Here is a 144179-nt window from a genome sequence, read left to right on the forward strand (position 1 = left end):
GACGGCCCGCTCCGCAGCCATATGGCGGCGCTCCGCAGCGCTCCGGTGCACGGCACGCTGCACCGGAGCGCCGCCGCCGCCGCCGCCGCCATATGGCTGCAGCGCTCCTGTGCAGCGTGCCGTGCACTGACGGGCCAGGGATCTGTCATTCACCCGTCATCGATTTGCGTATCACCTGTAGGTAGCTACCTCAGCCAACCCAGCACAACCAAAGGGTATTGGGTCTACAAAGGCGCGTACCTAAATATCGCTTGCTTCTTTTCTGCGAGCTCTCGATGGACAGAAGACAGACGAAAGCAGAATCAATAACGTGTTGCATCTGAAAACCCGCTTTCCTCTTACCACCATGTGACCACTTCTTCCCTTAGTGGCCATTCCTCCGCTCTTTCCGATGGCAATGAGCTACAAATAAAACAAATCGATGAAAAGAAAAGGACGCAGTGGCCGCTACGCGTCAAAAACACGGACTTGAGAGTTTCCCAAGAATAATTCAACTTGATCTCGTTAGTTTACTTCCCTTTCTTGCCAAGACAGCAGAAGTACAGAGTCCACTTCCGGATCGAAAAGACTCGCAGGAAGTCCCGCCCCAACTGTCATCTTCAGAAGTCACACAACCTCTGCAGCTGGCGCGCTGGGGCGCCGAAAGTTGATGAAGGTTCCGTTTTTATTGCGTCATAATCTTCACATATCTACGCAAGCATTGACTTATACAGGAGAAATAAGAGGTGATGACGTGCCGAGGATGTACCGGAGATGCTGAAATAGACGCTAGCAGCTTACTTACACACATACCTGAGGTAGACGGACATGACAGAGCGTCCTACCCTTTACCCTACAGTAGTTATACCGCGCCGCGCCGCGCCGCGCCGCGCCCATTGCTAGACCCAGCCAAGTGTCTGGGCTATCGCGCAATACTCTGGACACTGACAGCACTATTCCACATTCCCTACCAACCTTTATAATTGGTTTATCCTCCCTTACCCTCAACCCTTTTGTTGGTAGTGTTTTTGTATTGTGTATTCCTTAAGGTTGATCCATGTGAGCCAAACCGGGACATACTCCTTGTATGTAACAACTTGGCCTATGAATTTGATTATGCTCAAATTTGGTCATACAAGACGACAACAAAGGTCTTAAAGTCAAATAGTCAGATACGTGATGTAATCTAAATGTAATGCAAATGTATATATATAGGCCAACAGTAACGACAAGATGTAATCTAAATGTAATGCAAATGTATGTGTGTGTGTGTGTGTGTATATATAGGCCAACTGTAACGACAAGATGTAATCTAAATGTAATGCAAATGTATATAGGCCAACTGTGACGACAAGATGTGATCTAAATGTAATGCAAATATGTATAGGCCAATTGTAACGACAAGATGTGATCTAAATGTAATGCAAATGTATATATAGGCCAACTGTAACGACAAGATGTAATCTAAATGTAATGCAAATGTATATAGGCCAAATGTAACGACAAGATGTAATCTAAATGTAATGCAAATGTATATGGGCCAACTGTAACGACAATATATAATCTAAATGTAATGCAAATGTATATGGGCCAACTGTAATGACAATATATAATCTAAATGTAATGCAAATGTATATAGGCCAACTGTAACGTTGAGGAGATGATTGTGGACTTTAGGAGGGCACAACAACAACAGAGGACATACTCACCATTGAGGATTAATGGGACTACTGTGGAGAGGGTGAGCAGGTATAAATACCTGGGAGTCCACCTTACAGAGGATCTCAAATGGCACTAACACACAGACACTCTGGTGAGCAAGGCAAGGCAGCGCCTCTATCACCTCAGGCAGCTGAGGAAATTCAAAGTCTCCCGGAAGATCCTTCAATCCTTCTACTCGGGTTGCAGTGGAGAGCACATTGACAGGATGCATCGCTACCTGGTTTGGAAACAGCTCCATCCAGGATAGGAAGGCTCTGCATAGGGTAGTGTGTTCGGCTGAGCGCACTATTGGTAACTTACTCCCCACCCTGCAGGACTTATACACCAAGAGGTGCCGAACCAGAGCTTACAGGATTATGAAGGACCCTCACCACCCCAACAACGCACTGTTCCATCTGCTGCGGTCAGGCAAGCGCCTCCGCAGTCATGCTGCAAATACAGAGACTGAGACGGAGTTTCTTTCCTCAGGCCATCAGGACTGTGAACTCTGACCTTACCAGGGCCCCGTCGCTGACCCATACTGCCCCCCTCATGCTCAAGCATGCACACACACACACACACACACACACACACACACACACGCACACACTTGCTTGCTTGCTGGTTGGTTGTCCATGGTGCCCGATGATGACCATCTTCTTCTATTTGTGGGTCCTTTGAGGACTCAGGTAGCAGAAGATACCTGCGCAGAGATGGTTTTAAAGTGGCATGGGGGGTGCACTTCTCCCAACGCCACATGACTTGATTGTAGAGGAGATGGTTCCGATGGCAAGGGGGACCCCTAGACGACCGGCACCTCCACACAACTGCAGGGGGCTGCCGGAAATCCAGTTTTTCGGAAACCGCCTCGAAGCGTGCCGCCACAGCTTGCTTTTCTGTTGGGGTAAGCTCCCTTAGCCTTATGTCTTCCAGACTCACCCACAAGGCAGCGGGGCAGTGGTTGATAGGTGCCAGGGCGTGTCCACCAGGGTGGGCCTGCACACCATATCTCTGGGGCCCACTGCTGCTCCGAGATCCCCTGCCAAGTTAGCCTGGGGCCGCAAGACCCCAGTTACCACGTGTGGCCACGGGGAGGCCTGGCAGGAGTCTTGGTGAAGGAGAGGCTATGTACTGGCAAGGGAAGGCTTACACGCTAGGACGCTTCCCTATTCGCCAGAGGCTAGCCAGCGGCAGCAAGCTAAGGGCAGGAGTCTTGGTGAAGGAGAGGCTATGTACTGGCAAGGGAAGGCTTACACGCTAGCATCCTGCCCTATTCGCCACAGAGGCTAGCCAGCGGCAGCAAGCTAAGGGCAGGAGTCTTGGTGAAGGAGAGGCTATGTACTGGCAAGGGAAGGCTTACACGCTAGCATGCTTCCCTATTGGCCACAGAGGCTAGCCAGCGGCAGCAAGCTAAGGGCAGGAGTCTTGGTGAAGGAGAGGCTATGTACTGGCAAGGGAAGGCTTACACGCTAGGATGCTTCCCTATTGGCCACAGAGGCTAGCCAGCGGCAGCAAGCTAAGGGCAGGAAGGACACAAGCGGGTTGGAAGAACACATGCACCTTCCCTCCAACTATACACTGCTGCACCAGACGCATCACAACACCCTGTGTGTATGTACACACACACACACACACACACACACACACACACACACACACACACACACACACACACACACACACACACACACACACACACACACAGGGTAACCGACTACACATAACTCATATTATGTACATATGTGATGGAACGGTTTCCTTTATTTTTAGAGCCTCCCTGCCACTAGGGGCATAGTTCCATGATCTTTAGAGTCTTTTGCCTTCTAGTGGCATAGTTAAGTACCGCAGTTTCAGTTACTTCCTTTTCCTGTGACAACACAGCAATATTCATGCTCCATCATCAGCCATCACCTAGTTTCTACCCCTTTGAGTAGATGTGATGTGTCCTGTAAAAACTGTCAACAAAAGAAGATGACAAAGGTCTTAATGTCACATAGTTAGCTATGTGATCCACATACGAAGTTTGAAGTGGGACAAAAACAGTTATTCTTTGTAGTTTTATGAATATATTCTAACATATTCAACCTCTCATTTATCAGAGTTATGCAGACAAACAGCAGTTTGCTTGTTTCCTGTTTTGTGCATCTGGACACTGCATGGCATCTTGCTCATCATATACTTTATAAGTGCATTATAATTGTATTATCCTCTTTCAGTGTTTTATTGTGTAATTTGTGTAAACACAACATCATGGCCTTGGGAGAGAGATCCTCCTCTGCTCCTCTCCCTGAGATTTCTCCCTGTTAAAGGGTTTTAGGGGGTTGTTCCTTATCCGATGAGAGGGTCTAAGGACAGGATGTTGTGTTGCTGTAAAGCCCCCTGAGGCACATTTGTAATGTGTGATACTGGGCTGTACAAATAAAACTGACTTGACGTACTGGTAGGTTACATCATTGGATGGAACCTGCCAGTAGGACGACTGGTTTACAGGGGCATCTCACAAAATTAGAATATTGTGGAAAAGTTCATTATTTTCCATAATTTAATTTCAAAAAGTGAAACTTTCATATATTCTAGATTCATTACACATAAAGCAAAATATGTCAAGCTTTTTTGTTTTAATCTTGATGATTACGGCTTACAGCTCATGAAAATCAAAAATCCAGTGTCTCAAAATATTTGAATATTACAGAAGACCAATCAAAAAAAGGATTTATAATACAGAAATGTCGACCTTCTGAAAAGTATGTTCATTTATGCACTCGACATTTGGTCGGGGCTCCTTTTGCACAAATTACTGCATCAGTGCGGCGTGGCATGGAGGTATCAGCCAGCCTGTGGCCCTGCTGAGGTGGTATGGAAGCCCAGGTTGCTTTGATAGTGGCCTTCAGCTCGTCTGCATTGTTGGGTCTGGTGCCTCTCGTCTTCCTCTTGACAACACCCCATAAGCCACAGGAGGTCGTTGCTGGAAGGGCTGGCTGTTGGCAGAGTGCTGTATCAAAGCATATCCACGGAAAGTTGACTGGAAGGGAAAAGTGTGGTAGGAAAAGGTGCACAAGCAACAGGGATGACCGCAGCCTTGAGAGGATTGTCAAGCAAGGCCGATTCAAGAACTTGGGGAGCTTCACAAGGAGTGGACTGAGGCTGGAGTCAGTGCATCAAGAGCCACCACGCACAGAGGTGCCCAGGAACTGGGCTACAAGTGTGGCTTTCCTAGTGTCAAGCCCCTCCTGGACCAGAGACAACGTCAGAAGCGTCCTACCTGGGCTAAGGAGAAAAAGAACTGGACCGTTGGTCAGTGGTCCAAAGTCCTCTTCTTAGATGAAAGTAAATGTTGCATTTCATTTCTAAATCAAGGTCCCAGAGTCTGGAGGAAGAGTGGAGAGGCACAGAATCCAAGCTGCTTGAAGTCCAATGTGAAGCCTCCACAGTCAGTGAGGACTTGGGGTGCCATGTCATCTGCTGGTGTTGGTCCACGGTGTTTCATCAAGCCCAGAGTCAACGCAGCCGTCTACCAGGAGACTTCAGAGCACTTCATGCTTCCGTCTGCTGACAAGCTGTATGGAGATGCTGGTTTCATTTCCCAGCAGGACTTGGCACCTGCCCACAGTGCCAGAACTACCATGGTATTACTGTGCTTGGTTGGCCAGCCAACTCGCCTGACCTGAACCCCATAGAGAATCTATGGGGTGTTGTCAAGAGGAAGATGAGAGACACCAGACCCAACAATGCAGACGAGCTGAAGGCCGCTATCAAAGCAACCTGGGCTTCCATACCACCTCAGCAGGGCCACAGGCTGGCTGATACCTACATACCACCTCAGCAGGGCCACAGGCTGGCTGATACCTCCATACCACCTCAGCAGGGCCACAGGCTGGCTGATACCTCCATACCACCTCAGCAGGGCCACAGGCTGGCTGATACCTCCATACCACCTCAGTAGGGCCACAGGCTGGCTGATACCTCCATACCACCTCAGCAGGGCCACAGGCTGGCTGATACCTCCATACCACCTCAGCAGGGCCACAGGCTGGCTGATACCTCCATGCCACCTCAGTAGGGCCACAGGCTGGCTGATACCTCCATACCACCTCAGCAGGGCCACAGGCTGGCTGATACCTCCATGCCACCTCAGCAGGGCCACAGGCTGGCTGATACCTCCATACCACCTCAGCAGGGCCACAGGCTGGCTGATACCTCCATGCCACCTCAGCAGGGCCACAGGCTGGCTGATACCTCCATACCACCTCAGCAGGGCCACAGGCTAGCTGATACCTCCAAACCACCTCAGCAGGGCCACAGGCTGGCTGATACCTCCAAACCACCTCAGCAGGGCCACAGGCTGGCTGATACCTCCATGCCACCTCAGCAGGGCCACAGGCTGGCTGATACCTCCATGCCACCTCAGCAGGGCCACAGGCTGGCTGATACCTCCATGCCACCTCAGCAGGGCCACTGGCTGGCTGATACCTCCATACCACCTCAGCAGGGCCACAGGCTGGCTGATACCTCCATGCCACCTCAGTAGGGCCACAGGCTGGCTGATACCTCCATGCCACCTCAGCAGGGCCACAGGCTGGCTGATACCTCCATACCACCTCAGCAGGGCCACAGGCTGACTGATACCTCCATACCACCTCAGCAGGGCCACAGGCTGGCTGATACCTCCATGCCACCTCAGCAGGGCCACAGGCTGGCTGATACCTCCATGCCACCTCAGCAGGGCCACAGGCTGGCTGATACCTCCATGCCACCTCAGCAGGGCCACAGGCTGGCTGATACCTCCATACCACCTCAGCAGGGCCACAGGCTGGCTGATACCTCCATACCACCTCAGCAGGGCCACAGGCTGGCTGATACCTCCATACCACCTCAGCAGGGCCACAGGCTGGCTGATACCTCCATACCACCTCAGCAGGGCCACAGGCTGGCTGATACCTCCATGCCACCTCAGCAGGGCCACAGGCTGGCTGATACCTCCATACCACCTCAGCAGGGCCACAGGCTGGCTGATACCTCCATGCCACCTCAGCAGGGCCACAGGCTGGCTGATACCTCCATACCACCTCAGCAGGGCCACAGGCTGGCTGATACCTCCAAGCCACCTCAGCAGGGCCACAGGCTGGCTGATACCTCCATGCCACCTCAGCAGGGCCACAGGCTGGCTGATACCTCCATGCCACCTCAGCAGGGCCACAGGCTGGCTGATACCTCCATGCCACCTCAGCAGGGCCACAGGCTGGCTGATACCTCCATACCACCTCAGCAGGGCCACAGGCTGGCTGATACCTCCATACCACCTCAGCAGGGCCACAGGCTGGCTGATACCTCCATGCCACCTCAGCAGGGCCACAGGCTGGCTGATACCTCCAAACCACCTCAGCAGGGCCACAGGCTGGCTGATACCTCCAAACCACCTCAGCAGGGCCACAGGCTGGCTGATACCTCCATGCCACCTCAGCAGGGCCACAGGCTGGCTGATACCTCCAAACCACCTCAGCAGGGCCACAGGCTGGCTGATACCTCCAAACCACCTCAGCAGGGCCACAGGCTGGCTGATACCTCCATGCCACCTCAGCAGGGCCACAGGCTGGCTGATACCTCCAAACCACCTCAGCAGGGCCACAGGCTGGCTGATACCTCCAAACCACCTCAGCAGGGCCACAGGCTGGCTGATACCTCCAAACCACCTCAGCAGGGCCACAGGCTGGCTGATACCTCCATGCCACCTCAGCAGGGCCACTGGCTGGCTGATACCTCCATGCCACCTCAGCAGGGCCACAGGCTGGCTGATACCTCCATACCACCTCAGCAGGGCCACAGGCTGGCTGATACCTCCATGCCACCTCAGCAGGGCCACAGGCTGGCTGATACCTCCATACCACCTCAGCAGGGCCACAGGCTGGCTGATACCTCCATGCCACCTCAGCAGGGCCACAGGCTGGCTGATACCTCCATGCCACCTCAGCAGGGCCACAGGCTGGCTGATACCTCCATACCACCTCAGCAGGGCCACAGGCTGGCTGATACCTCCATGCCACCTCAGCAGGGCCACTGGGTGGCTGATACCTCCATGCCACGCCGCGTTGATGCAGTAATTCATGCAAAAGGAGCCCTGACCAAGTCTTGAGTGTATAAATGAACATACTTTTCAGAAGGTCGACATTTCTGTATTGTAAATCCTTTTTTTTTGACTGGTCTTATGTAATATTCTAACATGCTGAAATACTGGATTTTTGATTTTCATGAGCTGTAGGCCGTAATCATCAAGATTAAAACAAGAAAGCGTGACATATTTCGCTTTATGTGTATTGAATCTAGAATATATGAAAGTTTTGCTTTTTCAATTAAATTATGGAAAATAGTGAACTTTTTCACAATATTCTAATTTTGTGAGATGCACCTGTATCTCCGAGAGCCACTGATGAGTTTTTAATTATTCTAATTTTAATTATTCTTTGATTAAGAAACCTGTTTGGCCCACAAGTAGATGTGAACTTACAGTCTCCCAAATTAGACGTTCCTGTAACGGTGGTGATTTGTAAGAAAAAAGTTGTAATATTTTAGCGTGTCAGCGACAAATTTAGTGCATGAATAACAACATTTTCTCTTTTATTTAGCAATGCCCTGAAGTAAGAATCCACCTTTATTTGGTCTGGACTTCAACTCGTCTTCAAACAACAACGACAACAACAACAACGACAACAACAACAACAACAAGGCAACTTTGCCTGCCGTCTATGGGGTGAAGTCTTTGTCATCAGAACCATGTTGTCCTGACAGGCGTGAAGGTCCACGGGTCTTTGTCCCGACAGGGGTGAAAGACCACGGGTCTTTGTCCCGACAGGGGTGAAGTCCACATGGGACCAAAATAAAACCCATGACTGTGTTACAGGACGTGGTAGAGAGGTCATAACATGTCTGTCTTCTTTGTCATCAGAACCATGTTGTCCTGACAGGCGTGAAGGTCCACGGGTCTTTGTCCCGACAGGGGTGAAGGTCCACGGGTCTTTGTCCCGACAGGGGTAAAGGTCCACGGGTCTTTGTCCCGACAGGGGTAAAGGTCCACGGGTCTTTGTCCCGACAGGGGTGAAGGTCCACGGGTCTTTGTCCCGACAGGGGTGAAGTCCACATGGGACCAAAATAAAACCCATGACTGTGTTACAGGACGTGGTAGAGAGGTCATAACATGTCTGTCTTCTTTGTCATCAGAACCATGTTGTCCTGACAGGCGTGAAGGTCCACGGGTCTTTGTCCCGACAGGGGTGAAAGACCACGGGTCTTTGTCCCGACAGGGGTGAAGTCCACATGGGACCAAAACAAAACCCATGACTGTGTTACAGGACGTGGTAGAGAGGTCATAACATGTCTGTCTTCTTTGTCATCAGAACCATGTTGTCCTGACAGGGGTGAAAGACCACGGGTCTTTGTCCCGACAGGGGTGAAGTCCACATGGGACCAAAACAAAACCCATGACTGTGTTACAGGACGTGGTAGAGAGGTCATAACATGTCTGTCTTCTTTGTCATCAGAACCATGTTGTCCTGACAGGGGTGAAGGTCCACGGGTCTTTGTCCTGACAGGGGTGAAGGTCCACGGGTCTTTGTCCCGACAGGGGTGAAGTCCACATGGGACCAAAACAAAACCCATGACTGTGTTACAGGACGTGGTAGAGAGGTCATAACATGTCTGTCTTCTTTGTCATCAGAACCATGTTGTCCTGACAGGCGTGAAGGTCCACGGGTCTTTGTCCCGACAGGGGTGAAGGTCCACGGGTCTTTGTCCCGCAGGGGTAAAGGTCCACGGGTCTTTGTCCCGACAGGGGTGAAGGTCCACGGGTCTTTGTCCCGACAGGGGTGAAGGTCCACGGGTCTTTGTCCTGACAGGGGTAAAGGTCCACGGGTCTTTGTCCCGACAGGGGTAAAGGTCCACGGGTCTTTGTCCTGACAGGCGTGAAGGTCCACGGGTCTTTGTCCTGACAGGGGTAAAGGTCCACGGGTCTTTGTCCTGACAGGGGTGAAAGACCACGGGTCTTTGTCCTGACAGGGGTAAAGGTCCACGGGTCTTTGTCCTGACAGGGGTGAAGGTCCACGGGTCTTTGTCCCGACAGGCGTGAAGGTCCACGGGTCTTTGTCCCGACAGGCGTGAAGGTCCACGGGTCTTTGTCCTGACAGGGGTGAAGGTCCACGGGTCTTTGTCCTGACAGGGGTGAAGGTCCACGGGTCTTTGTCCTGACAGGGGTGAAGGTCCACGGGTCTTTGTCCTGACAGGGGTAAAGGTCCACGGGTCTTTGTCCCGACAGGGGTAAAGGTCCACGGGTCTTTGTCCTGACAGGGGTGAAGGTCCACGGGTCTTTGTCCTGACAGGGGTGAAAGACCACGGGTCTTTGTCCTGACAGGTGTGAAGGTCCACGGGTCTTTGTCCCGACAGGTGTGAAGGTCCACGGGTCTTTGTCCCGACAGGGGTAAAGGTCCACGGGTCTTTGTCCCGACAGGCGTGAAGGTCCACGGGTCTTTGTCCTGACAGGCGTGAAGGTCCACGGGTCTTTGTCCCGACAGGGGTAAAGGTCCACGGGTCTTTGTCCTGACAGGGGTAAAGGTCCACGGGTCTTTGTCCTGACAGGGGTAAAGGTCCACGGGTCTTTGTCCCGACAGGTGTGAAGGTCCACGGGTCTTTGTCTATGTGCCTGCAAATGGTCACAAAGTGGCCTGTTTGTTGTGGACATAATTTAATAATTTGGGACTTGCATAATAATAAGATAGCTAGTCTGGGCAGTAATTCAGTATTATTGTTTTGTCTTTCAGTGGTATTGTATCGTGATGACATTAGCATATTGTGTCATCATAGGACAACATTTTTTTTTTGGAAAACTTTATTTTCCAATTTTCAAGTTTTTTTGGAACAGGTATACAAGGCACACGAACAACAACAACAACAACAAAAAGAAACATGTAGGAGTCCCCCCTCCCCCCAAGGCTCAAAAAAAGAAAAAGAAACAGAAAAAAGGACTATGCAGGGATTTCTTATTCCAATTCCAAATAATAACCATATTTTTGAAGACGGTATAAAGTTGTACACATATATAAGTATTGTCGTTACAACCAGGTAAATAAAAAGTACATTCAATAAAAGGGAAACCTTTCAATAAAGTCTATGAAAGGACTCCAGGTCAAAGTAAAGTTTTTGTGGGTTTTACATATTTTATATCGGAGCTTTTCTAAAGGTAGAAAGGACAGCACCTCCCTCAGCCACTGCAAAAATGATGGCGCTTTATTCCACTTCCGGTTAAATAGGATAAGTCTGCGTAGCTAGTAATGAAGCAAATGCTAGAGCATGTGCCTGCAAGGTTGTGACCTTACAGTTAGGGGGTGGTGTGCCAAAGATGGCTGTGTGAAAGTCAGGGGTTATGGTCTGTTTACAGATATGTGAGAATACATTAAATATATGTCCCCAGTAAGTGCTGAGGGAGGGGCATGCCCAGAACATGTGTCCCACCGAGGCTGGACTATGGCTGCACCTCGGACAGCCAGGGTCCGTGGTGGGGAAGATTCTGGCAAGCTTGTCCCCCGAGTAGTGAAGACGGTGAACCACCTTAAATTGAATTAACCCATGTCGTATACACAATGAGGACGTATGTATACGAGTTAAGCTGTCCCGCCACGCCTCTTCAGAAAGCTGTGCACCCAAATCTCTCTCCCATGCAGTTTTAGTTTTGTCCCAGGATATCTGTTTCAATCCCTGTATCAGGGTGTAAATTATAGAGACCCGTCTCTTCCCAAAGGGATCCATCTCTAGAATAACATCTAATTGGCTCCTGGGTGGCAGATACGGAAATGAGGGAAATACTTTCTTGGCAAAACTACGGATTTGAAGGTATCTAAGAAAATGGGATCTGGGTATGTTATGGTCTTTGGTAAGTGTTTCAAATGAGGTGAATGTTCCATCTTTAAATAGATCACAGAAAAACACCAGTCCATTTCTATGCCAATGTTGAAATGCGTTATCTAACACAGATGACGAGAAGACTTGATTATTTGCTACTGGAAAAAGACCGCTAGCATGCTTTAATCCAAAATGCCTCCTAAACTGGAGCCATATCCTCAGTGAAGCTTTAACCGCTGGGTTTGTTATTTGTATGCTACGATTATGTGGTAGTGGAGAGGTGAATATCGGTAAAGGATTGGATAAGAGCTCCATATGAACCCAATCTGTACCCTGTTGATTCTTATGTGTAAATGCCCAATGTAAAAGTTTTACAATGTTCGCAGCCCAGTAGTAACAAATAAAGTTAGGCAAGCCTAATCCCCCCCCCCCCCCGTCTCCTTAGGGACCTCCAAGTATATTTTCTTCATCCTGGGGTTTGAATTGTTCCAGATGAATGATGAAATTAATCCATCTAATTGTTGAAAATTTGTCTTAGGTATGAATATGGGAATCATTTGAAAAAGATAGAGAAATCTGGGTAAGACTGCCATTTTAAGTATATTAATGCGGCCCGCTAATGAAATTGGTAGCGTTGACCACTTTTTAAAATCTTGTTTTGTTCGTTCTGTTAGTGTTTTAAAGTTATGGTTATGTAACCTCCCCATTGTATGGGTGACTTTGATTCCTAAATATGTAAATACATTATGTTCAAGTTTAAATGGAAAGCTAGAGTAGTCTCTATCAGTGTGGTTAATCGGAAAAAACAAGCTCTTTGAATAGTCTATAACCTGACAGGCGACCAAAGTTATCCAGGGTAAGAATACTTTTGGTATGGATTCTGTTGGGTTGGATATATATAACAACAGGTCATCTGCATAAAGTGATACCTTGGGCAATTTACCACCTCGTGAGATACCTTTAATGCCATCCTCTGCCCTAAGAGCTATAGCGAGTGGCTCAGTTGCCAAATTGAACAGGTAAGGAGAGAGGCTGCAGCCCTGTCTGCAGCCCCTATGGAGTGAAAAATAATCAGAAATAATATTATTCGTCCGCACTGCGGCTGTCGGTGAGCAATACAATATTTTAACCCATGCTAGGAATGAGGAACCAAAGCCAAACCTTTCTAGAACAGCGAACAGATATTGCCATTCGATGCGGTCAAATGCCTTCTCAGCATCTAAAGAAATCACTACTTCTGTCTGTTCTACGGAATGTGGTGTGTACAGTACATTAAATAGGCGGCGCATGTTATAGAATGACTGCCTGCCTGGTATAAAACCAGTTTGATCAGGGTTAACAACCGTTTGGACTACAGTTTCAATACGGGTGGCCAAGATTTTTGTAAGGATTTTGTAGTCGCAATTCAACAAGCTTACAGGACGGTAGGAGCCACACAGTAGGGGATCTTTTTCTTTTTTAAGTAACACTGATATGATTGCCTGCATCATAGTTTGGGGCAATTTCTGTTGGTTAAAAATTTCCTGATACAACAGGTTAAGTATTGGTGCCAGCTTGGTAGCAAATTCTTTATATATTTCAATTGTGAAACCATCCGGACCCGGTGCTTTGTTGCTCTGCATGGATTTAATTGCTTGTATCGCTTCCTCTGTTGATATCTCTCTGTCTATCTGTGCTCTGTCTTCAAGGGCAATCTTTGGTGTGGTCAGACCGTCTAAAAAAGTGAAAATATGCGACAAGTCGCTGGGCGGTTTTGAACTATAAAGGGTAATATAAAATTGTTTAAACTGGTTATTGATGGTGTCAGGGTCGGCAGTCTTTACCCCAGCTGCTGTGCAAATTTCAGAAATAGTGTTAGCGGCTGTGGACTGTCTAACCTGATGGGCTAATAGTTTTCCAGCTTTCTCTCCATGCTCATAAAATGTCTGTTTTGATTTAAAGAATAATTGTTCTGTTTGTTTAATAGAGAGAGGGTCGAATTCTGTTTTTAATGATAATTTTTTCTTATAAAGTTCAGGTGTTGGAGAATCAGGATCATCCCAGTTTGGTCCATATACATTTGCTAGTGCCACATGTGTACCATACAGGTTACCCGTCACTATCACATACCTTCCCCTGGGCTCAGAAATAGTCAGTAGTGGAACGAATGGGATACCCTTCCTGATCAAGATGGCCGTGCCCCGCGTTCTGTTCTCATTCCTGGAACAGAACATTTGTCCTATCCAAGCTTTTTTTAGTTTTGTGTGTTCACTTGACCGAAGGTGGGTTTCCTGTAAGAACATGACATCAGCTCTCAAAGATTTTAAATGTACAAAAACCCTACTACGCTTTACTGGATTGTGAATTCCCTTTATATTCCAGCTCAAAAAACGAAGATAACCTGTATTTTGAGCGTCAGACATTTTTTCTAAAAACGAAAAGAGAAACGAAAAGAAAAAGTCCCTGCCTACTAGCTACCAAACAAAAACAGAGCCTTGAGAAACCATGCTGATCTACTAATTCCCTACAGATCGCATCGCCCATTTCTAGTATAACCTGGCAAATAACCATATAGAAACCCTCTAACAAGCCCTAACCAGGGTGAACAGTGGTCTTGTTAAGATTATATTAAATCAAAAAGTATTTACATACTTAAAAACTATATATCAACACCCATATTAAATAAAAAAAGGAAAGTAAATATATCAACACCCATATAACAGCAGTTATAATACAGTTTCTTTGTAGGTAAGATACACTGACCTGGGTGTCGCCCTAGGAGTCTCTGTGTCACCCTAGCAGGCTCTGTGTCGCCCTAGCAGTCTCTGTGTCACCCTAGCAGTCTCTGTGTCCCCCTAGCAGTCTCTGTGTCACCCTAGCAGGCTCTGTGTCGCCCTAGCAGGCTCTGTGTCGCCCTAGCAGTCTCTGTGTCACCCTAGCAGGCTCTGTGTCGCCCTAGCAGTCTCTGTGTCCCCCTAGCAGTCTCTGTGTCCCCCTAGCAGTCTCTGTGTCACCCTAGCAGTCTCTGTGTCACCCTAGCAGTGTCTGTGTCCCCCTAGCAGTCTCTGTGTCCCCCTAGCAGTCTCTCTGTCCCCCTAGCAGTCTCTGTGTCACCCTAGCAGTCTCTGTGTCACCCTAGCAGTCTCTGTGTCACCCTAGCAGTCTCTGTGTCACCCTAGCAGTGTCTGTGTCCCCCTAGCAGTCTCTGTGTCCCCCTAGCAGTCTCTGTGTCACCCTAGCAGTCTCTGTGTCACCCTAGCAGTGTCTGTGTCCCCCTAGCAGTCTCTGTGTCCCCCTAGCAGTGTCTGTGTCCCCCTAGCAGTCTCTCTGTCCCCCTAGCAGGCTCTGTGTTACCCTAGCAGTCTCTGTGTCACCCTAGCAGTCTCTGTGTCACCCTAGCAGGCTCTGTGTCACCCTAGCAGGCTCTGTGTCACCCTAGCAGTCTCTGTGTTACCCTAGCAGTCTCTGTGTCACCCTAGCAGGCTCTGTGTTACCCTAGCAGGCTCTGGCAAGTCACCCTAGCAGTCTCTGTGTCGCCCTAGCAGTCTCTGTGTCGCCCTAGCAGTCTCTGTGTCACCCTAGCAGGCTCTGTGTCACCCTAGCAGGCTCTGTGTCACCCTAGCAGTCTCTGTGTCACCCTAGCAGGCTCTGTGTCACCCTAGCAGTCTCTGTGTCGCCCTAGCAGTGTCTGTGTCGCCCTAGCAGTCTCTGTGTCCCCCTAGCAGTCTCTGTGTCACCCTAGCAGTCTCTGTGTCACCCTAGCAGTGTCTGTGTCGCCCTAGCAGTCTCTGTGTCACCCTAGCAGTCTCTGTGTCACCCTAGCAGGCTCTGTGTCACCCTAGCAGGCTCTGGCAAGTCACCCTAGCAGGCTCTGTGTCCCCCTAGCAGTCTCTGTGTCCCCCTAGCAGGCTCTGTGTCCCCCTAGCAGTCTCTGTGTCACCCTAGCAGTGTCTGTGTCGCCCTAGCAGTCTCTGTGTCACCCTAGCAGGCTCTGTGTCGCCCTAGCTGTGTCTGTGTCGCCCTAGCAGGCTCTGTGTTACCCTAGCAGGCTCTGGCAAGTCACCCTAGCAGGCTCTGTGTCACCCTAGCAGGCTCTGTGTCACCCTAGCAGGCTCTGTGTCCCCCTAGCAGGCTCTGTGTCACCCTAGCAGGCTCTCTGTCCCCCTAGCAGTCTCTGTGTCGCCCTAGCAATCTCTGTGTCACCCTAGCAGTCTCTGTGTCCCCCTAGCAGTCTCTGTGTCCCCCTAGCAGGCTCTGTGTCACCCTAGCAGGCTCTGTGTCACCCTAGCAGTCTCTGTGTCACCCTAGCAGGCTCTGTGTCACCCTAGCAGGCTCTGTGTCACCCTAGCAGGCTCTGTGTCCCCCTAGCAGGCTCTGTGTCACCCTAGCAGGCTCTGTGTCCCCCTAACAGTCTCTGTGTCGCCCTAGCAGTCTCTGTGTCACCCTAGCAGTCTCTGTGTCCCCCGAGCAGTCTCTGTGTTACCCTAGCAGTCTCTGTGTCACCCTAGCAGTCTCTGTGTCCCCCTAGCAGTCTCTGTGTCACCCTAGCAGGCTCTGGCAAGTCACCCTAGCAGGCTCTGTGTCACCCTAGCAGTCTCTGTGTCACCCTAGCAGTCTCTGTGTCACCCTAGCAGTCTCTGTGTCACCCTAGCAGGCTCTGGCAAGTCACCCTAGCAGGCTCTGTGTCACCCTAGCAGTCTCTGTGTCACCCTAGCAGTCTCTGTGTCACCCTAGCAGGCTCTGTGTCACCCTAGCAGTCTCTGTGTCACCCTAGCAGGCTCTGTGTCACCCTAGCAGTCTCTGTGTCACCCTAGCAGGCTCTGTGTCACCCTAGCAGTGTCTGTGTCACCCTAGCAGGCTCTGTGTCACCCTAGCAGGCTCTGTGTCCCCCTAGCAGTCTCTGTGTCACCCTAGCAGTCTCTGTGTTACCCTAGCAGTCTCTGTGTCACCCTAGCAGGCTCTGTGTTACGCTAGCAGGCTCTGGCAAGTCACCCTAGCAGTCTCTGTGTCACCCTAGCAGGCTCTGTGTCACCCTAGCAGGCTCTGTTTCACCCTAGCAGGCTCTGTGTCCCCCTAGCAGGCTCTGTGTCACCCTAGCAGGCTCTGTGTCCCCCTAGCAGTCTCTGTGTCGCCCTAGCAGTCTCTCTGTCACCCTAGCAGTTTCTGTGTCCCCCTAGCAGTCTCTGTGTTACCCTAGCAGTCTCTGTGTCACCCTAGCAGTCTCTGTGTCACCCTAGCAGTCTCTGTGTCCCCCTAGCAGTCTCTGTGTCACCCTAGCAGGCTCTGGCAAGTCACCCTAGCAGGCTCTGTGTCACCCTAGCAGTCTCTGTGTCACCCTAGCAGTCTCTGTGTCACCCTAGCAGGCTCTGGCAAGTCACCCTAGCAGGCTCTGTGTCACCCTAGCAGTCTCTGTGTCACCCTAGCAGGCTCTGTGTCACCCTAGCAGGCTCTGGGAAGTCACCCTAGCAGGCTCTGTGTCACCCTAGCAGTCTCTGTGTCGCCCTAGCAGGCTCTGTGTCACCCTAGCAGTCTCTGTGTCACCCTAGCAGTCTCTGTGTCGCCCTAGCAGTCTCTGTGTCGCCCCAGCAGTCTCTGTGTCACCCCAGCAGGCTCTGTGTCACCCTAGCAGTCTCTGTGTCACCCTAGCAGTCTCTGTGTCACCCTAGCAGTCTCTGTGTCACCCTAGCAGGCTCTGTGTCACCCTAGCAGTCTCTGTGTCGCCCTAGCAGTCTCTGTGTCCCCCTAGCAGTCTGTGTGTCACCCTAGCAGTCTCTGTGTCACCCTAGCAGTGTCTGTGTCGCCCTAGCAGTCTCTGTGTCACCCTAGCAGTCTCTGTGTCACCCTAGCAGGCTCTGTGTCACCCTAGCAGGCTCTGGCAAGTCACCCTAGCAGGCTCTGTGTCACCCTAGCAGTCTCTGTGTCCCCCTAGCAGTCTCTGTGTCCCCCTAGCAGTCTCTGTGTCACCCTAGCAGTGTCTGTGTCGCCCTAGCAGTCTCTGTGTCACCCTAGCAGGCTCTGTGTCCCCCTAGCAGTCTCTGTGTCGCCCTAGCAGTCTCTGTGTCACCCTAGCAGTCTCTGTGTCACCCTAGCAGGCTCTGTGTCGCCCTAGCAGTGTCTGTGTCACCCTAGCAGGCTCTGTGTCACCCTAGCAGGCTCTGTGTCCCCCTAGCAGTCTCTGTGTCACCCTAGCAGTCTCTGTGTTACCCTAGCAGTCTCTGTGTCACCCTAGCAGGCTCTGTGTTACCCTAGCAGGCTCTGGCAAGTCACCCTAGCAGGCTCTGTGTCACCCTAGCAGGCTCTGTGTCCCCCTAGCAGGCTCTGTGTCCCCCTAGCAGGCTCTGTGTCACCCTAGCAGGCTCTGTGTCCCCCTAGCAGTCTCTGTGTCGCCCTAGCAGTCTCTGTGTCACCCTAGCAGTCTCTGTGTCCCCCTAGCAGTCTCTGTGTTACCCTAGCAGTCTCTGTGTCACCCTAGCAGTCTCTGTGTCCCCCTAGCACTCTCTGTGTCACCCTAGCAGGCTCTGGCAAGTCACCCTAGCAGGCTCTGTGTCACCCTAGCAGTCTCTGTGTCACCCTAGCAGTCTCTGTGTCACCCTAGCAGGCTCTGTGTCACCCTAGCAGGCTCTGTGTCGCCCTAGCAGGCTCTGGCAAGTCACCCTAGCAGGCTCTGTGTCGCCCTAGCAGTCTCTGTGTCGCCCTAGCAGTCTCTGTGTCACGCTAGCAGTCTCTGTGTTGCCCTAGCAGGCTCTGTGTCACCCTAGCAGTCTCTGTGTCCCCCTAGCAGTCTCTGTGTCACCCTAGCAGTCTCTGTGTCACCCTAGCAGGCTCTGTGTCCCCCTAGCAGTCTCTGTGTTGCCCTAGCAGGCTCTGTGTCACCCTAGCAGGCTCTGTGTCCCCCTAGCAGTCTCTGTGTCACCCCAGCATTCTCTGTGTCACCCTAGCAGTCTCTGGCAAGTCACCCTAGCAGGCTCTGTGTCCCCCTAGCAGTCTCTGTGTCGCCCTAGCAGGCTCTGTGTCCCCCTAGCAGTCTCTGTGTCACCCCAGCAGTCTCTGTGTCACCCTAGCAGTCTCTGGCAAGTCACCCTAGCAGGCTCTGTGTCGCCCTAGCAGGCTCTGTGTCACCCTAGCAGTCTCTGTGTCACCCTAGCAGTCTCTGTGTCACCCTAGCAGTGTCTGTGTCACCCTAGCAGGCTCTGTGTCACCCTAGCAGTCTCTGTGTCCCCCTAGCAGGCTCTGTGTCACCCTAGCAGGCTCTGTGTCACCCTAGCAGGCTCTGTCCCCCTAGCAGTCTCTTTGTCACCCTAGCAGGCTCTGTGTCCCCCTAGCAGTCTCTGTGTCACCTTAGCAGGCTCTGTGTCACCCTAGCAGTGTCTGTGTCGCCCTAGCAGGCTCTGTGTCGCCCTAGCAGTCTCTGTGTCGCCCTAGCAGGCTCTGTGTCACCCTCGCAGTCTCTGTGTCGCCCTAGCAGTCTCTGTGTCGCCCTAGCAGGCTCTGTGTCGCCCTAGCAGTCTCTGTGTCACCCTAGCAGTCTCTGTGTCCCCCTAGCAGGCTCTGTGTCACCCTAGCAGGCTCTGTGTCACCCTAGCAGTCTCTGTGTCACCCTAGCAGGCTCTGGCAAGTCACCAAAGCACTGTTACGGGTCTCATAATAATTAGCATCCATACACACATATACATGCACACACACGATAATGATAAAACAGAAAAATAGCTTTTTAAATGGGCAGCAGGTATGAAATATTCGTATTAAATGAAAAAGGCAACATTATCTGTGAGTCTCCAATTACAAAAGTTAAAGTAAATAGATAAAGTTAAACTGTAACGTTACCCTGTTGTCTTGGTGTCTTAGCTAGTTACTTCCGCTAGTTGTTGGCACTTAGCAGCTAATACCAGTTAGCCGCCAATACCAGTTAGCCACCAATATACTGGAGTGTATCAACATCTTACTGTACATGGTCCTGAGGCTTTAGATTCTCCCTGATGTTGTTTCTGTTTTCTACTCTGGGGCGGAAGTCACCGCTGTGCAGAGGGGCAGGTCAGGCGCGTATTACATATGCCAGGACGGGGTTTTTACGACCCGACCACATTTGCCTCGTCCAGGGTTACTAGAAAACGAGGGAGTGTCGTAAAGACACGGACGAAGCACCCCAATTTTAGCCCCCATAGATTTGCGTCCATGTGTTAGTCTAGACGTGTATATATTTGTGGAGGTAAACTTGTATTTTAATGCAAATCTATTCAAGAAGGGCAATAAAGAATCAGTACATCTATTTATCTAGTGACTGACTCTTATGTCTGTCCCGTCCATCTGTCTTCACTATATGAATCAATGGTATCTATGTTGTGTTGTTATTTGATGGCGCCCTTACTCACTGTTTTACGGTACATGCGGATGTGACGTCGCCACGTTCTTTTTTTCCCCCGTTGCCACGTTCTCAGTGTGCGACAGTGTGTGTCGTAAGAGTGGGTAGTAGAGAGCCAAGAGACCTGCTGTATTTGCCTGAATAAATATGCCTATAACGTTAAAATATAAAGAGAAAACAGAGTCAAGCTTTGCTTGTCCTCCATACGCAAGAAGAAGATTGCGCAGCCCAGCTCAACACTATCGTATCTATCCCTGACTGCTGTAGCTCCCAGCTGCTGCTGACTCTTGTACGTTACTTCGGATAAAAGTGTCTGCTACTACTACTACTACTGCGACTACTACTACTACTACTTGTACGTTACTTTGGCTAAAAGTGTCTGCTGCTACTACGACTACTACTACTACTGCGACTACTACTTGTACGTTACTTTGGCTAAAAGTGTCTGCTACTACTACTACTACTACTACTACTTGTACGTTACTTTGGCTAAAAGTGTCTGCTACTACTACTACTACTGCGACTACTACTACTACTACTTGTACGTTACTTTGGCTAAAAGTGTCTGCTGCTACTACGACTACTACTACTACTACTGCGACTACTACTTGTACGTTACTTTGGCTAAAAGTGTCTGCTACTACTACTACTACTACTTGTACGTTACTTTGGCTAAAAGTGTCTGCTACTACTACTACTACTTGTACATTACTTTGGCTAAAAGTGTCTGCTACTACTACTACTACTACTTGTACATTACTTTGGCTAAAAGTGTCTGCTACTACTACTACTACTACTACTTGTACGTTACTTTGGCTAAAAGTGTCTGCTACTACTACTACTACTACTACTTGTACGTTACTTTGGCTAAAAGTGTCTGCTACTACTACTACTACTACTACTACTTGTACATTACTTTGGACAAAAGTGTCTGCTACTACTACTACTACTACTTGTACATTACTTTGGATAAAAGTGTCCGCTACTACTACTACTACTACTTGTACGTTACTTTGGATAAAAGTGTCTGCTACTACTACTACTTGTACATTACATTGCATAAAAGTGTCTGCTACTACTACTACTACAACTACTTGTACATTACTTTGTATAAAAGTGTATGCTACTACTACTACTACTACTACTTGTACATTACTTTGGATAAAAGTGTCTGCTACTACTACTACTACTAATACTTGTACATTACTTTGGATAAAAGTGTCTGCTACTACTACTACTACTACTACTTGTACATTACTTTGGATAAAAGTGTCTGCTACTACTACTACTACTACTACTACTTGTACATTACTTTGGATAAAAGTGTCTGCTACTACTACTACTACTACTACTTGTACGTTACTTTGGATAAAAGTGTCTGTTACTACTACTACTGCGACTACTACTACTACTACTTGTACCTTACTTTGGCTAAAAGTGTCTGCTACTACTACTACTACTACTACTAGTACATTACTTTGGATAAAAGTGTCTGCTACTACTACTACTACTACTACTTGTACATTACATTGGACAAAAGTGTCTGCTACTACTACTACTACTACTTGTACATTACTTTGGATAAAAGTGTCTGCTACTACTACTACTTGTACATTACTTTGGACAAAAGTGTCTGCTACTACTACTACTACTACTACTACTACTTGTACATTACGTTGGATAAAGTGTCTGCTACTACTACTACTACTTGTACATTACTTTGGACAAAAGTGTCTGCTACTACTACTACTACTTGTAAATTACTTTGGACAAAAGTGTCTGCTACTACTGCTACTACTACAACTACTTGTACGTTACTTGGCTAAAAGTGTCTGCTACTACTACTACTACTACTACTACTTGTACATTACTTTGGATAAAAGTGTCTGCTACTACTACTACTTGTACATTACTTTGCATAAAAGTGTCTGCTACTACTACTACTACTAATACTACTTGTACATTGGATAAAAGTGTCTGCTACTACTACTACTGCTACTACTACTTGTACATTACTTTGGACAAAAGTGTCTGCTACTACAATTGCTACTACTGCTACTACTGCTACTACTACTATTACTTGTACATTACTTTGGATAAAAGTGCCTGCTACTACTACTAATACTTGTACATTACTTTGGATAAAACAAAGTATGTTACATTGTGCGGAACACATGTAATCACATATCAGGGATTACACGTGGTTCACGTTACATTGTGCGGAACACATGTAATCACATATCAGGGATTACACGTGGTTCACGTTACATTGTGTGGAACACATGTAATCACATATCAGGGATTACACGTGGTTCACGTTACATTGTGTGGAACACATGTAATCACATATCAGGGATTACACGTGGTTCACGTTACATTGTGTGGAACACATGTAATCACATATCAGGGATTACACGTGGTTCACGTTACATTGTGTGGAACACATGTAATCACATATCAGGGATTACACATGGTTCACGTTACATTGTGTGGAACACATGTAATCACATATCAGGGATTACACGTGGTTCACGTTACATTGTGTGGAACACATGTCACATATCAGGGATTACACGTGGTTCACGTTACATTGTGCGGAACACATGTAATCACATATCAGGGATTACACGTGGTTCACGTTACATTGTGTGGAACACATGTAGTCACATATCAGGGATTACACGTGGTTCACGTTACATTGTGCAGAACACATGTAGTCACATATCAGGGATTACACGTGGTTCACGTTACATTGTGCGGAACACATGTAGTCACATATCAGGGATTACACGTGGTTCACGTTACATTGTGCGGAACACATGTAATCACACATCAGGGATTACACGTGGTTCACGTTACATTGTGCGGAACACATGTAATCACATATCAGGGATTACACGTGGTTCACGTTACATTGTGCGGAACACATGTAATCACATATCAGGGATTACACGTGGTTCACGTTACATTGTGCGGAACACATGTAATCACATATCAGGGATTACACATGGTTCACGTTACATTGTGCAGAACACATGTAGTCACATATCAGGGATTACACGTGGTTCACGTTACATTGTGCGGAACACATGTAGTCACATATCAGGGATTACACGTGGTTCACATTACATTGTGCGGAACACATGTAATCACATATCAGGGATTACACATGGTTCACGTTACATTGTGCAGAACACATGTAGTCACATATCAGGGATTACACGTGGTTCACGTTACATTGTGCGGAACACATGTAATCACATATCAGGGATTACACGTGGTTCACGTTACATTGTGCGGAACACATGTAGTCACACATCAGGGATTACACGTGGTTCACGTTACATTGTGCGGAACACATGTAATCACACATCAGGGATTACACGTGGTTCACGTTACATTGTGCAGAACACATGTAATCACATATCAGGGATTACACGTGGTTCACGTTACATTGTGCAGAACACATGTAGTCACATATCAGGGATTACACATGGTTCACGTTACATTGTGCGGAACACATGTAATCACATATCAGGGATTACACATGGTTCACGTTACATTGTGCGGAACACATGTAATCACATATCAGGGATTACACGTTCACGTTACATTGTGCGGAACACATGTAATCACATATCAGGGATTACACGTGGTTCACGTTACATTGTGCAGAAAACATGTAATCACATATCAGGGATTACACGTGGTTCACGTTACATTGTGCGGAACACATGTAAGCACATATCAGGGATTACACGTGGTTCACGTTACATTGTGCGGAACACATGTAATCACATATCAGGGATTACACATGGTTCACGTTACATTGTGCGGAACACATGTAATCACATATCAGGGATTACACGTGGTTCACGTTACATTGTGCGGAACACATGTAATCACATATCAGGGATTACACGTGGTTCACGTTACATTGTGCGGAACACATGTAGTCACATATCAGGGATTACACGTGGTTCACGTTACATTGTGCGGAACACATGTAGTCACATATCAGGGATTACACGTGGTTCACGTTACATTGTGCGGAACACATGTAATCACATATCAGGGATTACACGTGGTTCACGTTACATTGTGCGGAACACATGTAGTCACATATCAGGGATTACACGTGGTTCACGTTACATTGTGCGGAACACATGTAATCACATATCAGGGATTACACGTGGTTCACGTTACATTGTGCGGAACACATGTAATCACATATCAGGGATTACACGTGGTTCATGTTACATTGTGCGGAACACATGTAGTCACATATCAGGGATTACACGTGGTTCACGTTACATTGTGTGGAACACATGTGGTCACATATCAGGGATTACACGTGGTTCACAGTACATTGTGTGGAACACATGTAATCACATATCAGGGATTACACGTGGTTCACGTTACATTGTGCGGAACACATGTAATCACATATCAGGGATTACACGTGGTTCACGTTACATTGTGCGGAACACATGTAGTCACATATCAGGGATTACACATGGTTCACGTTACATTGTGTGGAACACATGTAATCACATATCAGGGATTACACGTGGTTCACGTTACATTGTGCGGAACACATGTAATCACATATCAGGGATTACACATGGTTCACGTTACATTGTGCGGAACACATGTAATCACATATCAGGGATTACACGTGGTTCACGTTACATTGTGCGGAACACATGTAATCACATATCAGGGATTACACGTGGTTCACGTTACATTGTGCGGAACACATGTAATCACATATCAGGGATTACACGTGGTTCACGTTACATTGTGCGGAACACATGTAATCACATATCAGGGATTACACGTGGTTCACGTTACATTGTGCGGAACACATGTAATCACATATCAGGGATTACACGTGGTTCACGTTACATTGTGCAGAACACATGTAATCACATATCAGGGATTACACATGGTTCACGTTACATTGTGCGGAACACATGTAATCACATATCAGGGATTACACGTGGTTCACGTTACATTGTGCAGAACACATGTAGTCACATATCAGGGATTACACATGGTTCACGTTACATTGTGCGGAACCCATGTAATCACATATCAGGGATTACACGTTCACGTTACATTGTGCAGAACACATGTAATCACATATCAGGGATTACACGTGGTTCACGTTACATTGTGCGGAACACATGTAATCACATATCAGGGATTACACGTGGTTCACGTTACATTGTGCGGAACACATGTAGTCACATATCAGGGATTACACATGGTTCACGTTACATTGTGTGGAACACATGTAATCACATATCAGGGATTACACGTGGTTCACGTTACATTGTGCGGAACACATGTAATCACATATCAGGGATTACACGTGGTTCACGTTACATTGTGCGGAACACATGTAATCACATATCAGGGATTACACGTGGTTCACGTTACATTGTGCAGAACACATGTAATCACATATCAGGGATTACACGTGGTTCACGTTACATTGTGCGGAACACATGTAATCACATATCAGGGATTACACGTGGTTCACGTTACATTGTGCGGAACACATGTAATCACATATCAGGGATTACACGTGGTTCACGTTACATTGTGCGGAACACATGTAATCACATATCAGGGATTACACGTGGTTCACGTTACATTGTGCAGAACACATGTAATCACATATCAGGGATTACACGTGGTTCACGTTACATTGTGCGGAACACATGTAATCACATATCAGGGATTACACGTGGTTCACGTTACATTGTGTGGAACACATGTAGTCACATATCAGGGATTACACGTGGTTCACGTTACATTGTGTGGAACACATGTAATCACATATCAGGGATTACACATGGTTCACGTTACATTGTGCAGAACACATGTAATCACATATCAGGGATTACACGTGGTTCACGTTACATTGTGCGGAACACATGTAATCACATATCAGGGATTACACGTGGTTCACGTTACATTGTGCGGAACACATGTAATCACATATCAGGGATTACACGTGGTTCACGTTACATTGTGCAGAACACATGTAGTCACATATCAGGGATTACACATGGTTCACGTTACATTGTGCGGAACACATGTAATCACATATCAGGGATTACACGTGGTTCACGTTACATTGTGCGGAACACATGTAATCACATATCAGGGATTACACATGGTTCACGTTACATTGTGCGGAACACATGTAATCACATATCAGGGATTACACATGGTTCACGTTACATTGTGTGGAACACATGTAATCACATATCAGGGATTACACGTGGTTCACGTTACATTGTGCGGAACACATGTAATCACATATCAGGGATTACACGTGGTTCACGTTACATTGTGCGGAACACATGTAATCACATATCAGGGATTACACGTGGTTCACGTTACATTGTGTGGAACACATGTAATCACATATCAGGGATTACACGTGGTTCACGTTACATTGTGCGGAACACATGTAGTCACATATCAGGGATTACACGTGGTTCACGTTACATTGTGCGGAACACATGTAATCACATATCAGGGATTACACGTGGTTCACGTTACATTGTGCAGAACACATGTAGTCACATATCAGGGATTACACGTGGTTCACGTTACATTGTGTGGAACACATGTAGTCACATATCAGGGATTACACGTGGTTCACGTTACATTGTGCAGAACACATGTAGTCACATATCAGGGATTACACATGGTTCACGTTACATTGTGCGGAACACATGTAATCACATATCAGGGATTACACGTGGTTCACGTTACATTGTGCGGAACACATGTAATCACATATCAGGGATTACACGTGGTTCACGTTACATTGTGCAGAACACATGTAATCACATATCAGGGATTACACGTGGTTCACGTTACATTGTGCGGAACACATGTAATCACATATCAGGGATTACACGTGGTTCACGTTACATTGTGCGGAACACATGTAATCACATATCAGGGATTACATGTGGTTCACGTTACATTGTGTGGAACACGTGTAATCACATATCAGGGATTACACGTGGTTCACGTTACATTGTGCGGAACACATGTAATCACATATCAGGGATTACACGTGGTTCACGTTACATTGTGCAGAACACATGTAATCACATATCAGGGATTACATGTGGTTCACGTTACATTGTGCGGAACACATGTAATCACATATCAGGGATTACACGTGGTTCACGTTACATTGTGCGGAACACGTGTAGTCACATGGGAGTTTTTTTCTTTAAAGGATCTACTGTTAAACGTGTCCCCTTGCTTCGACTGCATAAAGTTATCGTTCATGTTTATGAGTCAAGTCAGTTTCATTTGTGTAGCCCAATATCACAGATGACAAATGAGTGGACTATTTACTTGTGCTACAGGCCTGTAGGTCAGCGCACACAGAATAAGAAGAGTGGCTTGCTTACGCCTGGTCACAAGACCAACATGGAACTGGACAAGGCCCATTTTTGCGACCTACTTTATACTGCTGGACGAAGGCCTGCTTGGAACACACGTGAAGTTGTAGACCAGGACCCTGCATGGTTTGATCTGCTGAATTAGTATGTTAAAAACTTAAATGAGCAGTTTTCCTCCGACAGTCAAATGTAAAATGCCGCTGTCCTCTCACAGGCCGGAAAATCCCTGTGCTGCAAAACCATCCTGGCAGTCAGACTGGTTTGTCAGCCACCGGGCTGGACACAAACACACCACAGAAGGAGTGCAGTCGAGGAGAAATTCTGAATGTACCATTTAGCACATACTGGCTTATAGCTGCCCCAGCAGAGGGCATCAGATAAACCGATGTTGGAAAGTTTCCCAAGGGGAATATCTTACCAGACCACAAGTTCACAGACACATCTTGCTTCTGAAAAACAACAGTAATGCAAACTATCCCACCCCAGAAGTCATGAAGATGATTAAGACGAATGAACTGAAAATTGACCCCCCCCCCCGCACAAAAAAAAAAGTTCTCCCAGTTTTTATGTACCATCCGGGTGGAAAAGAGAAGAAAGATGTGATACTTCGCTGCCTGACAAAGTGATTTCTAGGGTGGTTTTATTGGTTTAATAAAATAGTGACATGTCATTAAATTCGCTCTCCAGTGTTAACACTGAGCTATGATCTGCACATACATCTTTGTGGAACAAAATTAAAAAAAAGCTTTATGGAAGAATTACAACCCATCAGTTAGTCAAAAATCAAGGAAAGGATACCTTTTTAAACACGGAAAGAGAAGAAATACTTCATAATCATGTCTCTGGATACAGCTGTTGGTGAACATGTACAAAGGTGGCAAGAAGTAAAAACAACCTGAGATATTTTGATTGTGGCTGAATGCAAAATACCAAACATATTCATGGCCTTCATGACAGGTTAATGCTCTGGACTATTTACAGCAGAGTCATACGTAAATCAATACGGTCGTCACTCCACACTAAACATTCATGGCCTTCTTCCAGGTTATTGCAGCGTCAGTCTCATTCACAGTAATAAAAGCATATCCCTTCAACACAATAGAGCTTTTAGAAAAGAACAAACAGGCTTCCCTGTACTCAGCGTGCCGTTCTGAAGCTGTGAGTCTCTTCGTTTACTACCGAGTCCTCAGCCGTGTGTGAAACTAGTGCATTATAGTCACCTTCCTCCATTTTGTTTGAGTGTCCAAAATCTACCTGTAAAATTTATTCAGTAATTACAACCCTCTGAAATTCCCACAATGCAACTGAAAATGTACTCCAACACTCTACTCCAGTACTCTACTTTACACTAAAAATACTATCATGCAATGTTTCACCATTTCTCTGCTCTGCTCATGCACACTTTGTCACTATCAAATACCACGTGACGGGACCAGAAAAAGCTGCAAAACGACGAGTCAGTAGTGTCTGAAATCTCCATTTGTTACTTCCTACTATGGAGTGTTTCATATGTAGGGAATAGTAAATGAGCGAATGAGGCAACGGTTCCAGGCATGGCTCTTGTTTTCCTTTAATTCTTCAGTTTTCCTCCATGGAAGCAAGTTCCCTGCATTCCAGAGCTATGTGTATTGCTTAAACATTGTATAAAGCACTCAGCGCAGTCTAAGACAGGATCGACAAGACCACTAAGGGTCACTGATAATCACATTTCATTAAAGCGATTTTCTCTCACTCCAGTTTTAGTCTCAAACCTAAGCTCCATTTCTCCTGTCCCTTCAGGGTCTTTGTCCTGGATTTCCTGGCTGGGAACTACCTGGATTATCTTGCAACGTTTGGTTAACAGGGTGCAAGGGCCTATCATGAGCAATGATGTTGGGCATGACCACAAAGGCTAGAATCCCCACCAGCATGAGTGCCACAGTGATGGTGATGATGGACGCCACCACAGCATAGTAGCACCTGTCAGAGCTGAACAACTGCCGCAGGCGACCTCTGACCCTACTAGGAGGCCTGCCCACATCCACCACGGTGGCTTGGACCATGCCGTGCTCCACGGTGCCCAGGTGAAGATCCCCGCCGGCCATGGTCTGGTCAATAGACTTCTTCTTGGGCAGAGTGAGAGTGTTGGTTTTTGTCGGGCTGCTGGAATGGGTGTTCTTCAGGACTAGCTTACCCTTGTTGCGTTTGAAGCGGATGGACAGTGCCCTCTGCATCTCTGGAGGGAGTTTACGGAAGATGTCCTGGTTGTTGCCAAGCTGGGGCAGGTCCCGGCCATGGGGGATTTCGGTCAGCTCCCGACACACAGGGCAGGTCAGGGTCTTGACCTCAGCAGAGGAAACATTGATGCGTGCCAGGCACTCCAGGCAAAAGGTGTGTCCACAGGAGAGCAGCTTGGGAGTTTTGAAGATGTTGTCATAAGAGCAGAAGCAGACAACACATTCAGTGTCCTCCACTTCATCCTCGGGAGGCTTGGACTTCTTTTTCTCATCCTCTCCCTCCTTCCTGTCTCGTCTGCGAGTCTCCTCACTCCTCCCACGCTGCCTCCGTTCTCCTGGGCCCCTCTCCCTCCTCCTCCCTCGGTCCCTCCCAACCCTTTCGGAGTCGGTGCTTCGAGATCTCCTCGGTTTGACAGACTTCACCTTCTTCCCTCGGTCTTGGTTGCCGGTGTTCTCCTTGTGATCCAACTTGGGTTTGCAGTTGGGGGCCTGTTTGACACTGTTGTTATCAGCCTGGCTCACCTCTCTTCTTTGCCTCTCCCCATCATCACCCATGTTGGTGGGATAATGTCAAAATATCGAGTTCTCTAAATGGCTGGAGTCAAGATGAAAGCCGCCGCCCGCTTCAGTTTCTCCAGAAGAGCTGCAGAAAAAGAAATCTGACGTAAACTGACTGGGATATCTAGACAACAATAACAGATCAAAAACCAATAGAAGAATTCTGATGGTTTCCAATAGAGGAAACCATCAAAACAATCAGGTTTTATTGGGTTTTTGGATACTGATGTAATGGTTTTAATGGTTTCCATCAGAAACCATTAACCTGATCCTAAAGATTTCCTATAGACCACAACATACTCTGATGGTTTCCAATAGGCATACAGACCATTACAATTCTCATTAGAACCACAAAAACTATCAGAAAATGTAAAGATTTTTGATGTTTTTTTTTTCTTTCGGCGGAGAGAAACTTTGCAGACTATTGTGATGCAGCATCAAGCCCATATCTGTTGGGACATATCTTGCTCCATTGTACTCTGATGCTATCTGTTGACTTGAATTTTCCATTTACTTTACAAGCATGCCGTTATTGTTTTTTTTTGTCTTGATAATGGGTTTGCTGTGTTTACTTAATAGGCTTTGCCTGTACAGGAGTCATCAGCAAATGTCTAAAGTGAGCTCTGCCCACAGGGGTGGATGCGAGACATAAAAAAACAAAAAACAAAAAAACCCGTCATTAACAAGCCTTTTTTATGGTCCCTTATTCAGGGATCCTGAAAACGTGAAGGGAAGTCTCCGGCTGCGGACACCGTTTCATTGTTTTGAAATGTCATAGCAAACATTCCATCACACTGGTCCACCTTCCACACTTACTCAGCCATTACCCTCAACACCTTCCACACTTAGCCATTACCCTCAACACCTTCCACGCTTAGTCATTACCCTCAACACATTCCACGCTTACTCAGTCATTACCCTCAACACCTTCCACACTTACTCAGCCATTACCCTCAACACCTTCCACACTTAGCCATTACCCTCAACACCTTCCACGCTTACTCAGTCATTACCCTCAACACCTTAAACACTTACTCAGTCATTACCCTCAACACCTTAGACACTTACTCAGTCATTACCCTCAACACCTTCCACACTTCCTCCGTCATTATCCTCAACACCTTACACACTTACTCAGTCATTATCCTCAACACCTTCCATACTTACTCAGTCATTACCCTCAACACCTTCCACACTTACTCAGTCATTATCCTCGACACCTTCCGCACGTACCCAGTCATTACAATCAACACCCTAGACACATACTTCGTCATTACCCTCAACACCTTCCACACTTACTCAGTCATTACCCTCAACACCTTCCACAATTCCTCAGTCATTATCCTCAACACCTTACACACTTACTCAGTCATTATCCTCAACACCTTACATACTTACGCAGTCATTATCCTCAACACCTTCCACATGTACCCAGTCATTACAATCAACACCCTAGACACGTACTTAGTCATTAACCTCAACACCTTCCATACTTACTCAGTTATTATCCTCAACACCTTACACACTTACCCTCAACACCTACCACACGTACTTAGTCATTACCCTCAACACCTTAGACACTTACTCAGTCATTACCCTCAACACCTCCCATACTTACTCAGTCATTATCCTCAACACCTTCCACACTTACTCAGTCATTACCCTCAACACCTTCCACACTTACTGAGTCATTACCCTCGACACCTACCACACGTACTCCGTCATTACCCTCAACACCTTACACACTTACTCAGTCATTAACCCTCAACACCTTCCACACGTACTCAGTCATTACCCTCAACACCTACCACACGTACTTAGTCATTACCCTCAACACCTTACACACTCAATCGTTACCCTCAACACCTTCCACACTTACTCAGTCATTACCCTCAACACCTTACACACTTACTCAGTCATCACCTTACACACTTACTCAGTCATTATCCTCAACACATTCCATACTTACTCAGTTATTACCCTCAACACCTTCCACACTTACTCAGTCATTATCCTCAACACCTTCCACACTTACTCAGTCATTATCCTCAACACCTTACACACTTACTCAGTCATTACCCTCAACACCTACCACACGTACTTAGTCATTGCCCTCAACACCTTACTCACTCAATCATTACCCTCAACACCTTAGACACTTACTCAGTCATTACCCTCAACACCTTACACACTTACTCAGTCATTATCCTCGACACCTTCCATACTTACTCAGTTATTACCCTCAACACCTTCCACACTTACTCAGTCATTATCCTCAACACCTTCCACACTTACTCAGTCATTACCCTCAACACCTTCCACACTTACTGAGTCATTACTCTCAACACCAACCACACGTACTCCGTCATTACCCTCAACACCTTACACACTTACTCAGTCATTAACCCTCAACACCTTCCACACGTACTCAGTCATTACCCTCAACAACTACCACACGTACTTAGTCATTACCCTCAACACCTTACACACTCAATCATTACCCTCAACACCTTAGACACTTACTCAGTCATTACCCTCAACACCTTCCATGCTTACTAAGTCATTACCCTCAACACCTTCCACACTTACTCAGTCATTACCCTCAACACCTTCCACACTTCCTGAGGCATTACCCTCAACACCTACCACACGTACTCCGTTATTACCCTCAACACCTTCCACACTCAATCATTACCCTCAACACCTTACACACTTACTCAGTCTTTACCCTCAACACCTTCCACACTCAATCATTACCCTCAACACCTTACACACTTACTCAGTCATTACCCTCAACACCTTCCACACGTACTCAGTCATTACCTTCAACACCTTAGACATTTACTCAGTCATTACCCTCAATACCATACACACTTACTCCGTCACTGACCTCAACACCTAACACACTTACGCAGTCATTACCCTCAACACCTTACACACTCAATCATTACCCTCAACATCGTACACACTTACTCAGTCATTACCCTCAACACCTTGCACACGTGCTTAGTCATTACACTCCATATCTTACACATTTACTCAGTCATTACTCTCAACACCTTCCACATTTACTCAGTCATTACCCTCAACACCTTACACACTTACTCAGTCATTACCCTCAACACCTTACACACTCAATCATTACCCTCAACACCTTAGACACTTACTCAGTCATTACCCTCAACACCTACCACACGTACTCCGTCATTACCCTCAACACCTTACACACTTACTCAGTCATTAACCCTCAACACCTTCCACACGTACTCAGTCATTACCCTCAACACCTACCACACGTACTTAGTCATTACCCTCAACACCTTACACACTCAATCATTACCCTCAACACCTTAGACACTTACTCAGTCATTACCCTCAACACCTTCCATGCTTACTAAGTCATTACCCTCAACACCTTCCATACGTACTCAGTCATTACCCTCAACACCTTCCATACTTACTGAGTCATTACCCACAACACCTTACACACTTACTCAGTCATCACCTTACACACTTACTCAGTCATTATCCTCAACACCTTCCATACTTACTCAGTTATTACCCTCAACACCTTCCACACTTACTCAGTGATTATCCTCAACACCTTACACACTTATTCAGTCATTACCCTCAACACCTACCACACGTACTTAGTCATTGCCCTCAACACCTTACACACTCAATCGTTACCCTCAACACCTTAGACACTTACTCAGTCATTACTCTCAACACCTTCCACACGTACTCAGTCATTACCCTCAACACCTTACACACTCAATCATTACCCTCAACACCTTACACACTTACTGAGTCACTACCCTCAACACCTTCCATACTTACTGAGTCATTACCCCACAACACCTACCACACGTACTCCGTCATTACCCTCAACACCTTACACACTTACTCAGTCATTAACCCTCAACACCTTCCACACGTACTCAGTCATTACCCTCAACACCTACCACACGTACTTAGTCATTACCCTCAACACCTTACACACTCAATCATTACCCTCAACACCTTACACACTTACTCAGTCACTACCCTCAACACCTTCCACACTTGCTCAGGCATTACCCTCAACACCTTACACACGTAATTAGTAATACCCTCAACAAGTTACACACTTACTCAGTCATTACCCTCAACACCATACACACTTAGTCATTACCCTCAACATCTTACACACTTACTCAGTCATTACCCTCAACACCATACACAATTACTCCGTCACTGACCTCAACACCTAACACACTTACGCAGTCATTACCCTCAACATCTTACACACTTACTCAGTCATTACCCTCAACACCCTGCACACGTGCTTAGTCATTACACTCCATATCTTACACATTTACTCAGTCATTACTCTCAACACCTTCCACATTTACTCAGTCATTACCCTCAACACCTTACACACTTACTCAGTCATTACCCTCAACACCTTCCACACTCAATCATTACCCTCAACACCTTCCACACGTACTCAGTCATTACCCTCAACACCTTCCACACGTACTCAGTCATTACCTTCAACACCTTACACATTTACTCAGTCATTACCCTCAACACCATACACACTTACTCCGTCACTGACCTCAACACCTAACACACTTACGCAGTCATTACCCTCAACACCTTACACACTCAATCATTACCCTCAACATCGTACACACTTACTCAGTCATTACCCTCAACACCATACACACTTACTCCGTCACTGACCTCAACACCTTACATACTTACGCAGTCATTATCCTCAACACCTTCCACATGTACCCAGTCATTACAATCAACACCCTAGACACGTACTTAGTCATTAACCTCAACACCTTCCATACTTACTCAGTTATTATCCTCAACACCTTACACACTTACCCTCAACACCTACCACACGTACTTAGTCATTACCCTCAACACCTTAGACACTTACTCAGTCATTACCCTCAACACCTCCCATACTTACTCAGTCATTATCCTCAACACCTTCCACACTTACTCAGTCATTACCCTCAACACCTTCCACACTTACTGAGTCATTACCCTCGACACCTACCACACGTACTCCGTCATTACCCTCAACACCTTACACACTTACTCAGTCATTAACCCTCAACACCTTCCACACGTACTCAGTCATTACCCTCAACACCTACCACACGTACTTAGTCATTACCCTCAACACGTTACACACTCAATCGTTACCCTCAACACCTTCCACACTTACTCAGTCATTACCCTCAACACCTTACACACTTACTCAGTCATCACCTTACACACTTACTCAGTCATTATCCTCAACACATTCCATACTTACTCAGTTATTACCCTCAACACCTTCCACACTTACTCAGTCATTATCCTCAACACCTTACACACTTACTCAGTCATTACCCTCAACACATTCCATACTTACTCAGTTATTACCCTCAACACCTTCCACACTTACTCAGTCATTATCCTCAACACCTTACACACTTACTCAGTCATTACCCTCAACACCTACCACACGTACTTAGTCATTGCCCTCAACACCTTACACACTCAATCGTTACCCTCAACACCTTAGACACTTACTCAGTCATTACTCTCAACACCTTCCACACGTACTCAGTCATTACCCTCAACACCTTACACACTTACTAAGTCATTACCCTCAACACCTTCCATACGTACTCAGTCATTACCCTCAACACCTTCCATACTTACTGAGTCATTACCCCACAACACCTACCACACGTACTCCGTCATTACCCTCAACACCTTACACACTTACTCAGTCATTAACCCTCAACACCTTCCACACGTACTCAGTCATTACCCTCAACACCTACCACACGTACTTAGTCATTACCCTCAACACCTTACACACTCAATCATTACCCTCAACACCTTACACACTTACTCAGTCACTACCCTCAACACCTTCCACACTTGCTCAGGCATTACCCTCAACACCTTACACACGTAATTAGTAATACCCTCAACAAGTTACACACTTACTCAGTCATTACCCTCAACACCATACACACTTAGTCATTACCCTCAACATCTTACACACTTACTCAGTCATTACCCTCAACACCATACACAATTACTCCGTCACTGACCTCAACACCTAACACACTTACGCAGTCATTACCCTCAACATCTTACACACTTACTCAGTCATTACCCTCAACACCCTGCACACGTGCTTAGTCATTACACTCCATATCTTACACATTTACTCAGTCATTACTCTCAACACCTTCCACATTTACTCAGTCATTACCCTCAACACCTTACACACTTACTCAGTCATTACCCTCAACACCTTCCACACTCAATCATTACCCTCAACACCTTCCACACGTACTCAGTCATTACCCTCAACACCTTCCACACGTACTCAGTCATTACCTTCAACACCTTACACATTTACTCAGTCATTACCCTCAACACCATACACACTTACTCCGTCACTGACCTCAACACCTAACACACTTACGCAGTCATTACCCTCAACACCTTACACACTCAATCATTACCCTCAACATCGTACACACTTACTCAGTCATTACCCTCAACACCTTGCACACGTGCTTAGTCATTACACTCCATATCTTACACATTTACTCAGTCATTACTCTCAACACCTTCCACATTTACTCAGTCATTACCCTCAACACCTTACACACTTACTCAGTCATTACCCTCAACACCTTCCACACTCAATCATTACCCTCAACACCTTACACACTTACTCAGTCATTACCCTCAACACCTTCCACACGTACTCAGTCATTACCCTCAACACCTTCCACACTTACTCGGTCATTACCCTCAACACCTTACACACTTAGTCATTACCCTCAACATCTTACACACTTACTCAGTCATTACCCTCAACAAGCTACACACTTACTCAGTCATTACCCTCGACACCATACACACTTACCCAGTCATTTCCCTCAACACTTTACACACTTAGTCATTACCCTCAACACCTTCCACACCTACGCAGTTATTACCCTCAACACCATACACACTTACTCAGTCATTACCCTCAACACCATACACACTTACTCAGTCATTACCCTCGACACCATACACACTTACCCAGTCATTTCCCTCAACACCTTACACACTTAGTCATTACCCTCAACACCTTCCACACTTACGCAGTTATTACCCTCAACACCATACACACTTACTCAGTTATTACCCTCAACACCATACACACTTACTCAGTCATTACCCTCGACACCATACACACTTACTCAGTCATTACCCTCAACACCTTAACTTCACCCAACTGGTATTTTAACGCAGCTGGATTTTTTTTTGCATTTGATCTATTATAACATTTCCAACGAATTTAGCACAGTCAGTATAAAATATATTACCAAAAATTATAGTCAGTATCAGTCAGTTATTTCTGATTTGCATAAAAATCGGTTACTTACATCCAACAATTAACAAAAAAGGAAATGTGATCCATGAGACACACACTGACCTGCTTTAGAAGACAAAGGAGATCACTCTTTTATAAATACTCCAGTTTGTACAATGTCCCCATAGTATTCAGTCGCTGACCATCTCCATTCGCACATAAATCAGACGAAGAGATTTGCTGCTGCACATTGTATTGTGGAACAGTTTGGCTGTCTCTCTCCGCTTTGCCTGTATTAACTGTGACACAGCACTGCCTCCGCTGAATGGCTCTCCTCCTCCTCCTCCTCCTCCAGTCGCTCACTGCTTCCCGCCCTCCTCCTCTGCCTTTTCTCGTCTGACCTGTTGGACCAGTCCAAAAGGCCTTTGCTTCAGTGCACGCGCACACTCTATGCATGTGTGTGTGTGTGTGTGTGTACTATGCAGACAAACTGAGTATATCTGAAGTGTTTTATACCAAGTACTGTGTGTATTCATTCAGGAATACGGCTGAATCATGTTGACCTCGGGGGCCACAGTTACTTGTTCTTTTCCTCAGCCTCGTGGCACTGAATCTGCTGTCGGATGCACGACAACATGAGCGATGCAGACACATGCGTGCGTTACCTTGCTGCTGCTGCTGCTGCTGCTGCTGTCCCACTGTGTGACACTCCACAGTGGCTTAGTGGGACATTCCTGTCTTTCTGCAGCGAAGACAAACAGTACAGAAGAGCCAAGAGAGAATAAACAGTAATTCACAAGATGCATACCTGTCATACCTCCACTTCCAAGCCCCTTCTTCACGACGTGGTGGCTCCACCTCACCTGTGAGGTTTTGTAATCAACTCTTCAGCCAGCACACAACACCAGACGCTCATTGTGATCTTCTTTACACATTTTACATTTTGGGGTCCAGTGAATATACCTTGACTTCAGAAGTTAAATTAGATACCGATATTGTGTGTAACACTTTGTATAATCATTTGCATATGTTGTTTCACATTTTATTTAACAGTGTTAAAATGTGAGACAACACACACGCTGGATTGTTTGCATAGCAAAGCAACTTATGTTGAAGCCTACCGACGCGTCTCACTTCTGAACCGTGGATGATGTGCCCTGTCAAGCCACTACGAACACTGCCACATCACAAAGTAGGCATGTGTTGCTTTGAGAACACATCAGCTCATGCATGGTTCATAACCACGGACATGTTGCAAAGTTCCAAAACAAGTCCCACCCGAGACAAAGGCACGCTGACAATGTGTTCCGAGAGGGGCTGTGACGGCTGACATGTGCCAACAGCGACTGAAACACGTACACTGTACTCCAACAGACTCTTCCGCCCTGCCCCCTCACGCAGGCTCGGGGGGTGGTTGTCATGGCCGATAGAGGGCCACTCAAACACGGCAGACAACACAAGCTCGCTGTGAACCTCAGCAAACTTCCTCATACAAATGAAGCCTTACAGAGAAGCAGGCTAAATTTAGAGAAGTACAGTACAGTTCATGAACAGCAGCAGTACGCCACCGCAGGCGTCTCGCTGGCCGTCTGACAAGACCGCACGCCCCAACACACACACACACACACACACACACACTCATATTAGAGGACGAAAACAAGAGCTGGAAAAGTTTATTGTAGAAAAATAAAGATAGGAGGCCACACTCGAGTCATACACATTGTGTGGACATTATTCACTGTGGGTGAGTCTCTTTTGCATGTGTGCAATGAATGCTTTCACATTACCACAAAATATGGAACAATTTCTCACTTAGCGTAAGCAAACAACACCTGAAAAACAAACCGTCTGCCTCATGTTTTCCTAATGAGCAGAAAAACCCACCCAGCAAGTCCTCCTCTTGCTGCTCGATGGGGCCCCACGCAAGCTTGAGACGCAAATCCCAGCGCATTAACCTTTCCTTGTTGTGGCCCCAGCTCGTATAGGGGATTTACCAGTTAGCCAGCCTGGATGAGGCGTCTATCCACTTCCTCCTGGACACATCGCTCAGCTGCTCGTGTGACTTGCCAAGTTGTGTGTGTGTGTGTGCAGGCTTCCTACGAATATTTCCTTGAAAAATCCCACACAGACCTGAATAGCTTGTGTGGTTAATAATTACTCAGTCAGGTCAATGTTTTGAATGGACAATATTACTATCAACTATGTCACCTGTATTATATAACCCTGAACTATTTTCAACACTAACACCCCAACACGTGAGGGGACAGTAGTGTAGGATATACTGTGTATATCTATTTCACTGAAGGGTAATGTTTTTCCAAAACCTTTTGACTTCTTCTGCAATTCCAAAAATCTTTCTCAGGGCCAGAAATAAAAAAGCTAAATGTTCCCTACAGCGAGGGTTCAGGCTTGTGTAGGAGCCCTGAATGCCAGGGTTGGGATCCCCTGTTTATGCGCCTTTTTTGCCATTTTAAACACCATCTGTCGCCTCAGCCCAGTTCCTCTTTGGTCTTGCCCTGCTTCCTGGGCATCTTCTTGCTACTCCCGTCATCCAGCTCCTTGCTTTTGTAGTAGTGAGGAGCAACCTCCAGCAGCCAGCCGCTGTCTATTTCAATCACCTGGGCGTGAAGGGAGAAAGAGGATCAAGCTGAAGTCAGTATTAACACAAACATTGGTAGTAATAATGTACAGAAACCTGCTTGGACTTCCTCATTACCATGGAGTCACGTTTCTGCAAAAATAACACAATATAAAATGCCAAGTCATTCTATAAAAGCCTCCCACTAGATTCTGATGTGACCGAGCCTTTCCTCATCTATTACTCATACATCACAGGCCAAGTGTCGCCCTGTAACAGAAAAATATCTCCCCAACAAAAAAGGAAACAACAGCTTCCATTGGTCCATTGCTTTCGAGGGATCAACAAATTCTTCAAAAAAGCATGTAAAAGTGACCACATTTACCAGCTTAGCTAAAGGGACAAACACTGGAATTAACCCCACGGGGTAAATGAGACTTAATTACCTGCTCCCAAGTGGCAGTGCCCAGTGAAATCAAGTTTTATTTGTAAGCCTTAAATCCCAAGTACAGTGTCAGAGGGTTTTACATTCACACAGAGAGAAACAGGCAGATACAGTAAATGTCAGTAGACCACATCCCTCCTTCCTTCCACCCTCACTCTGGATGAAACAGGAAAACTTTTTCATGTAAAAAAGGAAGAGCATCAGATGAGGGATCCCTCTTCCAGGAATGGAGACATGCACCACGTGCTACATGGGCAGAGCAGACAATATGGCAACAGATGTAGAAATAAGACACTTAATGACCAAATTTGCTAATTAAACAAACAAATAAATAAATAAAAGAGGGCGCTGTCACAGCACTGCATGCAGAAAGCTGTGAAGCATCTTCCTCAACACCACAGACCTCCACTGTCCCATCCAGTATCACCAACAGTATCATCCAGTATCACCAACAGTATCACCAGTATCACCAACAGTATAACCAGTATCACCAACAGTATCACCAGTATCATCAAGTATCACCAACAGTATCACCATCAGTATCACCAGCTGTACTGTATTGTTTATAAGGGTGGGATACCTGCAGTCAGTTGTACTGTATTGTTTATAAGTGTGGGATACCTGCAGTCCGTTGTACTGTATTGTTTATAAGGGTGGGATACCTGCAGTCAGTTGTACTGTATTGTTTATAAGTGTGGGATACCTGCAGTCAGTTGTACTGTATTGTTTATAAGTGTGGGATACCTGCAGTCAGTTGTACTGTATTGTTTATAAGGGTGGGATACCTGCAGTCAGTTGTACTGTATTGTTTATAAGGGTGGGACACCTGCAGTCAGTTGTACTGTATTGTTTATAAGTGTGGGATACCTGCAGTCCGTTGTACTGTATTGTTTATAAGTGTGGGATACCTGCAGTCAGTTGTACTGTATTGTTTATAAGGGTGGGACACCTGCAGTCAGTTGTACTGTATTGTTTATAAGTGTGGGATACCTGCAGTCCGTTGTACTGTATTGTTTATAAGTGTGGGATACCTGCAGTCAGTTGTACTGTATTGTTTATAAGGGTGGGACACCTGCAGTCAGTTGTACTGTATTGTTTATAAGGGTGGGACACCTGCAGTCAGTTGTACTGTATTGTTTATAAGTATGGGACACCTGCAGTCAGTTGTACTGTAGTTTTAAGGGTGGGACACCTGCAGTCAGTTGTACTGTAGTTTTAAGGGTGGGACACCTGCAGTCAGTTGTACTGTAGTTTTAAGGGTGGGACACCTGCAGTCAGTTGTACTGTATTGTTTATAAGGATGGGACACCTGCAGTCAGTTGTACTGTATTGTTTATAAGGGTGGGACACCTGCAGTCAGTTGTACTGTAGTTTTAAGGGTGGGACACCTGCAGTCAGTTGTACTGTATTGTTTATAAGTGTGGGATACCTGCAGTCAGTTGTACTGTATTGTTTATAAGTATGGGATACCTGCAGTCAGCTGTACTGTATTGTTTATAAGGATGGGACACCTGCAGTCAGTTGTACTGTATTGTTTATAAGTATGGGATACCTGCAGTCAGTTGTACTGTATTGTTTATAAGTATGGGATACCTGCAGTCAGTTGTACTGTATTGTTTATAAGTGTGGGATACCTGCAGTCAGTTGTACTGTATTGTTTATAAGTATGGGATACCTGCAGTCAGCTGTACTGTATTGTTTATAAGGATGGGACACCTGCAGTCAGTTGTACTGTATTGTTTTAAGGGTGGGACACCTGCAGTCAGTTGTACTGTATTGTTTATAAGGGGGGGACACCTGCAGTCAGTTGTACTGTATTGTTTATAAGGGTGGGACACCTGCAGTCAGTTGTACTGTATTGTTTATAAGGGTGGAACACCTGCAGTCAGGTGAGACTGAAGAGGTCACTTAGGTGATGATGAAACATATCTGTCAGTAAACGTTGTGTCCACATTAACGGATTCAACCTTCTTTGATTTTCTTACCTGGATTATTGAGCAGTATCAAGACAAGTAGTAGTACTGGTATTTTTAGTAGTGCTAGTGGTAGCAGAATTACTGCAGTGCTTATCGTGTTTTTGTGAACAGACCTGTCTCATGAACTCCTTGGTAGTGAAGACCAGCTCGTGGTATATGAGCCAGCGAGGTTGTTCCTCAAACAAAGAGCTGTTGGGGTGGACGTAGACTGTCTGCTGGTGCTTCACCGTCTTGTAGCCCCCTTTGCTTAGCCGTGCTGTGTGGTAAAAATAGCCGGCAGTCACTGCCTGGGAGAGAGATAGATGGCCAAAGGAGGAAGGCAGTGGACATGAAGACAGAAGAGATATTCCATTAATCCACAGTTGACTTCTGCAGTTCAGAATGAAAAGCACAGGAGTGTAAAAACAACTGAGGAGGCAGAGGACAGGGAGAGGAAATATGAAAAGTGAAGGCTGCAGGGAGGTACTGCAGTTTCAGCGCTAATGGGTACTAATGGTGAGTTGTTTAAGGGGTGAGCTAACAGACACCACTCGGAAACAAATCACCATCACTACAAATGCGGTTTTGCACCCCTCCCACCAAATCATCGCTCCTTTTAAGGACTATCACAAGCACCCTGTCCACACATTCAGTCAGGGTCATGCAGGACCCCATGTCTTAGTTCTGTCTGCGGACTGCTCTTAAAAAAACAGCTTGACATGCTGACTTTAAAACCATCATTCTCTTTCCACCAGGGACCACGTCAGCTTCTGGAGAAAATGTCCATCCTTTAAAACAGCGGAACATTTCTTCATCCATGGTTTGAATGAAGCAAAAGCCTCAAAGCCCATCGAATCCTGTTTTAAAGTGCGCGTGGTGAAACCACAACAAAATTACTTTCACACTCAAGGTGATTTTCCTTCGCAAAGGGGAGAAACAGGCTCCTATGTCACCTCCACTCATTTTTTTTTTTTAAATTTATTTCTGATTTTTCCCTTTTTTCTTCCAATTTAGTGGCCAATTGATCCCTATTTTAATTCAAACACCCACCCTCGTATTGCATGCGTTCGCCAACTGCATCTCTCCGGCCGGCAGTCTCGAAGGAAAGCGCCTCCCCACTTTCGTGACAAGGCGAATCCAAGCCGAACCACTGTTTTTCCGACACACACAGAGACGCATTCACATGACGAACACAAGCCGACTCCGCCCCCCTCCCGAAGACAGCGTTGCCAATGATTGCTGCTTCATCGAGTCCGGCCATAGTCGGATCTGACGAGACCGGGGCGCGAACCCCAGTCCCCAGTGGGCAACTGCATCGACACCAAGCCGATGCTTAGACCGCTACGCCACCGCGGACGCTTCACCTCCACTCATGACTAAACTCTGCTCCTGCTGATGTGACGGTGGTGAGGTACATTATGTGTATTTGTGTTGCATGTGGATGTAAATGTGGAGGTCAATCTGTTATGTGTGTGTGTGTGTGTGTGTGTGTATCATAGTTCATCACTGGTGTGAGAAACAGAAAAGATAAATAAAACACACTGCTTTCTTCACAGAAATCCCTCTGTGGAGACAGTATGTTAAAAGACATTTAGCTCTGGGTTTCATCACCAGCACTTTGAAATTACTCCAACAGCAGAAAGAGCATCACATTGTTAGAAAATACAATGTGTGGGTCATTGTGTGACCTCAATAGATTTCTGACCACAGGATGATCATGAAAAAAACTACAAAATAAAATTAAATATATGGAGCGAGGGATTCCAAAACTTCTAAATGATTTAATATTTTAGACAACTATAAACTTATTCAACTGAATCACTACAATTTGAAATGTCAAGTTATTCCTTTGACCCATTTTGTGGCGACAGATTTGTTGACACAGGCAAGGCTTCATCTGCTGGACAAAAGGCGTCTCCCCAATGACAAAACAAACACCCTCTTATCTCAAGTGGTTTAGGGGTGCATTCGCAAACCACACAGACCCGCCTCTGATATGAGAAGCCTCTGATATGAGAAGGTTGGCAGGGCCATTAATCACACTGGGCTACAGGGATTCCTCCATTAAGGAAGAAAAATGGATTCTTCATAACTATTTTGTTGGTGGTGACTGTAGCAGGGTGGCATGGTGAATGGTGACTGTAGCAGGGTGACAGGGTGAATGGTGACTGTAGCAGCGTAACATGGTGAATGGTGACTGTAGCAGGGTGGCATGGTGAATGGTGACTGTAGCAGGGTGGCATGGTGAATGGTGACTGTAGCAGCGTAACATGGTGAATGGTGACTGTAGCAGGGTGGCATGGTGAATGAAGACTGTAGCAGGGTGGCATGGTGAATGGTGACTGTAGCAGGGTGGCATGGTGAATGAAGACTGTAGCAGGGTGGCATGGTGAATGCTGACTGTAGCAGGGTGGTATGGTTAATGTTGACTGTAGCAGGGTGGCATGGTGAATGAAGACTCTAGCAGGGTGGCATGGTGAATAAAGACTGTAGCAGGGTGGCATGGTGAATGAAGACTGTAGCAGGATGGCATGGTGAATGCTGACTGTAGCAGGGTGGCATGGTGAATGAAGACTCTAGCAGGGTGGCATGGTGAATAAAGACTGTAGCAGGGTGGCATGGTGAATGAAGACTGTAGCAGGATGGCATGGTGAATGCTGACTGCAACAGGGTGGCATGGTGAATGAAGACTAGCAGGGTGGCATGATGAATGGTGACTGCAGCAGGGTGGCATGGTGAATGAAGACTGTAGCAGGGTGGCATGGTGAATGGTGACTGTAGCAGGGTGGCATGGTGAATGCTGATTGCAGCAGGGTGGCATGGTGAATGAAGACTGCAGCAGGGTGGCATGGTGAATGCTGACTGTAGCAGGGTGGCATGGTGAATGCTGATTGCAGCAGGGTGGCATGGTGAATGCTGATTGCAGCAGGGTGGCATGGTGAATGAAGACTGTAGCAAGGTGGCATGGTGAATGGTGACTGTAGCAGGGTGGCATGGTGAATGAAGACTGTAGCAAGGTGGCATGGTGAATGGTGACTGTAGCAGGGTGGCATGGTGAATGGCGACTGTAGCAGGGTGGCATGGTGAATGGTGACTGTAGCAGGGTGGCATGGTGAATGGTGAATTTAGCAGGGTGGCATGGGGAATGGCGACTGTAGCAGGGTGACATGGTGAATGGTGATTGTAGCAGGATGGCATGGTGAATGCTGATTGCAGCAGGGTGGCATGGTGAATGCTGATTGCAGCAGGGTGGCATGGTGAATGAAGACTGTAGCAAGGTGGCATGGTGAATGGTGACTGTAGCAGGGTGGCATGGTGAATGGCGACTGTAGCAGGGTGGCATGGTGAATGGTGAATTTAGCAGGGTGGCATGGTGAATGGTGACTGTAGCAGGGTGACATGGCGAATGGTGATTGTAGCAGGATGGCATGGTGAATGAAAACATAGTCTTTAACCGACAGGCCTGGCGTCAACTCACACAATGGCTAAGGTTGGATGATATTGACAAAATAAAATATCACAATATTTTCAAATGACGTACCTCAATATCAACAACGTGACAATATTTTGGGGATGACTTTCAGTGCATTCATAAGATATTTATGTGCAGGACATTTTTGAGAAACGAAACGATCATTAGTAATGTGAACATAATAACCAAGCAGGTAGAGGTCTTCACCGTTCTTTCAGCTAAACCAGCCAAGTTCAGACCAGAAAAAAGAAGTTTCCAAAAATTGTATCACTTCACTGTGATGCAGCCTTTAAGACCAGGGATGACAACATTCAGTCACCACATCACCAAAATCCTAGACCAGATTTAATCTAATACTATGACATCGATTTCCTATCAATATATTTGCCCAGCACTAAAAATGGAACATGTAAAGTTCTCCATCAGGAGCCAACAGACAAAACAAAGCACGAGAAAAAAAACCAAGTCATGCCGAGGGTGGCAGCATGATTATGATTCAACAGAGAAGTTGATTAATGGTCCTGGCAAGAAGATTAGTCAGCAAAAACTCAACAGCATCTCTGTCACTGACTTTGCGGATGGGCATGCTTTCTCCCTGAGAGCTGACCACTTCCACCTCGATGCGGTCCATCAGGCCCTCCAGCTGCTCCCTGACATCCCGGGCCCTCTTCATGGAGCGGAACTGGATGAAGTTCTCATAGCACCACTGGGTTGAGTACCCACTCTCCATCCACTGAGGGATGAAGACAACATGACTAGTCAGCAAACAACACATGGGATTCAAGTATGTCCACAGCAAAAAAAAAAAAAAAAAAAGCAACAATAAAACTTTTAAATACCGGTATTTGGTTTCCACACTTGAAAATAATAATGTATATTATCAGACCCTACGTTATGTATAGTGTAGCATAGTGCTACTGAGCACAGCAAAGTGTAAAACAACATTATGTATAGTGTAGTATAGTGATACTGAGCACAGCAAAGCGTAAAACAACATTATGTACTATAGTGTAGCATTGTGCTACTGAGCACAGCAAAGTGTAAAACATGTATAGTGTAGTATAGTGCTACTAAGCACAGCAAAGTGTGAAACAACATTATGTATAGTGTAGTATAGTGCTACTGAGCACGGCAAAGCGTAAAACAGCATTATGTATAGTGTAGTATTGTGCTACTGAGCACGACAAAGCGTAAAACAGCATTATGTATAGTGTAGTATTGTGCTACTGAGCACGAAGAAAGCGTAAAACAGCATTATGTATAGTGTAGTATTGTGCTACTGAGCACGACAAAGCGTAAAACATTATGTATAGTGTAGTATAGTGCTACTGAGCACAGCAAAGTGTAAAACAACATTATGTATAGTGTAGTATAGTGCTACTGAGCACAGCACAGTGTAAAACATGTATATTGTAGTATAGTGCTACTGAGCACAGCAAAGTGTAAAACAACATTATGTATAGTGTAGTATAGTGCTACTGAGCACGGCAAAGCGTAAAACAGCATTATGTATAGTGTAGTATTGTGCTACTGAGCACGACAAAGCGTAAAACATTATGTATAGTGTAGTATAGTGCTACTGAGCACAGCAAAGTGTAAAACAACATTATGTATAGTGTAGTATAGTGCTACTGAGCACAGCACAGTGTAAAACATGTATATTGTAGTATAGTGCTACTGAGCACAGCAAAGTGTGAAACAACATTATGCATAGTGTAGTATAGTGCTACTGAGCACAGCAAAGCATAAAACAACATTATGTATAGTGTAGTAAAGTGCTACTGAGCACAGCACAGTGTAAAACATGTATAGTGTAGTATAGTGCTACTGAGCAGAGCAAAGTGTAAAACAACATTATGTATAGTGTAGTAAAGTGCTACTGAGCACAGCAAAGCATAAAACAACATTATGTATAGTGTAGTATTGTGCTACTGAGCACGACAAAGCGTAAAACATTATGTATAGTGTAGTATAGTGACACTGAGCACAGCAAAGTGTAAAACATTATGTATAGTGTAGTATAGTGCTACTGAGCACAGCAGTGTAAAACATGTATAGTGTAGTATAGTGCTACTGAGCACAGCAAAGTGTAAAACAACATTATGTATAGTGTAGTAAAGTGCTACTGAGCACAGCAAAGCATAAAACAACATTATGTATAGTGTAGTAAAGTGCTACTGAGCACGACAAAGCGTAAAACATTATGTATAGTGTAGTATAATGACACTGAGCACAGCAAAGTGTAAAACAACATTATGTATAGTGTAGTATAGTGCTACTGAGCACAGCAAAGTGTAAAACAACATTATGTATAGTGTAGTATAGTGCTACTGAGCACAGCAAAGTGTAAAACATTATGTATAGTGTAGTATAGTGCTACTGAGCACAGCACAGTGTAAAACATGTATAGTGTAGTATAGTGCTACTGAGCACAGCAAAGTGTAAAACAGCATTATTTATAGTGTAGTATAGTGCTACTGAGCACAGCACAGTGTAAAACATGTATAGTGTAGTATAGTGCTACTGAGCACAGCAAAGCGTAAAACAACATTATGTATAGTGTAGTATAGTGCTAATGAGCACAGCAAAGTGTAAAACAGCATTATGTATAGTGTAGTATAGTGCTACTGAGCACAGCAAAGTGTAAAACAAAACAGTGTTCATTGCTTTACACCACTGACTGCAAGCAAATAACAGTATCAATATACATTCACTTTCTCTCTCAGTAGCAAACAAAACTGCTCTTGAATCTGTGTAATAGCTTGCACTTTTTAGGATCTGGAAATGGTCATAATTCTTTATATTTTTCAAACTTTCCAGATCTCATTCGGATTGCTGGTTAAATTGTGGTAGATTTCATAGTAAAGCACAATGCTATGTAGCTTGAACAGTTAGGTTTTTAAATAGTTTTTAAATACAGTCAAATATTTGAGGTACACTATATGGACAAAGGTATTGGGACACCTGGCCATTACACCTACAGGAGCTTTTATGACATCCCATTCTAAATCCATTGGCCACTAATATGGAGTTGGTCCCCCCCTTTGCTGCTATAACAGCTTCCACTCTTCTGGAAAGGCTTTCCACAAGTTTTTGGGGTGTGTCTATGGGAATTTTTGCCCATTCATCCAGAAGAGCATTTGTCAGTTCAGGCACTGATGTCTCCATTCTAGTTCATCCCAAAGATGTTCGATGGGGTTGAGGTCAGGGCTCTGTGTGGGCCAGTCAAGTTCTTCCACACCCAACTCACCCGACCTTGTCTTAATGGACCTTGCTTTGTGCACTGGGGCACAGTCATGCTGGAACAGAAAAGGGCCCTCCCCAAACTGTTCCCACAAAGTTGGAAGCATAGAATTGTCCGAAACGTCCTGGTATGCTGAAGCATTAAGAGTTCCCTTCACCAGAACTGAGGGGCCTAGCCCAACCCCTGAAAAACAACCCCAAACCATTATCCTTCCTCCACCAAACTTTACAGTTGGCACAATGCAGTCAGGCAGGTAACGTTCTCCTGGCATCCACCAAACCCAGACTCGTCCATCAGACTGCCAGACATAGAAGTGTGACTCGTCACTCAACAGAACACGTTTCCACTGCTCCGGAGTCCAGTGGCAGCGTGCTTTACACCACTCCATCCGACGCTTGGCATTGTGCTTGGTGATGCAAGGCTTGCATGCAGCTGCTCGGCCATGGAAACCCATTCCATGAAGCTCCCGGTGCAGTTTTTGTGCTGATGTTAATGCCAGAGGAAGTTTGGAACTCTGCAGTTATTGAGTCAACAGAGCGTTGGCGACTTTTACGCACTATGTGCCTCAGCACTTGGTGACCCTGCTGTGTGACTTTATGTGGTCTGCCACTTCGTGGCTGAGTTGCTGTTGTTCCTAAATGCTTCCACTTTTCAATAATACCACTTACAGTTGACCGTGGAATGATTTTATACACCTGTGGCAATGGGTCTGAATGAAACACCTGAATTCAATGAGTAAGAGGTTTGTCCCAATACTTTTGTCCATATAGTGTATCAGTGCAAACACATTTTTTTTTTTACAAAAAGATCCAAATAAGATCAAAAAGATGACATGTTTTTCAGGGATCAGCTCTACCTAGCTCTATTGCTGTCCCCATACCTGTGTGTAGACATTGAGGAGCACAAGATGGTCTCCACCTGGCACCACAAAGTTCATTCTGGCATTGTCAGCATGCACCACCTTGTCTTTGGGTCGGTAAAAGATGGAGTTGTTTACCGAAAGCATGGCCGCTATGGTCAGCACCTCCTCCGAACATTTATACCTATAGAGAGAAGTGAGGCAAGGGGGAGAGCTCAGCAAGGAAACACATGATTGTATTTTGAAAAGGTAACCACTGTCCAGCAAATGTTCTACTTTCATACATATTTTGGGTGCTGTAAACTGTCATTCAAATCTAGCATCTCTAGGTGATGTAGCTGTTTTAAAAAAAGTTGGTGTGCATTCTCAATCCATGCCAGCATTCGAGTGAAGGATAATGCAAGCGTTAGCATGGAGACTCACTGTTCGGAGGCCAGGATCATTTTGCTCAGCATGGGATCCACCGGCAGCTCCGCCATTCTGCGACCTAGCTATTAAACAAAGACAACAACAACAACAACAGTTTATATAACCTCTAACCCCATCAACGCTTAAGAGTCTTAGGCCATACAAATACGCCTTTGATGCTGTACATTAACCTGTGATAACATCTAATGATGGCAATTACTTTTCTTTTCTTTGAAAAAACATCTCTTCTTCCTTGACGTTCACCTATTAACAATAAAGGCTTGGTGAGAACAGCAGAGTCATGCACTATATCTCCCATCTATCAGTTTTAGTGAACAAGGAAGTATTGGAAGTATGCCATTGTTTCAGAATCAGTGGATCTTTATCTTCTGCGGGTATACAATGAAGACGCCCATACACATGACACTTACTTTTCAACATTAACCCCTTTGTTTAATCCATCATTGGTTTGCTGTCTGTAAAACACTGTGTAGCACTACTTAACTAAACTTGATTGGCACTACCCTTACTTTTATTTATAGTGATATTCAGAGCATATTTAGTCTTGGGTTTGCCCATTATATTGATCTAGTCCGGTTTTCTTGTTCTTTCAAATCCTGTTGGCTCTTTCATCCCACTCGTTTCGAGGCCATTTTTCAACTATTTCATCTTGTTTTCGTTAAAGAAAACAAGATGAAATAGAAAACAAGAAAAGCGTTATTTAAATAAAGTTAATTATATTATCATGCTATATTAACATTATGGTATCCTACTTTTGTCAAATACCTTGGTCAGCTCTCCAAGGTGGTTCAGCGCTCCCAGGGCATACAGCTGCTCAAGAGCCAACACCAAAGTCTCATGTGGGGGAGGATCCATGAAGTCAAAGTGAATGAGATCATTGATGCCTGCAGGCAAACAGACAGACGGCTTATCGTACTGCCGAGGTGACAGTGATCGAATGGCAACTACAGCGTTGAGATGAAAATCATATTACCCAGTTAAACCTTTAAACTCAGTATGTTAAACCAATCATTTTAAATATACATTTAGAAGTGCTACAAGAACTGCCATCAGTGGTTTCCTAAAAACGACATCTTCACTTTGAAGAGTAATTAAACCCTAGACCATTTTAGTGAATTTTCTTACATCTAGATTAAAAACAATCTAAAGGTTAAAAACATGCCAAGCTGGTCTTGGTATGCTGTGATGTAAGCATTGCAAGACAAACACAGCTGCAGCTAATCTCAAACCGTGTACTTTAGTACTCACACTTGCTATTTCGAGTGCATAAGTGTGTTCACACTGACAATTATGGCAACATGCAGTGCACTATGAGTACCTGGAGAATGCACTCATAATGGTAAAAAAAAAAAACTTGAGTGTGAAACACTGGACACTTCTCATCCTGTGATTCCATGTGAGAATCACTGTGTTCCATTTGAAAAAACACTAGCCTGTCAAAATTCATGCACTATGCAAGTAATTACATAGTGCACACAGTGTACTACATGGAAGTGCACTGACTGAAGTATCTGAAATGAGACCGACTTCCAGTGTTAATTTAGCTGCAGCTGTGTTTATCACACTATGCTTCACAGAATACCAAGACCAGTCTGCCATGATTTTAACCTAGAGATGTTTTTTAGCCTACAGATATCAGCAGATCACTACAATGGTCTAGGGTAAAAGCACATCCCCCGGCACTTCTTTCCTCACCCAGACTCTTCAGCAGTAGGACTACATTTCCCAGGTTGGTTCTTTGGATCTCAGGCACAGAGGTCTCCTCCATCTCATGCTTAAAGGCCCAAGCTGTGTACAGCCTGAAACATTTCCCAGCAGCCACTCTGCCTGCACGGCCTGCTCTCTGATTGGCTGAGGCCTGACAACAGAACAGATGACAGTATATGTCAGTCAAAGCATGTGCTTCAAAACACTGACAGACACAGTGCCCGTTTGTGCCAGATGGCCATAATTTCTATGCCATTTAACTTAGGCATATGAAATGGCATATGCCACTTATGCCTACCTGAGTAGACAACTAGTGTGGCAAGTAAACAAAGTACTATGTGTCTCACCAGTATGGAAAACAACGGAGAATGGTAAAACATCTTTTACATGTTGTTGACATGGCTGAATCCAAATAAAAAAGTTATTGTATTTAGACAATTCATCCTCAGCATGGAGTATTACGACAACTTCTACCACACTAAGTGCTATATGATCATAAACTGATAGAGATTTAATACAATTACCTGCCACTGCCATTCCATTTAAGTCCCTGCCCCCCCTTGCTGCTACGTAATATGCAGCATGCTGGAAAGGCCAAATGGAATGCACCCAAATAAAACCAGCGTGATGAGTTAACAACAAAGAACTGCTTGAATTAATTTGCCCATAAGGTGGAAAAAACAGTTTGTTATAGATCAAGTGCTTAAATCGTGGCCTTTAAACCATCTAATATTTAAATCTAGCGTCTATGAGAAAGAAGAAACTATTTATTGGTACTTTGCCACTCTATCAATTAATAAGCAAAGCTCTGAGTCTGAAGTCGATCACAAAGGGTTGGGTTGGCAGAGGGAGAAACAGGTATAGTTAAAAATAGCTTTTTTAATAGTATACTCATTCTCCACCAATCTGTATTATGAGCACATCTGTTTGAACTTGTATGTCCTTCCAGTATCTGTATAAAAACTCCAGCATTAAGTCAACTGAACATGAAGGACAAGCGATATGATGATTGGCAGATTAAAAAGATTTCAAGAATCCAGCAAGTTACCCGGGAGCAGGGCGTTACGATGAGCGACTCCATGCCCGTGCGGGCATTGTAACTCTTCTGTTTGCAGAAGCCAGGGTCAATGACGTAGATGATGCCGTCTATGGTCAGGGAGGTCTCTGCTATGTTAGTGGCCACCACCACCTTAGAATGATAGGGACAGACCGCACAGTTGATAACATGGATAAGGAGAGAGGGCATTGCATAAGTTAAGGGCGTAGATTCAATCTTGAGTGTAACAATGGGATCAATGGCTTCTTTAAAAAAACAAAGAAAAAAAAAAACAATACAAAAGGTCCAATGGTCAACAGCCAGGCAGTCCAGGTCTCTGCACTGAAAGTTATTGTACAATAGTGCTACCTTCTGACAAAAGTTGGCACTTACAAGCACTATTTATATGACTTCCTGAGCAGCTTATCCATTACACAGTACAGGAAACTGACAACATAAAGAACTAGAACAGTGCACTCAGTAGAGTGCAGATCTCCACTAGGCATATCTCCCCTTCTCCAGTGCTCAGAGTTGCCGACAAACCACCCCTTTTTTCACCTACCGGGAGAAGGGAAAATACGGAGACATTGCCTGCATATTTCCCCTTCTCCAGTTCTTGGACTTGAGCGAAAAACCAGCTGAAGAGTTATCACTCAATTGCAGTATATAACAGGTTTTTTTTAAAATATTTTATTTATAAAATTTTCAATTAACAGGGATAGACAAGACAGATCACAAAAACAGTAAATCCCCCCACCCCTAAGCAAATCAAACAGACACAAGGACAATAACAAAAGCAACCATAACAACAGAACTGCTCTTAAGATATAAAAAGAAATGACGTTCAGCACCATCTTTTAAATGGGATAGATGCGAATAGATGTCTCAGACTGAAGGGGGAAAAAAAAAGGGAAAAAAGGAAAAATGTACAGTATGAAGACTTAATACAATGTAGTACACGCAGCTATATAAATTAACCCCCCCCCCCCAAAAAGTAGTAGCTTAAAGAAAGACTTGGGCAAAAATATTGGTAGATTCTGGAAGAGGTATAGAAACCTGCGGAGAGCCACCATTTTAACTGCGTTGACTCGTCCTATCATGGATAAAGGTAAGAGCCTTCAGATTTCAATTTGTCTACCATGCTCAAGTAGTTCAGTTTATAAATCAGTTTGGGATCTCTAGGGATGACCACGCCTAAATATTTAATCTTATCTGTAGTAATGTGGAGGGGAACATTTTTTACAAATGTTGAGTTCAACCTCCCTTTAAGCTGCACGAATTCCCTTTTGTCCCAGTTTATAGTGTACCCAGAAAGCTCACCAAACTCTGTAATTAGTTCTAGTAAGGGCGGTAGAGATTCTTCCGGGCGGGAGAGAAGCAGAGCCACATCATCCACGTAGAGCGAGATGCGGTGATCCACCTTGCCTAGCATCCAGGGGGCTATAGAGGGATGATTTCTTATACTAATAGCAAGGGGCTCCATGGCGAGTGTGAAGAGTAACGGGCTTAAAGCCTTGATGGCAGGAGCGGTGCAATGTAAAGGCGGGTGATTTATCATTGTTGGTGATAACTGAGGCTGTTGGGCTGGCGTATAGCATTTTGACCCATGAGGTGAAATTGTCACCTAGGCCAAACTCCCTCAACACTGTCAAAATATATCTCCATTCAACCTGATCAAAGGCTTTTTGGGCATCGACTGCCAAGACAGCAATACTGGCGTCTTTATCATATTTAGAGTACATTATATTCATTAATGGTCTGACATTATAGAAGGAAAATCTTCCTGGGATAAATCCAGTTTGGCCATGGTGGATTATAGTTGCTATACCTCTATTAAGTCTGTTTGCAAGTATCTTGGTGAACACCTTTAAGTCACAGCCGAGGAGGGCAATAGGACGGTATGATGCTGGATCGGTTTCATCCTTATCTTTCTTCAATAACAGGGATATGTTAGCCGCGTACAGGGATTCAGGGAGACGTCCCGTTGCAATAGAATGATTAAACATCCTTAACATAATGGGAGAGACTTTATCCGAGTATGCTTTATAGAACTCTATGCCATACCTGTCTGGTCCGGCAGCCTTCCCGTTAGGGAAAGAGCGTATTGCTTCTGTAACTTCCTCTAAAGTTATGTCTGCATTTAATTCAGTTTGCACCGAGGCACACAGTTTAGGTAGGCGTAGAGCGCTGAGAAAGTCTGAAATCCGCGCTGTATCAGCAGTGATTCTCCAGGTGGAGAGATTCTCATAGAATTCACGGAAACACTCGTTGATGTGTTTAGGGTCTGTGGATATAGAGCCCGTTTTGGTTTTAATTTTATTAATCATTCGTTTGGCCTGAATACCCCTAAGTTGGCGCGCTAATAGTTTATCCGGCTCGTCACTCATCTCAAAGTGTTTTTGTTTCAATTTCAATAACGTTTTGCTGACCTGGTCGGAGAGAATAGAGTTATTATGTCACTAAGTGTGGGGGGCGAAGCTGACGATCTATATTCATTCTCAAGTGCTGAAAGCTTAACAGAAATTTCCGACATTTCTTTCATTCTGTCCTTTTTCAATTTGGCCTCGTAAGCAATAATATGGCCACATACAACAGCTTTAAGGGCTTCCCACAAAGTGGAGTCGCTTACATCAGGAGTGTCGTTCTCAGCCAAGTATGCTGTGATTGAGTTCAAAATTTGTAGTCGGAATTGTTCATCATTAAGTAAGAGAAGGTTGAATCGCCAGCTGTATGTGGGCCTAGCCATTTTCATATCAAGTTTAAATTCTACGGGGCTATGGTCTGATATCAAAATGTTGTGATACTTGGTGGAAATTATGTCCGAGGACAGCTTGGCATCTATTAGAAAGTAGTCGATTCTTGTATAAGATTTATGCAGCTGTGAAAAAAAGAATAATCTCTACCAGACGGGTGCTGCTGCCTCCAAATATCAACCAGGTTCAATGACCCCATCAGATGATTAAGGACTATGGTGGAATTAGACGGGGAAATGGGGTGCGTAGAACTTCTGTTGGTGAAACAGTCTAAATATAGTTTTAAAATCTCCAACAGTGATTAGGTGGGTGGTCGATAGATCAGGAATAAGATTAAAAACTTTTCTAAAAAATCCAGGGTCGTCAAAATTGGGTGCTTATATATTCAAGAAGGTGACATGCCGTGATAAAACATTGCCTGTTACTATAAGATAACGACCATTCGGGTTAGAGATGGTCGAGACATGAACAAACGGGACATTCCTGCGAATTAATATGGCGGCGACTCTGGCTTTGGACGAAAAGGTGGACTGAAATACCTGAGATACCCAGCTACATTTTAACCTCCGCTGTTGTGTGCTTAATATGCGTTTCTTGTAAAAAGATTATATCCCCAGATAAGGATTTCAAGTGCTAGAAACCCTTTTCTCTTTTCAGATTGGACCCTAAGCCTTTCACATTCCAGCTGAGTAGGGTTAGGCTGCCGCCTTGTGGCGAGTCTGTGTAACCTGTTGCAGCCATAGAGAAACATTATTCAAACATTAGGGGACGCATCCTCATCAATAATAATACTGTCGGTGCATGAGCAGAGAGAGCAGAAACTCGAACAGAGAAAAACACATAACAAACCCTTCCCCCGCTCACTTCCCCAAACGAAGTAAAGCGCAAATTCCCTCATAAACACTGAGAAACAGCTAAACACAGCAATGAAATAACACCAACGTTACCTCTGTAGAAGAGAGTGGCTGGTTACGTAGTATACCTTATCGGTGTAGTGAAGAAGCTCTGTCCACCCTCACATCCGTAACACTCACACGGCCAGTTCAAGTTGAGCAAAGCGGGGGATCACAGCCCCCCCCCCCGGTATTGGCGAGAATGCGAGTCCCGGTGATTCAACATGGAGACCCACTGGCAGTGGTGCTAGACGCCATGCTGTCTATGAAAGCTTCGGCATCTGCGGGTTTCTGGAATATTTGCTGTTCGTTTCTATGGGTGATGATCAGTCTCGCAGGGAAAAGGAGGCCGTGTTTTATCCCTGCATCTCTCAGCTTCCTCTTCGCGCCGTCAAAGGCTCGGCGTTGTTTGGCTAATTCAGGCGGGAAGTCTGGGTACACGTTGATCCGAGCTCCGTCAAAGGCTCGGCGTTGCTCGGCTACTTCAGGCGGGAAGTCTGGGTACACGTTGATCCGAGCTCCGTTAAAGGACAGAGGAGATAGTCGGCGGGCAGCAAGCTTCAGCATCTTCTCCTTCTCCGGAAAGTGGCGGATTTTGGCGATCATGGTGCGCGGTCTTGCGGGCGATGGTTGCATGCCTATGCGGCGTGCCCGGTCCACTTTCAGTCCACCGGGGAAGTTCTGCACTCCCAGGAGTTTAGGTAAGAACCCCGCATCGAACTCCGTTGGGTTGCCGCCCTCAGCTTTCTCTGGTAGACCAGTGGTTCTGGTGTTGGAGCGTCTGGAACGGCCTTCTAGCTCAATCCGCTTCCTCTTCGTGGCTTTGCTGGTTTCAGTCAGCTCATCACACCGCTTCTCCAGGGCTGCGGCACGGGTCTCGTAGTCGGTAGCACACTCCTGCAAGTCAGCAATGCGAGCCGAGTGGTCGGTTAGTGAAGTTTGGACTGCATTTAGTTTAGTGTCCAGCGTATTGAACCTCACCTTCATGTCCCCGTCTAGTTTCTGGCTAGCGGTTAAGATGCTAGCCAGGGTAGGCTGAGGGCTCGTGATGTCGCCGGTAGTGCTGGGGTTGCTAGCCATTTCGGTTAAGCTGCTAGCATCGCTGTCGGCGTCAGAAGTGGCTTTGTCCTCCTCTTCGGGAGACAATTTTTGGTTTGTTGTCTTATTCTTATTGTTATGTCGTCTCTTGGTCATATTATTTGTGGTGTGAGTGTGTTTTATTCTAAATTTTTTAGTGAAGGTTGTGGAGCTTCCCTAAAACGCAGCTACTCCATGCGGTGTTCGGCCACGCCCCCATAAAACGGGTTTTTCAAAGGTTTTGAATCACTACAACCACGAGAGGTCCTTGATCATACAGTCATAACTGTGCACCAAGTCTTCAGATGGTTCAGAATGCTGCTGCTAGAATCCTAACTAAATCTAGGAAATTTGACCATATTACACCAATTCTTGCCTCCCTTCATTGGCTTCCTATCCATGTTAGATCAGAATACAAGGTGCTTCTCCTAGACGGGCTTGCCCCATCTTACCTGTCTGATCTCCTTAAACCTTACATTCCATCTTGAGCTCTTCGCTTTCAAAATACAGGGCTCCTGTGTGACCCAAAGTTAAGAGGAAGTCAGCTGGTGGCAGGGCCTTTTCCTATCGGGCTCCATTGTTGTGGAATAACCTGCCTGCTGCCATCAGACAATCAGAGTTTGTTGAGTCTTTAAATCCAAACTTAAGACTCATCTTTTTGCCTTAGCTTACAATTAGTTGTCTTTAAGTTAAGTGCTTCACAACCTGTACTGCATGGCGGGTTGGTTTCTGTCTCAATGAATTTACCAACCACTGTTCTGCCGACCAGATTATAGAGTATAGATTATATAGTATAGATTATAGCGCATAGATTATGACTAATTGATGACTTAATTGATTATGACTAACGACTATTGCAAACTGTTCTCTTCCCTCACATGTCTTTTCTCTCTCTCTGAATGAAGTCTTCGCCTTCTCTTTTTCTGTGTGTGAATGGTGTCATGTGAGTCTCCCTTGTGTGCACGTGCAGTCGGTCCTCTTCCCAGGTCTCTGTGGTGATGGTGGTCACCACCTGGATGCTGCTTGGCATCCCCTACATCACATTTTCTTTTTATATATCTTATAAATCCATATAATTTTTATTATCCTGTTTCAATGTTATATCTTTCTCTCACTAAGATATGTGACTTTTTTTTTTACATGGTGATGCTGGTCGCGTGGCTTGGGTCCTGGACTGTTATGGTGGTGTCTGGACACTGCTTGGCATCCTGCTCATCATATTCTTCATACATTTTATAAGTCCATTATAATTCTGTTATCCTTTTTCAATGTTGTATTGTGTAAATTGTGTAAACACAATATACATTCCACGCTGTCCGTCTTGGGACAGAGATCCTCCTCTGTTGCTCTCGCTGAGGTTTCTTCCTATTTTTTCTCCCTGTTAAAAGTTTTTTTTAGGGAGTTGTTCCTTAACCGATGCGAGGGTCTAAGGACAGGATGTTGTGTTCCTGTAAAGCCCACTGAGGAAAATTTGTAATTTGTGATATTGGGCTATACAAATAAGACTGACTTGATTTGACCTAATAAAAATGTTTCGATCTGTGCATGTGTAGCCTCCTTGGCAGACCCTCGTGCCCGGTGGAGACAATTACTCTATCAGGAAAGACACAGGGAGAAAGACAGAGAGAGAAAGGAAGGGGAAACCATAGTTTCTTCATCTCCTTCTATTAACAGTTTTAAAGTCTTAAAACTTAAATTGGTAATCACCATCCATGGAATGCTACCTGTGTTTCACCTGCAAAGGAAGTGGCATTGGAAACAAATGGAAAAAACCTCTGGTATGTCTCCAAGGATCCCGCTCTTATCAGTTACACTACAGGGAATTACATCATGGCCTCACCTTGCGGGCCCCGGGGGGAGTGGGGTTGAAGATCTTGGCCTGCATATCAGAGGGTAGGTTGGCATAAATGGGCAGCACCAAAAGCTCGGAGATCTTTGATCCCAGGCGCCTGCATCTCTCCTGAAGCAGTTCACAGCATGCTTCAATCTCCTCCTGCAGAACACACACACACACACTTTAGTATAGATATTTGGACTGAATTTGAAGGAAATAATCCCACAAAGGTCCATCAAGAAGGGGCTATTCTAATTTGCCAGTACAGACTGAATTGTATATTGGTCCTACTGCATTTATGGGGACTGTGGCAGAGAAGAAAGCCTCTAACTGGAGCATCACTGATGGCTCCAGTAGAGCTGCTCAGTGGATCTTTTTTTTTTTGTGGATCCCCCCCCCCCCCAATTGTACCTTGCCAATCACCCCACTCTCTGAGCCTTCCCAGTTGCTGCTCCACCCCCTCTGCTGATCCGGGGAGGGCTGCAGACTACCACATGCCTCCTCCGATACATGTGGAGTTGCCAGCCACTTCTTTTCACCTGACAGTGAGGAGTTTCACCAGGGGCATGTAGCGCAAGGGAGGATCACGCTGTTCCCCCCAGTTACCCCCCTCCCCGAACAGGCGCCCCGACTGACCAGAGGAGGCATTAGTGCAGCGACCATGACACATGCCCACATCCAGCTTCCCACCTGCAGACATGGCCAATTGTGTCTTTAGGGATGCCCGACCAAGCTGGAAGTAACACTGGGATTCGACCCGGCGAGCCCCATGTTGGTAGGCAACAGAATAGACCGCTACGCTACCCAGATTCCCTCACTGGAGCTTTTTAACTGTGAATATTTTACACTAGAGTTGGGTCAGTTTTCAGTTTACCGGTCCAGTTTGGTGTACGAGCTTGAACCGATTTGATTTTTCGCAAGCCGACTGAACCGGCATTTGTCAGTATGAGTCATTCTGGCAAATCAACAAGTAGCCTACTACATCAGCAACCCGTGCCGACGGCATCATGGCACTAAACCCAACTTGTATGACAATGTGATTAACACATGGACTAACGGAGGCACTAGTGTCTGACAGACCGCGCGCAATTTATCAAGTTGAGTTGAACCGGTACCATGCAGTGGAAAACTGCATTAGTGTCGAGGGAGCCCAAGCCGGGATCAAATTTCAGTAGAGGTGGGGGAAGATGCGCATGGCACACGGTGTGCTATGCACTTTGTTTGGGGGTGATAAGTAGGGATGGGTACTGAAACCCGGTATTAAACGGGCATGGTGCTGAATTATTAAAGACTGTAGTATTGATAAGCCCCGATGTTGGAAAAATTAAGAAAATACATTTCCTATTTATTTAGGCTACATAAACGTTATCTGGCCTCACCAACTCCGTTTCTAATTTGCAACAACGTTGTCTATGATGCCTTATCGCTATTATCGCTATTCCCAATCCAGAAGAGAGACAGCTCTCTCAGAGCCTGTTGTATGTGTGAGCCGAGGGGCGGGGCCAGCTCTCTGCCTCGCTCCCTCAGACACGAGGGGCGGGGCCAGCTCTCTGCCTCGCTCCCTCAGGACGTGAGGGGAGGAGCCAGCTCTCTGCCTCACTCCCTCAGACGCGAGGGGCGGGGCCAGCTCTCTGCCTCGCTCCCTCAGGACGTGAGGGGAGGAGCCAGCTCTCTGCCTCGCTCCCTCAGACGCGAGGGGCGGGGCCAGCTCTCTGCCTCGCTCCCTCAGACGCGAGGGGCGGGGCCAGCTCTCTGCCTCGCTCCCTCAGGACGTGAGGGGAGGAGCCAGCTCTCTGCCTCGCTCCCTCAGACACGAGGGGCGGGGCCAGCTCTCTGCCTCGCTCCCTCAAGACGTGAAGAGAGGAGCCAGCTCTCTGCCTCGCTCCCTCAGACACGAGGGGCGGGGCCAGCTCTCTGCCTTGCTCCGTCAGGACGTGAAGGGAGCAGCCAGCTCTCTGCCTCGCTCCCTCAGGACGCGAGGGGCGGAGGCATCTCTGCCTCGCTCCCTCAGGACGTGAGGGGAGGAGCCAGCTCTCTGCCTCGCTCCCTCAGACACGAGGGGCGGGGCCAGCTCTCTGCCTTGCTCCGTCAGGACGTGAAGGGAGCAGCCAGCTCTCTGCCTCGCTCCCTCAGGACGCGAGGGGCGGAGGCATCTCTGCCTCGCTCCCTCAGGACGTGAGGGGAGGAGCCAGCTCTCTGCCTCGCTCCCTCAGACACGAGGGGCGGGGCCAGCTCTCTGCCTTGCTCCGTCAGGACGTGAAGGGAGCAGCCAGCTCTCTGCCTCGCTCCCTCAGGACGCGAGGGGCGGAGGCATCTCTGCCTCGCTCCCTCAGGACGTGAGGGGAGGAGCCAGCTCTCTGCCTCGCTCCCTCAGACACGAGGGGCGGGGCCAGCTCTCTGCCTTGCTCCGTCAGGACGTGAAGGGAGCAGCCAGCTCTCTGCCTCGCTCCCTCAGGACGCGAGGGGCGGAGGCATCTCTGCCTCGCTCCCTCAGGACGTGAGGGGAGGAGCCAGATCTCTGCCTCGCTCCCTCAGGACGTGAGGGGAGGAGCCAGCTCTCTGCCTCGCTCCCTCAGACACGAGGGGCGGGGCCAGCTCTCTGCCTTGCTCCGTCAGGACGTGAAGGGAGCAGCCAGCTCTCTGCCTCGCTCCCTCAGGACGCGAGGGGCGGAGGCATCTCTGCCTCGCTCCCTCAGGACGTGAGGGGAGGAGCCAGATCTCTGCCTCGCTCCCTCAGGACGTGAGGGGAGGAGCCAGCTCTCTGCCTCGCTCCCTCAGACACGAGGGGCGGGGCCAGCTCTCTGCCTTGCTCTGTCAGGACGTGAAGGGAGGAGCCAGCTCTCTGCCTCGCTCCCTCAGGACGCGAGGGGCGGAGGCATCTCTGCCTCGCTCCCTCAGACGCGAGGAGCAGGGCCAGCTCTCTACCTTGCTCCCTCAGATGCAAGGGGCGGGGCCAGCTCTCTGCCTCGCTCCCTCAGACATGCGCACACACTTTTCATTTATTATTCTGATGTTCAGAAGAACAGGCAAGCTGAATGGCTGTTGAGAGAAATAAAAACATGACGTGTGAGTGGGTCGCTACAGTCTCATTCAGTGTCATTATGTTCCACTGAAGAGCGGCGACTGCTGAGTCAAGTGCGACACCTAGTGGTAAAATTCGGTATACTGGTTGGATCCAGTGTGGCATAATAAACTGGTTTGAACATTTTTAACCCTATCTGACACAGAACCCACATGCTAGGAAGTCACTGGACATACACATCAGGTATGTCCAAAGTTATCTGGATTCCCATTCAAATACTGAGTAAGATGTGGTCTTGGTTGTTCAAAGAACTAGGATACACTAAAATGCCTTGAAACCGCTAGATCCCTTGAAAGTTGGCCAGAACTAAATATGTTTGAGCACTTTTAATAGCATGGTCCAATCATAGCAAAACAGAAAATAATGAAATACATTATAAAATGAGAAGGCATTTCACACTACACATCAATGCTTAATACCACACTTAAACATTGCTGCTGCACATGTGCAGTACGCGTGCATTGTGGAACAGTGACTAATGCAGTGTTTCTCAATCCAGTCCTCAAGGAACCCCTATCCTGCAGATTTTCATTGTAACCCTGCATAGGTAGCCCTGCTTGTACTTACTCGACCAATCATCTCGCAGCACTTAATTATGCAAGGTGTGCAACATCTGACAAAATTCATTGCTGATTGGTTGAATAACTACAAACAGGTACCTATTCAGGGTTGCAAAGAAAATATGCAGTATAGGGGTTCCTTGAGGACAGGGTTGAGAAACACTGGACTAATGACTTCTCTGTTAATTTTTTTCTGTGAGGTCACAAAGTCAAACAAGCAGACATCATCTGTATGATGTTGCTGACTGATGTGTTACTCTGCTGTCTACAGGACTGAAGACTGAGCATTTAGTCAGTCTCACTGAAACTGAAAGCATTTAGTGTCCAAATACTTTAACTGTCTGGAAGCCAGTAAAAAGCACCTGTCCGGTGAGGAAGACAAGGATGTCTCCAGGGGGCTGGGTGACATGGATTTGTAGCACGGACACCACACACGCCTCCAGGTAGTCTGCCTCTGGAGCCTGGCCAATGGAGATGAGAGGTGCAACAACAGATTGAATGATTACAGATTAGATTTTGCATGAGGAATCAGGAAAAAGTCTCACTACCCCCTAGCAGGCAACCCCCCCCCAAAAAAAACAAAACAAAAACAAAACAATTCAGAAGTCTCCATCATTATATAAGTACTACAGCAGCAACAGTAAAAACTCTCCATCATTATATAAGTAATACAGCAGTAACAGTAAAAACTCTCCATCATTATATAAGTACTACAGCAGCAACAGTAAAAACTCTCCATCATTATATAAGTAATACAGCAGTAACAGTAAAAACTCTCCATCATTATATAAGTACTACAGCAGCAACAGTAAAAACTCTCCATCATTATATAAGTAATACAGCAGTAACAGTAAAAACTCTCCATCATTATATAAGTAATACAGCAGTAACAGTAAAAACTCTCCATCATTATATAAGTACTACAGCAGCAACAGTAAAAACTCTCCATCATTATATAAGTACTACAGCAGCAACAGTAAAAACTCTCCATCATTATATAAGTAATACAGCAGCAACAGTAAAAACTCCAGTTTCAGTAAAAAAAATAACCTTAATCTGATTTTAGAAAAACATTATCAGCAGTTTTTCCCACAGCGCTGTGCAACTGCCACCATGGGCTAGGCACCACAAACCAGTCACTCACTCACTCATTCACTGACGCAAACTGTGGTCACTCACTCACTCACTCACTGACACAAACTGTGGTCACTCACTCACTCACTCACTCACTCACTCACTCACTCACTCACTCATTGCCACAAACATTGTGGTCACTCACTCACTCACTGATGCAAACTGTGGTCACTCACTCACTGACACAAACTGTGGTCACTCACTCACTCACTCACTGATGCAAACTGTCGTCACTCACTCACTGATGCAAACTGTGGTCACTCACTCACTCACTGACACAAACTGTGGTCACTCACTCACTCACTGACAAACTGTGGTCACTCACTCACTCACTGACACACACTGGTCACTTACTCACTGACACAAACTGTGGTCACTCACTCACTCACTGACACAAACTGTGGTCACTCACTCACTCACTCAATCACTGACACAAACTGTGGTCACTCACTCACTCACTCACTGACACAAACTGTGGTCACTCACTCACTCACTCACTCACTCACTGACACAAACTGTGGTCACTCACTCACTGACGCAAACTGTGTTCACTCACTCACTGATGCAAACTGTGGTCACTCACTCACTGATGCAAACTGTGGTCACTCACTCACTGACACAAACTGTGGTCACTCACTCACTCACTGTGGTCACTTACTCACTGACACAAACTGTGGTCACTCACTCACTGTGGTCACTTACACAAACTGTGGTCACTCACTCAATGACACAAACTGTGGTCACTCACTCACTCACTCACTCACTGACACAAACTGTGGTCACTCACTCACTCACTCACTCACTGACACAAACTGTGGTCACTCACTCACTCACTCACTGACACAAACTGTGGTCACTCACTCACTGACACAAACTGTGGTCACTCACTCACTGACACAAACTGTGGTCACTCACTCACTGACACAAACTGTGGTCACTCACTCACTCACTCACTCACTGATGCAAACTGTGGTCACTCACTCACTCCCTGACACAAACTGTGGTCACTCACTCACTCACTGATGCACACTGTGGTCACTCACTCACTGACACAAACTGTGGTCACTCACTCACTCACTCACTGATGCAAACTGTGGTCACTCACTCACTCCCTGACACAAACTGTGGTCACTCACTCACTCACTGATGCAAACTGTGGTCACTCACTCACTGACACAAACTGTGGTCACTCACTCAATCACTCACTGACGCAAACATTGTGGTCACTCACTCACTGATGCAAACTGTGGTCACTCACTCCCTGACACAAACTGTGGTCACTCACTCACTCACTCACTGATGCAAACTGTGGTCACTCACTCACTCCCTGACACAAACTGTGGTCACTCACTGATGCAAACTGTGGTCACTCACTCACTGACACAAACTGTGGTCACTCACTCACTCACTCACTGATGCAAACTGTGGTCACTCACTCACTCCCTGACACAAACTGTGGTCACTCACTCACTCACTGATGCAAACTGTGGTCACTCACTCACTGACACAAACTGTGGTCACTCACTCAATCACTCACTGATGCAAACTGTGGTCACTCACTCACTGACACAAACTGTGGTCACTCACTCAATCACTCACTGACGCAAACATTGTGGTCACTCACTCACTCACTGACACAAACTGTGGTCACTCACTCACTGAGACAAACTGTGGTCACTCACTCACTCACTCACTGATGCAAACTGTGGTCACTCACTCACTCACTCACTGACACAAACTGTGGTCACTCACTCACTCACTCACTCACTGATGCAAACTGTGGTCACTCACTCACTCACTCACTGACACAAACTGTGGTCACTCACTCAGTCACTCACTGATGCAAACTGTGGTCACTCAATCCGTGTACCTTGGTCTCAATCAATTTGCTATTCTGTAACGAAAATCAGAAAATGAAAAACGGGGCTTTTTTAAAAAAATGGTTTTGTCCTTCAATTTGAAAAAATGGATATCAAAGCATTTTCTGGTGCAAAATAGAATTTAAAGAGAAAGAAACTGTTTTTTTATTTTATTCTATTGATAAGAAACCCCCTGTACAGGGTTAAACCCTTCAACATGATTAACAGCAGCTACAACATTGACAGTTCAGTGATATGTAGGCTTTGTCCAGGCGATGGAAACTAAGCACAGAATGGTCCGAACACAACAAGTGCAAGACTACATTGGTCTGCCTACAATATGCAGCGTAATCTCTCCTGACAGGTTATCAGACTTCATAGTAGCCTACCCACGCCCACGCCATTTCTTAAACTCCAAACCTTTCCAAATTCAATATGAATTGGCTGCAAAATGATCACACATCCTCTGTTAATATATCACATACACTATGGCGGCACGGTGGCCCTGTGGTCAGCACTGTGGCCTCACAGCAAGAAGGTCCTGGGTTCGAACCCCAGGCTGTCCCAGGTCCTTTCTGTGTGGAGTTTGCATCTTCTCCCCGTGTCTGCGTGGGTTTCCTCCCACCATCAAAAAGACATGCATGTTAGGGTGCCCTTGAGCAAGGCAATGGAAGGAAGAACTGGAGTTGGTCCCCAGGTGCTGCAGCTGCCCCCTGCTCCTGTACTATAGGATGGTTACACGCAGAGAACACACTTTGTTGTAACCTGTACAGTGACTAAATAAAGTGGCTTTAGCCTTTGGCTTTAACCATTAATCTATCAACACGGTAGCCTAATCCTGTGGCCAAGTGACTAATCAAAGCTTTATGGCACTTGCACCTACAACAGCACATATCAGGGACTCTCTACGTATTATAAAAGTTGATGGCGTTGTGTTGTTGGCTTGAAATTCCACAAGAGTTTTTTTCCACTGTTGCACTAACAGAAGTGTGGAATAGATCTGGCAATGCACAGTCCATTAATGATTATCTGATTGAAAATATCCCTACTAATAAAAGCTGCTAACGATAATTATCCTCTCGGTGGAAGAACTTCCCGGTCACAAGAAATAAAAACCTTGTAGGCAGAACATGGTTTTGGAAATGTTACTGAATATAACAAATGTCCTTACATGGCCGCAGGTTGTGTTAACAGCCAATAGTTGCCTACAACAGCTTAATCACCCTACGATCATAGTTAATTAAATCTCATCAGACATAGGCTGTCAAACTGGAAAGATTAAACCATTAAAAATATAAATCCCTGGCTATAGACTAAGGCAAACGGCAAACAGAGCAGAGAAGAGTGCTTGGCTCTCGCTTGTCAGGCATTTCCAGAGTGCGCACTGAAATGCCCAAGCCACTGAGTGCTGTCAGTCACCAGCGTTTCTACTGCAGTCTGCATCACCTTTAGTCATCTTGACAGTGGAAAATAAATGCTCATACATAGCAGTGAAGGCATCGAAGGGGAAATGTCATTGCGAGGATATTAGGCATGACCTTCAGAGCCTTTCCATGAGCTGTAAGAACCAGCTAGATGGTCAGCTTTTGCTTCATGGCCTCTCCATCCATTTCTGTGGCACAAGGCGCACACAAAGGCGACGTTGTGTGAGCTTGATGTCTGCCTGTGCAGCATCTCCTTCCTAACTTGCATCTTGTCTTGATTTAGCTACTGAAGGAGAGTGGATCCATTTTCTGATACAAGTTTTACAACTACATGGATGCAGTCAGAGTCCTCATGGCATAACCTGTCTTAACTAGACTGTTATTATCTGGGTTGTATTATCTAAACAGTGATATAAAGAAGAGATTTTCTCGAAGCAAAATAATTACACTTGATTAATAAACGTGACACCGGTTCAGTCTGTGTGTGTGGCAAGCATTAAGGTGGGGGAGTGCAATGCACACTTCGGTGCCGACAAAGTCAAGGAGGAATACCAGAAGAGTGCTCCAGTTATTCATATGCAAGGCTCAGTGTTTTCATTTTCACCGAAAAATACCCAGATTTTTTAAAAGGAGCAGATTGGTTTAAACCGATTTTCACCTGGATTTTATGTTTCCACGGATCCAAAAGTTGTTCCTGTTCGTGTGAGGTTATGTAACAGCGTCCTCTTGTGGCGAAATTTGGCATGCTGGATGGCTTTGAAAAATAAAAACCAAAAACGCTGAGCCTTGTTCATATGATCAATTTGATAAATATGAATGCATCTCATTAAGATCACGGGCAATATCAAGCAACACGGTAGCCTAATCCTGTGACCCGGGTCGGGTCCTCCGGGAATGTGCTGACCAGCTGGCTGAGTCTTCTCAACTATATTTAACCTCTCACTGTCCCAATCCATTGTCCCGGCATGCTTTAAGACCACCTCTATCATTCCTGTCTCCAAGAAACCAACATCCACATGTCTGAATGACTACCGACCCATAGTACTCACCCCCATTGCCATGAAGTGCTTTGAGAGACTGGTTCTGGCTCACATCAAAAACATTATTCCCCCCACATTCGACCCACATCAGTTCGCCTACCATCCCAAAAGGTCTACTGAGGATGCCATTGCCACTGCCCTGCACTTTGCTCTGACCCACCTTGAACTTAACAACACATACATCCGGATGCTGTTTATAGATTATAGCTCTGCCTTCAACACTATCCTCCCTGCCAAAACCAAACTCCTCTCCCTTGGCCTCAACCCCTCCCTTTGTAACTGGACCCTGGACTTCCTGACCAACAGACCTCAGTCTGTTAGGTTAGGTGACCACGCCTCCTCCACCCTGACCCTCAGCACAGGTGCCCCTCAAGGCTGTGTTCTGAGCCCCCTCCTTTTCTCCCTCTTTACCCACGACTGCCTGCCAACTCACCCTTCAAATGTTATAGTGTTATAGTTAAGTTTGCAGATGACACGACAGTCATTGGCCGTATCACCAACAATGATGAGGCGGCCTACAGGGACGAGATTCAGCACCTCATGGTGTACTACCAACAATCTTGTCCTTAATGTGCAGAAGACGAAGGAGCTGATTGTGGACTTCAGGAGGTCTAGAAGCTGCAGCCACTCCCCCATACACATCAATGGGGTTGAAGCGGAGCGTGTTTCCTAGCTTTCAATTCCTTGGAGTCCACATCAGCGAGGAACTTTACTGGACATTAGACACCCAGGCCCTTGTGAAAAAGGCCCAACAACGCCTGCATTTCCTGAGGAGGCTGAGGAGCGTCCGTCTATCCCCCAAAATTCTCACCAACTTCTACCACTGCACCATAGAGAGCATCCTGACCATCTGCATCTCGGTGTGGTACGGCAACTGCACCTCAGTAGACCAGGAAGCTCTGCAGCGGGTCGTCAAGGCGGCCCAGCATATCACCGGTACCCGGCTCCCAGCCAAAAAAGACATTTATCACTACGCTGCCTTCGAAGGGGTCTGAGCATCAGCAGAGATCCCACCCACCTCAACCATGGACTGTTTTCCCCCCCCTGTGCTCTGGGAGGCGCTACAGGAGCCTCAGAGCCCGCACTAGCAGGCTAAAAAACAGCTTCTTTCCACAAGCTGTTGCCCACCTGAACCTGGCTACCCACTGAATGTCTGTAGATATTTTTAAATATTTTGTACTCTGGCTCTTTTTTAACTTATTTTTAGCTTTTGGTCTTCAGGTGTGTATATCTTATACTGTGTTTGTTGTGTTTGTCTGTGTCTGTCTTGCACTGTTTGGTGAAGCCACAGCCCTCATTTCATTTTTAACATGTGCCTGCACATTGTTTTTAATGACAATACATTGAATTGAATTGAATTGAATTGAATAGCAGGTCTCCATCAGTCTATGACCCAGATAATCTACCCACCATACCTTCAACTGCGTTCAGTTGAAAATTATGAATTGTTATAATTTGTTCATTGTTAGCTACTATAGAAATAAACATTCCACTAGATGCAGCCGGATGGTGTGCGTTAGCTTGCTTTCACACTGACAAAAGCGGATGGCACTGGACTGATGCTTTCCATAGTGTCTTAGTATATTAATTGTTGACTAAATCCCATACCACAAGATACCTGGTCACTTTCGAGTTTGTTAGTGGTGAGTACTGTATGACAGCTGTGCCAGTTCACCAGACTGATAATACGTATATAATGTGATGTTTTATTGATCCCCATGGAGAACAAAGCAAGAAGCCACAAGAGGCTGTGGCTTACAGTCATTTTACAACAGCTAAGCTAAGGGGTATTGTGAGGCATGATGAGTCATCTTGGAAGTCATTGTCGACAACTTGTCCTCTTCTCGACAGTTTGACACTAAATCATTGTTGACAACTTGTCCACTTCTCGACAGTTTGACACTAGAGGACAATCTTTTAACACTCACCACAGAACCTCGGCCAACTCCTTGAAGTGACAAATTGCGTGCAGTATGTTTATGTGTCAAACCACTTTCAAAACACGTCAATTATCAGAGAAGAGTAGAGCTCCAGCGCAGCCATACTTTTCTACAGGAGCCAGGATGTTTGGATTTTGCTGCGGGATTTAAAATGTACGTACTCCCTTTTTTCTCCCCAATTGTACCTGGCCAATTACCCCACTCTTCCGAGCCGTCCCCCTCTGCTGATCCGGGGAGGGCTACAGACTACCACATGCCTCCCATACATGTGGAGTCTCCAGCTGCTTGTTTTCACCTGACAGTGAGGAGTTTCACCAGGGGGATGTAGCGCGTGGGAGGATCACGCTATTCCCCCCAGTTTCCCCTCCCTCTGATATGTAGTGATACATGTGATACATGATATGTATGTATATTTCCCCGACCGACCAGAGGAGGCGCTAGTGCAGCGACCAGGACACATACCCACATCCGGCTTCCCACCCCGCAGACATGGCCAATTGTGTCTGTAGGGACGCCCGACCAAGTCAGAGGTAACACCTGGATTCGATCTGGCGATCCCCGCATTGATAGGCAACGGAATAGACCACTATGCTAGCCGGATGCCCCAAAATGTACTTCTAAGTTATTCAATGATGCACAGGCTTTAAAATGTACTTCCGGTTCACCTTCGGATGAGATAATTTAAAATCACCCCAATTTTGTATTTTGTAGTAATGGAGATTGGATTTTTCACGTTTGACTCACTATATGAAAACCCATACATAAAATTATTTTTTGATGACAAAATTAAATGGAAAATGGCTATTTCTGATTTAAAAAAATTTCTACAAAGACTGATAATTAAAAAAGCTAAATTTTTAATTTTCTGATTTTCATTTCAGGAAAGGAAATCGATTGAGACAACAGTGCATGAATTCCATTCACTTATGGATGATCTGAGAGGGACACTTGGTAGGGATGTTTACATAAATTGTGGTCACTCACTAACGGACAGAAATTGTGGTCACTCACTCATGGGCGACCTGAGAGGGACACTAAGTACATTTCAAAATTCCTTGAAATACAAATAATCTAAATAAAATGGAAGGAGTCTCTGCCTGTCTATCTATATGTCCTACAATTTTCTCAGCAACCGTTCATCCGATCAACTTCACACTTGGCAGTGTACCGTGGGTCTGGACAATTTTGTGATTGTTTTCATCATTTTCATACCTTTTACATCATCTGCAAATAACTAAAAAATAAAATAAAAAAAAGAAGAACAAAAATAAATTAAAAAAACAAACAAAATTCCAGCCTCAACAGACCTTTAAAGCTGCTGTAGGAAACTTCCTTTTAACAGTTTTATCTTATTTGGTGATATTCCCATTATATCCTCACAGGTATACATCAAGTAAATGTCCTGTGAAAAAATCCGGTCTGTCTGGCTGCTTCTGATGCTGTATTCTGATTAACAAAAATCCATTCAGTCTGAATGAAACAACCAGGCAACACTAACGACAGTCCCTAACTCAATGCCAATCATGTTGTATGCACATGTACAACAGCCCGCTACTTGGGAAATAGGGATCTTTATAAATTCTTGACCTCTAAGTAAAAGTGCTTCACGATAACAATGTTGGAGTAACTAAAAGATTTGCTGAAAAAGTATTTTTTTACATGGACAGATTAACAACTGCGTTGTATTTTACTGTCTTCATGGTACTAACACAGATCTTAGACAGCGGAAGTCACACAAGGTGCCGTCAGTACATTGGAAATAGTGATCTTTCGAAATACTTCACCATAAGTAAAACAGTGCTTCACAACAACAATGTTGGTGTAACTATTTGAAGAATTTTTTTTACGCATGTACAATATCAACAACACCACAAATTTTGCCAGTTATGGTGGGAAAACTTGTGCACGTGTATGAGGATGGTTTGGAGGGAGGGGTACTAGGAGGGAAGCAGAGTGGGGGGTGGAGGTGAGGTTGACTTATTGGGGGGAGGGGGTGTTATATCAAAATTGCTCACCTCTCCAAAGTTACCTACAGCTGCTTTAAGACTAAGTGGCACTTTTGTAAAAAGAGAGCAGATATCATTTCTGGAACCAGTCTGACCATTATTGGATGTCCTCAGTGCATGCTGAATCATACCTTAGTGTAGTAAATATCAACTGGGAACCTCCTGCCAGGAATCCGGAAGACGGGCGCATCATCAAAGAAACATGAGAAGCGCTCCGTGTCCAGAGTGGCACTGGCCACCAGCACCTTCAGATCTGGTCTGAACCGGGCTATGTCCTTAATTAGACCAAAGAGGATGTCTGTGTGGAGCGTGCGTTCATGGGCCTCGTCTATGATGATCACACTGGAGAGAGACAGAGAGGCGGAGAGAGAGTGAGAGGAAAAGGGAAAAGTTAAGCATCAGTCACAATATACTGCACTGTTAGAAGAATGATGCTGAGGTTAATGCCATTTCTATTAAATGTTACTGAAAGACTCCTCATCCAAGATGTGAAATGAATGACGGTGTCCTGCTGGAAAGAAGGTGGGATGATGTGGCATTACGCATACGAAATAGATAGTGATTGTACACAAAACGGCTTGTGTTCTATTATAAGAGGTGTCTGAAATTCAGATTTGACCAGAAATGTAAAGCGGTTTTGAGTGGCTGTTGCAGCTAGAAAAGCGCTATATAAAATGCAACTTGATTGATTGATGATAAATTCTTCTATATTTTCTCTTCTACGATGATCAAATATGAAGAAGAAGGCAAAGGAGTCAAAGTTAAATGGGGCCACACAACATACCGGGATGTTGACCAAGACATTATTCCACACCAAGACAATATCTATTCCTTATGGATAGAAAGCTTTGCTGCCTAAAATTGATGAAAACAATAAAGAGATAATTCTAAAATCATAGACACATAACTTTGTAAATGATAATAAAAGGGTTTCAAATGACTCTTGAACTAGTTAACAGTGGTATTATATTTCAGAAGTGACTTCATCAGGAGAAAGGGTTGACAGTGCACGTGACATTCCTTAACAGAAAACCTTTCAAGTGTCGAATGATATCAGTGTCCTTATCACAGTGATAAGTCATTCATCAAAATAAAAACTGATCTTTACCATGTAGTGAGGAGGGCTGTAGCCACAAAAACTAAAGCCAGGAAAAGGAATATTGGAAAGCGGTAACTTTAATTATAAACAAATAAGTTATAATAAACCCCTAAAATCTCAAAAAAGGATAAGCAAGTATGTAACTGATCAGACAGACATGATCAGACACAGTTAAACACCAGCTGACTGTGGGAAGGTGGGCAGTATCACCTGTAGCTGGCCAGGTCAGGCTCGGTGAGAAACTCTCTCAGGAGCATGCCGTCCGTCATGTACTTCAGCGCCGTCCTTTCTGATGTACAGTCCTCAAAACGGATGCTGTAGCCAACCTGAGTGAGACAAAAAAAAAAAAAAAAAAAAACAACACTCAACCACTGATTCTGCTGTTTGTTTTCAAACCAAATCAAAGAAATACACATTTTAAGTGCATTTCACACCGAAGTGTCACAGTTAACATATATAGAATAACAGAAACACAGAAAAATACAGAAAACAAGTGTTGGGGTTGCAAGACTTCCACAAAAGCTTAAAGCGCAAATAAAGAACTTAAACAAGTGAACAGTACAGACAACAGAACAAAACACTGACAGCAACAAAAACAGTACAACTAAGTTAAGCAACTCTGCCTCAAACAATATCTGAACCATACTTGTTTGATATGAACACACAAGACTGAGAAGTGATTGTATGAAGGCACGCCAAACTCACCTCATTCCCCAGCTTTACGCCCATCTCCTCCGCCACTCGGGCTGCCACGGACATGGCTGCCACTCTGCGAGGCTGCGTACACCCAATCTTCATGCCACCTTTTGTGTAGCCCTGATAGGATGAAGAACAAAGTAACAGCTCTACAAGTCTTAAATTACACCCATCATTTAACAGCTAGTCCACAGACAACAGTCAAGGACATGAAGCATTTTCAGATGTCTTCGGCCACCTCAATGAAGACATGACAATGTTCATGGTCTGACTGAAGTGTGAGTTTAAAAAAATACAATTTGGGTCGCAACGGGGCCAATTTGATACCAGTTCTTGGTTGGTCAGAATCAAAATACCTGTAAGCTTCTGAACAAATAGTGGCATGACTGGGATTGACCCCTTTAGAGCCTACATAATGGTCACGTCAGCTGGAGGCAAAACAAAGCTAGAAGCGGTAACGTTAAATACGAATCACATCCTCAGGCAAGTGTATATCATCTAGCTAACGTTAGCCAACATGTCTTCATGCTGTGTTTTTGGGTGCCAGAATCGAAGCAGTAATAAACTAAACTTGAAGTTTTATCGCATACCAGCTACCACTCCCAGTCAAAAAGATCGGAGACAACTGTGGTTAAATGCGATAAGACGAAAGGATTGGACTGAGGAGAGCATCAAAAATGCTCGTGTTTGTAGTGCATACTTCATATCAGCTCTGTAAGGTAACGTTAAACAATACTTTTGTCTGTTGTAGGTATGGATATTTGCCTCCAGCTAAGCTCCGCCCACAGAAAGACGTCACTATGTTTACTAACAGAAAAGGGGTCTATAGCACTCCCTTAATTCAATTTACAGCATTTCATTTCTAGCGTGGGTGGCCCTGGGAGTGCTTGTGCCATGATCCACTATGCTACACAAGAACACATTTCACTCACATCCTCCATGAGATACTGTGGGATCTGTGTGGTCTTTCCAGAGCCCGTCTCCCCCTCAATGACCAGGATCTGGTGCTCATGGATGGCAGCCAGGAGGTCTTCTCTGTAGGGGAAGACTGGCAGACTGCGCCTCACCTCCTGAATCGACTGTTTCTTGAGCTCCGCCTGTGAAAGGGCCCTGGCTTCTTGCTCCTGAGGGGGTAGAAGGTAAATCCCTTTTTTTTTACATTAAAATTACATTTAGTTTGTTAGGTATTTATCTTGAGTTACTAACGCAGCACAAGTAACGGTGACATCTGCACCTATTTGAAAGTGACCACTTTAACTTTATCTAAAATGCCACTGCCGAAATGTTCTTTAATTGCCAACAACTGGATATCATTTGCTCAGAAAGATTACATCTAATCTATATCTGGCTACCTGCCTAGCTATCTATCATGTAATCTAATATCAATGGTGCCAAGTGAAACCAATCCCACCCCAGTGGAATATACTCATTCAACTTAAAAAACTGTCCAACTGCCAAAGCAGGTGACAGGATTAGAGGCCCTACCATCATTAGGCAAAGCTAACTCATAATAGTAGGGCTGCCCCCAAATAGTAGACCAAACTTTAGTCAATGAGAAGAGTCTCAGTCTCAAACTGAATGAAACGCTTAAAAAAATCAAACCTTTAGATATGAAACGTATGAAGGCTTTTAATTTGAAACAAAGGAAGTGTCAACACTCAGTCAGGGTCAGACACTCACATGTATGCGGCTGATACGGGATCCTGGGATTTGTCAAATTGCAGTGAAAAGCACTGATAAAGTGATAAATCCTGGCGGGCCAAGATGGCGACATGAGCAGCTGGACCTTTTCTCGCTGAGGACCGATTTGGGTTTTTCTCACAAAAGTAAGATCAATTACAGTTGTGCCTCATAAACATGTTTAATGTTTAATATTTAATTATACTTTCATGTTTCGGAAACAAGTCAGCTTGCTTTCTGTGCTCAATTCCCTGACAAGAAAACTTACGACAAAAGAAGGGCAGTAACCAGAGTCCTATATTAACTAACTAGCAATTAGCTAACTAGCAACTGCTCGAGGAGCATAATTATGTTGGCCAACGGTTGAAGCTCAGAAAATGGAAATCGAGCCTGCTAAAGAAAAGAGAACAATCAGTGAGACCCTGTCGTATTCTAGAAAAACTAAAAATGGGAACGGATGTGAATCTTGCCCAAATACGCCATCCAAAGAACCTAAAAAAAGGCAACGTCTTAATTCCACCCAAGCAGCTAGTAAGGCGGATGAACCTACCCTGGCTGAGGTGTAGGAGAATTTTGTAGCGAATTCTAAGGGGCAGCCGGGAACCACCGCAGCCAGGACACGAACCCGGATCTCCCGCACCACCGGCGACAACGTTAACAAGTTGACTAAAGGATCCGACCCGTTATCCAAGGGCTAGCAAGGGTATTCATCCATGATCGTTACACTGCCCCCCTCCTTCGGGAAGTGCGTCCCCGCACTTCAGCATACCAGCTCCCTCATGGCTCTGGGCGCACATGCTTCCGATGTCCTCACAGTCTCACCATCCCACTTCTGACATCAATGTAGTGAATTCTGGGGGCAGCCGGGGAACCGTCACAGCCGGGATGCGGACCCGTGTCTCCAGCACTATAGGTGACTACGTTAACCAGTCGACTAAAGGGTCTGACCCGTTAGCCAAGGGCTAGCAAGTCTATTTATCCGTGCACGTTACACTACTCCCCTCCTTCAGGAAGCGCGTCCCCGTGCTTCAGCATACCAATCAACGAAAGGGTGGATCAAATTAAAGACATGGTGAAAGAGAACTCAATCAAAATCGAAAACCTTAGCGAAGCACTCAACTCAATCCGCACAGAGATGATGGATCTGAACAAAGAAAATGAAAATCTGAAAAGTCAAAGTGAAGGAATGAAGAAAAGAACCGTGGAATTGGAGAATAAGGTGAACGATCAAGAAAAACACAGTTGCAGATGGTGTCTTCGTCTGAACAGAGTTTCCGAGTGCATCACTGAGAACAACGAGGCAAGAGTGAAAGAGATATGCAAGGCGGTGGTTCCTGAGGCTGATCGCAATGCTGTGGCAGGTGCGCTGGATGTTGTACATTGACTTGGGCAACTCAAGTCAGGAGAGGGAAAGAACGTAAAACCGCGACCAGTGATCATAAGATTAATCTCTAGAACGGCGAGAGATCTGACATGGAGGCATGCGAAAGAGAGCGAATATCCGAAGAGAAATGGTTTGCGCTTCAAGGAGGATCTAATAACATTTGACAAGGATGCACAGAGTGGGCTCTGGCAAGCGGTGGAAAAGGCAAGGAAAGAGGGAAAGAAGGCATATTTCAGCGACGCAAGACCCTTTGTTGACGGCAAAGAAGTACAGTCGTGAAGTGAAACGGTGAGGTTTTTACTGATGGCAGTGAACTGTTTTAAGTAAAAACTCAGCAAAACAATCCTACTGACATGTTTTGTCTTGAGGACTAGTAGCTAGGGATGCCCCACGAAACCCGGTTCTAAACGGGAACCGGTTCTAAATTAGTAAAAACCGGAGCATTTTTAAGATCCGACGTTTTCGGTTCTGCTATCGGTAGTCGGTAGGTACTCGAGAAATCATGGAGTGAGATTTATATTGTGGCAATTGTGTTTTTCGAGGAATTTAAACGTCGCAAACATAATCTTGTTTGCCGTTTTCTCCATCTCTCTGTCTCTCTCTCTTACTGCGCGAGGGGCGGGGCTGTGCTGTGCTCCACACACTCGCTGACACACGCACAGACAGCTCTGCTCAAGGGCTCATCATGGCGGAGAGAACTAAACGTTCAAAAGTTTGGGTATATTTTTCAAAAGTCGATGACAACAACGCTCGTTGCCACAAGTGCAACAAATCATTTGCCCGTAAGGGTGGCAATACAAGCAATCTGTCGAAACATCTTTTGTCGAAACATGGTATCAATCTGCAGAAATGCGGCGTTTTTCACTGCTTTGCTCGTAGTGTTCCATCCACATCCACTGCAGGTAAGCCGTATGAGTCATAGATACGGAGTTAACTAGGCTAATAACGAATTATTACGAATAGGCCAATAAATAAAATATAATTGCTTAGCTAATTGTTTAGCTACAAATATATAAGCCATAGATACAGAGTTAGCTAGGCTAATAACAAATTATTACGAATAGGCCAATAAATAAAATATAATTGCTTAGCTAATTGTTTAGCTACAAATATATAAGCCATAGATACGGAGTTAGCTAGGCTAATAGCCGGGGACATTATAAGTCAGGAGAGATCCCGACTCCTGCCGGAGAAGGCAGGTTTGTTGATTTTTCTGCAGAAGAACTGTTAGGATAATGTTCTAGGTTCTTGTTTGTTTGAACTTCCGTTAGCCTTTTGCTGTAAAAATTTATTTTTTTTATATATATATTTTTTCTTTGTCTTTATCTACTTTTATTTTTTATCTTATTTGTTGTTGTTGAATGTTGATTATAAAGTCTATAATTCAGACGCATTTAAAACATTGCTGCTGCTGTTGCTGCTGAATAAATAATATTTGTTTATATTTATATAAAGTTATATAATAGAATAATAAAGACATGTCGATTCTTTTCTTAATTAAGTATCTTTTTTTTCTTGCATAATAATCAAAAAGAACCGATAAGAGTATCGATAAAGTACCAAACCGATAAGCAGTACCGATAAGAGTAGTAGTATCGATAAAATACCCATCCCTACTAGTAGCCATAAATTTTACTATACAGCTCAAATTTTTATGGATTTAAATGGCAAATGATGCTGACCTTATTTTAGTTTTAGGTGATCTGATGCACTAACATTCTAGTAATTAAGTCCAATATTTCTTTTCTTAACCTGTTCAAGTTCTTCAGAAAGTTATATGGTGAAGTTGTCTTCTTCTAAAGGATTAAGCTGTTGTTTGAAAAGTTGTTTCTTTGAATTCCATAGTAGGCTATACTTGACTATGTTTTTCTTATACATTGCACTGATAAAAACCAAATGAGCTGATTAACCACCCTCATTTATTATTACTCATAATTGTTAATACCCATAATTATTTCCCTTCTTCCGGTATTGAATGTAGTTGGAGTTTGCAGCCATGGGTGTCAACCTACTCCATGACATAGTTGTATAGCTTCCGTGTTTTGCTTTACTGGAGAAAGGGATGTTTTTTTTCTTCTTCAAATTTTAGTAACTTTGCTAACTCCGTTTATTTTGGCATTATGCAGCTGTTACACAATTTCTTTTTATATGAGAAACCCATAGATAGGTACTTGCTTACTGTTAATACTTACTTTTTTTATGTCTGTCTCAGTGTTTTCAATTAATGCCAGGGGTATTAGGGATCTGCTACAAAGAAAGGCTTTATTTCTTTACTGCCAAGGAAAAGGCAATTTTTGGTTTATTCAGGAAAGCCATGCTTGTCCAGAAGATGCTTTATTTTGGAAAAACCAACGGGGAAGTGATGTTTGGTTCTCTTTTGGCACTAATCGAACAGCAGGGGTCGCAATTTTAAAAGGGAGTCTGGAGGTCAAATATTGAGACACAACGTCAGAAAAGTTGACAAGGATCTCATGTAGATATATGACGATGAGTTAAGCTTATTTGAAATAACTGATTGTATAAAGGTCAAGTTAGTTTTATTGGTATAGCCCAATATCACAAATTAAAAATGTGCCTCAAGGGCCTTAAAAACCTTAAAGATAACAAATCACCAGGCAATGACAGGTTGATGGCTGAGTTCTATAAAATATTTAGTACAGAGCTAGCTTCTTTTCTGCTTACTATGTTTCAAGAGTCAGTTGAGATTGGTGAACTCCCAGCATCATTAAAACAAGGAGTAATTACGCTTATTCCAAAACCCAATAGAGATAAATTATATTTAGATAATTGGAGACCAATGAGTTTATTAAATAATGAAGCCAAAGTATTTGCATTAATCGTCACAAAAAGACTGAAAAAAAGGCTACAAAGATAGTTGATGAAGAACAATCTGGATTCAAGCAGGGGAGACATATCAGCAATAATGTCAGATTAGTACTACATTTGGTCCCTCATAAGTTGTGTTGGTGTCACAAGATCATAAGTTGGGTGATGTTATACTATGTTATATTAAATTTAACAAATGTTCAGTCTCCTTGCTCATTGCTCTGACACATTCAGAATCATTACCGCTTTTGCCAGTGTTGTTAACAGGCAGCTCATTTAAGTGTGTGCAATTGTAAAATGTATATTTTAAAGGCTAATTACAGTTTTGTGTTTCTCTGTATCATAGCACAGTGTTAACAATGTTACTTATAACATTCTTTCTCAGCCCCGGAATTCAAACCATTTTCTGATGCCCCAAAAATACATACTATATATTTAAATAATTACATTAAAACCATAAATCCTCTGTGTGGAGTTCGCATGTTCTCCCCGTGTCTGCGTGGGTTTCCTCCAGGGGCTCCGGTTTCCTCCCACAGTCCATAGACATGTAGGTCAGGTGAATCAGCCATACTAAATTGCCCCTAGGTATGAATGTGTGTGGGTGTGTGTGTGTGTGTGTATGTCGGCCCTGTGTGATGGTCTGGCGGCCTGTCCAGGGGTGTCTCCCCGCCTGCCACCCAGTGACTGCTGGGATAGGCTCCAGCAACCCCACAACCCTGAGAGCAGGATAAGCGGTTCGGATAATGGAATGAAAAAAAAAATTAATATCATAAACGTGAGATGACTAGTCAACAAATGGGAAGGGAAGTCTTTGGAAGGGGGCAGCCCTAAATAACAGGCTGGTAGCCTGTGTCTGCTTAAGCTATGCTCCTGCAGCCAAGTGGTTGGAGAGCCCATTCTTTGATTCTAGCCACAAAAGCGTCTGCTGTTTAAGTGTCCTTGAGCAAAGCTTGCTCAACAGACGTCCCTCTGAACCAGCGTCCCAAAACCCACCTTTTCTGACAGGGTTCCCTTCATGGTGACGGCACTGCTGACAAAGTTGATCATCTCATCCTCCTCCAGGATAAGCTGGTACTTGTCCTTTTCCTCCTTCATCCATCGCTCCCTCTCCTGCTTGGCCCCAAAGCTGAGCGAGGCCGTCTTCAGCCTCTCCTCCTCCCAGCGGCCCTGCTCCCCTCCCAGCTCCATGGGGGTCTGCTCCAGCTCCAGGTCCCTTTGAGGCACCTCCTTGTATGTGGAAGAGAGAGAGAGAGAGTGAGTGAGACAGACAGACAGACAGAGACAGAGACAGGGAGAAGGGAAGATGAGAAGGAAGGATGACAGAGGCAGAGATGTAAAAGACAAGGTCAGAGAGAGGGAAAGAAAGTGAGGCATTGGGGTAGGGTGGATGGGTTGGGAGGTGAATGGAACAAAGAATGAGGGAAAATAAAAGAGAAAGAAGAAGACTGAATGAGTTTAATGAATTAAAAAAGACAGGGACAAAAACTGTAACCAGTAGATCAGCCTTAATGCTCGACCAACAAATCAAACAAGTTTACATCACCACACCACCCATCAGATCCCTCAAGCGCTCATACCTTGCTCCTCTTCTCCTCCGGCATGTAGTATCGGTTCTTCCTCTCGTCTGCCTCCTTGGCACCAGCCTTCTTGTATTCCCGGGCCAGGTCACGGAGGGTGCGTTTGTAATCCAAGTCCTTCCTCTCCCTTTCAGTCAGCTCGTCTGTGGAGAACAGGTACTCATCATCCGCAATCTCCGCCTCCAGGTCCTCCAGCTTCTCTGCCTCCCTCTTCTGCAGGTAGTCCCAGCGTGAGCGCTTCCTCAACTCTGGCAGCTGAAAGGAGAAGGCGAGTGGGAGAAGGTTTGGTCCTTAAAAGGAGAGCAATTCCTGTCAGTGCAGGTAAAAGGGATGAAACATAACTGGCTTTTGTACTATGAAAGACCAACAGACAGACAGACAGACAGACAGACAGACAGACGGACAGACGGACAGACGGACAGACGGACAGACGGACAGATAGACAAGACGGGCCAACAGACAGAGAAAGAGAGACGGACGGACGGACTGACTGACAGATAGATAAGACTGGCCAACAGACAAAGAGAGCTAGACTGAGAGACAGACAGACAAAGGGGGTTTCATAAAATACTTTTTATACTGAATATTGTGATGGAATACATTTGGCAATAACATGGAGGCGACCAACTGAACCCACCTCACCTAAACCAGCAACAATTTAGATGTCATTTATATAAAAACTGAACGCAACATTTTTTTTTTACATTCCCCCACCCCCTTTTTCTCCCCAACTGTATCTAGCAGATTACCCAACTCTTCCAAGCTGTCCCAGTTGCTGCTCCACCCCCTCTGCTGATCCGGGGAGGGCTGCAGACTACTAGATGCCTCCTCCCATACATGTGGAGTCACCAGCTGCTTCTTTTCACCTGACAGTGAGGAGTTCACCAAGAGGATGTAGCACATGGGAGGATCATGCTTTCCCCCCAGTTCCCCCTCCCCCCAAACAGACACCCCGACTGACCAGGGGAGGCGCTAGTGCAGTGACCAGGACACAAACCCACATCCGGCTTCCCACCCGCAGACACGACCAACTGTGTCTGTAGTGACGCCTGACCAAGCCGGAGTTAACGGGGATTCGATCTGGCAATCCTCGTGTTGGTAGACAATGGAATAGACCGCCACGCTATCCGGACGCCCACAAATGGAATATTTAACTTGTGGGCCAAAATGTAATCCAGATGCCCATTTTATTTTAATACAATGTTTGTGTTACATAAGATTTTGTTGCCATTGTAGTGACCTACTTGCAGCCTACATAGTCACCATGTGGAAGAGATGGTCCCTTTAAGACAGTTGGTTCAGGGGTTAGCAGAGGGGATTGTGGGTAGACTTGAGGGCATGGTTTTGGATATAAAAAGTTGTTGACTTGAGGAAATAAACGACCCCACGGCTGTGTGGTCAAAAGGAGAAGTAGTCTCGTCTCCTTTCTTACATCCTCCACATTGGGGACCCCGACGTGAGCCATGCAGAAGGACGCTACCAGTGCAGCGGCAGTGGCTAACACCATCTCGCTCAAATGGTCCGACTTCTGGGAAACGGCTGTGGCAGCATGGTTCGCTCACATCAAAGCCCAGTTCGCGATTAAGAACATCACCGTGGATGAGACCAAGTACCACTATGTCGTGGCGGCACTCGGAACATCTACAGCGTCAGGGATATTGGGCCTGCAGCAAGCCCTGCTGCCCGTGGATAAATACGGTACGATTGAGAGACACTGGCTGCAGGCTTTTGAGCTAGCAGAGGTTGAGCAGGCAGACTGGTTGTTTTCACTGCAAGGCTTGGGAGATGGCAAGCCATCGCAGCTAATGGACAAGATGCTGAGTATGCTGGGTTCGTGCGACCCCTCCTTCCTTTTCGGCCAGCTGTTCCTCCGTCAGCTCCCCTCGCACGTCCGTGCTGCCTTGATTAGCTCCAAGTTGTCCACCACCAGCACATTCAGGAGCTGGCCGCGGAGGCTGACAGGATTTTTCTCGCCAGCCGACAGCAGTGTGTGGCCGCTCTGCTGCCTGCCCTCAGTCTTCCAACACCACCGGTTGAGGCTACGGGCGTCGCCGTGGCAGCAGTTTCACGTCGGCAGCAGGACTCAGGGAGACTGTGCTTCTACCATGCTAGGTTTGGAACCAAAGCCAAGTAATGCCGTGCACCATGCACTTTCAGCAGGGCGGGAAAAGCCAGGGCCGGCGCTCAGTAGTAGCCCTGAGCGTTGGCCAGGAAGGCAGGCTGCCGTTTATTCAGGACACCATCTCCGGCCGGCGGTTGCTAGATGATTCAGGTGCGCAGCGGAGCATCCTGCCTGCGACACAAGTGGACATGATGGCTGGCAGATTCAGCCCCCCCATGGATGCTACCAACGGCACCGTTGTTCACACCTATGGCACAAGGTATGTGGATGTGGTTTTTGGAGGTCAGCTGGGACTTTTTGATGGCAAAGCTGCCCATTCCCCTCCTGGGTGTGGATTTCCTGCATGCTTATGGACTGCTGGTGGATGTTAAAAACCGCCGCTTGATTGACGCCATCTCCTTCTGCTCCTACCCATGTACGCTGGGGGAGGTGGGTCCCATCGGCTTGTCCAACATGATTGCCACCGGGATGAGTTTCAGCGTCTGCTTGCTGAGTTTCCGGACCTCACAACATCCATCTTCTCATCAGTAGTCACCAAGCATGGAGTAGAACACTACATCACTACCACAGGCCCCCCAGTCTATGCCCGTGCACGGCGCCTCGACCCAGTCAAGCTCGCCATCGCCAGGGAGGAGTTTGCCAACATGGAGCGCCTCGGCATCATGCACTACTCCGACAGTCCGTGGGCCTTCCCCCTGCATATGGTCACGAAGGCTAACGGTAGCTGGCGCCCATGTGGTGATTACCGCTGCCTCAACAACACCACGACGCCAGACCGCTACCCCGTCCCGCACATCCAGGACTTCTCTGTGTACTTAGCGGGGGCAGTCATCTTCTCTAAGGTGGACCTCGTACACAGATACCACCTGATGACAGTCCACCCGCAGGAAGTGCCGAAGACGGCAGTAATCACGCCGTTTGGCCTGTTTGAGTTCCTGAGGATGCCGTTTGGGCTCAAGGGGGCTACGCAGACCTTTCAGTAGCTCATGAACTCTGTGGTGCGGGATATGCCATTCATGTTTGTTTACGTGGACAACAATCTCATGGCCAGTATGTCCGCAGCGGAGCACCTGGTCCACCTCCGGCAGTTGTTCGAGCGGCTCAGCCAGCATTGGCTCATCGTCAACCCGACAAAGTGCCAGTTGGGCCTGCCAGCCATTGACTTCCTAGGGCACCGGGTTACAAGGGATGGAGCAACCCCCCTCCCTGACAAGGTGGACACCGTCGCCAGATTCCCATGCCTGACCAAGGTGAAGTCCCTGCAGGAGTTCCTGGGCATGGTGAACTTTTATAAACCGGTTCATTCCCGGGCGGCTCATCTCATGCACCCCCCGTATGAGGCTCTGAAGGGTAAGGACCCCAAGAGCCCGTCTGATCAGAAGAGAGAAACCAGGCGTTAGAGGACGCTAAGGCTGCACTGACTGACGCTACCTTGTTGGCACACCCATCACCAACTGCCCCAGTAGCACTCACCACGGATGCCTCATATTACGCCGTGGAGGCAGTGTATAAGCAGTGGGTGGGCGGAGCCTGGCAACCGCTCGCTTTTTTCGAGCGCCAACTGCACAGCAGTGAGAGGAAGTACAGTACTTTTGACAGGGAGCTTCTTGGCCTGTTTCTCGCCATCCACCACTTTCGGTTCCTGCTGGAATGCCACCAGTTCTGTTTGTGGACCACAAGCCGCTGACGTTCGCCATGGCCAAAGTCACCGATCCGTGGTCTGGGCGTCTGCAGCGCTAGCTATCTTACATATCGGAGTTCACCATGGACATCTGGCACAACACCGGCAAAGACAACTTCGTCGCCGACTGCCTCTCCCGGGCGGTGGTGGGGGCTGTCCACTTGGGACTCGACTACGCTGCCATGGCTGCAGACCAGGCTGCTGACACGAAGTGTTGGCCTACCGGACTGCAGTTTAAGGACGTTAAGTTCGATGACGCTGGGGCCACACTTCTCTGTGACATCTCCACGGGTCAGCCCCAGCACACGGTACCCACTGGCTGGTGACAGCAGGTTTTCGACGTCATCCATGGCCTTTCACACCCAGGCGTGAAGGTGCCAACGAAGTTGGTGGGGGACAAGTTCGTGTGGCATGGCCTCAGGAAAGAGTCCCAGTGTTGCCAGATGTATGATAATTATCGTATTTGTATGATAATTTTGCCCTCTGTACAATCAATAATGACAAAAAGTCCCATAATGTGCGATAATTTGGTCATTATTATTATTACATCTGGCAACACTGGGAAGGACGTCAAGGACCCGGCAGGCAACTGTGTGGCGTGTCAGCGCTCAAAGGTTCACTGCCACACCAAGGCACCCCTGGCGCTGTTCCTGGTGCCCGGGAGGTGTTTCGACCATGTCAATGTGGACTTAGTGGGACCCCTTCCCTCCTCCCGTGGTTTCACTCACCTCCTCACCAAGGTGGACAGGATCACCAGGTGGCCGGAGGCTATTCCGTTGTCATCCACCACATCTGCTGAGGTAGGCCGGGCGTTCATCGGGTCTTGGGTAGCCCGATTTGGCACACCATCTGACCTCACTTCTGATCGGGGCTCACAGTTCACATCCGAGCTCTAGACTGCAGTCGCTGAAAGCTTAGGGGTGAAGCTCCACCGCACCACGGCGTACAACCCGCAGAGCAATGGTTTATGTGAGCGGTTTCATTGTTTGATGAAGGCCGCTTTTTGGGCCAGCCGACAGCAGCTGGGTCAACTGGCTCCCATGGGTCATGCTTGGCCTGCGGACCGCCCCTAAGGAAGACCTCCAGTCCTCGTCAGCCAAGCTGTTTAACAGCCAACCCCTGCAGGTCCCAGGGGAATTTCTCCCAGACGGCGCGGCACCCTGGTCTGCTGCCCGCAAACGAGCTGTGTTCCAGGGCAGCGCCAGTGTTTTCACTCTAGTCCCAACTTCGTGGCATGGCCTCCCTAAGTCTTACGTTCCCAAGGACCTGCAGTCGGCCGGGTACATCTTCATCTGGCATGACATCCACCGTACCCCCCTGCGGACCCACTACAACGGCCCCTTCCGTGTCCTGGCGGTGGGGGCTAAGAACTTTGTGGTGGATGTGGGCGATAAGTCGGAGTGGATTTTGGTGGACCGCCGCAAGCCAGCTCACCTGGACTTGGACAGGCCGGTTCAACTGGCCCAGCCCCCTCGGTGTGGACGCCCCCGTGTCCCTACACCCTTCAAGAGGAACTGTTTTGGCTGCATTATTTGTCCCCCGCCACATTGATTTTTTTTTCTTCTTTCTGTCATGGTGAATTCTGTGGGGCACGTGTAGTGACCCACTGGCAGGTTACATATTCACCATGTGGAAGAGATGGTCCCTTTAAGACAGTGGGTACAGGGGTTAGCAGAGGGGATTGTGGGTAGAATTGAGGGTGTGGTTTTGGGTATAAAAAAGCTGTTTACTTGAAGCTTGTTGTTGGAAAATAAATGACTCAGCGGCTGTGTGGTCAAAAGCAAAAGTGGTCTCATCTCCTTTCTTACATCCCCCACACCATTCTTATTATGACTGTCAGTATTTTTAATTGTTATTATCGTGGGCTAGTCAACAAGTTCACAAGTTGGTCTACAGCCACAGCCAGTATTTTCATTTGAAATTTGCTGATATACATTGAATAATCATTGGGGAATTTTTCCAATTATTGAAGGATCGATAACAAACCTAACGGAAAGTCAGACAGATAAACAGACACAGAGAGAGATAGATAGGTAGATGTGTTTTAGAGATATAGGAGGAAGAGGAATCCTACATTATACAAGTGAGAATGAGTAAGTCACAAATGAGCTAGTTCATCTGGTTCATAAAGGAAATGACAGTTTCCCAGTTTTTTTCTGTGACGGGAAATCTTAACGCTCACCATTTTCCTCTGATCTTCCTCAGCCATCTTCAGCCTCTTCTGAGCCTCCTCGTATGCCTGGAAAGAGTAACGAAGAAGGGCTTTAACAATGCTACACGGCGAGATGGCATTCAAGGTTGTAAGAGTGGTGTCCACCTCACCTTTTTGTCTGTCCTCTCTGCTATGTTACGGGTCTTTTCTTTGTCTTTCTGTTTTACTCGCTCAGCAAAAGCATCTCTCTCCTCAATATCCTGCAGCCGCTCTCGCTCCTCTCTCTCCCACTCCTCCTCTTCCTCCACTGACCTCTGGTTGCCTTGGCCTGAATTACCCCTGGAATTTAAAAAAAAACAAAAAACAAACTCTTAACAGCAAAGTTATCACTCTTCACTGGCTGTTACATTTGAGTTCAGCTTGTTTTGATGATGATTTAGGTGATGTTGAAATGGTATATCTTAATTATACCTGCTTTTGACTTTGTCCATTATATAGAATCCAAAAACCTTTTGTGCAAATAAGAAATCTTCAGACCTTTTGCTTTTTAGGGCGTAAATTCTCTTCATAGAGAAGGGTTGGCTTGCCCTTCTGAAAGCTTCTAATGTCACTTGTTTCTTCTACACCCTTATATTGTTAAAATGATAAAGCTTATATTGCTTTTAGAGACTTATATGGCTGTTGTTATATTGTTAATACCGTTTGTTAATAAAGCTACATGCCTTCACTATGCCATAATACTGGGACAGTGATGTACCTGTTTACATACACAATATCTGTAAGTCCTATGTCCTCCACAAGCTCTCTCTTGCCTTGGCAGCAGCAGCATCACAAGACCTATTTTGCTAGCGTAGCACTAATGTTCATCCATTTAAATGATTTGTTCATCCAAATGCATACACAGCTCTGGATATGTCCATTCTGCCCACGATTGGCTTTTTAATATAAAACTTCAAACTTTTATGTTAACATGTTCATAGCAGGATAAGAAAACTCAAGCTATACAGAGCAAGTTTATAACATTCTGGTCTAACGTTCATGTGACCAGTTGGCCATAACTATCAATGTCTGCTTTCGTATAGCCTGGTACTGCAAGAGATAGCTTGGCCTTGCTGAACTTTCTTTGTGAACCAGGCTTCTGGTCTCGAGGGCTGTCCTCAAACGAAGCAGTCATTCGAGTTTGCAATCTGATATTTCACAATGGCCTGAAAAAACTCAAGGCCTGAACTCCTACAAGACAGATAACCTTTTCCTTCTGTTAAGAGCATTTTTCCAGTACCTCTGCAAACAGTGATTTTGTTATATTTTGGCATATGTCTCATTTCATCTCATCTTCAGCCACTTTTCCGGGGTTGGGTCACAGTGGCAGCAAGCTAAGTAGGGCACTCCAGACATCCCTCTCCCCAGAAACGCCCTCCAGCCCTTCCTGGGGGATCCCAAGGCGTTCCCAGGCCAGATTAGACATGCAGTCCCTCCAGCGAGTTCTGCGTCTACCCCGGGCTCTCCTCCCAGTTGGCCATGCCTGGTAAACCTCCAAAGGAAGGCACCCAGGAGGCATCCTAATCAGATGCCCAAACCATCTCAACTGGCTCCTTTCGATGCGAAGGAGCAGCGGCTCTACTCCAAGCTCCCTTCGGATGTCCGAGCTCCTCACCCTATCTCTAAGACTGAGCCCAGACACCCTACGGAGGAAACTCATTTCAGGCAACGATGGAGAAACCTGGAGGGGCGTGACTGGCCTCCCTGATCTGAACCCGAGCAGTGCCTTGTTATTGGACTTCTGTGCGAGTCATGGATTGGCAATAACAAACACCATGTTCCAACATAAGGTAGTTCATAAGTGTACTTGGTACCAGAACACCTCAGGCCGAAGATCGATGATAGACTTTGTGGTCGTATCATTAGATCTGTGTCCGTATGTTTTGGACACTCGGGTGAAGAGAGGAGCAGAGCTGCCAACTGATCACCACCTGGTGGTGAGTTGGATCAGATGGCGGGGAAGGCTGCCGGACAGACCTGGCAAACCCAAACGTATAGTGAGGGTGAACTGGGAATGTCTGGCAGAGGCCCCTGTCCGTGAGGTCTTCAACTCCCACCTCCGGAAGAACTTCTTGTGTATCCCGAGGGAGGCTGAGGACATGGAGTCTGAGTGGGCCATGTTCAAAGCCTCTATTGTAGATGCGGCAGGCAGGAGCTGTGGTCAAAAGGTCGTCGATGCCTGTCGAGGTGGCAACCCAAGAACCCGCTGGTGGACACCGGTGGTGAGGGAAGCCGTCAGGCTGAAGACGGAGGCTTTTCGGACTTGGTTGGCCAGGGGTCTCCGGAAGCAGCAGACAGGTACCGGGAGGCTAGAAGGGCTGCCGCTCCGGCGGTCACGAAAGCAAAAACTCGGGTGTGGGAGGAGTTCGGCAAGGCTATGGAGGAGGACTTTTGGTTGGCTTCAAGAGAGTTCTGGCAAACCATCCGGTTTGCCAGAAGGGGAAGGGGAAACAGGGCTTGAATCAGGCTGTGTTCAGCCAGGGAGGGGAAATGTTGACCCAGACTGGGGATGATGTCGAGTGGTGGAAAGAACACTTTGAGGAGCTCCTGAACTTGACTAACACGTCCTCAGTGGAGGATGTAGAGTCTGAAGACTCAGGGGAAGCCCCAACCATATCCCTGGCAGAGGGCTCTGAGGTAGTTAAAAAGGTCCTCAGTGGCAAGGCGCCGGGTGTAGATGAGATTCGCCCTGAGTTGCTGAAGGCTCTGGACATTGTTGGGCTGTCTTGGTTGACACGCCTCTACAGTGTCGCGTGGAGGTCGGGAACAGTACATGTGGAGAGGCAGACTGGGGTGGTGGTTCCCATATTCAAAAAAGGGGACCGGAGGGTGTGCTCCAATTGTCGGGGAATCATATTGCTCAGCCTCCCTGGGAAAGTCTACTCTAGGGTGCTTGAAAGGAGGCTCCGACCAGGAGGAACAATGCGGATTCCGTCCTGGCCGTGGAACAACGGACCAACTCTTTACCCTTGCGGAAGTGCTGAGGGGGGGCATGGGAGTTTGACCAGCCAGTTTACATGTGTTTTGTGGACTTGGAGAAGGCTTACGACCGTGTTCCCTGGGGCACTCTGTGGGGGGTACTACAGGAGTACAGGGTACCAAGGCAGTTGCTACAAGCCATCCAGTCCTTGTATAACCAAAGTGAGAGCTGTGTCCACGTTCTTTTTTTTTATTATATATATATAAATTTATTTCTAGTTTTTCCCCTTATCCCATCCAATTAACCCAACGGCAGATGGCCGGAACTCTTGTCGACTATCTCCCCTGGCTCACGTTTCCACAGGAAGGAGATAGTCGTAACACCAGCTTCCTTCAAACTTGTGTCGGCTGCTCTTGCTATTTTATACGCTGCAGCCTCGCATGGATTGCATTACCTTCAGGCCACGAAGAAGACGTAGGGAGAATGCTTTCGGTTGCTTGGCTGCAGGTGTCCGGATGGGCCGGGGGGGGGGGGGGGTCGCTGGAGAACGAGTCCCTGAACACTACACCGATCTACACCCACTATCCCTCGGGTAAGGGTGGCCTAATGAATGCCTTACCCCGTGGATGCTCTGGCCGTGACCGGTTACGGCGAGTCTGGGATATGAACCTCCCAGCCACATGATGAGCGGATTGCAAGAACGGCGGTTTATTCCGCTCGGCCATCAGAGCGGGTGTGTCCATGTTCTTGGCACAAAGTCAAACATGTTCTCGGTGGGTGTCGGACTCTACCAAGGTTGTCCCTTGCCTCCGATTCTGTTTGTGATATTCATGGACATGATCTCAAGGCGCAGCCAAGGTGAGGAGTGTGTCCGTTTGGGAACCTCAGAATTGCATCTCTGCTCTTCGCAGATGATGTGGTTTTGTTGGCTTCATCAGAACGCGACTCCCGGCGCGCACTGGTGTGGTTTACAGCTGAGTGTGAAATGGCCGGGATGAGAGTCAGCACCTCCAAGTCTGAGGCCGTGGTTCTCTACCGCAAAATGGTGGATTGCTCCCTCCGGGTTGGGGATGAGTTGCTGCCCCAAGTGAAGGAGTTCCAAGTATCTCGGGGTCTTGTTCGCGAGTGAGGGTATGATGGAGTCGGAGATTGACAGATGGATTGGTGCAGCATCAGCAGTAATGCAGACGTTGTACCAGACCGTTGTGGCGAAGAAGGAGCTGAGCCGGAAGGCAAAGCTCTCAATTTACCAGTCAATCTTTGTTCCAATCCTCACCTATGGTCATGAGCTTGGGGTAGTGACCGAAAGGGTGAATAAGAGCATTTTTTCAGTACCTCTGCAAACAGTGATTTTGTTATATTTTGGCATATGTTCTTTTGCAAATACATATAGACACTGAATGAAAACGGCAATTAAGCATCAGGATTACTGCACCATAACACACAGCTAAGAGCTCATTTATACTCAAAGTTAAATACGTATATGGATGGAGCCTTCTGTCCGTACTCTGCGTTCATTTCATCCATATTTCTGCATGTTTTCTGGGAGCTTGTGAATCCGTACAAACGGAGCAGTACCACAGGAAATCGTGGGGGCAGTGTTGTGCAGTGTAGTTAATAGCTCACGCGCAACCAGCCAGCAACACACAACAAAGAAGGCAAGTATTGGAAATGACGTTTGTCGTCAATTTCTCTCATAGGTAAAATCAGGGAGAATTCTCTGTCCACATGCCACAATGTATTTAATGGCCACACAGCCCACCGCTGTCTACTAAGCTACCTCTTTTTTAACAGATACATGATCATGATCTCCTCCACCATCGCCATGTTTGCTCTCATCGTCTTCTTCTTCGTGTGAATTTCCAGCAGCCTGGACACTTTACCTCTGAACTTGGATGTGAAATCTGAACTTAACTCTGAACTGCTCTCTAGTGGATGTACTGCTTAACAACCATGCCAACGTAAAACACAAATGGGAAGTATGTGGGCAGTTACGTTTAGAACATTTGAAACGGACATATCTATTTATGTACATAAAGGGAGCATAAATGAGCCTTAAAACAAAAGCAACATGACAAAATATGCTGTTCTAGTAATTGACAGCAAGGAGAAAAAGAAAAATAGAAGAGGAAAAAGAATAAAAGAGCGCGGTTAATGAGGATTAATCCAGTGAGTCAAGTAAATTCTTTATGAGACAGTACAAGCCTGTTTCACGCCATAAGCAATCATCATCTTTCCCTGCCGTTGAGTGTTTCTTTTAACAAGGTTAATACGGATTATGAGTAAATAAGGATTATAGAAATAGTAGGAAACATCCTGTGACCTTTTGGGCTGTTCCTCTTCACTTGATGACTCACTTTCCTTTTTCTGTCTGATGTGCTTCCTCTTGTTACCTCGGTTTTGGCCCTTGTTCTTCTTTTTCCCCCTATCCTTCTCTTTCAAAGCATCACCATCGCTATCACTGTCCTCAACCAGAGTGTACGTCCGGTTCTTCCTCTCCATCTCAATGGCTTGCCGTTCAGTCACTCGAGCCTGCTTCTCCACAACTTGCTTGCGGGGAACCTGAAACGCAGTGGTGGAAGAGGTTACAGTTGTGTCGCTCAATTGGTACAGCATGGTGCCAGCACTGCAGTGGTCAGTGGTTCAATTCCCACTGGAATCTTGAAAGACCACAACCTCCTGCTAAAACAAAAAAGACCATTTAAGTGAAATGTCATTCATCTTGGGTGGCATAAGAAATACCTTTGACTACTCCTGACGGGCTTTATAATCAGTACAACAATAGCACAGATTAGTCATGTCCTGTCTCTAGATTACAAAAAACAGTGCCATTACAAACAAAAAAACAAAAAACAAAACAATAACACTGCAATGTAAAGACAAGCACATTGGGAAAGTTAAAATGAAAGCTAGTTTTGCTTGAGGGCAATAAAGAATAGCTTCGTAAAAACTGAGACTACAGATAAACTTCTTGTTTCAGTTGTAGGTAAAAACTAGCTTCCAGTCGGAAAAGAACTTGATGAGGCATGATTAATTCCCACTATCAACTGATTTCTAATGACAATTTGGTCCAGATCCCCTAACCAACAATGTAATTTCCAGTAATCATCTAGGCCCAAATTGATAATAGAACAGCAGCAATACCAACCTTGTCATAGAGCTCATGAGCAAAGGCAATCACACTCTGATCAATGTCGATGGTACCCGTCTGCTGGAGACGGGTCACAAAGTCTTGATAGCCGGAGGATTTCTGTGCTATACCAATCATAAACTGGGCCACATATCTGTCACTCAACCCAAGTATGTCATGGAGACGGTCATTTACCCATTGTTCTAGGTTCGCCATGTTCCCACTGGAAAACATAAAGTGAAAATTATTTCAAGCCATCCTACTGACATTCAAATGTTAATCAGCTTGCTACTTGGTGTGCCACCTGCAAACAAAGACACGTAGTTACTTATCTGACACGTCCTTTCAATGATATACCCATATTACATCTGACGTTTGTGTTGGAGGGGAACAGCTGACAGCCTAAAGGGGCTTTTTGGAATAAGAGAGTCCATCTATGCCCTCGCATGTTGTAAGGGACTCATAACTAGTTCACTGACTCGTTTAAGTTACAAACAAAAACGTAGCTATTAGTGAGCTAATGTTGACCAAGTCCCCTTCATGCTTTCTGCCTTGTTATTTGGCCAAAACTAGACACATGGCCGACACATGCTCCAGTCTGGAGAAAATCACGCGTCAGAGAATCCTCCATCAGTTACAGGGCTCGAGTAACGGGATTCAGATAAAACGTGTCCTTAAATACGGGTTCCGTTATTAACTTTATGTTGATTTATGGAACTGTATCGACTAATTGTTAAGCATTTTTTCACGCTTCTCATCCATCTTTACTAGTTGACTGGTTTCTTTTTTAACATCATCTGTGTACTTTTACTTTACATAAAGGCCGCCTCGTTTCGCTGTAGAAAAACGTCTGTTGGTTGTTTGACCGAACAGCAACACAGCTTACCTCGCCCGCAACGACGAAGCAACGACGCCGTGAATAGCAACAGTGACTACCGCTAGCTTTCACCGAGCTCACTCAACTAAACATTCACTACAAACTAAAGTGGTGGCATACACTCCCACCGAGAGGAAACTACACGTCTATATATAGCCCTCCATTTTGTCGCGTATTCTTTTGTTTTCAAACATACAAACTTGAGGTCGAAAATATCACAAACACGCTCGGGTAACGAACGCTAGCTCACGCTCGCTGTAGCGGAAGTACGACGCCGAAAACGAGCTTCTCCTCTTCTTCTTCGTCGTCTTCATCTTATTTTCTTCTTCTTCTTCTTCTTCTTCTTCTTCTTCTTCTTCTTCTTCTTCTTCGTCTTCTTCTTCTTCTACACAAATGTAAATATTGCAAAACGCACCCCTGTTTAGCTGCCTTTAAAAACGAATTAGTAACTTTGTCCAAATCTCTAAAATGTATGAAAAACAGAAATGCCAAAAAATTATTCTTTGCATTTGAACAATTTAATGTAATTTAACCCCTGGAATGTTGCATTGTCCTATTTTATTTGATCTCTTTTTAATTTTCCTTTTCTGTTTCCTTGTTTTGTTCTCATTGTCTTTGACATGTTTGATGTTCTGTTCTTAGCTACTCTGCTGTTTTAGAGTATACTGGCTTTGTTTGATGTGTTTGAATATTTATAGTCTTGATTAAAAAAAAACAAAAAAAACCCGTCTTCTTCTTCTTCTTCTTCTTCTTCTTCTTCTTCTCGGCAAACTAGGCACGGTGTAGTACATTGCTGCCCTCAACTGGTGAAGTAACGTCATTGCTACTGCGACGTGGTCAAATAATGGACTTCTCAGCAAACCTTTCAAAGTTAACAAGCAAGCTTTTAATGACCGCAAGCCAAGCTAGTCATAACAGACACAAGTTTGTATTGGTCTCAGCTTGATCCTTTTCTTGGCCGCAGAAGCGACCTTATCTATTTGCCTACTCTTTACCCTCATGTGGGGAAATAGCATGTGTCTAATACAACTTCTCTCATAACGTCCCCATCACCTTCCACCACATCCCCGCTATCTGTAACACATATGCCCGTTTTAACATGTTCAATATCCCACAACATTACCAAAACATCGACACTTAAGTTGCATCGTGGGTAATATGCAAATGAAATTGGAGCAGGAACACTCTAGTAGAATTCGCCACACTACTATTGCCCTTTGAGCCCTATATCTCGCGATTTTTTTTTGTAGGACGTGTACAACTAACCGAGTTCTCTCTTTTTGAAAATCCCCGTCACCCAGCAGTGTTCTAAGGGAAACTGTTTAATTTCGTTTGCCTACTTCCATGAATAAAGCCCTCATTTCCCCGGCATAAAGCCATCAGGACATGTTGTACAGACGCCAGGACCTCACAGTATTCACAATTGCAATCTCTGTGCTGTCCAGCTGGCACTAACCCACATGCTGGTCCGCAATGTTCCAACCTTAGCCTTGTCAATTTGAGCTCATCTGTCTGAGGCATGTTCAGTCTATTGCCAGGTTTAACTGATGTTTGGATGCCGTATAGATTTCTCCCTCTGCTGTTTGCATCCCACTCTTGCTACCACTGATGATTCAGTCTCTCACTGATGCTGCTGTCAAATGGCACCTGCACATCTACACTACCCTTGCCTAAACTGCCCGATCTGCCACCTCATTGCCCTCAACCCCAACATGTGCTGGCACACATAGAAAACCCACACTCCATCCCTGCCTCTCCAGTTTAAAAATCATCATTAAAATCTCCCAACTGTGTCTGGTCCAGCTCTGCTCCACCCCCACCCCCAATGCCAAGGCAGACACTGAATCAGCGCACAGCAAAACTTTACCCAAATCCCTTTCTTCCACCCACCACAGTGCCCACAATATGTAATAATAATAATAATAACGCTTATATAGCGCTTTTCTAACACTCAAAGTCGCTTTACAATAAACGAGGTGAAACGAGACAACAGTTAAACATAATACAGACATACAGTGGTGGATGGGAAGGGGGGGGCAGACATACAGGGGTGGATGGGAAGGGGGGGAGCAGACATACAGGGGTGGATGGGAAGGGGGGGGCAGACATACAGTGGTGGATGGGAAGGAGGGGGCAGACATACAGTGGTGGATGGGAAGGGGGGGCAGACATACAGGGGTGGATGGGAAGGGGGGGGCAGACATACAGGGGTGGATGGGAAGGGGGGGGCAGACATACAGGGGTGGATGGGAAGGGGGGGGCAGACATACAGTGGTGGATGGGAAGGGGGGCAGACATACAGTGGTGGATGGGAAGGGGGGCAGACATACAGGGGTGGATGGGAAGGGGGGGGCAGACATACAGGGGTGGATGGGAAGGGGGGGGCAGACATACAGGGGTGGATGGGAAGGGGGCAGACATACAGTGGTGGATGGGAAGGGGGGGGCAGACATACAGTGGTGGATGGGAAGGGGGGGGGCAGACATACAGGGGTGGATGGGAAGGGGGGCAGACATACAGTGGTGGATGGGAAGGGGGGCTACGAGAGGCAGAAGCGGCAGCCACACACGACGCCAGCAGTACTCTCCCACTTAAACACACACAAAAGGGCAAGAAAAACACAAAACAACAGCACTGTGGACGTTGATGTCGTGTAAGGGTTTACTCCCGTAGCCTATTCCTCTCCCGAGGTGTCCACTAGGTGGCACTATTTACCCCATAGCTGGGGCTGGTTCGTGGGCATCAGCGAATATCCATCATCATCATCATCATCATCATCGGCGGTCACTTGGGGTCGAGTATGACTGTCCTCCTTCATGGGCTTGTGGGTCTTCAGGTGGGCGAAGAGGCCGATCCTGGAGCCGCATATTTTGGTGCAGTGTGGGCAGGGGTGGATGGTGGTAGTCATGGGATTGGTTTGGGCCTTTTTGGCGGAAACTCCCTCCTTTCTGAGCCTGCGCTTGTCTTCTGCAGCACGGCGGAGATCATTATTACATAGTGCATCTCCTTCCCAGACAAGTTTTCTCCAGGTTGCCCCTTGGTTGCTGTGTCCTCCCAGGTCTTATGGTCTATGTGGCATTTTTTGATGTTTGTTTGGATGTTATCCTTATACCTTTTCTTTTGACCTCCCGGGGCACGTTGTCCTGTAAGAAGCTGGGAGTATAGGACTTGTTTTGGAAGGCGAGAGTCAGGCATATGGATGACATGGCCAGTCCATCTGAGCTGGTGTTGGGCGATGGTGGCAGTGATAGCAGGAATGTTAGCCTCCTCCAGGACGCTGGTGTTGGTGTCTGTGTTCCCAGGTGATCTTGAGGATTTTTTGGAGGCACCTCTGATGATGTGCCTCTAGTGCCTTCAGGTGCCTGCTGTATGTGGTCCAGGATTCTGAGCCATACAGTAGGGTGGGCAACACTACTGCTTTGTAGACCAGAATTTTCATTCTGGCCTGGAGGTAGCGGTTTTCAAAGACCCTTTTCCTCGGTCTTAAGAAAACCCTACTGGCACAACTGAGGCGGTGGTGTATTTCCTCATCAATATTAATTTTGGAGGATAGGAGGCTTCCGAGGTATGTAAAGTGGTCCACATTTTCCAGTCTGGTTTTTTCAACACAGATAGTTGGGGGTGGAGCAGGGTTATTTGTGTTGGGTGGTGGCTGGTAGAGGATCTGGGTCTTTTTTTATGTTAAGGGCCAGACCAAGCTGCTTGTATGCCTTGGCAAAAGTATCCAGAATGCACTGTAGGTCCTCTTCTGCATGGGCCACGAGGGCATTGTCGTCAGCATGCTGCAGCTCCATGATGGATATGGTGGTGGTTCTGCTTTTAGCCCTGAATCTGTTGATGTTCAGGAGTTGTCCGTCGGTTCTGTACATGATTCTGACTCCTTGTGGCAGGTGTTTGCTCATAAGATGGAGGATAGCAGAAATGAAAATGGAGAACAGGGTAGGAGCAATGACATAGCCTTGCTTGACTCCAATGTGAACCCTGAAGGGTTCTTCCGTTTCATCTCCACTGCCACTGAGTACTGTGGCTGACATATTGTCATGCAGTAGTCTCATTATCCAGATGTTTTTGTCCGGGCAGCCAATTTTTGCCAGAACCAGCCACAGAGCCTGACGGTTCACAGAGTCAAAGGCTTTGGTGAGGTCTATGAAGGTCATGTATAGTGGTTGATTTTGTTCCTGGCCTTTTTCTTGTAGTTGGCGAGCAATGAAAATTATGTCCATGGTACTGCTATTTGGGCGAAATCCACTCTGAGACTCAGGGAGAATGTTTACTGACAGGGGGAGGAGTCTACTAGCCAAAACCTGGGCGAGAGTTTTCCCAGTGGTGGATAGGAGGGAAATGCCACAGTAATTTTCACAGTCTGCCTTGTCTCCCTTCTTAAAGATGTAGACAATTAGGGCATCCCTAAGTTGTGCAGGGATTTCCTCCTTTTCCCATATTTTGAGGAGCAGGGTGTGGATGTGACTAAGGAGAACTGGCCCACCATCCTTCAGGATTTCTGCTGGGATGCCATCAGGTCCAGCGGCCTTGTTGTTCTTCATCTTCCTCGTGGCATCCTGCACCTCATTCCAACAAGGTGGTGCTCCCATATTCTCATTGATGGGTTGTTGAGGGAGTTGGTCAAGGGCCTCCATCTCAGGAGTTGTGTCCCTGTTCAGTAGCTCCTCGCAATGCTCTTTCCATCTGTTGGTCATTGACTTATTGTCTTTCAGCAGCATTAGCCCGTCTTTGGAGCGAAGGGGGGCTAGACAACGGTGGCTGGGGCCATATACCACTCTTGTGGCATCGAAGAAACCTCTGGTATCCCCACAGTCAGTGAGCTGCTGGATCTCCAGAGCCTTCCTTGTCCACCACTGGATCTTCACTTGCCTAACCCGAGATTGAACAGCTGCCTTTGCTATGGCATGGGCTACTCTTTTAGCATTGCAGTTGATGTCATTTTGCCAGGCAATGAAGGTTTGCTGCTTGATTTCAATGAGCTGTTGGATTTCGTTGTCATTCTCATCGTACCAGTCTTGATGTTTCCGGGTTTTGTAGCCAAGGGTGCTTTTGCAGGAGTCCATGGTGATAGACTTAAGCAGGTCCCAGTGTGTATCAATATCTTCTGGATATTGCTTGGGCAGAGCAGCGCTGAGAGTAGCCTGGAGCTGTTCTCGAAAGCTGGTGTCACCCAGCCGTTGGATGTTGAGGTTCAGCCGGCACTGCCTTTTTTGCACCCTTCTTTTCTGCGTGAGGCTGATGGACATGATGGAGCAGATGAGGCGGTGGTCTGTCCAGCAGTCATCCGCACTGGTCATCGCTCTGGTGTTGAGCACATCATGGCGGTCTTTGGCGCAGACGACTATGTAATCGATGAGGTGCCACGCTGTGGATCCTTGGCTCATCAGCAGTTTCCAAAAGAAAGTGTATCTGCCTTTTTCCCGCTTCAGCTGCCCTTCGTCAGCCAGTTGGGTTTCAGAGAGTGCTGCTATATTGATCCGGAATCTCCTTAGCTCCCTGGCGATGATGGCAGTTCACCTTTCGGGTCGATCACTGTGTTTGTTGTCCATGAGGGTCCACATGTTCCAAGTTCCAGTATAAGTTTGCTTCCGTTTATGTTTCTGACCGCTTAGTGGTGATCCCTCTGGCTGCGGTAGCCCAGACGGGAGTTTTCGAGGCAGGCTAGGTTTAGGGCACCTTTTCCAGCCCCTTCCCCTACTGGGGTGAGCAGAGTGGATCCTAAATAGGGCTGCTCAGTAGTGGGTTCAGCTGCCGAAAAGCTCTTTCTGCCTCAGCCCAAGAGCTTAACGACTGAATCAGACACCACCGCCTGTGTGTCAGGTTGTGGCTAGGAGCTGCCAGACTTCACGGTCCTGCCCCCGTCACCACTTCCTGATCGCCACAGGACTTTGGCCGGGATGTTAAACGGTCTGATTCCCTTTCAGGAGGACGCCTGTGCGTGGAATCTTTTAATGTGGGGGGGCTGATGCACAGGCAGCCTCCACACAGTCTTTGGCATAGAAAGGCTGGGATCCAGTGGCATGGAGACCTAGACAACTGGGGGCCCTTCTTTGTTGTAGCCTTCTTCCACCTTTGTGGCCATTGTGGTGCTCCTCACAGCCACCATCTTCCGCCCGCTCCGCTGTGGAGGACTTAGTTGCTATTAGCCCATAGCTGGAGCAGCGGTTGAGAGACGCCAGGGCGTGTCCACACACCGGTGGGCCTGCGTGTCTTCTCTCTGGGGCCCACTGCTGCTCCGAGATCCCCTACAGTTTGGCCTGGGACCGCAAAGTACCCAGTTACCGTGTGTCACCACGAGGAGGCACTGCATAAGGCTCGCAGTTGGAGAGGCTATGTACTGGCAGGGAGAACCTTACGTGCTCGGCTCTCCTGTTCGCATTTCTGCTAGCCAGCGGTGAAGGCTGAGAGTGAGACGTGACAGCACACAACACTACACCAACACACTAGACACTTTACAACAACCCCACTTCTAACACAAGAAGGTCAGACACATGCAGTACAAAAAAAAGCTCCTTCGGCTGCTCCCGTTAGGGGTCGCCACAGCGGATCCGCCACATCAAATCACATAAAAGAAATTAGTTATAAAAGAAACACACTTTACTCTGCATGTCGTATTGAGAGAAACACACTTTACTCTGCATGTCGTACTGAGAGAAACACACTTTACTCTGCATGTCGTATTGAGAGAAACACACTTTACTCTGCATGTCGTGTTGAGAGACACACACTTTACTCTGCATGTCGTATTGAGAGAAACACACTTTACTCTGCATGTCGTGTTGAGAGAAACACACTTTACTCTGCATGTCGTGTTGAGAGAAACACACTTTACTCTGCATGTTGTGTTGAGAGAAACACACTTTACTCTGCATGTCGTATTGAGAGAAACACACTTTACTCTGCATGTCGTACTGAGAGAAACACACTTTACTCTGCATGTCGTGTTGAGAGAAACACACTTTACTCTGCATGTCGTACTGAGAGAAACACACTTTACTCTGCATGTCGTACTGAGAGAAACACACTTTACTCTGCATGTCGTACTGAGAGAAACACACTTTACTCTGCATGTCGTGTTGAGAGAAACACACTTTACTCTGCATGTCGTACTGAGAGAAACACACTTTACTCTGCATGTCGTACTGAGAGAAACACACTTTACTCTGCATGTCGTATTGAGAGAAACACACTTTACTCTGCATGTCGTACTGAGAGAAACACACTTTACTCTGCATGTCGTACTGAGAGAAACACACTTTACTCTGCATGTCGTGTTGAGAGAAACACACTTTACTCTGCATGTCGTGTTGAGAGAAACACACTTTACTCTGCATGTCGTACTGAGACAAACACACTTTACTCTGCATGTCGTACTGAGAGAAACACACTTTACTCTGCATGTCGTGTTGAGAGAAACACACTTTACTCTGCATGTCGTGTTGAGAGAAACACACTTTACTCTGCATGTCGTACTGAGAGAAACGCACTTTACTCTGCATGTCGTACTGAGAGAAACACACTTTACTCTGCATGTCGTGTTGAGAGAAACACACTTTACTCTGCATGTCGTACTGAGAGAAACGCACTTTACTCTGCATGTCGTACTGAGAGAAACACACTTTACTCTGCATGTCGTGTTGAGAGAAACACACTTTACTCTGCATGTCGTATTGAGAGAAACACACTTTACTCTGCATGTCGTACTGAGAGAAACACACTTTACTCAGCATGTCGTGTTGAGAGAAACACACTTTACTCTGCATGTCGTACTGAGAGAAACACACTTTACTCTGCATGTCGTACTGAGAGAAACACACTTTACTCTGCATGTCGTACTGAGAGAAACACACTTTACTCTGCATGTCGTATTGAGAGAAACACACTTTACTCTGCATGTCGTATTGAGAGAAACACACTTTACTCTGCATGTCGTGTTGAGAGAAACACACTTTACTCTGCATGTCGTATTGAGAGAAACACACTTTACTCTGCATGTCGTGTTGAGAGAAACACACTTTACTCTGCATGTCGTACTGAGAGAAACACACTTTACTCTGCATGTCGTGTTGAGAGAAACACACTTTACTCTGCATGTCGTACTGAGAGAAACACACTTTACTCTGCATGTCGTATTGAGAGAAACACACTTTACTCTGCATGTCGTACTGAGAGAAACACACTTTACTCTGCATGTCGTACTGAGAGAAACACACTTTACTCTGCATGTCGTGTTGAGAGAAACACACTTTACTCTGCATGTCGTGTTGAGAGAAACACACTTTACTCTGCATGTCGTGTTGAGAGAAACACACTTTACTCTGCATGTCGTACTGAGAGAAACACACTTTACTCTGCATGTCGTGTTGAGAGAAACACACTTTACTCTGCATGTCGTACTGAGAGAAACACACTTTACTCTGCATGTCGTACTGAGAGAAACACACTTTACTCTGCATGTCGTACTGAGAGAAACACACTTTACTCTGCATGTCGTATTGAGATAAACACACTTTACTCTGCATGTCGTATTGAGAGAAACACACTTTACTCTGCATGTCGTGTTGAGAGAAACACACTTTACTCTGCATGTCGTGTTGAGAGAAACACACTTTACTCTGCATGTCGTGTTGAGAGAAACACACTTTACTCTGCATGTCGTACTGAGAGAAACACACTTTACTCTGCATGTCGTGTTGAGATAAACACACTTTACTCTGCATGTCGTACTGAGAGAAACACACTTTACTCTGCATGTCGTACTGAGAGAAACACACTTTACTCTGCATGTCGTGTTGAGAGAAACACACTTTACTCTGCATGTCGTATTGAGAGAAACACACTTTACTCTGCATGTCGTACTGAGAGAAACACACTTTACTCTGCATGTCGTACTGAGAGAAACACACTTTACTCTGCATGTCGTGTTGAGAGAAACACACTTTACTCTGCATGTCGTGTTGAGAGAAACACACTTTACTCTGCATGTCGTATTGAGAGAAACACACTTTACTCTGCATGTCGTGTTGAGAGAAACACACTTTACTCTGCATGTCGTACTGAGAGAAACACACTTTACTCTGCATGTCGTGTTGAGAGAAACACACTTTACTCTGCATGTCGTGTTGAGAGAAACACACTTTACTCTGCATGTCGTACTGAGAGAAACACACTTTACTCTGCATGTCGTACTGAGAGAAACACACTTTACTCTGCATGTCGTACTGAGAGAAACACACTTTACTCTGCATGTCGTACTGAGAGAAACACACTTTACTCTGCATGTCGTGTTGAGAGAAACACACTTTACTCTGCATGTCGTGTTGAGAGAAACACACTTTACTCTGCATGTCGTACTGAGAGAAACACACTTTACTCTGCATGTCGTGTTGAGAGAAACACACTTTACTCTGCATGTCGTACTGAGAGAAACACACTTTACTCTGCATGTCGTACTGAGAGAAACACACTTTACTCTGCATGTCGTACTGAGAGAAACACACTTTACTCTGCATGTCGTGTTGAGAGAAACACACTTTACTCTGCATGTCGTGTTGAGAGAAACACACTTTACTCTGCATGTCGTACTGAGAGAAACACACTTTACTCTGCATGTCGTATTGAGAGAAACACACTTTACTCTGCATGTCGTGTTGAGAGAAACACACTTTACTCTGCATGTCGTGTTGAGAGAAACACACTTTACTCTGCATGTCGTATTGAGAGAAACACACTTTACTCTGCATGTCGTGTTGAGAGAAACACACTTTACTCTGCATGTCGTATTGAGAGAAACACACTTTACTCTGCATGTCGTACTGAGAGAAACACACTTTACTCTGCATGTCGTACTGAGAGAAACACACTTTACTCTGCATGTCGTGTTGAGAGAAACACACTTTACTCTGCATGTCGTGTTGAGAGAAACACACTTTACTCTGCATGTCGTACTGAGAGAAACACACTTTACTCTGCATGTTGTGTTGAGAGAAACACACTTTACTCTGCATGTCGTGTTGAGAGAAACACACTTTACTCTGCATGTTGTGTTGAGAGAAACACACTTTACTCTGCATGTCGTACTGAGAGAAACACACTTTACTCTGCATGTCGTACTGAGAGAAACACACTTTACTCTGCATGTCGTATTGAGAGAAACACACTTTACTCTGCATGTCGTATTGAGAGAAACACACTTTACTCTGCATGTTGTGTTGAGAGAAACACACTTTACTCTGCATGTCGTACTGAGAGAAACACACTTTACTCTGCATGTCGTACTGAGAGAAACACACTTTACTCTGCATGTCGTATTGAGAGAAACACACTTTACTCTGCATGTCGTGTTGAGAGAAACACACTTTACTCTGCATGTCGTATTGAGAGAAACACACTTTACTCTGCATGTCGTACTGAGAGAAACACACTTTACTCTGCATGTCGTGTTGAGAGAAACACACTTTACTCTGCATGTTGTGTTGAGAGAAACACACTTTACTCTGCATGTCGTGTTGAGAGAAACACACTTTACTCTGCATGTCGTACTGAGAGAAACACACTTTACTCTGCATGTCGTATTGAGAGAAACACACTTTACTCTGCATGTCGTGTTGAGAGAAACACACTTTACTCTGCATGTCGTATTGAGAGAAACACACTTTACTCTGCATGTCGTATTGAGAGAAACACACTTTACTCTGCATGTCGTACTGAGAGAAACACACTTTACTCTGCATGTCGTACTGAGAGAAACACACTTTACTCTGCATGTCGTGTTGAGAGAAACACACTTTACTCTGCATGTCGTACTGAGAGAAACACACTTTACTCTGCATGTCGTACTGAGAGAAACACACTTTACTCTGCATGTCGTACTGAGAGAAACACACTTTACTCTGCATGTCGTACTGAGAGAAACACACTTTACTCTGCATGTCGTACTGAGAGAAACACACTTTACTCTGCATGTCGTGTTGAGAGAAACACACTTTACTCTGCATGTCGTGTTGAGAGAAACACACTTTACTCTGCATGTCGTACTGAGAGAAACACACTTTACTCTGCATGTCGTACTGAGAGAAACACACTTTACTCTGCATGTCGTACTGAGAGAAACACACTTTACTCTGCATGTTGTGTTGAGAGAAACACACTTTACTCTGCATGTCGTGTTGAGAGAAACACACTTTACTCTGCATGTCGTACTGAGAGAAACACACTTTACTCTGCATGTCGTACTGAGAGAAACACACTTTACTCTGCATGTCGTGTTGAGAGAAACACACTTTACTCTGCATGTCGTATTGAGAGAAACACACTTTACTCTGCATGTTGTGTTGAGAGAAACACACTTTACTCTGCATGTTGTATTGAGAGAAACACACTTTACTCTGCATGTCGTACTGAGAGAAACACACTTTACTCTGCATGTCGTATTGAGAGAAACACACTTTACTCTGCATGTCGTATTGAGAGAAACACACTTTACTCTGCATGTCGTACTGAGAGAAACACACTTTACTCTGCATGTCGTGTTGAGAGAAACACACTTTACTCTGCATGTCGTACTGAGAGAAACACACTTTACTCTGCATGTTGTGTTGAGAGAAACACACTTTACTCTGCATGTCGTACTGAGAGAAACACACTTTACTCTGCATGTCGTGTTGAGAGAAACACACTTTACTCTGCATGTCGTACTGAGAGAAACACACTTTACTCTGCATGTCGTACTGAGAGAAACACACTTTACTCTGCATGTCGTACTGAGAGAAACACACTTTACTCTGCATGTCGTACTGAGAGAAACACACTTTACTCTGCATGTCGTATTGAGAGAAACACACTTTACTCTGCATGTTGTGTTGAGAGAAACACACTTTACTCTGCATGTTGTGTTGAGTGAAACACACTTTACTCTGCATGTCGTACTGAGAGAAACACACTTTACTCTGCATGTCGTACTGAGAGAAACACACTTTACTCTGCATGTCGTGTTGAGAGAAACACACTTTACTCTGCATGTCGTACTGAGAGAAACACACTTTACTCTGCATGTCGTACTGAGAGAAACACACTTTACTCTGCATGTCGTATTGAGAGAAACACACTTTACTCTGCATGTCGTGTTGAGAGAAACACACTTTACTCTGCATGTCGTGTTGAGAGAAACACACTTTACTCTGCATGTTGTGTTGAGAGAAACACACTTTACTCTGCATGTCGTACTGAGAGAAACACACTTTACTCTGCATGTTGTGTTGAGAGAAACACACTTTACTCTGCATGTCGTACTGAGAGAAACACACTTTACTCTGCATGTCGTGTTGAGAGAAACACACTTTACTCTGCATGTCGTATTGAGATAAACACACTTTACTCTGCATGTCGTACTGAGACAAACACACTTTACTCTGCATGTCGTATTGAGAGAAACACACTTTACTCTGCATGTCGTATTGAGAGAAACACACTTTACTCTGCATGTCGTACTGAGAGAAACACACTTTACTCTGCATGTCGTGTTGAGAGAAACACACTTTACTCTGCATGTCGTATTGAGAGAAACACACTTTACTCTGCATGTCGTACTGAGAGAAACACACTTTACTCTGCATGTCGTGTTGAGAGAAACACACTTTACTCTGCATGTCGTATTGAGAGAAACACACTTTACTCTGCATGTCGTACTGAGAGAAACACACTTTACTCTGCATGTCGTACTGAGAGAAACACACTTTACTCTGCATGTCGTATTGAGAGAAACACACTTTACTCTGCATGTCGTACTGAGAGAAACACACTTTACTCTGCATGTCGTATTGAGAGAAACACACTTTACTCTGCATGTCGTATTGAGAGAAACACACTTTACTCTGCATGTCGTACTGAGACAAACACACTTTACTCTGCATGTCGTATTGAGAGAAACACACTTTACTCTGCATGTCGTACTGAGAGAAACACACTTTACTCTGCATGTCGTGTTGAGAGAAACACACTTTACTCTGCATGTCGTACTGAGAGAAACACACTTTACTCTGCATGTCGTACTGAGAGAAACACACTTTACTCTGCATGTCGTGTTGAGAGAAACACACTTTACTCTGCATGTCGTACTGAGAGAAACACACTTTACTCTGCATGTCGTATTGAGAGAAACACACTTTACTCTGCATGTCGTACTGAGAGAAACACACTTTACTCTGCATGTCGTACTGAGAGAAACACACTTTACTCTGCATGTCGTGTTGAGAAACACACTTTACTCTGCATGTCGTGTTGAGAGAAACACACTTTACTCTGCATGTCGTACTGAGAGAAACACACTTTACTCTGCATGTCGTACTGAGAGAAACACACTTTACTCTGCATGTCGTACTGAGAGAAACACACTTTACTCTGCATGTCGTATTGAGAGAAACACACTTTACTCTGCATGTCGTACTGAGAGAAACACACTTTACTCTGCATGTCGTATTGAGAGAAACACACTTTACTCTGCATGTCGTACTGAGAGAAACACACTTTACTCTGCATGTCGTGCTGAGAGAAACACACTTTACTCTGCATGTCGTACTGAGAGAAACACACTTTACTCTGCATGTCGTGTTGAGAGAAACACACTTTACTCTGCATGTCGTACTGAGAGAAACACACTTTACTCTGCATGTCGTGTTGAGAGAAACACACTTTACTCTGCATGTCGTACTGAGAGAAACACACTTTACTCTGCATGTCGTGTTGAGAGAAACACACTTTACTCTGCATGTCGTGTTGAGAGAAACACACTTTACTCTGCATGTCGTACTGAGAGAAACACACTTTACTCTGCATGTCGTGTTGAGAGAAACACACTTTACTCTGCATGTCGTACTGAGAGAAACACACTTTACTCTGCATGTCGTACTGAGAGAAACACACTTTACTCTGCATGTCGTACTGAGAGAAACACACTTTACTCTGCATGTCGTACTGAGAGAAACACACTTTACTCTGCATGTCGTACTGAGAGAAACACACTTTACTCTGCATGTCGTACTGAGAGAAACACACTTTACTCTGCATGTCGTGTTGAGAGAAACACACTTTACTCTGCATGTCGTACTGAGAGAAACACACTTTACTCTGCATGTCGTATTGAGAGAAACACACTTTACTCTGCATGTCGTATTGAGAGAAACACACTTTACTCTGCATGTCGTACTGAGAGAAACACACTTTACTCTGCATGTCGTATTGAGAGAAACACACTTTACTCTGCATGTCGTATTGAGAGAAACACACTTTACTCTGCATGTCGTACTGAGAGAAACACACTTTACTCTGCATGTCGTGTTGAGAGAAACACACTTTACTCTGCATGTCGTATTGAGAGAAACACACTTTACTCTGCATGTCGTACTGAGAGAAACACACTTTACTCTGCATGTCGTACTGAGACAAACACACTTTACTCTGCATGTCGTACTGAGAGAAACACACTTTACTCTGCATGTCGTGTTGAGAGAAACACACTTTACTCTGCATGTCGTACTGAGAGAAACACACTTTACTCTGCATGTCGTACTGAGAGAAACACACTTTACTCTGCATGTCGTACTGAGAGAAACACACTTTACTCTGCATGTCGTATTGAGATAAACACACTTTACTCTGCATGTCGTATTGAGAGAAACACACTTTACTCTGCATGTCGTGTTGAGAGAAACACACTTTACTCTGCATGTTGTGTTGAGAGAAACACACTTTACTCTGCATGTCGTACTGAGAGAAACACACTTTACTCTGCATGTCGTGTTGAGAGAAACACACTTTACTCTGCATGTCGTGTTGAGAGAAACACACTTTACTCTGCATGTCGTACTGAGAGAAACACACTTTACTCTGCATGTTGTGTTGAGAGAAACACACTTTACTCTGCATGTCGTACTGAGAGAAACACACTTTACTCTGCATGTCGTACTGAGAGAAACACACTTTACTCTGCATGTCGTACTGAGAGAAACACACTTTACTCTGCATGTCGTACTGAGAGAAACACACTTTACTCTGCATGTCGTGTTGAGACAAACACACTTGCATTAAACCAACTAATCAGTCAACCACATAATCGACCCGAGTCTGTATTTGCTGTGATAGACTTTTTGAAAATAATGTCAGTTCATGTCCACCTGTCTGTCCACACTCAGTGTAATGTCAGTTCATGTCCATCTCTCTGTCCACACTCAGTGTAATGTCAGTTCATGTCCACCTCTCTGTCCACACTCAGTGTAATGTCAGTTCATGTCCATCTCTCTGTCCACACTCAGTGTAATGTCAGTTCATGTCCACCTGTCTGTCCACACTCAGTGTAATGTCAGTTCATGTCCACCTGTCTGTCCACACTCAGTGTAATGTCAGTTCATGTCCACCTCTCTGTCCACACTCAGTGTAATGTCAGTTCATGTCCACCTCTCTGTCCACACTCAGTGTAATGTCAGTTCATGTCCACCTGTCTGTCCACACTCAATGTAATGTCAGTTCATGTCCACCTCTCTGTCCACACTCAATGTAATGTCAGTTCATGTCCATCTCTCTGTCCACACTCAGTGTAATGTCAGTTCATGTCCACCTCTCTGTCCATACTCAGTGTAATGTCAGTTCATGTCCACCTCTCTGTCCACACTCAATGTAATGTCAGTTCATGTCCACCTGTCTGTCCACACTCAGTGTAATGTCAGTTCATGTCCACCTCTCTGTCCACACTCAATGTAATGTCAGTTCATGTCCACCTCTCTGTCCACACTCAGTGTAATGTCAGTTCATGTCCACCTCTCTATCCACACTCAGTGTAATGTCAGTTCATGTCCACCTCTCTGTCCACACTCAGTGTAATGTCAGTTCATGTCCACCTGTCTGTCCACACTCAGTGTAATATCAGTTCATGTCCACCTCTCTGTCCACACTCAGTGTAATGTCAGTTCATGTCCACCTGTCTGTCCACACTCAGTGTAATATCAGTTCATGTCCACCTGTCTGTCCACACTCAGTGTAATGTCAGTTCATGTCCACCTCTCTGTCCACACTCAGTGTAATGTCAGTTCATGTCCACCTCTCTGTCCACACTCAATGTAATGTCAGTTCATGTCCACCTCTCTGTCCACACTCAGTGTAATGTCAGTTCATGTCCACCTCTCTGTCCACACTCAGTGTAATGTCAGTTCATGTCCACCTCTCTGTCCACACTCAGTGTAATGTCAGTTCATGTCCACCTGTCTGTCCACACTCCGTGTAATGTCAGTTCATGTCCACCTCTCTGTCCACACTCAGTGTAATGTCAGTTCATGTCCATCTCTCTGTCCACACTCAATGTAATGTCAGTTCATGTCCTTGTGTCTGTCCACAGTCCGTGTAATGTCAGTTCATGTCCACCTGTCTATCCACACTCAGTGTAATGTCAGTTCATGTCCACCTGTCTGTCCACACTCAGTGTAATGTCAGTTCATGTCCACCTGTCTGTCCACACTCAGTGTAATGTCAGTTCATGTCCATCTCTCTGTCCACACTCAGTGTAATGTCAGTTCATGTCCACCTCTCTGTCCACACTCAGTGTAATGTCAGTTCATGTCCACCTCTCTGTCCACACTCAGTGTAATGTCAGTTAATGTCCACCTCTCTGTCCGCACTCAATGTAATGTCAGTTCATGTCCACCTCTCTGTCCACACTCAGTGTAATGTCAGTTCATGTCCACCTCTCTGTCCACACTCAGTGTAATGTCAGTTCATGTCCACCTCTCTGTCCACACTCAATGTAATGTCAGTTCATGTCCACCTCTCTGTCCACACTCAGTGTAATGTCAGTTCATGTCCACACTCAGTGTAATGTCAGTTCATGTCCACCTCTCTGTCCACACTCAGTGTAATGTCAGTTCATGTCCACACTCAGTGTAATGTCAGTTCATGTCCACCTCTCTGTCCACACTCAATGTAATGTCAGTTCATGTCCACCTCTCTGTCCACACTCAGTGTAATGTCAGTTCATGTCCACCTCTCTGTCCACACTCAATGTAATGTCAGTTCATGTCCAGCTCTCTGTCCACACTCAATGTAATGTCAGTTCATGTCCACCTCTCTGTCCACACTCAGTGTAATGTCAGTTCATGTCCATCTCTCTGTCCACACTCAATGTAATGTCAGTTCATGTCCACCTCTGTCCACACTCAGTGTAATATCAGTTCATGTCCACCTCTCTGTCCACACTCAGTGTAATGTCAGTTCATGTCCACCTCTCTGTCCACACTCAGTGTAATGTCAGTTCATGTCCAGCTCTCTGTCCACACTCAGTGTAATGTCAGTTCATGTCCACCTCTCTGTCCACACTCAATGTAATGTCAGTTCATGTCCACCTCTCTGTCCACACTCAGTGTAATGTCAGTTCATGTCCACCTCTCTGTCCACACTCAGTGTAATATCAGTTCATGTCCACCTCTCTATCCACACTCAGTGTAATGTCAGTTCATGTCCACCTCTCTGTCCTCACTGAGTGTAATGTCAGTTCATGTCCACCTCTCTGTCCACACTCAGTGTAATGTCAGTTCATGTCCACCTCTCTGTCCACACTCAGTGTAATGTCAGTTCATGTCCACCTCTCTGTCCACACTCAATGTAATGTCAGTTCATGTCCACCTCTCTGTCCACACTCAGTGTAATGTCAGTTCATGTCCACCTGTCTGTCCACACTCAGTGTAATGTCAGTTCATGTCCACCTCTCTGTCCACACTCAGTGTAATGTCAGTTCATGTCCATCTCTCTGTCCACACTCAATGTAATGTCAGTTCATGTCCTTGTGTCTGTCCACAGTCCGTGTAATGTCAGTTCATGTCCACCTGTCTATCCACACTCAGTGTAATGTCAGTTCATGTCCACCTGTCTGTCCACACTCAGTGTAATATCAGTTCATGTCCATCTCTCTGTCCACACTCAGTGTAATGTCAGTTCATGTCCACCTCTCTGTCCACACTCAGTGTAATGTCAGTTCATGTCCACCTCTCTGTCCACACTCAGTGTAATGTCAGTTAATGTCCACCTCTCTGTCCGCACTCAATGTAATGTCAGTTCATGTCCACCTCTCTGTCCACACTCAGTGTAATGTCAGTTCATGTCCACCTCTCTGTCCACACTCAGTGTAATGTCAGTTCATGTCCACCTGTCTGTCCACACTCAGTGTAATGTCAGTTCATGTCCACCTCTCTGTCCACACTCAATGTAATGTCAGTTCATGTCCACCTCTCTGTCCACACTCAGTCTAATGTCAGTTCATGTCCACCTCTCTGTCCACACTCAATGTAATGTCAGTTCATGTCCACGTCTCTGTCCACACTCAGTGTGCATTTGTTGAATGACCAGTTATCTGCTTCAGTTATCATTTGATTCATTGGTTGATCATCAACAAAATCTTACAGCACATTCCCTTCATTAACATGAAACACATTATCTTTTACTTTAAGTGAAATGAAACACATTTTCTTTTACTTTAAGTGAAATGAAACACACTATCTTTTACTTTAAGTGAAATGAAACACACTATCTTTTACTTTAAGTGAAATGAAACACATTATCTTTTACTTTAAGTGAAATGAAACACTATCTTTTACTTTAAGTGAAATGAAACACACTATCTTTTACTTTAAGTGAAATGAAACACATTATCTTTTACTTTAAGTGAAATGAAACACACTATCTTTTACTTTAAGTGAAATGAAACACATTATCTTTTACTTTAAGTGAAATGAAACACACTATCTTTTACTTTAAGTGAAATGAAACACATTATCTTTTACTTTAAGTGAAATGAAACACATTATCTTTTACTTTAAGTGAAATGAAACACATTATCTTTTACTTTAAGTGAAATGAAACACATTATCTTTTACTTTAAGTGAAATGAAACACATTATCTTTTACTTTAAGTGAAATGAAACACATTATCTTTTACTTTAAGTGAAATGAAACACTATCTTTTACTTTAAGTGAAATGAAACACATTATCTTTTACTTTAAGTGAAATGAAACACATTATCTTTTACTTTAAGTGAAATGAAACACTATCTTTTACTTTAAGTGAAAGTGCACAGAAAAAAATGTTAATGATAGAAGAAAAAATATAGAATGAAGAAAGTAACAAAATAGAAATTCAACCCTTCATAAAAGTGAAGAAAATAAAAATAAAACAGAATGAGGTGACTTAAAATAAACTTTAAATGAAAAGAGACTGAATCCACAATGAATTAACAGTGGATAAATAAATTATGATCGGTTGAGAAAGACAAAAAATGTTAAATTTCAATCTGTAACTCAAACTCTTCACTTATGTTTGTAAATATTGCTGCACTGGCCCTTTAAGTGCTGCAAGACCTGGTGAAATGTGGGGTGGGTGTCTTTACCAGTGTCCCCAACACAAACCATCATTGGTCTCCCACAATCCTTTAGCCGCGCAGTAAACTGAAGCACAAAACATCCTTGTGCTGAATTTCTGGGTGGCGGGGTGCTGGAGCCTATCCCAGCAGTCGTTGGGGGCAGGCGGGGAGACACCCTGGACAGGCCGCCAGACCATCACACAGTGACAGACACACACACACACACACACACACACACACACACATTCACACCTAGGGACAATTTAGTACGGCCGATTCACCTGACCTACATGTCTTTGGACTGTGAGAGCTGCAGCACTCGGGGACCAATTCCACTTCTACTTTCCACTGCCTTGCTCAGGGGCACAGGTAAGAGTATTAACCCTAACATGCATGTCTTTTTGATGGTGGGAGGAAACCCACGTAGACACGGGGAGAACATGCAAACTCCACACAGAGGACGACCCCCAAGGAGCTCGAACCCAGAACCTTCTTGCTGTGGTGACTGCGCTAAGCACTGCACCACCCAAAAAACTGTATAAAACATGTACAACAAAAGTCTCCAGCCACATCCTGATGTCACTTCCTGATATGAGTTAAGAACGCTTGAGGAGCTGATTCGGACTTTATTTCTCAGGGACATTACTGCTTCACCTGGTGTCTGTCCATCAGTTAACCTCAGTGCAAGATGATGGTCGGTACTTTAGATACAAAGGGACCATCTTCCACAATGGAGAAAGAGCAACTTTTATATTTTAGTCACTACCATAGTCACGCTATGAACAACTTCATGTTTTTCACGGCAGTGTTGATGCCAAGACTTGGGGCCGCCTTTGTTTCCATCTGTCATGTCACGAGCAGTCTGTGTGCTCTGGAGGAAACTGCCAAACCTGCTTGCAGATGGAAACTGTAGGGTCTGAGTATATCTTCAAGCAAGTTTAACAAATCCCCTTTACCATCTCATGCGGACAATACACAGTATTCGAACCAGACTGAATACACAAGTTTGATGTGTAGAATCATTTAATTTGTGTTTTTGCAGTGTAACATTTTAATACCGTGTAATGTGGTTAATTATAAAAGGTACTGCTGTCAATCAGCAAGCAGTCACCTCTTCCAACCACTGCAAAAAGGAATAATAGTAATAAAGACACCCAAAAGGAAGAACACTTTGTAACTTAATGGCTCCACTGAATTTTTAGCCTTTTATATTCCCAGTTCCGTTGTAAAAGACATCAGTCAAGGCAAGCAGCTATGAAGCGTCAACAGACCTTGTGCTTAAAACAGCCTCTCGTGTTGTTACCCGCCGACATGACAAAACTGGTTTTAGCACCAATTCAGAAACGTTGGGACGCATGTTGCATCACAGAATCTGCTGGGGCCAAATGATTTCAAACCAAGAAACTCGTCATATTTCACCACAGGGCCCAATGACAGACTAACTAAGACACATTTCAAATTAAAGGTGATCATCGTTCTGGTCTGTGGCTGCAACAAATGACCGAACAGCCAAATAATTGTCAAATAATTCAGATGTGTGCAACGGGCTGTAATGAAAACAGCAGTAGTACGATACAGCTCTGGGTTTTACATCATTCAGAATATAATCTCTAATATCATTTGCCGGCAGCCATACCAACATGTACCCTGGCTCTGCCAAATGATGGAAGCGACGCAGGTGTGGGCTTGGCTAGTACTTGGATGGGAGACCTCCTGGGAAAACTAAGTTGCTGCCAGAGGTGGTGTTGGTGGGCCAGTAGGGGGCAGTCTTCCCTCTGGTCCTAATAAAAACAACAAATCCCAATGCCACTGTGCTGTAGGAGACGCCGTCCTTCAGATGAGCCGTTAAACCGAGGTCCTGACTCACTGTGGTCATTAAAGATCCCGGGGCGCTTATCACAAAGAGTAGGAGGTCCTCCGGTGTCCTGGCAACATTCCCAGCCTGGCTCTCTCCATCTGGCCGTCTAATCATCCTCCATGGAATTGGCTCAATGGTTCCTCCCTCTCCACCTCGAGCTGATGTGTGGTGAGCGTTCTGGTGAAACATGGCTGCCGTGCACCACCCAGGTGGTGCTACACATTGGTGGTGGTTGAAGTGGGTTACCCCCTTCACTGTGAAGCGCTTTGGCTGTCTAGAAAAGCGCTATATAAATGTAATGATTATTATTATTTCAGACTCTTGATGCAGACATTGTCGTACAGTACATTATTCCTCTGAACATTTTCAGGAGGAATCACCTTCTGGTTTGTGAGATCTGCTACAGTCTATTCGTTTTTTTGTTTTTTTTTCTTTTTCCTTTTATGTTTATCTGGAGATTCCTTCTCCACAACGTCCCCTTGCTGTTGAGCGGCTGCATCGTTTTTCTTTTTCTTTTTTGGGTTGCAGTCCTGAACCGAGTCCGACTGTTTGGATTCTGTATCATTGGCTTGTTCCGCTGCCGCAGGAGCTAAATGTTCTTCCTGCTCTTTGGAGGACACCTTCTTCTTCTTCTTCTTTTTCATTCTTCTTTTTGTGTCAGTCTCGGAGGTCCTTCCTACACATTCGCTATTTAAAGTTGGCCCTGTTTCCTCTCTCACTTCACCATTTTCCTCCCTGAGCCTTTTCCTCTTTTTTGGTTTCCTCTTTACTGTTTGAGGATCAACTGGATTTAATTCTTCTTCTGGGGGAACTAATTCCATCACTTCTTCCAGATTTCCTCTCTTCTTCTTCTTCTTCTTGGGTCTGTTTTCTATTTCAGGACTCTCAGAGACCATGTTGCAGTTTGTTTCAGTTAAATGTTCATTTGATTTATTCCTCTTTGCCTTCTTGCCTTGTGACACCTCCCCTGCATCCTCCTCCTCAGGGCTCCCGTCTGCTGACTGTACGACGTGCTCAGCTGACGGGTTTGCTGATTGGCTCTTCTTGCTGTACTTTGCCATGAACTCCGCCTCCTGCTGCTCCAGCCTGGCTAACTTGGCATTCATGGTCAAGCCGTGCCTGGCTCCCCTGGTGGAACATTAAATACATTAAAAAAAAACAAAAAAAACACTCATAACTAGGGGAGTGCAGATCTCCGCCAGGCATATGTATCATGTCGCCCCTTCTCCGGTATTCGAACTTGGTGACAAACCCTTCTTTTCGCCTACCGGGAGAAGGGAAATACAAGCACACACGAAAAGAAAAAAAAACAGTGCTTTTCCTGCTCTTATAGTAAGACTGTGCAGTGTTCAGGTCGATACAATGGGAAACATGGGGAAAAAAGTTAATATGCAGTGCTCAAGCTAAAAAAATAAATAAGCCTCATAAAAACGTTTTCCTTACTCGTCCCTTACTCGTGAGGATTCTCGGCGGTATGACCGTGTCAAAGAGGCTGTTTTGCAGGCCTATGAGCTAATACCCGAGGCCTATCGTCATCGATTTCGGACTTTGCGTAAAACTGAAAAGCAGACGTGGGCTCAGCATGGTCGTGATTTAAGGAGAGCCTTTAATCGTTGGTGCTCATCTGAAGATGTCACCACCTTTGATGCATTGTGCGAATTGATGCGTTTGGAACATTTAAAAATAACATGCCTGAATATCTTGCTAGATATATTGATGAAAGGATGGTTACTACGGTGTCCGCGGCTGCCGTTTTGGCTGATGGTTATGTACTTACACATGCTAGCCGTGCTCTGAACAGGCGCTCTGACCAGGAGGCCCCCCCCCCCCCCCCGGCCTCGCAAAAATAATTGGGCGCGCGGTGGCAGCATAAAGAGTGAGCCAAAGAATGAGCAGGTCACACAGGATAAAAGTAGTGATTGCCATTACTGCCATGAGTCTGGACACTGGAAAATCGATTGTCCTACTCTGTAAGCTAAAAAGTCTTTGCCAAAGGGCAAACTGTCGTCAGTTAAGCCCTGTCACTTCATTGGACCGGTTGTGTCCGTGCCCGTTAATTCTCTACCCAATAACGCTGGTAAAAAGGATGTTCCCATCGATCCAGAGGCACTTGCGTTAGTCTGGGCGCTCGAGCACTTTGAAGTGTATATATGTGCTGGTGTCCCATTGACTGTTTACTCTGACCATAATCCATTAACTTTCTTCAGGTCGATGCTGTGTCCCAACCAGCGCATTATGCGTTGGTGTCTATTTCTTCAGGGGTTTCATTTGGATGTGCGTCACATAAAAGGGCGGGACAACGTCCTAGCAGATGCCCTCTCTCGGGCACCTATCTAGCTCCAGACGGAACTACTGTGCTCCAGACTGACTAACTTTTTGTTTTGTGTTGTGCCGTGAGGTTGTGCCGGGCGGTTCACTCTGGTCCCTATGCTTTCCTTCCCTCTAACTCTCCTCTGTTCTCTTAAATTGCTCCTAGGGCCCATGGTTGCTGGGGATAGTTGGGGTGGTGGTGTGGTGGGTTAGTCGGGGGTCCGGTGGGTTGCCTGGGTCAGCCGTACTCGGTATGTACGATCTTTTTGTTGATATGGGGGGGGTCTTACCCCAAGTCTAGTCCAGATCAAAGTCGGGTGTGTACTGACACAACTATAGATACTTTGTTTAAGTTGTCATGGATCATTATATTTGCCTCTAGGGTGGTTAGCTAATTTTTTCTGTAAGTGGGTTCTTAATGGGGGGGGGGGGTGTCATGGCTGCCTGTCCAGGGTAGACCTATTTCTAGATATCACATGCCCTGTCTAGTTTTATGGGTCTTTGGCCTGTCTGCTCATGTAACTGTTGCCCTGTCTAGTTGTAGGTTTATGGCCTGCCTGCCATGGGTGTCTACCTATCTAGGTTAATAGCTCTATGGGCCTGCCGGCCTGGCCAGTCTAGGTGTGTTGTCATTGTTGCTAATTCTCTCTCTCTCTCCCTGAGGTGGCCAATTGGGGAGAGAGGAGCCTGATGGGGCACACCTGGGCTGGCTGGGCTGGCAGGAGTATAAAAGGACCTTCAGAAGATGCCTCCAGCCCTTCTCTCCAGACCACCATTTTTGTTCTCCTTTATTGTTTGATTTCACACTCACATACATGCATGCACTACACTTCACACACGTCCAATCACACGCTGACACCACTGATATACTGATTGACACACCTCATCCTTCTTTCATTGTTTGTTGCACATTCTTTAGTTGATTTTTGTTAGTTTAATAAATATTTTTATTACATTTTGATCCTGCCTGGTCCTTCCCCCATCTTTTTGGTTAATGCCCATAGAGCCAGGGGCATGACATGATTGACTTTCATTCACAAAACAACATTAACGAAAACTGAAATTGAATTGAATTTAATCTTTTTTATCTTTCATAGTTTACAGTCTTCCTCATAAGCGTCACATGCCGTTGTTGTTATGGTCAGCCAATTTTATAGAATTCCAGTCATCCTACCAAAAAAGCCAAAACTTGAAAGACGACAATGTCATGAAAACAACATCCCATCTGGAAACATCTGGAACGTATACCCGTGCAACAAATAGGCCGAGCAATAAAATCAAAAATCAGCCACAGACACCCTTGTAAGGAGAGAACCCTGTAATGGACTGGAAGGGGGCCAAGGTTATCATGACAGAGAGCAACAGATACCACCATTGAATCAAAGAGGCAACTGACATCAGGAAGTGGGCCCAGGGGACGGTAAACCAGGACGAAGAGACAGAACAGCTGCTGTGCACATGGAACCTTGTTCTCAGGAAACTGTCAGACAGTAGGGTTCGTCCTACCATTTTTGGCACTTTTGGTAGGATGACTTGACCTCTATAAAAATCCGCTGGCTGTTGGAGAACAGCTACAGATGGCTACAGATGCTAAATTTCTTGCTTGAGGGCACTATGGCACAGCTGAGACCGGGAATTGGACCCATCTCTTCCGCTCAACTCTGCCCAACCCTCTATTTGTATGATCATTTTTAGAAGCGTAAAACAAAAATAAAAGTAGAAATAATAATACTTATCATATGCAAGTGTCAATATTCAGGAAACGCATCACTTATGAGTTATTACAGATGCTGATTAATTCTTTAATACTTACTTGTGAGCTGTGCGCCCTCCACAAGCCTTCATGAGGTCAGCGTCAGACAGCCTGATCCAGAACAGTACAGAAAATGATCTTTTACTTGCCACAATGTCATAAGAATGAGAAAATATACCTTTAGCTATAAGGAACTTTTCAGAATAGTTAGTTCTTTACATGCATTTCAAAGATACAATAGTATAAGTCCATTATAACTGTGTTATCCTCTTTCAGTATTGTATTGTGTAAACACAACATCATGGCATATTGTGCGTCTTGGGAGAGAGATCCTCCTCTGCTGCTCTCCCTGAGATTTCTTGCTAGTTTTTCAGGAGTTGTTCCTTATCCAATGTGAGGGTCTAAGGACAGGATGTTGTGTTGCTATAAAGTCCCTTGAGGTATATTTGTAATTTGTGATATTGGGCAGTACAAATAAAACTGACTTGACGTAAGGCAGTCATGAAGATTACACAGGGTTGTATGGACTCGGAAACGGACGGAGAACTCCATAACAGATTTCATGGGATTCTTACTTGGTGGTGCTGGACAGGTCCAGTCGCTGGTCATCTTCATCATCCAAACTGCTAGTGTCGCCTGAACTGGGACACTCCGGTTCTGGCTGTTCCTCACCTGAGCGTAACGTGGCTGACTGAACAGAAAACAAAGAAAAAGAATAATGAGACAGTCGCCGTCAGAAGAAATCCCACCCACTAAAACCACAGCAGCTTCTTGATTTTCTTTATCTTTTTCACAATAATGAAGTACAACAGTTTGACAGCATGACTACACCTCACACTGACCTGACGTAGACCTGCTCTGACTACACCTCACACTGACCTGACGTAGACCTGCTCTGACTACACCTCACACTGACCTGACGTAGACCTGCTCTGACTACACCTCACACTGACCTGACGTAGACCTGCTCTGACTACACCTCACACTGACCTGACGTAGACCTGCCTTACAGGACAAGACATGTGGTTGAGGAAGACTGTCAGAACAGCATGATGGCAACACAATAACACTTCCAGAGGTGGAGCGTCTCTTGCACCCTCCACCGCCCCCACCCTCGAACAACACGAGTTATGGTTTCCCCTTACATGGAAACACAACACAGTATGCTAACCTTGACAAAGCATCCATACAGCTTGGTTTTTGCCAATGCAGCTTTCCTTGGTTTCTTGTTGGAGACGACGCAATCCTCATCTTCCTCCACAGTCTTCTTCACCTTAATACCATTCTGGAATAGAGAAATAAGAAACAAACCTGTCTACAGGGCTGTCTAGCTGGATAAGGGCCATGACCGAGGCAACTGACATCAAAAACTGACTCGTCTTACAGACACTTGTGTTGTGTGTACAACAGATCAGCTATACGTGTGTGTGTGTGTGTGTGTGTGTGTGTGTGTGGACAGAGGAGGCACCTGGTCAGATTCCACCTGCAGACTGGCAGAAGCCTTATTGAAGACATGATCCCACCAGTGGAAGGTGAACTGCTCTCCTTGCTTGTGTCCCACCTTATCACAGAAATGCCGTGTTTTAGCCATGAACCCGGGGTAAAATCAACCAAGCCTTTACCACCACACTTCCTTCTAGCAGTCATGTGGCACTGTGACCAGACAAAACTGTTGCTACAGAAAGTAAGCAGTTAAAACCATGGCATCGTTTAGCATCATAAACCTGGAAAAGTGAAGAGGTAATCACTACATCATCGCCTGAAGGTGATTATCTGACCTGACCGCGGTCATTGTGCATAATCGTTTGACCAGTTTCCATGTGAGACTCACAGAAACATCACGTTTCATCACCACTTCCACCTCGTTTTCCACCGTTTGTTGTCTGGCTGGCGCTCTTTTAATGACCTCCTCTTGTTGCACCCCTGGCACATGAGTGGTGAATTAGCGCCAACAAACTGTCCATCTTGAGATGCTTATTCTCTAATACTGGACGACTGCATGTGGACGAGCATGTGTTGACACCAGCATCATGGACGTAGCTGCAAAGCCAAGCACCACAGCAGTGCTGCGGGCACCTTTTGGTCTTAGGCCAAATGAAAAAGCAGCGCCCAATAACTTGGAGGAGGCCATTTGTCGGATATGCAGCAAAAAGGTGGCGGTCCAAAGCACTAATACCACAAATTTAAGAAACCATGTATGGCTCAACCACCCCACCCAATTCGCCGAACTTGGAAAGATAGCCACCGCCGCAGTTCCATCCCGGCAACTGGCTGTTCTGGAGCTTTCGGACGAGTGTCTAAACATAAACATGACAGTACCAGATGGTGCACGTTAACAGTGCAACGTGGTATATAGCCAAAGAAACGTATCGGAGGAGGCATGTGGTAGTCTGCAGCCATCCCCGGATTGGCAGAGGGGGTGGAGCAGTGACCGGGACGGCTCAGAAAATAGGGTAATTGGCCAAGTACAATCGGGGAGAAAAGGGGGGGGGGGCACAAAAAAAAGACAAATTGTTAATCGCGATTATTTGTATGACAATTAATCGTCAACTAAGATTCCATGATGGTGACAGCCCCTTCTGGGCATAACTGAACTGCAGTTTGCACACCAGTGCCATTTGACAGCCTGGTGAACAGAGATACTCACCCCTCCCTTGTCACATTTCACTTTGACTCTAATAGCCTCTGAGATTCCATTCTCCTGACGTCCAAGTCCTTTACCTGTGGACAGAACAGTTAAAACAGGATATAAGAAGGCTGTCAGTCAGTCTCATTACATTACATTACATTACATACATTACATTAGTCATTTAGCTGACACTTTTATCCAAAGCAACTTACAATAAGAGCATCATTTAACATAGGAAATCAGGAGAACTACTAGTCATCACAGGTCATAAGTGCATCTTCTCTCTAAACAAGCATCTAAGAGCAAAACCAGTGCTAAAGTAAAAACATAAGAAAGAGATTTTTGTTAAATGAGTGAATACAATAAGTGCTAAGAACAAGTAACAGGGTAGTAGTTCTTGAAGAGGTGAGTTTTCAACCTGCGCCGAAAGATGGGCAGCGACTCGGCTGTCCTGACATCAGTGGGGAATTCATTCCACCACTGTGGGGCCAGGACAGAAAAGAGTCGTGACCGGGTCAATCGGCAGCGGCTTGGACATCAGCCTTACCCTTTTCCCATCCATGACGCAGGAGCTGTTGCTCTGCAAATTTCAAACCACGGCTTTTCTCTTGAACACTGTCCCCCATCTGCACAGAGTAGTTTTCAAACACATGATATCAGAAATAGGACAGTAGCATGTGTGACTGACGCTCTTATCTGAGTTCAGATGTTTTTGGTAGTTGAGAACATACAGGATATCAATTCATCATTAATTCAATTCTAAACGTTATTGCAGACTCAGGGTCCATAACAGACACAGACAAATAGGTAAAAGACAAACCCCAGACAATACACAGAGTAAACACAATAAAATAACATAAAAGGAACAAGAGAGTGTCTTTATGAGAAGGCAGTTATACCAGTGGTCGCACGTGGTACTGAATCTTATATTAGTTAAACTCTTGATGATTACATTATCAGTCACTGAGCCGGCAAATAAATGTATACATGAGATTTCTTAGAGGAGCCTGAAAGGTACTGACTCCTGCAGCCACAAACATTTCACTTGCACTACACCGTCTAGGTCTTTTTTAGTAGTATTCTCACTGCATCATTATAAGCTACTCGAAGCCTCTGTAGGCTTGCTTTTTTTGTAGTTTGACCACAGGTACAATATGTAGTTTGACCACAGGGGTGCAGTATAAAGTGGTGTACAATATGTAGTTTGACCACAGGTGTGCAGTATAAAGTGGTGTACAATATGTAGTTTGACCACAGGGGCGCAGTATAAAGTGGTGTACAATATGTAGTTTGACCACAGGTGTGCAGTATAAAGTGGTGTACAATATGTAGTTTGACCACAGGTGTGCAGTATAAAGTGGTGTACAATATGTAGTTTGACCACAGGGGCGCAGTATAAAGTGGTGTACAATATGTAGTTTGACCACAGGGGTGCAGTATAAAGTGGTGCACAATATGTAGTGTGACCACAGGTGTGCAGTACACACACATATATATATATATATATATATATATATAGCGTCTTTTCCCGAAACCGTCAATGGTGTTGAGTGCTCGACTAATGAGGAGCGGAATATCAACACGGACACAGGACAAGATTTTAATGCCTAGCAGTACAGACAGGCATGTTTCCTGCGTCTCTCGCACTCATCAGCCAGCTGCAACTCATCAGCAGCTGATGCATTAAAATCGTTTTTCCTGTATCCGTGTTGAGATATATATATATATATATATATATATATATATATATATATATATGCAAAATACCACGTTTAAGAATCCACCTGAAGTTCGTCACATTGAACTGTTTGGTATAACGTAAAGTATAATATCAAATCCAGACTCGTTTTCAAATAATACTCCCTCAAATATTGGAGTCCTCATTTTGGGAGAAACTTCAGATTGTCATTATCATTAATTCAGACAACAAAAATCTATATCACGACATGACAACATCCAAATACAATACCACTGGAAGTCAAGGAAGGACAACATGGAATCGCTGCGCACCGCCGCCACACGGAGCTGGCCGCTGCTCACAGCTCGGACACATGGAGCCGAGTGGCTGGTCGCTGACGTGACGACTGATGGAGCAACATTAATAAAGGTGTCGTCCTTCACAGAGATCACAAGCCTTTACTGGAAACTCGGTTTATCCATGGCTGTTTGCAAACGGTTAACCTCATTATATTTTGTTTGGTGGGACTTCAACATGCAGCTCAAGTAAAAGTGGCGTGAATACGAGTTAAGCAACGCCATGTCAAACTCTAGCTGGCAGCCTCCACCATGGACCAGTAGAGCCTCTCCTACCGCAGTGTGATCGGCACATGGTGTGCAGGTTTTGAGATGAGGTCTAGCATATCCTGCCCCCCGGAATGACCCGAGTCAGCTGTCACGAACAACACGAGAATCTGTGAACTCCGAACTAGAGCACCTGGATTTATCCGAGCCGACTAGAGTCAAACAAACAAAAACACCAAACCGTTTTCCATTATTTACAAACACAACTAGAAAATCCCTTTTACCGTTTGACTCCTTGTTTAATTTGGGATAGTTCAATTACTCCACGTTAGCAGGGACGACAAAATAAACCCATGCGGCTTCTGTAGAGCGCTGACATGCCACCGGAAATACGTCATGTGGGTTCTTCCTGTGCTACTTCTTCTACGGTTTTTATTGTTTGCAAAGAAAGTCAGTAGTGCATTACCGCCAGTAATTGAAAGGGCTTTTGAGTCGGGATCCAATACTTCTCATTTCATGCATCAAATTCCCTCAAATAATCCCTCACAGTTTAAGAACAGAAATAAACCGTAAAGCTCTCCTTTCCTGGTGTGTCTAAATCGTCTTAATATGTTGTCAGAGATATTAATTTGTACCTTTGTTTCTCAGTGTTTCCATTAGCCTTCCCCGTACTTTCCACTCCCTCGTATGTTGACCCTAACAGCGCCCACTTTGCGGGTTCATTCAATTATCTTTCCTTACAAAGTTTGTAACGTTTGGGTTACGAACCGCCATGTCCAGAAGATTCTCCTTCCTCTGCTTGGCTGACCACGTTTACTCTTCCATCGTCTCGCTGATCCCTGCCCCGCATGTGCTGGGGTGCATCGGAACTTGGCAGTGGTCCCGTTCTCTCCTTCCCAATACGGGCTGCAGCAGTGGTCCACGTGTCGCCCCACTCACCTGCAACACCGGACATCTGTCAAGTCTTTGCGGCTTTCAGCTTTCTGCTTGGCTTAAAATCGAGGCAGGTCGGGCGTAGCTTGAATGAAATTCTGCCCTCACTATATTATCAAATAAAAAGTAGGCTTGAAAAACCATTTCAGCAATTTCTATACATAGACCTATAGTGCACCTCAAATGTTTTACCTTAAATATACCCCGCACTAACCTTCATTCCCAAGTGGGTCTAACATGTGGCATTGTAACAAAATCATTTATTGTAGAGCTTTTTTTATTTAAGCAGCCTTTTCAAGGCGGGAACGTTGCGCCATTACGCCGCCTCGCCCTTCTGCGTAAAAGGTACGGGTGTACAGGAGAATTATGTAGCCCCATAACCACTACACGAGCACGGAATGGGAAGGTCATTGTTGTTCCGCCTTTAAGCCGGCAGCAGAGGAGGCCGCAAAGCCGAATGGACGTTTTTTTGTTAGAGATCCGGCAGGACGAGAGAGCCGCCGACACGTCGTGACGCCTCTGCTTCCGGAACGAAGGCACGCTACGTAAAAACGCCACGTGGGGAGTAGTTATGCCGCCTATGTTTGGTTCAGCGTAGAAAAACAACGCCGGCGTAAAGACGGCTCTTCATTACGCGGTAAAGACAGGTCTCCATCACACCGTAAAGACGGCTCTTCATTACGCAGTAAAGACGGGTTCATTACGCAGTTAAGACGGGTCTCCATCACACCGTAAAGACGGGTCTCCATCACACCGTAAAGACGGCTCTTCATTACGCAGTAAAGACGGGTTCATTACGCAGTAAAGACGGGTCTCCATCACACCGTAAAGACGGGTCTCCATCACACCGTAAAGACGGGTCTTCATCACACCGTAAAGACGGGTTCATTACGCAGTAAAGACGGGTCTTCATTACACCGTAAAGACGGCTCTTCATTACGCAGTAAAGACGGGTTCATCACGCAGTAAAGACGGGTTCATCAAACCGTAAAGACGGCTCTTCATTACGCAGTAAAGACGGCTCTTCATCACGCAGTAAAGACGGGTCTCCATCACTACGTAAAGACGGGTTCATTACGCAGTAAAGACGGGTTTCCATCACTACGTAAAGACGGCTCTTCATTACGCAGTAAAGACGGGTTCATTACGCAGTAAAGACGGGTTTCCATCACTACGTAAAGACGGGTTCATTACGCAGTAAAGACGGGTTTCCATCACAGCGTAAAGACGGCTCTTCATTACGCAGTAAAGACGGGTCTCCATCACACCGTAAAGACGGGTCTTCATTACGCAGTAAAGACGGGTTCATTACACAGTAAAGACGGGTCTCCATCACACCGTAAAGACGGCTCTTCATTACGCAGTAAAGACGGGTCTCCATCACACCGTAAAGACGGCTCTTCATTACGCAGTAAAGACGGGTCTCCATCACACCGTAAAGACGGCTCTTCATTACGCAGTAAAGACGGGTCTCCATCACACCGTAAAGACGGGTCTTCATTACGCAGTAAAGACGGGTTCATTACACAGTAAAGACGGGTCTCCATCACACCGTAAAGACGGCTCTTCATTACGCAGTAAAGACGGGTCTCCATCACACCGTAAAGACGGGTCTCCATCACACCGTAAAGACGGGTCTCCATCACACCGTAAAGACGGCTCTTCATTACACCATAAAGACGGCTCTTCATTACGCAGTAAAGACGGGTTCATCACACCGTAAAGACGGGTCTCCATCACACCGTAAAGACGGCTCTTCATTACGCAGTAAAGACGGGTCTCCATCACACCGTAAAGACGGGTCTCCATCACACCGTAAAGACGGGTCTTCATTACGCAGTAAAGACGGGTCTCCATCACACCGTAAAGACGGCTCTTCATTACGCAGTAAAGACGGGTCTCCATCACACCGTAAAGACGGGTTCATTACGCAGTAAAGACGGGTCTCCATCACACCGTAAAGACGGGTCTCCATCACACCGTAAAGACGGCTCTCCATTACGCACTAAAGACGGGTCTCCATCACACCGTAAAGACGGGTCTCCATCACACCGTAAAGACGGGTCTCCATCACACCGTAGAGACGGCTCTTCATTACGCAGTAAAGACGGGTCTCCATCACACCGTAAAGACGGGTCTCCATCACACCGTAAAGACGGCTCTCCATTACGCACTAAAGACGGGTCTCCATCACACCGTAAAGACGGGTCTTCATTACGCAGTAAAGACGGGTTCATCACGCAGTAAAGACGGGTCTCAATCACACCGTAAAGACGGCTCTTCATTACGCAGTAAAGACGGGTCTCCATCACACCGTAAAGACGGGTCTTCATTACGCAGTAAAGACGGGTCTCCATCACACCGTAAAGACGGCTCTTCATTACGCAGTAAAGACGGGTCTCCATCACACCGTAAAGACGGCTCTTCATTACGCAGTAAAGACGGGTCTCCATCACACCGTAAAGACGGCTCTTCATTACGCAGTAAAGACGGGTCTCCATCACACCGTAAAGACGGCTCTTCATTACGCAGTAAAGACGGGTCTCCATCACACCGTAAAGACGGCTCTTCATTACGCAGTAAAGACGGGTCTCCATCACACCGTAAAGACGGCTCTTCATTACGCAGTAAAGACGGGTCTCCATCACACCGTAAAGACGGCTCTTCATTACGCAGTAAAGACGGGTCTCCATCACACCGTAAAGACGGCTCTTCATTACGCAGTAAAGACGGGTCTCCATCACACCGTAAAGACGGGTTCATTACGCAGTAAAGACGGGTCTCCATCACACCGTAAAGACGGGTCTCCATCACACCGTAAAGACGGCTCTCCATTACGCACTAAAGACGGGTCTCCATCACACCGTAAAGACGGGTCTTCATTACGCAGTAAAGACGGGTTCATTACGCAGTAAACACGGGTCTCAATCACACCGTAAAGACGGCTCTTCATTACGCAGTAAAGACGGGTCTCCAGCACACCGTAAAGACGGGTCTTCATTACACAGTAAAGACGGGTCTCCATCACACCGTAAAGACGGCTCTTCATTACGGCGTAAAGACGGGTCTCCATCACACCGTAAAGACGGGTCTCCATCACACCGTAAAGACGGGTTCATTACGCAGTAAAGACGGGTCTCCATCACACCGTAGAGACGGCTCTTCATTACGCAGTAAACACGGGTCTCCATCACACCGTAAAGACGGCTCTTCATTACGCAGTAAAGACGGGTCTCCATCACACCGTAAAGACGGCTCTTCATTACGCAGTAAAGACGGGTCTCCATCACACCGTAAAGACGGGTCTCCATCACACCGTAAAGACGGGTCTTCATTACGCAGTAAAGACGGGTTCATTACGCAGTAAAGACGGGTCTCCATCACACCGTAAAGACGGCTCTTCATTACGCAGTAAAGACGGGTCTCCATCACACCGTAAAGACGGCTCTTCATTACGCAGTAAAGACGGGTCTCCATCACACCGTAAAGACGGGTTCATTACGCAGTAAAGACGGGTCTCCATCACACCGTAAAGACGGGTCTCCATCACACCGTAAAGACGGCTCTCCATTACGCACTAAAGACGGGTCTCCATCACACCGTAAAGACGGGTCTTCATTACGCAGTAAAGACGGGTTCATTACGCAGTAAACACGGGTCTCAATCACACCGTAAAGACGGCTCTTCATTACGCAGTAAAGACGGGTCTCCAGCACACCGTAAAGACGGGTCTTCATTACACAGTAAAGACGGGTCTCCATCACACCGTAAAGACGGCTCTTCATTACGGCGTAAAGACGGGTCTCCATCACACCGTAAAGACGGGTCTCCATCACACCGTAAAGACGGGTTCATTACGCAGTAAAGACGGGTCTCCATCACACCGTAGAGACGGCTCTTCATTACGCAGTAAACACGGGTCTCCATCACACCGTAAAGACGGCTCTTCATTACGCAGTAAAGACGGGTCTCCATCACACCGTAAAGACGGCTCTTCATTACGCAGTAAAGACGGTTTTCCATCACACCGTAAAGACGGGTCTCCATCACACCGTAAAGACGGGTCTTCATTACGCAGTAAAGACGGGTTCATTACGCAGTAAAGACGGGTCTCCATCACACCGTAAAGACGGGTTCATTACGCAGTAAACACGGGTCTCCATCACACCGTAAAGACGGGTCTCCATCACACCGTAAAGACGGGTCTCCATCACACCGTAGAGACGGCTCTTCATTACGCAGTAAAGACGGGTCTCCATCACACCGTAAAGACGGGTCTCCATCACACCGTAAAGACGGCTCTCCATTACGCACTAAAGACGGGTCTCCATCACACCGTAAAGACGGGTCTTCATTACGCAGTAAAGACGGGTTCATCACGCAGTAAAGACGGGTCTCAATCACACCGTAAAGACGGCTCTTCATTACGCAGTAAAGACGGGTCTCCATCACACCGTAAAGACGGGTCTTCATTACGCAGTAAAGACGGGTCTCCATCACACCGTAAAGACGGCTCTTCATTACGCAGTAAAGACGGGTCTCCATCACACCGTAAAGACGGCTCTTCATTACGCAGTAAAGACGGGTCTCCATCACACCGTAAAGACGGCTCTTCATTACGCAGTAAAGACGGGTCTCCATCACACCGTAAAGACGGCTCTTCATTACGCAGTAAAGACGGGTCTCCATCACACCGTAAAGACGGCTCTTCATTACGCAGTAAAGACGGGTCTCCATCACACCGTAAAGACGGCTCTTCATTACGCAGTAAAGACGGGTCTCCATCACACCGTAAAGACGGCTCTTCATTACGCAGTAAAGACGGGTCTCCATCACACCGTAAAGACGGCTCTTCATTACGCAGTAAAGACGGGTCTCCATCACACCGTAAAGACGGGTTCATTACGCAGTAAAGACGGGTCTCCATCACACCGTAAAGACGGGTCTCCATCACACCGTAAAGACGGCTCTCCATTACGCACTAAAGACGGGTCTCCATCACACCGTAAAGACGGGTCTTCATTACGCAGTAAAGACGGGTTCATTACGCAGTAAACACGGGTCTCAATCACACCGTAAAGACGGCTCTTCATTACGCAGTAAAGACGGGTCTCCAGCACACCGTAAAGACGGGTCTTCATTACACAGTAAAGACGGGTCTCCATCACACCGTAAAGACGGCTCTTCATTACGGCGTAAAGACGGGTCTCCATCACACCGTAAAGACGGGTCTCCATCACACCGTAAAGACGGGTTCATTACGCAGTAAAGACGGGTCTCCATCACACCGTAGAGACGGCTCTTCATTACGCAGTAAACACGGGTCTCCATCACACCGTAAAGACGGCTCTTCATTACGCAGTAAAGACGGGTCTCCATCACACCGTAAAGACGGCTCTTCATTACGCAGTAAAGACGGGTCTCCATCACACCGTAAAGACGGCTCTTCATTACGCAGTAAAGACGGGTTTCCATCACACCGTAAAGACGGGTCTCCATCACACCGTAAAGACGGGTCTTCATTACGCAGTAAAGACGGGTTCATTACGCAGTAAAGACGGGTCTCCATCACACCGTAAAGACGGGTTCATTACGCAGTAAACACGGGTCTCCATCACACCGTAAAGACGGCTCTTCATTACGCAGTAAAGACGGGTCTCCATCACACCGCAAAGACGGCTCTTCATTACGCAGTAAAGACGGGTCTCCATCACACCGTAAAGACCGGTCTCCACCACACCGTAAAGACGGCTCTTCATTACGCAGTAAAGACGGGTCTCCATCACACCGTAAAGACGGGTCTTCATTACACCGTAAAGACGGGTTTCCATCACACAGTAAAGACGGGTCTCCATCACACAGTAAAGACGGCTCTTCATTACGCAGTAAAGACGGGTCTCCATCACACCGTAAAGACGGGTCTCCGTCACACCGTAAAGACGGGTTCATTACGCAGTAAAGACGGGTCTCCATCACACCGTAAAGACGGGTCTCCATCACACCGTAGAGACGGCTCTTCATTACGCAGTAAAGACGGGTCTCCATCACACCGTAAAGACGGGTCTCCATCACACCGTAAAGACGGCTCTCCATTACGCACTAAAGACGGGTCTCCATCACACCGTAAAGACGGGTCTTCATTACGCAGTAAAGACGGGTTCATCACGCAGTAAAGACGGGTCTCAATCACACCGTAAAGACGGCTCTTCATTACGCAGTAAAGACGGGTCTCCATCACACCGTAAAGACGGGTCTTCATTACGCAGTAAAGACGGGTCTCCATCACACCGTAAAGACGGGTCTTCATTACGGCGTAAAGACGGGTCTCCATCACACCGTAAAGACGGGTCTCCATCACACCGTAAAGACGGGTTCATTACGCAGTAAACACGGGTCTCCATCACACCGTAAAGACGGCTCTTCATTACGCAGTAAAGACGGGTCTCCATCACACCGTAAAGACGGGTCTTCATTACGCAGTAAAGACGGGTTCATTACGCAGTAAAGACGGGTCTCCATCACACCGTAAAGACGGGTTCATTACGCAGTAAACACGGGTCTCCATCACACCGTAAAGACGGCTCTTCATTACGCAGTAAAGACGGGTCTCCATCACACCGCAAAGACGGCTCTTCATTACGCAGTAAAGACGGGTCTCCATCACACCGTAAAGACGGCTCTTCATTACGCAGTAAAGACGGGTCTCCATCACACCGTAAAGACGGGTCTTCATTACACCGTAAAGACGGGTTTCCATCACACAGTAAAGACGGGTTCATTACGCAGTAAAGACGGGTTTCCATCACACAGTAAAGACGGCTCTTCATTACGCAGTAAAGACGGGTCTCCATCACACCGTAAAGACGGGTCTCCATCACACCGTAAAGACGGGTTTCCATCACACAGTAAAGACGGCTCTTCATTACGCAGTAAAGACGGGTCTCCATCACACCGTAAAGACGGGTCTCCATCACACCGTAAAGACGGGTTCATTACGCAGTAAAGACGGGTCTCCATCACACCGTAAAGACGGCTCTTCATTACACCGTAAAGACGGGTCTTCATTACGCAGTAAAGACGGGTTTCCATCACACCGTAAAGACGGGTTCATTACGCAGTATAGACGGGTCTCCATCAAACCGTAAAGACGGCTCTTCATTACGCAGTAAAGACGGGTTTCCATCACAGCGTAAAGACGGCTCTTCATCACGCAGTAAAGACGGGTCTCAATCACACCGTAAAGACGGCTCTTCATTACGCAGTAAAGACGGGTTCATTACGCAGTAAAGACGGCTCTTCATTACGCAGTAAAGACGGGTCTCCATCACACCGTAAAGACGGCTCTTCATTACGCAGTAAAGACGGGTCTCCATCACACCGTAAAGACGGGTCTTCATTACGCAGTAAAGACGGCTCTTCATTACGCAGTAAAGACGGGTCTCCATCACACCGTAAAGACGGGTCTCCATCACACCGTAAAGACGGTCTTCATTACGCAGTAAACACGGGTCTCCATCACACCGTAAAGACGGCTCTTCATTACGCAGTAAAGACGGGTCTCCATCACACCGTAGAGACGGCTCTTCATTACGCAGTAAAGACGGGTCTCCATCACACCGTAAAGACGGCTCTTCATTACGCAGTAAAGACGGGTCTCCATCACACCGTAAAGACGGTCTTCATTACGCAGTAAAGACGGGTCTCCATCACACCGTAAAGACGGCTCTTCATTACACCGTAAAGACGGGTCTCCATCACACCGTAAAGACGGCTCTTCATTACGCAGTAAAGACGGGTCTCCATCACACCGTAAAGACGGGTCTTCATTACGCAGTAAAGACGGGTCTCCATCACACCGTAAAGACGGCTCTTCATTACGCAGTAAAGACGGGTCTCCATCACACCGTAAAGACGGTCTTCATTACGCAGTAAAGACGGGTCTCCATCACACCGTAAAGACGGCTCTTCATTACACCGTAAAGACGGGTCTCCATCACACCGTAAAGACGGCTCTTCATTACGCAGTAAAGACGGGTCTCCATCACACCGTAAAGACGGCTCTTCATTACACCGTAAAGACGGGTCTCCATCACACCGTAAAGACGGGTCTTCATTACGCAGTAAAGACAGGTCTCCATCACACCGTAAAGACGGCTCTTCATTACGCAGTAAAGACGGGTCTCCATCACAACATAAAGACGGGTCTTCATTACGCAGTAAAGACGGGTCTCCATCACACCGTAAAGACGGGTCTTCATCACACCGTAAAGACGGGTTCATTACGCAGTAAAGACGGGTCTTCATTACACCGTAAAGACGGCTCTTCATTACGCAGTAAAGACGGGTTCATCACGCAGTAAAGACGGGTTCATCAAACCGTAAAGACGGCTCTTCATTACGCAGTAAAGACGGCTCTTCATCACGCAGTAAAGACGGGTCTCCATCACTACGTAAAGACGGGTTCATTACGCAGTAAAGACGGGTTTCCATCACTACGTAAAGACGGCTCTTCATTACGCAGTAAAGACGGGTTCATTACGCAGTAAAGACGGGTTTCCATCACTACGTAAAGACGGGTTCATTACGCAGTAAAGACGGGTTTCCATCACAGCGTAAAGACGGCTCTTCATTACGCAGTAAAGACGGGTCTCCATCACACCGTAAAGACGGGTCTTCATTACGCAGTAAAGACGGGTTCATTACACAGTAAAGACGGGTCTCCATCACACCGTAAAGACGGCTCTTCATTACGCAGTAAAGACGGGTCTCCATCACACCGTAAAGACGACTCTTCATTACGCAGTAAAGACGGGTCTCCATCACACCGTAAAGACGGCTCTTCATTACGCAGTAAAGACGGGTCTCCATCACACCGTAAAGACGGGTCTCCATCACACCGTAAAGACGGGTCTCCATCACACCGTAAAGACGGCTCTTCATTACACCATAAAGACGGCTCTTCATTACGCAGTAAAGACGGGTTCATCACACCGTAAAGACGGGTCTCCATCACACCGTAAAGACGGCTCTTCATTACGCAGTAAAGACGGGTCTCCATCACACCGTAAAGACGGGTCTCCATCACACCGTAAAGACGGGTCTTCATTACGCAGTAAAGACGGGTCTCCATCACACCGTAAAGACGGCTCTTCATTACGCAGTAAAGACGGGTCTCCATCACACCGTAAAGACGGCTCTTCATTACGCAGTAAAGACGGGTCTCCATCACACCGTAAAGACGGGTTCATTACGCAGTAAAGACGGGTCTCCATCACACCGTAAAGACGGGTCTCCATCACACCGTAAAGACGGCTCTCCATTACGCACTAAAGACGGGTCTCCATCACACCGTAAAGACGGGTCTCCATCACACCGTAAAGACGGGTCTCCATCACACCGTAGAGACGGCTCTTCATTACGCAGTAAAGACGGGTCTCCATCACACCGTAAAGACGGGTCTCCATCACACCGTAAAGACGGCTCTCCATTACGCACTAAAGACGGGTCTCCATCACACCGTAAAGACGGGTCTTCATTACGCAGTAAAGACGGGTTCATCACGCAGTAAAGACGGGTCTCAATCACACCGTAAAGACGGCTCTTCATTACGCAGTAAAGACGGGTCTCCATCACACCGTAAAGACGGGTCTTCATTACGCAGTAAAGACGGGTCTCCATCACACCGTAAAGACGGCTCTTCATTACGCAGTAAAGACGGGTCTCCATCACACCGTAAAGACGGCTCTTCATTACGCAGTAAAGACGGGTCTCCATCACACCGTAAAGACGGCTCTTCATTACGCAGTAAAGACGGGTCTCCATCACACCGTAAAGACGGCTCTTCATTACGCAGTAAAGACGGGTCTCCATCACACCGTAAAGACGGGTTCATTACGCAGTAAAGACGGGTCTCCATCACACCGTAAAGACGGGTCTCCATCACACCGTAAAGACGGCTCTCCATTACGCACTAAAGACGGGTCTCCATCACACCGTAAAGACGGGTCTTCATTACGCAGTAAAGACGGGTTCATTACGCAGTAAACACGGGTCTCAATCACACCGTAAAGACGGCTCTTCATTACGCAGTAAAGACGGGTCTCCAGCACACCGTAAAGACGGGTCTTCATTACGCAGTAAAGACGGGTCTCCAGCACGCCGTAAAGACGGGTCTCCATCACACCGTAAAGACGGCTCTTCATTACGCAGTAAAGACGGGTCTCCATCACACCGTAAAGACGGCTCTTCATTACGCAGTAAAGACGGGTCTCCATCACACCGTAAAGACGGGTCTTCATTACACCGTAAAGACGGGTTTCCATCACAGAGTAAAGACGGGTTCATTACGCAGTAAAGACGGGTTTCCATCACACAGTAAAGACGGCTCTTCATTACGCAGTAAAGACGGGTCTCCATCACACCGTAAAGACGGGTCTCCATCACACCGTAAAGACGGGTTTCCATCACACAGTAAAGACGGCTCTTCATTACGCAGTAAAGACGGGTCTCCATCACACCGTAAAGACGGGTCTCCATCACACCGTAAAGACGGGTTCATTACGCAGTAAAGACGGGTCTCCATCACACCGTAAAGACGGCTCTTCATTACACCGTAAAGACGGGTCTTCATTACGCAGTAAAGACGGGTTTCCATCACACCGTAAAGACGGGTTCATTACGCAGTATAGACGGGTCTCCATCAAACCGTAAAGACGGCTCTTCATTACGCAGTAAAGACGGGTTTCCATCACAGCGTAAAGACGGCTCTTCATCACGCAGTAAAGACGGGTCTCAATCACACCGTAAAGACGGCTCTTCATTACGCAGTAAAGACGGGTTCATTACGCAGTAAAGACGGCTCTTCATTACGCAGTAAAGACGGGTCTCCATCACACCGTAAAGACGGGTCTCCATCACACCGTAAAGACGGTCTTCATTACGCAGTAAACACGGGTCTCCATCACACCGTAAAGACGGCTCTTCATTACGCAGTAAAGACGGGTCTCCATCACACCGTAAAGACGGCTCTTCATTACGCAGTAAAGACGGGTCTCCATCACACCGTAAAGACGGCTCTTCATTACGCAGTAAAGACGGGTCTCCATCACACCGTAAAGACGGGTCTTCATTACGCAGTAAAGACGGGTCTCCATCACACCGTAAAGACGGCTCTTCATTACGCAGTAAAGACGGGTCTCCATCACACCGTAAAGACGGTCTTCATTACGCAGTAAAGACGGGTCTCCATCACACCGTAAAGACGGCTCTTCATTACACCGTAAAGACGGGTCTCCATCACACCGTAAAGACGGCTCTTCATTACGCAGTAAAGACGGGTCTCCATCACACCGTAAAGACGGCTCTTCATTACACCGTAAAGACGGGTCTCCATCACACCGTAAAGACGGGTCTTCATTACGCAGTAAAGACGGCTCTTCATTACGCAGTAAAGACGGCTCTTCATTACGCAGTAAAGACGGGTTTCCATCACACCGTAAAGACGGCTCTTCATTACGCAGTAAAGACGGGTCTTCATTACGCAGTAAAGACGGGTCTCCATCACACCGTAAAGACGGCTCTTCATTACGGCGTAAAGACGGGTCTCCATCACACCGTAAAGACGGGTCTCCATCACACCGTAAAGACGGGTTCATTACGCAGTAAACACGGGTCTCCATCACACCGTAAAGACGGCTCTTCATTACGCAGTAAAGACGGGTCTCCATCACACCGTAAAGACGGGTCTTCATTACGCAGTAAAGACGGGTTCATTACGCAGTAAAGACGGGTCTCCATCACACCGTAAAGACGGGTTCATTACGCAGTAAACACGGGTCTCCATCACACCGTAAAGACGGCTCTTCATTACGCAGTAAAGACGGGTCTCCATCACACCGCAAAGACGGCTCTTCATTACGCAGTAAAGACGGGTTTCCATCACACAGTAAAGACGGCTCTTCATTACGCAGTAAAGACGGGTCTCCATCACACCGTAAAGACGGCTCTTCATTACACCGTAAAGACGGGTCTTCATTACGCAGTAAAGACGGGTTTCCATCACACCGTAAAGACGACTCTTCATTACGCAGTAAAGACGGGTCTCCATCACACCGTAAAGACGGGTTCATTACGCAGTATAGACGGGTCTCCATCAAACCGTAAAGACGGCTCTTCATCACGCAGTAAAGACGGGTCTCAATCACACCGTAAAGACGGCTCTTCATTACGCAGTAAAGACGGGTTCATTACGCAGTAAAGACGGCTCTTCATTACGCAGTAAAGACGGGTCTCCATCACACCGTAAAGACGGTCTTCATTACGCAGTAAACACGGGTCTCCATCACACCGTAAAGACGGCTCTTCATTACGCAGTAAAGACGGGTCTCCATCACACCGTAAAGACGGCTCTTCATTACGCAGTAAAGACGGGTTCATTACGCAGTAAAGACGGGTCTCCATCACACCGTAAAGACGGCTCTTCATTACGCAGTAAAGACGGGTCTCCATCACACCGTAAAGACGGGTCTTCATTACGCAGTAAAGACGGGTCTCCATCACACCGTAAAGACGGGTCTTCATTACGCAGTAAAGACGGGTCTTCATTACGCAGTAAAGACGGGTTCATTACGCAGTAAAGACGGGTCTTCATTACGCAGTAAAGACGGGTTCATTACGCAGTAAAGACGGGTCTCCATCACACCGTAAAGACGGGTTCATTACGCAGTAAAGACGGATCTTCATTACGCAGTAAAGACGGGTCTTCATTACGCAATAAAGACGGCTCTTCATTACGCAGTAAAGACGGGTCTCCATCACACCGTAAAGACGGCTCTTCATTACGCAGTAAAGACGGGTCTCCATCACACCGTAAAGACGGCTCTTCATTACGCAGTAAAGACGGGTTCATTACGCAGTAAAGACGGCTCTTCATTACGCAGTAAAGACGGCTCTTCATTACGCAGTAAAGACGGCTCTTCATTACGAAATAAAGACGGGTTCATAACGCAGTAAAGACGGGTCTTCATTACGCAGTAAAGACGGCTCTTCATTACGAAATAAAGACGGGTTCATAACGCAGTAAAGACGGGTCTTCATTACGCAGTAAATACGGGTTTCCATCACACCGTAAAGACGGGTTCATTACGCAGTAAAGATGGGTTTCCATCACACCGTAAAGACGGGTTCGTTACGCAGTAAAGACGGGTCCATCACACCGTAAAGACGGGTTCGTTACGCAGCAAAGACGGGTCTCCATCACACCGTAAAGACGGGTTCATTACGCAGTAAAGACGGGTCTCCATCACGCCGCAAAGATGGCTCTTCATTACGCAGTAAAGACAGGTCTCCATCACACCGTAAAGACGGGTTCATTACGCAGTAAAGACGGGTCTCCATCACGCCGCAAAGATGGCTCTTCATTACGCAGTAAAGACGGCTCTTCATCACACCGTAAAGACGGGTCTCCATTATATTGTAAAGACGGCTCTTCATTACGCAGTAAAGACAGGTCTCCATCACACCGGAAAGACGGGTCTTCATTACGCAGTAAAGACGGGTTCATTACGCAGTAAAGACGGGTCTCCATCACACCGTAAAGACGGCTCTTCATTACGCAGTAAAGACGGGTCTTCATCACACCGTGAAGACGGCCCTTCCTTACACAGTAAAGACGGGTTTCCATCACAACATAAAGACGGGTCTTCATTACGCAGTAAAGACGGCTCTTCATTACGCAGTAAAGACGGGTCTCCATCACACCGTAGAGACGGCTCTTCATTACGCAGTAAAGACGGGTCTCCATCACAACATAAAGACAGGTCTTCGTTACGCAGTAAAGACGGGTTTCCATCACAACATAAAGACGGGTCTTCATTACGCAGTAAAGACGGCTCTTCATTACGCAGTAAAGACGGGTCTCCATCACACCGTAAAGACGGCTCTTCATTACGCAGTAAAGACGGCTCTTCATTACGCAGTAAAGACGGGTCTCCATCACACCGTAGAGACGGGTCTTCATTACGCAGTAAAGACGGGTCTCCATCACACCGTAGAGACGGCTCTTCATTACGCAGTAAAGACGGCTCTTCATTACGCAGTAAAGACGGGTCTCCATCACACCGTAGAGACGGGTCTTCATTACGCAGTAAAGACGGGTTTCCATCACATCGTAAAGACGGGTCTCCATCACACCGTAGAGACGGTCTTCATTACACAGTAAAGACGGGTTTCCATCACACCGTAAAGACGGGTCTCCATCACACCGTAGAGACGGGTCTTCATTACGCAGTAAAGACGGGTTTCCATCACACCGTAAAGACGGGTCTCCATCACACCGTAGAGACGGGTCTTCATTACACAGTAAAGACGGGTTTCCATCACACCGTAAAGACGGGTCTCCATCACACCGTAGAGACGGGTCTTCATTACGCAGTAAAGACGGGTTTCCATCACACCGTAAAGACGGGTCTCCATCACACCGTAGAGACGGTCTTCATTACGCAGTAAAGACGGGTTTCCATCACACCGTAAAGACGGGTCTCCATCACACCGTAGAGACGGGTCTTCATTACACAGTAAAGACGGCTCTTCATTACGCAGTAAAGACGGGTTTCCATCACACCGTAAAGACGGCTCTTCATTACGCAGTAAAGACGGGTCTCCATCACACCGTAAAGACGGCTCTTCATTACGCAGTAAAGACGGGTTTCCATCACACCGTAGAGACGGCTCTTCATTACGCAGTAAAGACGGGTTTCCATCACACCGTAAAGACGGGTCTCCATCACACCGTAAAGACGGGTTCATTACGCAGTAAAGACGGCTCTTCATTACGCAGTAAAGACGGGTTTCTATCACACCGTAAAGACGGCTCTTCATTACGCAGTAAAGACGGGTCTCCATCACACCGTAAAGACGGCTCTTCATTACGCATTAAAGACGGGTCTTCATTACGGCGTAAAGACGGCTCTTCATTACGGCGTAAAGACGGGTCTCCAGCACACCGTAAAGACGGGTCTTCATTACGCATTAAAGACGGGTCTTCATTACTGTAATATTTGCTAGTAATATTTGATTTGCTAATGTCCCTTACGGCTTTCCGTAGCGCCACAACAAAGTCACGTGATGTACGTAACAACGTCAGTCGGAATCCGGTCGGTGAATAAACACCCAGCACGAGAGAAGTCGTCCTTGCTTTATTAATGTTATAAGTTAACATAGCCAGAGGGCACAGATCATTACATGGTGTCAGAGTAGCGGAGTTTAAATACCCAATATGGATTCGTACGGCGTTCCAGCTCCACGGATGGACTGGGAATCGGCGAACTTACCTGAAGCATGGAGACGATTTCGGCAAACAACGGAGCTAATGTTCAAGGGCCCCCTGCGCGGGAAGAACGAAGAGGAGAAATGCAGCTACCTCCTGCTCTGGATAGGGGAAAAAGGGCGCGATGTGCACAACACTTGGACACTCGGCGGAGAACAGGCCAAGAAGCTAGAAACGTACTACGATAAGTACACTGAGTACATCACCCCCAAAGCAAACCCGATTTATGCCAGATATAAATTTCATGAAAAGATGCAGGGAGAGAGTGAATCCTTCGAACGATTTGTAACTGAGCTAAAGCTCCTAGTCAAAGACTGTGGCTACCCAAATGCCGACGAGATGGTCAGGGACCGCATCGTGTTTGCCACCAACTCACCCAGAGTGAGAGAAAAGCTACTTAGCCAGGGAGCTGAGCTAACGCTAGAAAAGGCCATAGATGTAGCCCGCTCACACGAGCTAGCAAAGCAACAGCTAACGTTTATGGGCCAGGGCAGCACACATGAAACGGTGCACGCAATAGGCAGAAAGACTTACAAACCGAACGCACCCAAAGCAGCTAACGCTAACTTCAGACAAAGGGACGTTAGCACCGCCGCCAGGGCGTGTAGCTATTGTGGAGGGCTACACGGCGCTAAAGCCACTTGCCCAGCTAAGGGTAAACAATGCATTAAATGCAAGAAGCTCAATCATTTTGCTAAAGTATGCAAGTCTAGCTCCCAGGGACAGACAAAGTACTACCGCGGCACAGTACATGCCGTCGGAGAGAACCCAGAAGAGTGCACCACTGACAGAGAACAGGAAGAACTGTACTTCGACAACATTACAGTGGAGAGCACCGCTGTGGGAGAACAGACAGAGCTGTACATAGACTGCATCTCAATAGAGAACAACGGAAAAAGCAACGAGCAGGCTTACGTAGAGGTTGGAATTGGCACACCTCCACAGAAGGTAAAGTTTAAACTAGACACTGGGGCACAGGCCAATACTATTCCCACCAACCTGTTCCAGGCGCTGTTCAAAAATGTGACACTGAAACCAGCAATACACAGACTCACTGAATATGGAGGAGGCGCGCTGAGCGTGAAAGGCACATGCAAACTCAAATGTAAGTACAGAGACAATGCAATTATGCTGGACTTTTACGTCATTGACACAAACGCCCCACCAGTCATGGCAATGAAAACATGCCGTGACCTAAACTTGGTAAAAATAGTGATGGCTGTGAGCGAGGAAAACAATGTCACATCACAGAGCATAATGGATGAGTATGCAGATGTTTTCCAAGGAATAGGAGAGTTCCCAGGCGAGTGCACCTTCCGCGTCACACCAGATGCAACGCCGGTCGTCTGCCCGCCACGCAGAATCCCCATCGCCCTACGCAGCAAACTGAGGGACGAGCTTGACAGCATGGAGAAAGGCGGCATAATCTGTAAGGTAACAGAACCCACAGAATGGGTGAACGCACTCGTCATTGTTGAGAAGCCAAAGACAGGCAAACTTAGAGTGTGTTTAGACCCCAGAGCTCTTAACAAAGTGATACAACGACCTCACTACCCCCTCCCCACGCTGGAGGACGCCACCACAAAGCTTGCTGGAGCTGAGTACTTTAGCGTGTTAGACGCGCGGTCAGGCTATTGGGCCATCAAACTGAGCACTGAATCCTCAATGTTGACGACATTTAACACAGTGTTTGGCAGGTATCGTTTCCTCAGACTGCCATTCGGAATCGTGTCCGCTCAAGACGAGTTCCAGAGACGCGTGGATGAAACATATGAAGGATTGGACGGTGTGACGGCCATAGTGGACGACATACTAGTGTTCGGCAAGACTAAAGAGGAACATGACCAGCGTCTCAGAGCGATGCTGAAGCGCACAAGGGAGCGAGGGGTGCGGCTCAACCCCGACAAGTGTCACATATGCGTGTCCGAGGTAAGCTACTTCGGCCACACGCTCTCACACGAAGGCATCAAACCAGACCCACACAAGGTGAAGGCGGTCAAGGACATGCAACCCCCACAGAACAAAGCAGAGCTGGAGACAGTCCTCGGCATGATCAACTACCTCGCCAGATTTGCTCCACACCTCTCACAGATAAACTCACCCCTCAGACAGCTTCTGAAACAGGACAGTGAGTTTGTGTGGGATGCAGTCCACGACAAGGCGTTCCAAGAGATGAAGAATCTCATTACACAGCACCCAGGTCCAGTACTCTCATATTTCGACCCGCAGAAAGAGCTGCGACTCCAAGTGGATGCATCCAAAAGTGGCCTTGGGGCTGTCATGCTCCAAGATGGCAAACCAATTGCCTATGCGTCCAAGTCACTCAACAGCACTGAAGAAAACTACGCACAGATAGAGAAGGAGCTCTACGCTGTGGTCTTCGGCTGCAAGAGGTTCCACGAGTACATGTATGGACGAAAAGTGATTGTGGAGTCAGACCACAAGCCTCTGGAGGCAATACTAAAAAAGCCACTGGCAGCAGCACCACCCCGGCTGCAACGGATGATCCTGGCGCTCCAAAAATACGACATCCAAATCATCCACCGCCCCGGTAAGGACATACCGGTGGCCGACACACTGTCACGCAAGTCAATAGAACACCACGACAGTGACCTACAGGAAGGGATGGAGGCCCAAGTGCACACAGTCCTCAGCAACATCCCTGTGAGCGACACAAGACTCACAGAAATCAAGCAGGAAACAGCGCAAGATCCACAGCTCACCGCACT

At 46.1% G+C, this 144179-nt stretch overlaps 4 protein-coding genes across 6 annotated transcripts in view; all 4 read right to left on the bottom strand.

Moving 5' to 3' along the window:
• mgat1a (alpha-1,3-mannosyl-glycoprotein 2-beta-N-acetylglucosaminyltransferase a) overlaps positions 1-544 on the bottom strand; it is a 3199-nt gene extending 2655 nt beyond the window's left edge. The window contains exon 1 of the mRNA XM_056286605.1: positions 343-544. The gene's annotated coding sequence lies outside the window, so the exon portion shown is untranslated. The remainder of the gene's footprint in view (positions 1-342) is intronic.
• A 27437-nt stretch (positions 545-27981) lies between these two features.
• rnf183 (ring finger protein 183) lies at positions 27982-37766 on the bottom strand. Its single transcript, XM_056286752.1, has 2 exons — positions 37618-37766; positions 27982-30201 (listed from the first exon to the last, which is right to left on the bottom strand). The coding sequence occupies exon 2, from the start codon at positions 30111-30113 to the stop codon at positions 29118-29120; it is 996 nt and encodes a 331-aa protein (XP_056142727.1). The 5' UTR covers positions 30114-30201; positions 37618-37766; the 3' UTR covers positions 27982-29117.
• A 1380-nt stretch (positions 37767-39146) lies between these two features.
• dhx16 (DEAH (Asp-Glu-Ala-His) box polypeptide 16) lies at positions 39147-95361 on the bottom strand. 3 transcript variants are annotated; one of them, XM_056287111.1, is made up of 21 exons: positions 95255-95361; positions 94146-94350; positions 93321-93559; positions 88209-88377; positions 88069-88125; positions 82084-82338; positions 81500-81733; positions 75549-75740; positions 74626-74736; positions 74131-74246; positions 72953-73163; positions 63781-63879; positions 59783-59935; positions 53232-53372; positions 52172-52334; positions 51242-51360; positions 50471-50538; positions 50069-50231; positions 46516-46677; positions 42607-42780; positions 39147-40112 (listed from the first exon to the last, which is right to left on the bottom strand). In XM_056287111.1, the coding sequence occupies exons 2-21, from the start codon at positions 94341-94343 to the stop codon at positions 39984-39986; spliced, it is 3153 nt and encodes a 1050-aa protein (XP_056143086.1). In that variant the 5' UTR covers positions 94344-94350; positions 95255-95361; the 3' UTR covers positions 39147-39983. The 3 variants fall into 3 exon arrangements, with proteins under 3 accessions (XP_056143086.1, XP_056143085.1, XP_056143087.1); XM_056287110.1 differs by having other exon boundaries at positions 95014-95350; XM_056287112.1 differs by lacking the exons at positions 39147-40112; positions 42607-42780; positions 46516-46677 and having other exon boundaries at positions 50096-50231; positions 51229-51360; positions 95014-95350.
• A 20045-nt stretch (positions 95362-115406) lies between these two features.
• Positions 115407-125570, bottom strand: gpatch4 (G patch domain containing 4). Its single transcript, XM_056286400.1, has 8 exons — positions 125477-125570; positions 123499-123577; positions 122970-123043; positions 121791-121883; positions 121494-121607; positions 120898-121013; positions 120383-120433; positions 115407-117387 (listed from the first exon to the last, which is right to left on the bottom strand). The coding sequence occupies exons 2-8, from the start codon at positions 123575-123577 to the stop codon at positions 116667-116669; spliced, it is 1248 nt and encodes a 415-aa protein (XP_056142375.1). The 5' UTR covers positions 125477-125570; the 3' UTR covers positions 115407-116666.
• Between the last annotated feature and the right edge of the window lie 18609 nt (positions 125571-144179).

Source organism: Lampris incognitus, chromosome 9, assembly GCF_029633865.1.
Source record: "Lampris incognitus isolate fLamInc1 chromosome 9, fLamInc1.hap2, whole genome shotgun sequence".
NCBI lineage: Eukaryota > Metazoa > Chordata > Actinopteri > Lampriformes > Lampridae > Lampris > Lampris incognitus.

Excerpts from the sequence above, each read along its gene's own strand:
- dhx16 (XM_056287111.1), bottom strand. The coding sequence starts at position 94,343 with ATGGCGAACCTAGAACAATGGGTAAATGACCGTCTCCATGACATACTT. Across the intron at positions 82,339-88,068 it reads AGGAAGATCAGAGGAAAATG|CTGCCAGAGTTGAGGAAGCG; the intron begins GTGAGCGTTAAG and ends TTCTCCTTTCAG. Across the intron at positions 51,361-52,171 it reads CCTACTGCTGAAGAGTCTGG|GCATCAATGATCTCATTCAC; the intron begins GTGAGGAAAGAA and ends GTTTGCCTGCAG.
- gpatch4 (XM_056286400.1), bottom strand. The coding sequence starts at position 123,577 with ATGGGGGACAGTGTTCAAGAGAAAAGCCGTGGTTTGAAATTTGCAGAG. Across the intron at positions 123,044-123,498 it reads GCGTCATGGATGGGAAAAGG|GTAAAGGACTTGGACGTCAG; the intron begins GTAAGGCTGATG and ends TTCTGTCCACAG. Across the intron at positions 117,388-120,382 it reads GGAGGGCGCACAGCTCACAA|GGGAGCCAGGCACGGCTTGA; the intron begins GTAAGTATTAAA and ends ATGTTCCACCAG.
- rnf183 (XM_056286752.1), bottom strand. The coding sequence starts at position 30,113 with ATGGGTGATGATGGGGAGAGGCAAAGAAGAGAGGTGAGCCAGGCTGAT.